We start from the raw sequence: 144,179 nt of genomic DNA, 5'->3' as shown, positions 1-144,179 counted from the left end.
TATACTTCAGCACACACATTTAGTCCAGTTAGTTTTGAAATACTGTAATATATTTTTAATTTCAAAATTACAAATAGAAAAAACACCAATTAACAAGTAAAGAATTTCTGATGTTCATTCGTAATCTACATCTATGTCTCCATCCACATTCCGCAAACCACTGTAAGGTGCACCAAAGGGGTACATCATATTGTGCCAGTTATTAGGGTTTCTTCCTGTTCCATCCACATATGGTGAGCAGGGAGAATAATCCATTCAATGCCTCTGAGCATCCAGTAATTATTCTAATCTTATCTTCACGATTCCTATGTGAGTGATACACAGGGAGTTGCAGTGTAATCCTTGAGTCATCATTTAAAGCCAGTTTTTGAAAGTTTGTTAATAGACTTTCTCAGGACAGTTTATGGCTATCTTCAAGAGCCTCCAAGTTCAGTTCCTACAGTATCTCCGTGATATTCTCCCAAGGATTAAACAAACCTGTGCCCGTCCGTGCTGCCCTTCTCTGTCTACGTTCAGTATCCCCCATTAGTCCCAGCTGGTATGGATCCCACACACTTGAGCAATATTCCAGAACTGGTCACATGAGTGATCTTTTAAGCAATCTCCTTTGGAGACTGATTGTATTTCCCAGTATTCTACCACCTGCTTTACCTACGACTGAGCCTATGCGATCATTCCATTTCATATTCCTACAAAGTGCTGTTTTGTATGAGTTGGCTGATTCAACCGGAGACTCATTGATACTATAGTTCTTTTGTTTTGTGAAGTGCACAATTTTATATTTTTGAACATATAAGAAAGTTGCCAAATCTTTGCACCACTTTGAAATCTTAACAGGATCTGACTGAACATTTATGCAGCTTCTTTCAGACAATACTTCATCATACATAACAGCATCATCTGCAAAACATCTGATGTTACGGTACTAACAATATCACCTGTGTGGTCATTATTATACAATGTGAACAGCAAGTCATCCTAACACACATACCTGGGGCACTCCTGAAGCTACTTCTACATCTGACAAAGACTCTCCATCCAAAATAACATGCTTTTCCCCCCTCCCCGCACCCCCCCCCCCCCCTCCCCGCCAATAGTCCTCAATCCAGTCACAAATGTCACTTGATAGCTCGTATGATTGTACTTTTGACAATAGGCATAGGTTCAGTAACGAGTCAAATGCTTCTCGGAAATCAAAAAATACTGCATGTTACTCGTTGCCTTTCAGTACGTCATGTAAGAACAGTGTGAACTGGGTTTCATGTGATCAACGTCCTCAAAATCCATCTTAGCTGGCATTGAGGAGACCATTCTGTTCAGATGCCTCATTAGGTTTGGGCTCAGAATATGTTTTAAGATTCTACAACAAATCGATGTCAAGGAAATTCGACAGTAGTGTTGTGGATCACTTCTACTCCCCTTTTTGTAGGCAGGTGTGATCTGTGTTTTTTTTTCCAAGAACTGGGCACAGTTTTTTGTTCAAAGGACTGATGATAGATATAGTTAGAAGACAGGCTTACACAGCCACAGATTCAGTATGGAATATGACAGGAATTCCATTGGGCCTGGAGCTTTGTTCAATTTTAACAATTTCAGCTATTTCTCAACACCACTGACACTGACACTTACTTCATTTATCTTTCCAGTGGTATGAGGATTAAACTGGGGCAATTCTCCTGGGTTTCCTTTGTAAATGAAGATTTGAAAATGGAGTTAACCATTTCAGCTTTTGTTTTGCTACCCTCAATTCAGTTTCTGCCCCATTTGCTATGCATGGACACAAACTTTGGTGCCACTAACAGCATTTACTTATGGCCAAAATTTTTTGGGTTCTGTGAAAGATCATTTGACAATATTCTGCTACAGTAATCATCGAAGGCAACATGTAATGTCCATTACTTTATCAAAAGAAGTAAAACACCAGAAAAACCCTTATTGCTATCTCAACTGTGTTACCACATCAATCACCATTTCTTCAATATATCCACAAAGTTTTGTCCCCAAAATAAGAGCTGTTTCCAAAAGAGGAAATTCTGGAGTTGTATTGAAGACAAATGTGCTAAATGACAGTTAAGAACTATTCTCCACATCCAAGGAGGAATGAAAGGAATTTCTCCTTCAGTGCTTCAGAACTTTGTCAAAAGCCACCCCTGAAAATTATACACTGCAGTTTTAAAGATTTCTCACCGATGATCTAATGTGAAAAGTTACTTGTGTAAATACTCATTTCTGAAGTCATCCTTTAAATATGGGCAGCACAGAAGTACATTCCTCAAGTCTTTCAAGCAAAATCTATAATTACTCACCCAAAAGCCCATTCTGTCCAAGGAATTTACACAAGCTGCACAGAGATATTCTCCTACTCAACTTTTGGACACCTTACAGGAATCAAATCAATGTGTGGCAAGTGTGCATTGGATGTCACTGAAATGGTGGAAATCTGTGGCACCTGTTACAGTTCCAATATGCACACAAAAATTTTCAAACAACATACATAAAATTAAAGACAATGTTTAAAACAAACAATGGAAAATCCAGGATGGAATACTGACAATATTTTGATAAGGGCAGATTGCTGCTAACCATACACTGGAAATGATGAGTCACACACAGCCACAACAAAAAGACTGTCAGAAAGTAAGCTTCCAGCCAAAAAGACCTCCATAATGTTTCCGTAATGTGAGATTCAACAGCTGTAAAGCATTTCATACAATGGATTTAACCCATCCTAACTTATGTTTTCTTATATCACTTCACACAAAAGTATTTGTATTTATTTATTGGTTCCATAATGATATGGTACATAGTTTGCACATACAATATAGGATCCATCAGGTTCAAGGCAATAAATACAATTCATACACACAACCACTATGAATTTTAAATAGATCTTACAGGTCAATAAATGTTGCATATTGGTAACATGGTTAGAAAACAAACAAGAGTAGATTAGATTAGATGAGATTAATACTAGTTCCATGGATTATGAATACGATATTTCGTAATGATGTGGAACGAGTCAAATTTTCCAATACATGACATAATTAAGTTAATTTAACAACATAATTAAGTTAATATAACAACGTTTTTATTTTTTTAAATTCTTTTTTATTTTTTTTTGTTTGGTTTTTTTATTTTTTTCTTATTTTATATCTAAAAATTCCTCTATGGAGTAGAAGGAGTTGACATTCAGAAATTCTTTTAATTTCTTCTTAAATACTTGTTGGTTATCTGTCAGACTTTTGATACTCTTTGGTAAGTGACCAAAGACTTTAGTGGCAGTATAATTCACCCCTTTCTGTGCCAAAGTTGGATTTAATCTTGAATAGTGAAGATCATCCTTTCTCCTAGTATTGTAGTTATGCACACTGCTATTACTTTTGAATTGGGTTCGGTTGTTTATAATAAATTTCATAAGAGAGTATATATACTGAGAAGCTACTGTGAATATCCCTAGATCCTTAAATAAATGTCTGCAGGATGATCTTTGGTGGACTCCAGCTATTATTCTGTATTATTCTGATTACACACTTTTGTGCAATAAATACTTTATTCCTCAGTAATGAATTACCCCAAAATATGATGCCATATGCAAGAAATGAGTGAAAATAGGCGTAGTAAGCTAATTTACTAAGATGTTTATCACCAAAATTTGCGTTTCAGCAGATCATCAATGTGTTTCTTTCAATTTAATCTCTCATCAATGGACACACCTAAAAATTTTGAATATTCTACCTTAGCTATATGCTTCTGATTAAGGTCTATATTTATTAATGGTATCATACCATTTACTGTTCGGAACTGTATGTACTGTGTCTTATCAAAATTCAGTGAGAGTCTACATCTACATCTACAACTACATTTATACTCCGCAAGCCACCCAATGGTGTGTGGCGGAGGGCACTTTACGTGCCACTGTCATTACCTCCCTTTCCTGTTCCAGTCGCGTATGGTGCGCGGGAAGAACGACCGTCTGAAAGCCGCTGTGCGCGCTCTAATCTCTCTAATTTTACATTCGTGATCTCCTCAGGAGGTATAAGTAGGGGGAAGCAATATATACCTCATCCAGAAACGCACCCTCTCGAAACCTGGCGAGCAAGCTACATCGCGATGCAGAGCGCCTCTCTTGCAGAGTCTACCACTTGAGTTTGTTAAACTTCTCCATAATGCTATCACGGTTACCAAATAACCCTGTGACGAAATGCGCCGCTCTTCTTTGGATCTTCTCTATCTCCTCCGTCAACCCAATCTGGTACGGATCCCACACCGATGAGTAACACTCAAGTATAGGTCGAACGAGTGTTTTGTAAGCCACCTCCTTTGTTGATGGACTACATTTTCTAAGGACTCTCCCAATGAATCTCAACCTGGTATCTGCCTTACCAACAATTAATTTTATATGATCATTCCACTTGAAATTGTTCCGCACGCGTACTCCCAGTTATTTTACAGAAGTAACTGCTACCAGTGTTTGTTCCGCTATCATATAATCATACAATAAAGGATCCTTCTTTCTATGTATTCGCAATACATTACATTTGTCTATGTTAAGGGTCAGTTGCCACTCCCTGCACCAAGTGCCTATCCGCTGCAGATCTTCCTGCATTTCACTACAATTTTCTAATGCTGCAACTTCTCTGTATACTACAGCATAATCTGCGAAAAGCCGCATGGAACTTCCGACACTATCCATTTACAAGGAACCACCTCGTAATTTTCTGAAAGACATTATTGACAATTTCATCATTTATTTCTTGTTTGTCAAGTGTGATTACTATACTTGTATCATCAGCAAAGAGCTTTGCCTCTTCGTGAATATAAGTATTGATAGCAATAAGTACAGTTAAAATATGTGATTAATTACAGTAATTTTAATGGCGTTGCACAAACTCAGACAGAACAGAATGGTTCAAATGGCTCTGAGCACTATGGGACTCAACATCTTAGGTCATCAGTCCCCTAGAACTTAGAACTACTTAAACCTAACTAACCTAAGGACATCACACACACCCATGCCCGAGGCAGGATTCGAACCTGCGACCGTAGCAGTCCCGCGGTTCCGGACTGCAGCGCCAGAACCGCTAGACCACCGCGGCCGGCAGACAGAACAGAAGGAGTGGCCAAGGGAGAATTGTTCCTGTTTCACTTCAAACGTGTATAAATTTGATATCTGTTTTAAGTGTGATGGTATATTATATGGCATAATGTTCATATCATATACTGTTCCTCTACAAATGTTTGTACTTTTGTGTCAATGTGTTCTACCTAATATTATAAAAGTGCAAAGTAAAGTTATGTTTGAAGATGCTTAACTATTTTAAAGCACTTCCTTTTGTAAATATCTGGCTTCATAGATGTGTAAACGAGGCAGGGGGTATTAAATTGAGATTTTTTAAACATTGGTTTACGGGAATCTCTGTATTTGTTTTCTTTTATTATTCTGACAACTTGTGTATAAGGGTTAAAAGTTATGGAGTTCCCACAATAGAAAATCAGTCATGGTCAGATACTGCAATGGTACACTACATGAGCACATGGGTTGTATTCCATGAGGATTCTTAAAGTGATTGTGAATGTACACTCCTGTCCATTAAAATTGCTACACCAGAAAGATGACGTGCTACAGATGCAAAATTTAACCGACAGGAAGAAGAGGCTGTGATATGCAAATGATTAGCTTTTCAGAGCATTCACACAAGGTTGGCACCAGTGGCGACACCCACAATGTGCTGACATGAGGAAAGTTTCCAACCGATTTCTCATACACAAACAGCAGCTGACCGGCGTTGCCTCATGAAACATTGCTGTGATGCCTCGTGTAAGGAGGAGAAATGCGTACCATCACATTTCCGACTTTGATAAAGGTCGGATTGTAGCCTATCGCGATTGCGGTTTGTCGTATCGCGATATTGCTGCTCGCATTGGTCGAGATCCAATGACTATTAGCAGAATATGGAATCGGTGGGTTCAGGAGGGTAATACGGAACGCCGTGCTGGATCCCAGCAGCCTCACATCACTAGCAGTCGAGATGACAGGCATTTTATCCACATGGTATTCGTTTGAGCAGTTGCCAGAAAGCAGTTTTCCAGCGCGAGAAATAAGGCGTTACTGCGCATGCGCGGCTACGATGACGTAGAACTTCCGCGCTTGCTACTTGCGCTGCTTGTACACTTTCTGGCAAGTGGCGGCCCATTTCTGGTTGGACTCACGTGAGACGTAGCTTGTAGCTGTTTTCAGTTGTTACCGTCGACCATGTGCAGCAACAACAGCAATGTTTTTTCTGGGGACGAGGTGATGGAAAGTAAGATTATTTGTTAATTAGTTGTAAAAAGTGTTCTGTGTATGTTAATTATGGGTGAGAATACAGAAACTCTATTATATATTTGTTATTTTCAGACTACGATGTAATGGACGAGTTCTTGGTTTTTCCTTCATGTCCCACACCGGAACCGTTGTGGGACAGGGAATCTACATTGAAATTAATTGAATACATCGTTTCAAATACGCTATCCAAGCAAATCTGATTTTACTCTGTATTTTTTAGTGTCTTCTTTCTTGTATTAAATTAAATTATTTTCATCGCTGGGTAAGTGCTAACATTACTATGATGGAATACTTCTCTGCCACTACGGTCGCAGGTTCGAATCCTGCCTCGGGCATGGATGTGTGTGATGTCCTTAGGTTAGTTAGGTTTAAGTAGTTCTAAGTTCTAGGGGACTGATGACCTTAGCAGTTAAGTCCCATAGTGCTCAGAGCCAATACTTCTCTATGCCATACTTATGCATGAGCATTTTAGCAAATTTTTGTGCATGAGCATGTAAACAATTTTTGTGCATGTTGATATTTAAGGACTCTGCAAGTACATCCACCCCTCCTCACAAGAAACTTGAAGTGAAGAGTCGCACAGCAAGAGATTTCCAAGAAGAGAGGGGCAATTATTTACAGGAGAGGTTTGAGATGGAGCGGGAAAGACAGAGAGAGAGACCAGAGGGAAAAAGAGAGGCTAGAGTTGAAACGGGAAAGCTTGGAACTGAAACATGAATGGATGGAACTGAATGGTTCTTTTCTGAAGGCAACGTTGGAGCAGAATATGCTCCTTGGGAAGTATTTTGAGGCTCGGATAAGTTATCCTCCAAAATTTCATTTTTAAATCTTTTCTTTATATTGTGCCCTTTCAATTTTTATAATTTATACATCACAAATTTTGCTAATTATATCTTGAACTCTCTGCTAGGTACCTAAACTTTAAATAGGGGTTTGTTAGTGATAAGTGTTGTAATTTGGGAAATACAGAAGGGTCCGATCCCACCCGTCTGCTTTGACCCATGACGTCACAAATATGGCGGAAACAAAAACACACACACTTTCCACAAGAAGCCTAATGACACTAACGGGACAATCGCGGGAAATGGGGTGTTTTGGGTGGGGGCAAACTAAATATAAACAAATTTAGACGCCTTGCATAGCTACAACGTGTAAGTGAAGACAGCCATGCATGAATACCCACCTACCTCCCCAGGGGTCGTAACCCCTGCAACCCATAAAAGATAAAGATGCTTCAGTAGCTGATTAGTGTTTTTTGTCTTTAAAAAAAAAAAACTCACGGGATAGAACGAACAGATCAGAAAAGTAAATAAAATAAGATAAAACAGAACTGGAGACAGCCACACTCAAACCAAACTCCGCGCCGTCATGACGTCACACACGACACCACCATTACATCACGGGTCAAAGCAGACGCGTGGGATCGGACGCTTCTGTCGACCCGTAATTTGATAGGTATTTACCACTTGCTCTATTGCTGATAAAATGCATGGCAGAGGGTGTGTACCATTTATTAGATTTTCCCATTATGTTCATGTAGAAGTGCCTCTGTGTGAGCTGTATTTGGTCTAATCTTGTCCCGATCCCTACAGGAGTTATATGTAGAGGACTAGTACAGTCGTTTAAAGCTGTTTCTTAAATCTTTGTGAGTAGGCTTTCTTGGGACACTTTGTGACTGTTAGTCTACCAGTTCATTTAAAGCATCTGTGACACTTTAATGAATCCACCATGTGACCATTTGTTCAGTCTCTGTATATTCAATATACCTCTTTGTTTGGTTATGAGTCTCACACTTAAGCAATAGTCTAGGGCTGGTGGCAAAAGTGATTTATAAGCAATCTTCTTTGTAGACTGATTGCATTTCGCCTGTATTCTACAAATAAACCAAAATCTGATGTTTTAAATGTCTGTCCCCAAATAGATACTTCGGTCAATTCGGGACTGGGTGGCAAGTCGTTCTTTCATTGCTCTATTTTTCCTCCAGTATTTTCTCATCAACATGTCTTCCCTTCAGAATAGCTCACACTGATCAGTGCTTCTGCCTTTGGAATCCTAAATCTGAAACCTTACTGGGGGTGGGGGAGAGCTATTTTCATTTATAATTAACTGCTAAGATATTGCTTGTTCATTTGTTCCCACATATCTGGAGATAAATTTCTTAGGCTGTTTTGGTTTGTCCTGTTTAACTCCCCCCAAAAATAATTCATTTACTTATTTTTTTTTATTGTCATTTGTTTTACAAAAATGCTTTGCATGTGGAAATTTTAAACTCGCAGTGTCTTCATACTTTTGTTCGATTACAGTTAACTGCTAGGCATTAATTTATAAGTCATTCATAGTGAAGCACAGTTGTTTTAACTCTTGTAAAATTAACTCTGCATTCATTCTGTCCTATTTTGTGTATAAATTTGATATTTTTCTAATTAATTTATTGAAATATCTTCAGAGTTAATTGAGCTTTCACCTATTTGACCATCATTAAATTTTTGGGTGTGTCTTTTCGATGTAAATTAGCTTTTATTTTCAGACGTTTCGAAAACTACCAGCGATTCTGACTAGCGTGAGAGACGTCATGATATGACGTCATGGTTCCTCGGGGCCCGGGAGCCGCTTCTGTTTCGCCAGGCGGTGATTCGTGCTGACATCTGTTGGCGGTGCCAAGCAACACTAGTGCTTCGTGTAACATTTATTTTATTACACAACAAGACGTGTAGAAGCAAAATGGTGTTAACAATGACATTTTCGTAGCTAGTTCAATTACTTATTTCTACTTCGTTAATGAAATAGCTATGAGCGCCTATATTTCTTGATAATTTATGAAGACAATGTTTCATACCCAGCAATTCTTGTGGTATATGTATTGGTTATAAACAGTACCTGCAAAGTATCTGTGTTATCCCTCCAAAACCCAGGCGATCATTGTAGGCAAAACCACCCCTTCCTTCCGCCTCCTTGATTTCTATCTCACCGTCTATGGCCGTCACATCGCCCTCACTCCCACCCTTAAGTACCTTGGCGTCACCCTCGATCGTCGCCTCTCCTGGACTCCCCATCTCCAGACAATCCAAGCCAAGGCACGTTCCCGCATCCGTCTCCTCAAGCTCCTTTCCGGCCGTGCGTGGGGTCTGGACCCCTCCACCATCCTCCACACCTATAAATCCCTCATCCGCCCTATCCTTTGTTATGCCCATCCAGCATGGATCTCCGCTCCCCCTACCTTATATAAATCCCTCCAAATCCTTGAACGCCATGCTCTCCGCCTCGCCTATCGCATCCCTCGCCTATCGCATCCCTCATCCCCTTCCCCCACCTCCTCCTTTTCCTTGAAAGGATACGGACCCTGTACACCTCCCGCAAACTCGATCCTCCTCACCCGCTCGTCTCCCCGATCCTCTCCCACCCCCGCCCGCTGCCGCGCCTGTATTCCCACGTTCCACCCGGTCTCCATCTGTCCACCCTCCTTACCCTCTCCCAAGGTGGCTTCCGCCAGCTCCCTCTCCCTGATGATGTCCTCGTCCCCTCCATCTACCCCTCCTATCAACTTTGACCCTGCCCCGCCCCCCACTTCCCGTGTGCTTTCCTTTTGGCACCCTCCCTCCCTTCTCTTCTCTTCCCTTCTTTTTCCATCTCCCCGTCCCCTCCCTTCCCCCTCTTCCCCCGGGCTTCCTCTCCCCCTTCCTCCCTCCCCCCTATCTCCCCTGCCCGTGGCATCTCTGCTCTTCCCTCTCGCTCTCCCACTCCCCTTCCTCCTCCTCCTCTCTTGGCAGGTCCCCGGACTCGCACACGCATAGTGAACATTTGCGCGCCGGAGATCGTCGCCTTCTGTGTCTCGTGTGTGTGACGTCGTATAGTGTTTTTGGTGTCCGCCGTCCCACTCCTACGTTCACTTGTGCCGTCGAAGTCATCAGTTTTTTGTGCGCCGTGCCAACGTGTTTTCAGTGTTGTTATCGTCACATGTGAACGACTCCGTGTTTTTTGTGTCTCTGTGTCCTCTCTCTTTTGCCCGTCACTTTGTTCATTGTCATTCACCATTTTTTATCCTCTTGTAAAACGCTATGGCTGAAGAGCGGCGTAGTGTGCCGCTGCAAGCCTACCTGAGTTGTACAGGTTTTAAAATAACAATAAAGTAAAAAAAAAAAAAGTATCTGTGTTATCCCTCCAAAACCCAGGCGATCATTGTAGGCAAAACCACCCCTTCCTTCCGCCTCCTTGATTTCTATCTCACCATCTATGGCCGTCCTATCGCCCTCACTCCCACCCTTAAGTACCTTGGCGTCACCCTCGACCGTCGCCTCTCCTGGACTCCCCATCTCCAGACAATCCAAGCCAAGGCACGTTCCCGACTCCATCTCCTCAAGCTCCTTTCCGGCCGCACATGGGGTCTGGACCCCTCCACACCTATAAATCCCTCATCCGCCCTATCCTTTGTTACGCCCATCCAGCCTGGATCTCCGCCCCCCCTACCTTCTATAAATCCCTCCAAATCCTTGAACGCCATGCTCTCCGCCTTGCCTATCGCATCCGTCTCCCCTCCCCCACGCGGATCCTGTATGATCTCATCCCCTTCCCCCACCTCCTCCTTTTCCTTGAAAGGATACGTATCCTGTACACCTCACGTGAACTTGATCCTCCTCACCCGCTCGTTTCCCCGATCCTCTCCCACCCCCGCCCGCTGCCGCGCCTGTATTCCCACGTCCCACCCGGTCTCCATCTCTCCACCCTCCTTACCCTCTCCCAAGGTGGCTTCCGCCAGCTCCCCCTCCCTGATGATGTCCTCGTCCCCTCCATCTACCCCTCTTATCAACTTTGATCCTCCCCCCCTACCTCCTATGTCCTCTCCTTTAGGCACCCTCCCTCCCTCCCTTCCCTTCCCTCCTCTTTCCTATCCCCCCTGCCTCCTCCCCTCTCCACCGGGCTTCCCCTCCCCCTTCCTCCCTCCCCCTCTCTCCTTTGCCCATGGCATCTCTGCTCCCCCCTCTCCCATTCCCCTTCCCATTCCTCCTCCTCCACCTCCTCTCTTGGCAGGTCCCCGGACTCGTACACGCTCAGTGAACATTCGCGCGCCGGAGATCATCGCCGTCAGTGTTTCGTGTGTGTGCCTTCGTTTGTGTGTAGTGTTGTTTGCCGTCACGCCCCCACCGTTCACGTGCCGTCGCCATCATCCATGTTCTGTGCATCGTGTCGCCCAGTGTTAGTGATGTTTCTCGTCCAGCGTGAACGGCTACATGTTTTTTCGATTTTTCGTGTCTACATTTTTTTTTTTTGCCCACCGTTATTACTGTCTACTCTGTGCCACCTTTCTGTACTACTTGTTGTAACACTCAAGGCTGAAGAGCGGCATATTGTGCTGCTGCCAGCCCGCCTTTGTCTAAGGTGTTAAAATCACGATAAAGAAAAAAAAAAAAAAAAAAAAAGTATCTGTGTTATATTTATGTGTCCAAATAGAACATGTCAATTTTTGGTGGGCGAGGATCGTGTGATCTGTGCCATTAATATAACTAATCATGATGTTGGCAAGAGCGTGTTCTGTAAATTACGAATTAACTGTCTCATGTCTTTGAACGTACGAATGAAGTTTCTCTATCATACTATCTGTATCCATTGTCTTACTTATACCGCGCACATCCAATTAATTTCACGCAAAGCCGTAATTACCCCTACCACTCCAGTCTGCTCCCTGACCCATGTCTATTGTCCTGTCTTCTTCAGTAATTCACAACACTCTGTCCACATAGCTCTCAAACCCACCCTCAGACTTTGAATATAGTTCTCACGCATTTGATTTGAAACTCACGGCATTCTCTCATTGCTAATAGTCCAAACTGCTAATTGCTGTACTTCTAAACGTACTGTTCGCAAAGATTTGCAGTTTGGACTTGAAAACATTCATCAGTTTACAGTATAGCAGCCCAGTCATCATCTTCAGTTAGCATAAATAAATAAAAACAGCCTTATCCTCTATGACCTCCATCAATTTGTGCATTGTACATTGCCTTTGGTCTCGGTCAGGTGCGGCTCGTGGTTTCTATACGGGGGAAGGCTGCGGCATTTATCGATCGGAGCCAACATAGACCTCGGGTTACGCTATTGATTAGTCTGACGTAAACAACTAAGAATTCAGGGGGAGGGGGTGGGCAGATAACCCTCTACCCATAATGTTACGTACTGTATCTTCTATAATCAGGTATTAAATATCATTAGAAGCTAACTTCGAGTTATAATCTTTGGTTAGGGTTTTTATACGTCATTATTACATTTTCTGACACTTTCTACATCTACATCTACATCTATACTCCGCGAGCCACCTTACGGTGTGTGGCGGAGGGTACTTATTGTACCACTATCTGATCCCCCCTTCCCTGTTCCATTCACGAATTGTGCGTGGGAAGAACGACTGCTTGTAAGTCTCCGTATTTGCTCTAATTTCTCGGATCTTTTCGTTGTGATCATTACGCGAGATATATGTGGGCGGTAGCAATATGTTGCCCATCTCTTCCCGGAATGTGCTCTCTCGTAATTTCGATAATAAACCTCTCCGTATTGCGTAACGCCTTTCTTGAAGTGTCCGCCACTGGAGCTTGTTCAGCATCTCCGTAACGCTCTCGCGCTGACTAAATGTCCCCATGACGAATCGCGCTGCTTTTCACTGGATCATGTCTATCTCTTCTATTAATCCAACCTGGTAAGGGTCCCATACTGATGAGCAATACTCAAGAATCGGACGAACAAGCGTTTTGTAAGCTACTTCTTTCGTCGATGAGTCACATTTTCTTAGAATTCTTCCTATGAATCTCAACCTGGCGCCTGCTTTTCCCACTATTTGTTTTATGTGATCATTCCACTTCAGATCGCTCCGGATAGTAACTCCTAAGTATTTTACGGTCGTTACCGCTTCCAATGATTTACCACCTATGGCATAATCGTACTGGAATGGATTTCTGCCCCTATGTATGCGCATTATATTACATTTATCTACGTTTAGGGAAAGCTGCCAGCTGTCGCACCATGCATTAATCCTCTGCAGGTCTTCCTGGAGTACGTACGAGTCTTCTGCTGTTGCTACTTTCTTGTAGACAACCGTGTCATCTGCAAATAGCCTCACGGAGCTACCGATGTTGTCAACTAAGTCATTTATGTATATTGTAAACAATAAAGGTCCTATCACGCTTCCTTGCGGTACTCCCGAAATTACCTCTACATCTGCAGATTTTGAACCATTAAGAATGACATGTTGTGTTCTTTCTTCTAGGAAATCCTGAATCCAATCACAAACCTGGTCCGATATTCCGTAAGCTCGTATTTTTTTCACTACACGTAAGTGCGGAACCGTATCAAATGCCTTCCTGAAGTCCAGGAATATGGCATCAATCTGCTCGCCAGTGTCTACGGCACTGTGAATTTCTTGGGCAAATAGGGCGAGCTGAGTTTCACATGATCTCTGTTTGCGGAATCCATGTTGGTTATGATGAAGGAGATTTGTATTATCTAAGAACGTCATAATACGAGAACACAAAACATGTTCCATTATTCTACAACAGATTGACGTAAGCGAAATAGGCCTATAATTATTCGCATCTGATTTATGACCCTTCTTGAAAATGGGAACGACCTGCGCTTTCTTCCAGTTGCTAGGTACTTTACGTTCTTCCAGCGATCTACGATAAATTGCTGATAGAAAGGGGGCAAGTTCTTTAGCATAATCACTGTAGAATCTTAAGGGTATCTCGTCTGGTCCGGATGCTTTTCCGCTACTAAGTGATAGCAGTCGTTTTTCAATTCCGATATCGTTTATTTCAATATTTTCCATTTTGGCGTCCGTGCGACGGCTGAAGTCAGGGACCGTGTTACGATTTTCCGCAGTGAAACAGTTTCGGAACACTGAATTCAGTATTTCTGCCTTTCTTCGGTCGTCCTCTGTTTCGGTGCCATCGTGGTCAACGAGTGACTGAATAGGGGATTTAGATCCGCTTACCGATTTTACATATGACCAAAACTTTTTAGGGTTCTTGTTTAGATTGTTTGCCAATGTTTTATGTTCGAATTCGTTGAATGCTTCTCTCATTGCTCTCTTTACGCTCTTTTTCGCTTCGTTCAGCTTTTCCTTATCAGCTATGATTCGACTACTCTTAAACCTATGATGAAGCTTTCTTTGTTTCCGTAGTACCTTTCGTACATGATTGTTATACCATGGTGGATCTTTCCCCTCGCTTTGGACCTTAGTCGGTACGAACTTATCTAAGGTGTACTGGACGATGTTTCTGAATTTTTTCCATTTTTGTTCCACATCCTCTTCCTCAGAAATGAACGTTTGATGGTGGTCACTCAGATATTCTGCGATTTGTGCCCTATCACTCTTGTTAAGCAAATATATTTTCCTTCCTTTCTTGGCATTTCTTATTACACTTGTAGTCATTGATGCAACCACTGACTTATGATCACTGATACCCTCTTCTACATTCACGGAGTCGAAAAGTTCCGGTCTATTTGTTGCTATGAGGTCTAAAACGTTAGCTTCACGAGTTGGTTCTCTAACTATCTGCTCGAAGTAATTCTTGGACAAGGCAGTCAGGATAATGTCACAAGAGTCTCTGTCCCTGGCTCCAGTTCTGATTGTGTGACTATTCCATTCTATACCTGGTAGATTGAAGTCTCCCCCTATTACAATAGTATGATCACGAAACTTCTTCACGACGTTCTGCAGGTTCTCTCTGAGGCGCTCAACTACTACGGTTGCTGATGCAGGTGGTCTATAGAAGCATCCGACTATCATATCTGACCCACCTTTGATACTTAGCTTAACCCAGATTATTTCACATTCGCATTCGCTAATAACTTCACTGGATATTATTGAATTCTTTACTGCTATAAATACTCCTCCACCATTGGCGTTTATCCTATCCTTGCGGTATATATTCCATTCTGTGTCTAGGATTTCGTTACTGTTCACTTCCGGTTTTAACCAACTTTCCGTTCCTAATACTATATGCGCACTATTTCCTTCAATAAGAGATACTAATTCAGGAACCTTGCCCTGGATACTCCTGCAGTTTACCAATATTACGTTAACTTTTCCTGTTTTTGGTCTCTGAGGACGGACGTTCTTTATCAACGATGATAATGTCCTCTCTGGTAAGCCGTCAGGTATTTTATCGTTTCGCCCAATGGGGGGTCCCTCTAACCTAAAAAACCCCCGTGTGCACGCCACACGTACTCTGCTACCCTAGTAGCTGCTTCCGGTGTGTAGTGCACGCCTGACCTGTCTAGGGGGGCCCTACAGTTCTCCACCCAATAACGGAGGTTGATGAATTTGCAACCATTATAGTCGCAGAGTTGCAGCAAATCATATGAAAAGACGCGTTTCGGAGAGATCTTTAATGCGGGTCTGGAAGCACCAAGTTCTTTCACTTTCATCCTATGGCCGTGTTCCAAGTTTTTACCTATTAATTTGCACACTGAATTCATATTGCACTTGTTTGACACTCGCGGTATGTCGCAGATATTCACCAGCAAGTAAAACTCACTAAAATCTTGCAAAATATATTCCGAAAAAGAAACTTGCTAATTCACACGGTATCAACAAAAGCAGTCAGCATCAGCAAGCAAGGAAAGTAAAGTAACTGGACAAATTTCGCGCGCTTTGTCCTCTAACCACTTATGAAACTCTCGCTAGTTGGCAGTACTGGTATGTTACTGTAGTGTAGTGCACTCTGGCGGGATATTTGCAAACTTATTCCAAATGTGGATAAAATAGCCAATGGCAGAAACAAAACAACTATGTAAAACATTATCAAAACAATAACACTAAATGTCGATTAATGACGCATTGAAGCGTAGTAGAGATGTGCAGAGACAGAGATTGGATAGCGAAGTTTTGGCAACTCTGCATTCCTTTATTACATAGATAGTGGAACGTGAAAAACATGTGTGGTTTATGACACCCTTAGGCTGCAAGCTCTGAGCCTTCGGGTTGCCCATAAAGAGCAGTACTATATAGAAGCCACGCCCCCATACCGCTACTACATGCAGCTTACGGACGTTCCAAGGCGCAGCCTAAACACTACTAACCGTTCGGAAAACATCTATCGATACAAACAGTTCCAAAAACGTTGACCGTCGTTATTTTAATCTGAATGGGAAATATGCGAAATTCGTCCTGATAATTTAAATTATGTAATACGTTCTTGCGAAATTTACTTTAACATATATTTTGGGGTGGCTCCACCTCAGAGCCTTTAATTACAAGCCGCGCCTGGTCTCGGTGAAACTGCATTCCAAGCATACTTTCAAACTACCTACCTTAGGTTCATACCTCGATTCCATGCTATTTTGTCGAAAGTTGACATGTTGAGAAACGTGGCTGTTGTACTAAGGTTTATAATTTATAAAAAAAACAGCTACCAGCCACATGTATGGTTTAAAAAGGTTTATTTATCTTCAGACCATGACCGGTTTCGGATTTTTCTTTACAAATCCATCTTCAGATGGCAGTTACAAGCATTCTAAGTTGGACCTAGTTTTGTTATTGTTATTCGTTTGCTGCACTGGGAAAGAAAAGAAAAATTTTTGGTGTCATATCGGTAATGGTATTTTTACAAAAGATTACTTCTTGATATGACACCAAAAATTTTTCTTTTCTTTCCCAGTGCAGCAAACGAATAACAATAACAAAACTAGGTCCAACTTAGAATGCTTGTAACTGCCATCTGAAGATGGATTTGTAAAGAAAAATCCGAAACCGGTCATGGTCTGAAGATAAATAAACCTTTTTAAACCATACATGTGGCTGGTAGCTGTTTTTTTATAAATTATAAACCTTCGATTTCCATGGTTTTTTTGTGCTCTAGATTGCAAACAACACAATGGAAAGGAAGCTGTTTGGCATAAAATTATTTCACCTGTTTCGTCTCACCGAATGAAACTCGCTGTCAGCTAATGATGTCAAGTGCTGGTTAAATGAAATTAATTTCTATTTTCACTCCAACTGGTTTGGAGTCAGTCTTCCCTCGCTCCAGCTATGGTGACAAGAAGGGAATTATAGTTATTTACTATTCAGTCATAGCAGTGCGTCCGTCCGTCGCGTTTAGCAGTGAAGACCCAGGCGCGAAGAACAGCGCAGGAGGTGTAATGGTGGGGACACTCCACCGTCTCCACGTAGTGACAGAGAATGACGTAAGAGGGCAGCAGCTGCCAAGTCGTGAGCACCATAGCCCCACGTAGTAAGGGCAGCGGCCGACAGAGGGCAAGCGCTTGGTGCAGAGCTGACTCGTCTCAGTCCTGCACTACGAAGTGCAACGTCCTGATGAAACAGGATAGAAAAGCAAGCGTCCGGACAATGAATGGACGGAATGGTTTTTCGTTGTTCCCTTCATGACTGCAAGCACTTCACAGAAATCTGATTGAGATTTTATCCCGTTAATAAATAAAACACATAAAGGTCTGGAAGAATGAGGTATGTACTTGTTAACACCCAGCCACAAACAATTTATTATTTTTCAGTAACTTAGGTAGAGTGGGGAAGGCGAGCGATCTATCAGAGTTTGATCGAGGGTCAGCACGAGCATTTCGGAAACTGCTCGATATGTCGTGTGTTCGAAGAGTGCTCTGGTATGTTTCTGCCTATTACAGATTATGACCCCTGTCAACTGTCGGTGGTCTCTATCAGTCAACAGACGAGGTCAGCCTGTACACTTTTGTGCTTTACGGTCGCTTCACGTTTTCACTTCAACAGCACATCGGAAACAGTGTACCTAGGGATGTTTAGGAGTGCGGAAATATCGTATACAGACGTATGACACTAGTGACACCAAATCACCTGATCACGTTCAAAGTTCGCGAGTTCCGCGGAGCGCCCCATTCTGCTCTCTCACAATGTCTAATGACTACTGAGGTCGCTGATAGGTAGTACCTGGAAGTAGGTTGCAGCACAATGCACCCAATATGGAAAACATAGGTTTTTGGGGCTGTCCGGATATTTTCAATCACATAGTGTGGGACACTAGTATGCCCCATTACTGAGTGTTGTTCGAGTGTTTGGGATCCGCACCGTGTCAGATTTGTTACCGGTAGGTTCAAACAATGTGCAAGCGTTATGGAGATACTTCAAAAACTCAAATAGGTTTCCCTGAAGGAAAGGCTACATTCTTTTCCAGAAATACTACAAGAATATTTAGAGAACCGACATTTTAGGCTGCCTGCAGAACAATTCTATGGCTGCCAAAGTGTATTCAACGTAAGGAACATGAAGATAAGATTAGAGAGAGTAGGGCTCATACAGGGGCATACAGATAGTGGTTTTTCCCTTGCTATATTTGCAAGTGCAACAGAAAAGGAAATTACTAGAAGTGGCACAAAGTATGCTCTGCCACGCACCTTACAGTGGCATGTGGAGGATGTATGCAAATGTAGATGTGGATGCTACCTGTGATTGATAATTTATAGCCTCCCATTTAATTCGGCAGTGATGTTATCTTGTTCCATGGCCCGTTGTTATACCTCTCATTTCACTACATTTCATATAACTAAATCTTACAGATTTCTGTCAGAAGAGATGCCAGACCAGTGGTACATGGCCATTATATACCCAATTCATATGAAGAAGGACAAAGCAAACTGAAAATTATTGCGGTATTGCTTTAGTCAGCGTGCTGTACAAAGTATTAGCCAAAGTCATTGCTATGAGACTTGCACCAATTACAGAAGAAATACTCGGAGGCTAACAGTGCGGTTTTTGACAGGGCAGATCGTCCTATAGTAGAGTTAAAAGGAAAAAGCTATATGACACTTTAATGGAGATGGAACTCCCAAGTAAACTTACCAGATTAGTACAAATGAGCCTCACCAGCACAAAATCTACATCTACATATATACACCACAATCCACCATACGGTGCATGGCGGAGGATATCTTGTACCACAACTACCATCTTATCTCCCTGTTCCACTCCCAAACAGAACGAGGGAAAAATGACTGCCTATATGCCTCTGTACGAGCCCTAATTTCTCTTATCTTTGTGGTCTTTCCGCTAAATGTAAGTTGGTGGCAGTATAATTGTACTGCAATCAGCCTCAAATGCTGGTTCTCTAAATTTCCTCAGTAGCGATTCACGAAAAGAACGCCTCCTTTCCTCCAGAGACTCCCACCCGAGTTCCAGAAGCATTTCTGTAATGCTCGCGTGATGATCAAACCTACCAGTAACAAATCTAGCAGCCCGCCTCTGAATTGCTTCTATGTCCTCCCTCAATCCGACCTGATAGGGATCCCAAACGCTTGAGCAGTACTCGAGAATAGGTTGTATTAGTGTTTTATAAGCAGTCTCCTTTACAGATGAACCACATCTTCCCAAAATTCTACCAATGAACCGAAGACGACTATCCGCCTTCCCTACAACTGCCATTACGTGCTTGTCCCACTTCATATCGCTCTGCAATGTTACACCCAAATATTTAATATACATGACTGTGTCAAGCGTTGAACTACTAATGGGCAGACATTACAGGATTCTTTTTCCTATTCATCTGCATTAATTTACATTTACCTATATTTAGAGTTAGCTGTCATTCTTTACACCAATCACAAATCCTGTCCAAGTCATCTTGTATCCTCCTACAGTCACTCAACAATGACACCTTCCTGTACACCACAGCATCATCAGCAAACGGCCGCCCATTGCTATCCAACTTATCCAAAAGATCATTTATGTAGAAAGAAAAATGCCAGATAAAAGTAGAAGGAAAACTTTCTACATAATTTGAGGTCAACCATGGGTTAAGGCAAGGTGATATATTATCCACGCTACTCTTCAACATAGTGTTGGACAGAGTGATGCGAAGAGTGGAGATTGATAACCGTGCGCATCAAAATCTAGCTTATGCTGATGATGTGTGTATGCTGTTCAGAAGCTTCAAAGAAATGAAAGGGTTTGGCAGACTGGAAAAGGAGGCAGAACAGTTGTTAAAGAGAAATATATTAAGTTGAACAGAGCCAATTATGAGAGATGTGAGAAGTTCCATTACCTGGAATTGCTGGTTATGGAGGATAGCAGAATAAGAGAAGAAATTAAGTCTAGGATTTCTGCAGGAAATAGAGCTTACTCGGCCCTGATCAAGATCCTTCAGTCACACAGCCTGAGCAGAAAATCAAAGGTGACTGTCTTATTGAACAGTCATAAGACCGGTGGAAATGTGTGGCTTAGAAACGTGGACAATGGCTGTAGCAGAAAAAGAACTTTTGAGAAGATGGTAGGGGAAAATATTAAGAAAGATTTTTGGAGCCGTGTATGAGGTGGGGCAATGGAGGATAAGGAGAAACAAGGAATTGGAAGAACTGTATAGAAATCCTGACTTGGTGACTTGAATTAAGTGTAACAGACTGGGACGGCTGGGCCATGTAGAGTGAACGTCAGGAGGACTGGGCTGTCAAAAAGGTTAACACAGGTTATCCAGGTGGCAAAAGGAGCAAAGGGAGACCACAGAAATGATGGCTGGAGGATGTGGAAAATGATTTGAGAAAGACTGGAGTCAGGAGATGGAAAAAGCGAGCAGAAAATCGTCAGGATTGGCTGTGATCATCAGAGAGGCCAAGGCCCTACATGGGCTGTAGCGCCAAGTAATGCAGTTCCTTGTCTTTTTAATTCATTTTTGTTTTAGTAATTTCGAGAAGCTATTGTAGTGTGCAACTGCAGTAAGGTCTTTACTTATTCTTGTCAACAGATACATTTTCATTTTCTTTCACGAAATATACGAATCGGTGTAGTGGTCTTTGGTTTTAAACACGGCCATTTACTGTCCTTTCTGATTACCTTATATATTATTATTATAACAATTGTTCCCATTTAGGAGAGCGATTGAACTTGAATTCACAATTTCATCTCCAGATTTATTATTATTATTATGTTTGTGGCGTCGCAACTAGTGCGCGATCGCCCATTTGTCTACTAAAAGCTTTACTTCAGAATGTATGTGGGCTGCAATGTAAGCCTGGTAGAGTATTATACGGTCAGTAACGGACGAGTTGTGTCCTGCAGACTGACCTCACGACCATCTGTTGCAGCTGCGCGTGTGAAAGCAGTGGAGTACCGCTGGCAGGCCACTTACATTACATGAAACTAAAAATATTAATAACTAATAAAGGAATAACCTGGGGAATGTCATATTTCATGTACATCCTTCTGTTGTGAAAACAAACAATATGTCAAAGTCTGAGATCAAAAATAGTTGTATTTTGGAAGTTAGTAAAATTCCATAACAAAACAGTCAAGAATTTAAATAAGTACAGTGATGTAATAGTTTACCTTCAGTGACTATGTACGATGATGTGATAACACTTTCAGTGTTCATATATAAATTTAGAAAGTTTTTAGTTTCAGAAAACCTCTGTGACTTTTCTATAATAATAATTTCAAGAATTCTAAGCAAATATGTGTATTGTGTGTTAGGGTGCGTGTGAATGAGAATGCATGCATGAGAGTATGTGGGACGTTCGGCATTATTAAAAATCATTCATGTAATTCTCTACAGGAACTGGCAAGTGTTCCAACTCTGTAACGTGGGAACGAATCCACTAGTGCTTCCCCTACTCGTGAATGTCAGATGTCCGAGTATGTATGCTTATGTATAAGACAGCCAGAACATTCACGACTACATAATAAATTTCCAGATATAGAGTAAAGCTTATAGTTCATTTTTTGTTTATTTAATTAGAGAGTTTTGTGTTACTTAATCTGATGATGTCAATGAGCCTAGAGAAGTGGTTGGTGCTTACTAGATTTTGGCGTGAGCCGTGCCCTAGAAGTGAGTTCTCATTGGTCGTAAGTGCTGACGGCCAATGAGAAGCGAGTCGGTTGTCCGCCTAGTGAGGAGATATAGTTTTGAGAGTGGGAGGGGAGTCGCCATCTAGCTGTGATTAGAGGTGGTTATGCTGGATGTGACTTTTTGCATTATGTGTAAGATGAAGTCTTGGGATGACTTCGGCGTTATGGTCCAGTGTTAATGGTATCTGGTAGTGAGCAGAAACTGTTTATGAAAACTTTAGTGTGTTGTGATAATTCGTTCCGACAAAAATCGCGAGTGAACTCTGAATTATATAGCGTGGCAGTACTGAGTATTTTATGGCGAGCATAAACTTTAACTAAAGACAACCACTGAATATCGTGTGCAGAAGTAATTGGCCGATCATTGACTGTGTTACAAGTAATTGGATTCGGAATTTGGGAAGGTAAAAGTTCTGGCTGTTTTAGGTATGGTGATAACTGTGAGCAGAAACTTCAGTAATTTTCGTAAATGTGGACTGATTATCCTGCTTAACGGCAATAAAGATGTATTGAAGGTTTAAATTTGAACTTCATGTTTAAAGTACGAGTGACATCCCCTTTCCGAATCATTTCTTTAAAGTTCATAGAAAATTTTCAGCAAATTTTACTTATAGTGGCCTCCGGTGTGTAGCTATGAGGTTACAGTTTCCTCAACACTGCTTTTCTGTGATCTCGTAAGTAGCTGCAGTCAGAAGTTTACGTGCGAAGATCTACCACTGTAAAGAGGTAGGTGAACAAAAATTATAAAAGAAATTGCATTGCAGCAGCAACGTATAATCCGTCGCAATTGGTGCATCGCATCGCACGCATGTAAAAATCCGTTGCATGTTGTTGTTATTATTTATTATAGATATTTTGAAATAATGATATGTATAGATCAAATTTTATGACAACATTTGGTACATCCCAGCCCTTCTCTCGCAAACTTAAGTGTTCTTAAAAACATTTGTCTTAGAGGCAATGATTATTCTGTGACTCACACTGAGGAGTGTCAGTATTTTGACGGACTATCTTATTTATCCTGTTACGCTCCGGGATAGCATGGAAACGGGAGAGTAGACATTTTTCTAAATCCCCACGGCACGGCATCACTGGAGCACAGGGACGAGTCAACAAAAGCCAGTTGCACGACACAGACATTTCGACACGGCTAATCACCGAGAGTGCAACATCGACACTTCTGCATAAGAGTGTGAGAACGCACACTGAACTGCCTCCGTTCTCCTCATTCTGCTGTTCTTATGGCACAGATATGTTACAGAAACAAATCTGTTAAGCAGAACCAGAGACCGCAGACCACTCATAATTAAGTGGACTGATTTGGTCACTATGAATGACATTGTACAACAAAGCTTGTAAGTTGTGTAAGCTTGTTCCAGTAGTGTCTCACTCTGCCAGCCATACTTCACTGCCTGGTAGAATGACAGCAGTTGTGCAACCACAGTTAGCTGACGCCAAGTCCAGGACGGTAACTACCACTGATGGGTAGTCCGTGGGAACACGACACCGTTCACATTCAGGGCGTGAGCTGCTGCGTTTCTTCAGCTTTGTACAGACCAGATGGCCAACCAAACTGGTGGGCCAGGATCAGTATACATCACTACATCAGACATCACATCACTCTACACTGTGGTCCTTACGATGGATCAGCGAGGGCAGTGACCGGAAGAGACAGGGCAAGCTTGTGAATCGCCAAACATGAGCCATGGTAATGCCTTCTTTTCAGCAGATCTGCCTCACAGGAAGCGTTTACGGATTGACATGTGGGCAGCCCGCCAGGCCGAAAGTCGCACTTCTGTGCTTCGGCTAAAACAGAAACCTCCGGTCGGCCTCCCGTTTCCCACTGATGACAGGAGATTGCACTACAGCCTACGTGGCAACTGACCATTGCTGGGACCCAGCTGCAACATGTAAATTGAACAATAAATTGTGTAAAAATTAATCTTGTTTCATTGGCTGATTCTCGGGCCATAGATCCTGTTGAAACATTATGGGGTTCCAGCCCGTGAGTGGGCAACCTGTACAAACTGGATGTCAGAAGTGTTTGAGTGCAGCAGCAATATAAATTGGATGGCAAGCCTAAGAAGGATGTTAACCCTGGAAATTGTTCTGGGAACGATGCACCAATGGAGGATTGTCAGCATCAGTATCCACAACAGCTTTGTTCACAGATAGTTGTACTTTTGCTATGTCCTGAATAGGACTTGAAGACTGGAAAGTAACATTTAAAAGGTCACATGAACCCATTGAATTGTCTCACTATAAGGGAAATAGCCTTGAAGAGTATCTTGTTCTGATGCATTGTAGAATTTTCAATTTAATGTGTCACAGTGCACCTGCTGATAAATTCATATCTGCAAGATGGACTACATGCCGAGAAGTGGGTGGGGTAGGCCAAGAGGAGTGACTGATGGTGAGAGGGGACCAAGAAGGGGGAGGAGCCTGAGAGGGGGCAGGGGGCCCCAGAGGGGGGAGGGGTCTGAGCGGGACAAGGGGTCTGGAGAGGGTGGGGCGTCCGAGATGAGGGGGCGGGGCGTACGAGATGAGGGGGCGGGGCGTACGAGATGAGGGGGGGCGGGGCGTCCGAGATGAAGGGGCGGGGCATCCAAGATGAGAGGAGGTCTCCGAGAGGTGCTGGAGCGGTCTGAGAGGGGGCAGGGCATGAGAGGGGGAGGGAGCTGAGAGGAGGGAGGGGGCGAGATGTGGATGCAGGGAGGGAGGGAGGCAGTATGAAGTGAAGTGGTGATGGTAAGTAGATATGTGGAGGCAATTCTGTGACCATGTCTCCATAGCAACTGTGTGTTATACCACTGTAATGTCCTTAATAGTATAGCCAACTACTGCATAGTGTACATAAAGCCATTTAAGCAGTCATTTTTCCTGTTCTCCACACCTGAATAGACCTAATAACTGGTACAATAGGACGTACCCTCTGCCATGCACTTCACAGCGGTTTTCAAAGTATACATGTTGATGTAGATACACATATATGAACAACCTGGCATTACCTTGGCTATCAGTTCTCGTTATTGCCACACTGGGCCACTATTTTAATTTTGTCTATGGATCTATATTATGTTTCTTTCTAATAACTCCATTATTAATAAAAGCTTTTTGTGACGCAGAAGCTTAGTTTTGTATGACAACAAAAAGTTAAAAGTGCATAGCAATCGAGAGGTGATATGGAAAGAGCAGGGGTAGGGGTCACCAAATGGTCTCTGGCCTAGGGCACTACCGTTTGTTAATATGGCCCTGATGATAAAGCCACCTGAAGTTGCAGGATTCTGGTCTGCAGTTGTAAGACATTTGTGGTCTTGAAATTTGTGTTCAGTTGTGTGTACCTGTGTTTTATGTTGTTTGCTTTTGACACAATACATGAATCTGACATTACTTAACAGGCTTTCTTGGTATAAGAAATTCTAAAAGTTAAAAATTTCTAGACATGTACCTTTCCTATTACAAAAAAACTAGATTACAGATGTTTTTTATTCCCTTTAGGTACACTCACAAAACACATTTTCAATCATTATCACAAAGTGTAGTGGCACATGAAATCAAATGCTGAGGTATTTACGTGTATAATAGAAAGTGTGCTATCCTTAAATTAACTTTCTTATTTTTACTAAGCCTGTCTAAAAAAACTTTTTTTTACTATGTCTCTCCAATCAATGGCAAGATCTGTGGAATACAGTCAGTAATATGCTTCCGCAGTACGATGACACCAGCCGTACAACAAAGTTGTCAAGTGGAGATCAGTGGGTGACATGGAAATGGCAGATTCAACTTTGTTGAAAGAAACATTGCCTTTATTTGATTGTAGATGGTACACATCAGTGTCCATTACTAGCAGAAGAAGAATAACCATCCGACACATTTTGGTGCTAGAAACAGAACAATGCACAGCAGCTCGTATCGTCCAATGGCAGTTTAAGAGTAACCTACTATTAATGCGCGAAAGAAGACTGACACAAAAGAAATATTTTTCCAAATTATTTGCTGAATATGAATTTCATGACATAACCTGCAGTGGGTATAAATGTATCGCCCAGTTGTGATGTGTGAAAACTTGTACTGGGCTGGAAGCCAGTTCTGGATTTCCCATTTATTGTGAGTAGTCCCCTTAACCATTTTGGTTATCCGCGCACACTCTGTAGCCCGATCCAGACCTCCATACGTCACTGTCCATTTCCTATATCGTCGTCTAATGTACGTCTCCCTTTAAGCTCACAACATTACTCAATTCACTCACAAATTTTCAGTTGTAAAAATTTGGTAATACATCTATACCTGCAGCTGATGTCACAAAATTCACATTCAGCATATAATTTGGAAAAATATTTCATACAGCTGCTGACTGTCAGATTGTACGTAAGCAAAAAGAAATATGGGACACCTTTATATCAATGTTTGAACTATCTTCATTGCGATGATTATGTACGTAGCTCAGTTGTTCCTTTGAAATAACAGGTGATGACATCATGTACGTAACAACCACACCTCGCCACTTGCTGCAAACATTTTCAATGACTTACACAATGAACTGAGAAAAAGTGATCCAAATGCACCCTTGCCTCTGTCGCTCCTTCATATTTGTATTTTCAAAACAACAGGACCAGAATATCAGTTTTTTAGGTCGACCTGGTATCGTTTGACTGCATCTGAGAATAAGACAAAGTTTCTTACTGAGAATTTTCATTTGATTCAGAATTCACCAACTACACACACAAAGACTCGGGCAGCCAGCACTTTCTATGCAAAATCAAAAGAAATTTTAAACAGAATTTAATCAGTCACAGGAGAAACAAATTTGTTCTCATCTATATAGCAGGAAAGTTGAACAAATTGTTGTAAACTGCTGTAAATGCATGTTCACAGGGGGAGGAGATTACTGTTTAACTTCCTGTTGGCAACGAGGTCATTAGAGACGGAACACAAGCTTGGATTAGAGAAGGAAATCACTCGTGCCCTTTCAAAGGAATTATCCCAGCATTTGCCTGGAGCAGTTTAGGGAAATCACCAAAAACCTAAGTCAATATGGCCGTACACGGGTGTGAACCACTGTCTGCCCGAATGCGAGTCCAGTGCGCTAACCACTGTGCCACCTCACTCGGTTCCACAGAAAAACGAAAGATGACAGCTAGTAATACTAGTCGTAGTTCCAGATTAAAAGTGAACAGCAAATCAAATACATTATAATTCTGACAGCATTGATGACTGGACTTCTGACTGGCACAGCACACCACATGCACAGCATTTCACTGTGTTTGGAAAGTTTCCAATTCCACAATATGTACACGCTGCTGGTAAGAAAGTATTTTTTGCACATGGGACTGGCAGTGTTCACACTAAAGTGCATATAAAGAACAGAAAGTTTGGTATGCACCTACGCCAAGGCCTAAGCGTAGGCCTACACCTATATTCAAACCACTGTGAGGTGCATGGCAGAGGGTAGAAATTGTACCAGTTATTAGGCTTTCTTCCCATATGGAGTGTGTGAAGAATGATTGACTGTGTCTCTGTGCATGCAGTAATTATTATAATCTTATACTCACAATCCCTATCAGAGCGATACATAGGGGTTTGTTGTATGTTCCTAGAGTTGTCATTTAAAGCCGGTGATTGAAACTTTACGTCTATCTTCAAGAGTCTTCTAGTTCAGTTCCTTCAGAATATCTGTGACACTCCCACAGATCAAACAAACCTGTGACCATTCATGCTGCCCTTCTCGGTATGCTGTTAGTCCTGTCCTGTCTGGTATGGGTCCCACTCATTTGAGCACTGTTCTAGAATCAGCTGCACAAGCAATTTGTAAGCAATCTCGTTTGTAGACCGATTGGTTTCTTGTTAGAATTCTGGCAAAGCACAAAGTCTACCACCTGCTTTGCCTGCAACTAAGCCTATTTGATCATTCCATTTCATATCCCTACAAAGTGTTACACCCATGTATTCGTATGAGTTCCCCAATTCCAATTGTGACTCATTGATATCATAGTCACACCACACTACGTGTTTTTTGGTTTTGTGAACTGTACAGTTTTAAATTTCTGAAAATTTATAGCAGGTTGCCAGTCTTTGCACCAGTTTGAAATCTTACCGAGATCTGACCTACTATTTATGCAGCTTCTTCAAGCTAGTACTTCAATATAGATAACTGCATAAACTGCAAAAAGCCTGCAGTTACTACTAACATTGTCTGTTAGGTCATTAATATACACGAACAGCAAGGGTCCCAACACACTTCCCTGGCACGCACACAAAAAGTTACTTCATCTGACATTGACACTCTGTCCAAGACAACATGCTGCATCCTTTTTACCACAAAGTCCTTAATTCAGTCACAAATTTCACTTTATGCCCTATATGACTGTATTTTTGACAATAAGTTTAGGTGTGTGATACTGAGTTAAATGCTTTTTGGAAATCAAGAAATACTGCGTCTGCCTGACTGCCTTAATCCAAACCTTTCAGTATATCGTGAGAAAAGTGCAAATTGGGTTTTGGAATACATGCTAGTTGGTACTGAGATCATTCCGTTCAAGATACCTCATTATGTTTGAGCCCAGAATATGTTCTAAGATCCTACAGCAAATTGATGTCAAGGATACTGGACAGTCATTCACTTCTACTACCCTTCTTGTAGATGAGTGTGACCCGTGCTTTTTTCCAAGAAGTGGGCACAGTTTTTTGTTTGAGGTCTCTATGATAGATTATAGTTAGAAGAGGGGCTAACTCAGCCACAAATTCAGTATGGAATCTGACAGGTATTGCATCAGACCATTGAGCTTTATTCAATTTTGACAATTTCGGCTGTTTCTCAACACCGATGACACTACTTATTTTATTCATTTTTTCAGTGGTACAAGGATTAAAATGGGGCATTTCTGTTGGGTTTTCCTTTGTAAAGGAACATTTGACAACAGAGTTATGAATTTAAGCTTTTGCCTTGCTGTACTCAATTTCAGTTCCTGTCTCTTTCTCTAGGGACTGGACAAGACCTTTGGCTTCACTAACAGCCTTTACATATGAACAGAATTTCTTTTGATTTTGTGAAATATCACTTGACAATATTCCGCGACAGTAGTCATTGAAGTCATTACAATTGCTCTCTTGACAGTTAAACATATTTTATTCAGTGTCTCTCTCTCTATAGGCCTACACTTTGTTTTGCACCTATTATGCAGTAATCTCTATTTCATCAGAAGTTCCATTACGGTGACTGTATACCATGGAGAGTCGCTCCCATTATGAAGTGTTCTACTATGTACTTGCAAGGTCAACTCTTCTTTTAAGGTTGAGCCATGGTTCTTCAACAGGCTCCTGCCCTGTGCTGAAAGTTTCAAGCTTCTCACCGAGGTATGGCACTACTGACTTTTTATTTAGTTTACTGAACATATGTATCTTTCTGCTTGTTTCACCTGTCCTTTGTTCTTGCTACTTATCGTAGAGATGACACGTTTACAGTAAGTGGCACAGTCTATCTTTCCCTACATTGTTCAGATTCTTATTTGTATTGAACACAAGAAAATAGGTATTACAAGGTAAATACAAGGTGCTAATTCAGTCAAGACCAATAATACATTTATTATTGTACCAACTACGTGGTAAATCTGAGTGATACTAGCTGAATGATTTATTTGTACATCTGACAGATGCCTGCTTTCTTTTTCACACTGCTGTTCACAAAGGAATGACAATACATATAAGGAAAAAACTGGGCTATTAGGTTCATTCTAACAAATACTAAAACAACAGTTAACACAAATTATCTTTACTGCTCTTATATTTTTAAACTGCAAACAATATTCACCACCAGTGAACAGTATTTCGATAAAAGTCCAGTTAAATTTCAACATTACACAATGCTATACAATTTCACATCAGACATGATTAAATCGTGTAAGCTTTTTAAACTTCTGCCTTACACTTAATTTATCCATTCCAATCTTGTCGTAATCTAGAGCAGGAAACTGGTAGTCTACAAATTTCTTTTCTGCATACGGCAAGATTTTTGTCAGTAAATATTTGTACATAATTTATGGCATCACTTACATTTATTCGGAACATATTCTCTGAATAGTATACAACACAGTTCACGTATCACTTGTTTCCCCCACTGCCTAACAAGTTTTACAAATTCGTTTTATTGCAGCAGTATTATCCCCAATAGATATTTGTTATGCTGATGAAACAATTTTTATCACTGACATAGTGGTGTGAGTGTTGTCAAACAAATGAACAACTCTAGGGTGGAAAAGGCAGCTTAGTGGTTCCAGGAAGATAGGTTTACATTAAATAATTGTAAAACTGAACAAACCTTTCGTTGCTTAGAAATTTTAATGAAGGGAAAACTCACTCAGTAAAGTTGTTAGGCATCTACCTTGATAGTAAATTATGTTAGAACACCCAGACAGAAAACCTTTGCAGTACACTGGCAAGAGTTTTATATGAAGAGCGTTCATAAAGTAAGGTGACTATTTATTCATCAATATTCACGTTGTCCTCTTCAAAGTAATCCCCCTCAATTACAATACACTTGTGCCAACACTTTTCCCAATCCTAGAAGCGCTTCTCATAAGCACTTTTTGGTACAGCCTTGAGTACTTCCAACGAAGCAGTTTTTATTTCCTCAATCGTTGAAAATCTTCATTCTTTGATAGGTCTCTTAAGTTTTGGTAACAGGAAAAAAAGTCAGAGGGGGCCAAATCCGGTGAATATGGTGACCGAGGCATGAATGTCGTATTGTTTTTGGTCTAAAAATCTCTCACAGGCAACGATAAATGAGGAGGTGCATTGTCATGATGTAAAAGCCACGAATTGTTTTTCCACAATTCCAGACTTTTTTGCGTTCTGCTTCTCGGAAATGGCGCATAACGTCAAGCTAATACTCCTTATTGACCGTACGACCTGGTGGCAAAAATTCATGATGCATTACGGCACGGTAATTGAAAACAACAGTGAGCACAACTTTGACATTTGATCGAACTGGGCGTGCTTTTTTCGGTCTCAGCTCTCCAGGATGCTTCCATTGGAACAATTGGGCTTTGATGTCATAACTGTAAGCCCATGTTTCATCACCAGTTAGGATCATCATTGCTGTCATTCAAGAGGAACTGAGCGATGCTCACGCAGTGGTTCTTCTGATCAAATTGAGAAGTTCTGGAACAAATTTCACTGACGCACGTCTCATGCCCAAAAAATCTGAAAAAATTGCACGACATGACCAATATGCCAACACCCTAAGCAACTTCTCTTAAGGTATTCACACGATTTTCCAAAACAATTTTCTTCACAGCTTCGACGTTATCATCTGTTGTAGATTTGCTGGAGCGTCCAGAGCAAAGTTCGTCACTGGCATCTTGTAAGATGTAAACTTTTTTTTTTATTTATTTAGAACAGACTCACCATATGCCACTGTCAACATTCCAAGTGTGTTAAATGACTTGTTTCCATTTTTCACGCAAAATTTGATTCAAAGTCTTTGCTCCATTGTTTATAACAATCGAAAATTGCCGAGCACACTAAAATACGTCTAGCCTTTCTATCTGTCAAAAACAAATGAAGTACGAGGTAGATCTGAAACTGTCAACATATGTTCAGGGCATGTGTACAAAAAAGAAAGATCGATAATCGAATGTACGTTGCCCGCGGGGTCACCTTACTTTTTGAACAGCCCCCTTCTGCATTAAGGAAACTGAAGGATTGTGCGAGTAAAGAGCTCATACTTACTGCACACTACGACTTTTCCCATACACACTTCTTTGCTCAGGGAAGAGGTCTTTATCCGCCAGAAGAAAGCCATTAGACGTAAATTTGGCTTAAGTGGAGTAACTTCTTGTAAACAACACTTCGCCGAACGTAAGATACTCTCCCCCGCCTCTACATACTCCAGGGAATTACGCATGCTAAACAGTACACTCACGAGTATGAAAGAGATCAAATGTGCACTTACATTGTACCCGAACTTACTAGACATTACTTACGTCCAAGGAAAGTAAAAAATAATTTTTTTACATACTGGCTAACCATTTTCCAATAGTATACCTTATAGCACAAGAGAACTATATAAAAATAAATTTAAATGCTGGAGAAGGAAAGCTGCTACTCACCATACAGTGGAGATGCTGAGTCACGATACGCACAACAAAAAGATTCACACAATTATAACTTTCGGCCATTAAGGCCTTCGTCAGCAGTACACACACACACACACACACACACACACACACACACACACACACACACACACACACACACACACACACACACGCTGACAAAGGCCTTAATGGCTGAAAGCTATAATTGTGTGAATCTTTTTGTTGTGCCTATCGCGACTCAGCATCTCCACTATATGTTGAGTAGCAACTTTCCTTCTCTGGTATTATTACATTCCATCCTGGATTTTCCATTGTTTAATTTAAATGGTGGCAAAGACATGGCTGAAAGAAAAAGCATTTTAACACAAAAGAATTTATACGTATTGAAAAAAAGGATGGACTTTTATTAATGTGGCCGTGAATAAAACGTTACACACTGATCAGCCAGAACATTACGACCACTGACCTACTATCGATATAAACCCGTCCGTTGCAACCTGGTGAGGAATGGCTGCTTATTAAGACACATGCAAGGTGCATACAGTACGAGTGAGCATGCGGTACGGGTGCAGAATGGGGAAAGCACACGATCTATCTGAGTGCGAATGAGGGCATATTGGGATGGCCCAGAACAATCATTTCAGACACTGCACGACTCGTTCGGAATTCGAGGAGTGCAGCGGCAAGTGTCTTCGACACGTGGTGAAACCACATTCCAGATGTTGTGGGGTTGGATGGCCACTTCTCATTACGGATGTCTGATGTAGGCTGGGCAGCCTGGTGAAACGGGGCAGGCAGAGAACTGTGGTGGAACTAACTTCAAACTTTAATGCTGGCCAGAGAGCAAGTGCGTCTCAACACACAGTGCACCGAACACTCCTAACGGTGGGCCCCCACAGTAAACAGTCTGTGTACGTGCCAATGTTAACACCACAACATTGGCAACAGTGAATGAAACAGGCATGTAACCGTCGGCACTGGATGTTTTGGCACAGTGGCAGAGCACTACGTGGTCCGACGAATCCCGATACCTTCTTCACTGTGCCGATTCTAGAGGGCAAACAGCTGCTCGACACTCGTACTGCGGGTCGGAGATCAGCTGGTGGCGGCTCCGTTACTGTCTGGGGAACATTCACATTTGCATCTGCAGATCCAGTGGAGCTCGTGCAAAGCACGGTGACGGCCAAGGAGTACTGTACACTGGTTGCAGAGCACGTACACCCATTCGTGGCGAGTTTTTTTCCGGCGACGCTGGCATTTTTCAGTAAGATAACGAACTCTGTCAGAAGGCCAGGAGTGTGACAGTGGTTCTAGGAACACAGCGGCGAGTTCCAGTCAATGTGATGACCTCCCAACTTGCTAGATCTGAACCAGATCCAACACATCTGGGATGTGAATGAATGTGTCATCAGAGGTTGTCCCCTCCCCAGAACTTACAGCAATTGTGCAGTGAAAACACAGCATGTAATGGGGGCGATCGCTCAGTGAAACAGCGGTCGTGTACCGAATAATTTTATCTTGTGGCATTGGTTTTACACATCTCATCGAAAAGAATGACCGGGAGAGCAGTTGTTTCTTAATTTTTGTGACAATGATTTTATATCAGCTGGTCTGCCTCGTGTATCGTTATATCCAAATGGTTTATAAAAGTTAAACTACATTCTGTGTTGAAACCGGTTATCTAGTACACAGTATTTAAGCGATCTTGGCTTTTGAATTATTTCTATTACAGCAAATGGGTGACTCGTGTGTGTACATATGATGCCAATTCCCTATGCGACCTACTGTGGCCTTCCGTGCCATGACGCATTGCCCCTGTTAACGTGCCAGAGGTGAATATACCGGGTAGACGGTCACAATATTCTGGTTCATCAGTGTAGATTCAGATCAGATGAGATCAGATCAAATCCTTTATTCACCATTGACCACCTGAGGTGGAATAGGCAATTTACATGAATATCATATAACATTTTCCTTGAATAGTACCTTAAAGCTAAATGAGCATTGCAAATAGTGCCCATAGATGATAACAATCATCATAACATAAGATAAATACATTCAGTGACATCACATAATGAAATCCTTAAAAATTAATGTCAATTCATTTTATATTAATAAATTCTGTTATATTGTAAAAAGGATTGATTAGTAACCAGTTTAGTAGCTTGCTCCTGAAGCTACTTACGTGAGCCGACCGAGAATAAAATGGAAGTTTATTAAATATTTTTAGACTATTGATTAGATGGGAATTCCCTGTTCTTGACAGCCTGTGCCTAGGTATGTCTAATTTTTGTTTTGCCTCTGGTATTATGGTGGTGTATGTTTTACCTCATTTCAAAATCTGCTGTATTGTTTTTTGCATGCAATGCTGAGGCATGTATATAAAGATTAATAACTGTTAGTATTTTCATGTGAGTGAACAGTCACCGGCAGGGCTCTGATCTACCAGAATTGCTCATTGCTCGTATCACTTTCTTCTGAATTTTTAGAACTTAAGTGATGTGAAGAGAGTGTCCCCATATCAGCAGTCCATACTCTATATGTGACTGAAAGAGTCCAAATTAAATAACTCTTAAATGTTCTTTTGTCACCAGGCTCCTCAGTTTCCACATTAAATACGTAACTCGAGACAATTTTGTGCAGGTATGGTTGATGTGTGTTTCCCACGTTAACTTAGAGTCTACATGAATTCCTAGAATTTTAACTGCTTTCACCTCTACCTCTTTTGACAATTCTAGTATAATCTGTTGGTTTTTATTAGGGTTGCAAAGCAGTGTATTTGATGAGAACCACTTTAGTGCTTCTTCCAGACCATCTTGCATCATATGTTGCAGAACTGACATGTTCTCATGCTGAGCCAGCAAAGTTGTGTCATCAGCATAACAAATTACAATTTGGGGATACAGTGGGGTAAATCATTGACTGCAATTATAAAAAAGAAGGGCCCAAGGACAGAACCTTGTGGGACTCCTGTCTTAACTTCTAGCAATTGTGAGTCTTTGTTTCTGACAGAGGCAAACTGCTTCCTATTGTTTCGGTATGATTCAATTACTGCCAATGCAGAGTCTTGTACAACATAGAATTTGAGTTCAGCAAGAAAGATATCGTGAGAAATGCAGTCAAATGCCTTACTTAAATCACATAAAAGAAGTGGGGCTCTATTTTTATTCTCAAAGACTGTTATTACTTCATTCACAATTGAAAGGACAGCAGTAGTGGTATTTCTTCCCTTGCGGAAGCCAAATCGACTATTAGAGAGTAAGTTATGCGACTCAAAGTAGTAGTTCAGTTGGTTATAAATAAGAGATTCAAACATTTTCGAGAAAATGGGAACTATTGAAACTGGTCAGTAATTTTTGAGATCATGTTTGTCCCCTTTTTTATACACTGGGATAACTTTCGATATTTTTAGAGTTGTAGGATAGACTCCTAACTCTAGACACCTAATAAACAGAAAGGCCAATGGTTCACTAATTATATGCACTGTTTTTTTTAATAATGTAATTGGACAACCAAGAATAGTCCATGCTCTTGGAGTTTGAGAACTTTGCCACTACCTTTATGTGGGTGCGATTGTCTTCCATTTAAAGGTATTGTTTGCAGGTTGTATGTAGACTATATACCCTATGTGACAGAACATGGTATAGTCAAATCATCTGTTAAGTAGCATCTATGTAATATTATTTATACATGTTAAGCTTTGTATAATTATGTATTACTGATGAGCCATATACATCACAGTTGTCCACAGGCAAATAAATTAATTTCAATCTGGAAATACATAGGGGGGTATTGTGTTCTGATACAGATTTAACTACTCGACGGCTTCTGTATGTCGAGACAGATCGGTTTTGAAAATGAGGAGGCACATCCTGCAATATAGTAGAGTATGTTCTGCCTGTAAAAAGAAAACTTAATGATATCATCAAGAAGTGAGCACTACATCTCTACATTTTCTATAGCTGCTTCGACATTTTGCATATGTTTTCTTGAGTGAAAGTTGTAAACAGATAACAGACAACACACATTAAAAGTCAAGCAATTCTCATTCAAAATTTCTGAATGGCATATTTGGACTGATCTGCACTGAGATTGTTATTACAGCCACCTCTGGCCCAAATGCAAGAAAGAGAGAGTTTCAAGTCATCTTAAGTTAATAAATATATCAGAGGTGACTGAACACAAAAGTGTACTTCCCAGTGCTAAATGCCTGCATATTTAAAATTAGACCAAAAGCAGTTAAGTATTTCTTGCACGCAGCAGCTAAGGAACAGTTTTGAATATAATTTTTACCTTCTCTTAAAATACTAAACCAATAAATTTGATTGTTAAGATTTGGGAGGAGGGGCTCTTATGCCCATTAGCAAATAGATTCCTTGAATTAACTGTATCAAAAATCCTATCAATATAATAAAAGTATTCAACAATTGTTTCACTACCATCAAAGTGCGCACATCATCTATTCTCCTCAAAAAATCTGTGCTGTCAGCCACACTAGAACTCAAGTGTTTGGACTGCTGATCTCTGATTCATTTTCCTGTTTACATAATTGATTTCTAGACAATTTATTGGAAAATGTTTTGCATTCTTCAGTATGCAATTTATTTAGTCTCCCAATGAAATGCTACTCTTAATAACACCACTCGGAGGCTCAATAACTGATTCTTCTGCTAGAGTGAATTTCAAGCCAACTTCATCATATGACACATATGCATATCTAACATCCAATAAACATATTTCTCCAGGGGATGAGGAAGATGGCTTTTAAGTGCACCTTTAGAAAAATTTAACAAGCAACATAGTGAATGTAAAGTGCTTTCATTTACCTTACAGCCATCACAAGTAACACACCAAACCTTAACATCACAATGGTAGAGTCTCTCTAGAGCAGATATTATCAGCATTGCCTGGTTCACTTCAATACTATTCATAAAGAAGTATGCAACAGATTTCGACATATCTGAGTATTGTACGGGTAAAGAAAAACTGCTGCGTGTAACCGTTCTCATATAAACAGGATAGGCAAAATAATGCAAACAGTGGTAGTAATGAGATGGTTGTGTTTGACGGTCAACAACACAGGTAAGACATGTGGTACGCTGGACTGTTAACATTCAGTACGGACTAGGTATCACAGCAGGCTGTTTATAGGTGGTGCACGCTTCGTATCTGCATTCAGAGGACAAGGTTGATGAGCAACAAAAGACCTAACAGAGTTACAAGGAGGGCAGATTGTGGGGGCCCGATTAGCTGAAGCATCAGTAACCAAGACAGCCAATTTACTGAATGTTTCAAAAGCAACTGTTTCGACAGCCTACACACGGAAAGATATCGTGTAAACGTAATAGTGGGTGCAAATCAAAACTAAATTACAGATTGTCATACGCTAACTCGAATTATGTCAAAACAACACAAAACTACGGTGGCTAAAATGACTGCAGAGCTCAACAGCCATTTTCGAGGCCCCATATCTATCGACACTGTCTGCTGAGAACTCTGTAAAGCAAATATTCACGGACACGCTCCGTGCCGAAACCATTAGTGACGACAACCAATGCAAAGAAGCGTAAAACAGTGTGAGGAGCATAAATCCTGGATGGCTGATCAGTGGAAACAAGTAATACGGTCAGACGAGTCTACTTTTTCGTTATTTCCAACATCGGGCCGGGTTTACACCTGAAGAGCGCTAAAAGAAACCTACAATCCCGATTGCTCGATTCCGACAGATAAGCACGGAAGCGGAAGTGTGATGGTATGGGCAGCAATATCACGGTATCCTGCTGGTCTCATCATTACTCTCAAAGGCCTTGTTACAGCCAATGATTATGTAAACATTTTAGGTGATCAGGGGCACCACACGATTCAAATGTTGTTCCAACAATGATGCCATATTTCAGGAAAATAACGCACTCATTCACACAGTCGGGACAGTCCAATCGTGGTATGAGGAGCATGCAGTTGAACAGCATCGTCTTTCCTGACCGTCACCATCGCCAAACTTTAACATTATCAAACCGATGTGGGCAGTAGCAGGGCACAGACTCTGGAGCAGATTTCCGCCTCCCTCGTCACGAAAGGAGTTAGGAAGAGGCTCTGATCGAAGAGTGGCATATTGTTCCACTGGAGAGTATACAATGATTATATGCCAGTATTCCGAGAAGAATCGCAGCTGTATTATGGGCAAAGGGGGTCTAACCCCATAATAATAAACCATTCCAAAGTAAGTACAGGTGTTCACATTATTTTGCATATTTTAAAACGAATCCACGATATTTACTGAAGACGTTAGGAATATAGACAATATCCCAGCCGAACTTCTGAAATCTGGAGGAGCAAAACTGAATCAGGAGTTGTATAATCTTGTTTCCAACATGTACGAGCAGGGTAAAATTCCTACAGACTTTGGAAAAAACATTATGATCCCCATTCCAAAGAAGGCAAATGCTACAAGATGTGAAAATTTAACCTCAATTATCCTAAAACGCAAAGAACAAAAAGTCGAAGCTACACCCTCCGAAGACAGTTTGGATTCCGGAAAGATTGAGGAACCAGAGAAGCAATATTTGCTCTAAAACTAATAATAGAGAAACGACTAGATGAGAACCTGACAACATACGTAGCTTTCGTAGATGTAGAGAAAGCCTTTGATAATGTTAAATGGGATAAGATGTTTGAGGTACTCAAAAAAGTAGGAATAGACCATAAAGATAGAAAAATGATATGGAACCTGTACAAAAATAAGACAGCAGTTATCCGTGGACGAACAAAACAAGAAGAGGTGCAGATACGGAAAGGTGTCCGACCAGGTTGCGCACTATCCCCTGTTATCTTTAACGTACACATCGAAGAGGCGCTGGAAAAAGTAAGGGAAAATCCACAGACAGGTGTAGTAATTCATGGCCAACAAATAGATATGACAAGATATGCCAATGATATAGCTGTCCTGGCTGAAAGTGAAGAAGAGAGGCATTCAATGAATTCGAAAGTAAAGTTCTATGTACTGACTTGGTAGAAAATCCTAAGAAATTTTGGTCTTATGTCAAAGCGGTAGGTGGATCAAAACAAAATGCCCAGACACTCTGTGACCAAAATGGTACTGAAACAGAGGATGACAGACTAAAAACAGAAATACTAAATGTCTTTTTCCAAAGCTGTTTCACAGAGGAAGACTGCACTGTAGTTCCTTCTCTAGATTGTCGCACAGATGACAAAATGGTAGATATCGAAATAGACGACAGAGGGATAGAGAAACAATTAAAATCGCTCAAAAGAGGAAAGGCCGTTGGACCTGATGGGATACCAGTTCGATTTTACACAGAGTACATTAAGGAACTTGCCCCCCTTCTTGCAGCGGTGTACCGTAGGTCTCTAGAAGAGCGTAGTGTTCCAAAGGATTGGAAAAGGGCACAGGTCATCCCCGTTTTCAAGAAGGGACGTCGAACAGGTGTGCAGAACTATAGACCTGTATCTCTAATGTCGATCAGTTGTAGAATTTTGGAACACGTATTATGTTAGAGTATAATGACTTTTCTGGAAACTAGAAATCTTCTCTGTAGGAATCAGCACGGATTTCGAAAAAGACGGTCGTGTGAAACCCAGCTCGCGCTATTCGCCCACGAGCCTCAGAGGGCCATAGACACGGGTTCACAGGTAGATGCCGTGTTTCTTGACTTCCGCAAGGCGTTCGATACAGTTCCCCACAGTCGTTTAATGAACGAAGTAAGAGCATATGGACTATCAGACCAATTGTGTGATTGGATTGAGGAGTTGCTAGATAACTGAATGCACCATGTCATTCTCAATGGAGAGAAGTCTTCCGAAGTAAGAGTGATTTCAGTTGTGTCGCAGGGGAGTGTCGTAGGGCCGTTGCTATTCACAATATACATAAATGACCTTGTGGATGACATTAGAAGTTCACCGAGGCTTTTTGCAGAGGATGCTGTGGTGTATCGAGAGGTTGTAACAATGGAAAATTGTACCGAAATGCAGGAGGATCTGCAGCGAATTGACGCATGGTGCAGGGAATGGCAATTGAATCTCAATGTAGATAAGTGTAATGTGGTGCGAATACATAGAAAGATAGATCCCTTATCATTTGGCTACAAAATACCAGGTCAGCAACTGGAAGCAGTTAATTCCATAAATTATCTGGAAGTAGGCATTAGGAATGATTTAAAATGGAATGATCATATAATGTTGATCGTCGGTAAAGCAGATGCCAGACTGAGATTCATTGGAAGAATCCTAAGGAAATGCAATCCGAAAACAAAGGAAGTAGGTTACAGTACACTTGTTCGCCCACTGCTCGAATACTGCTCAGCAGTGTGGGATCCGTACCAGATAGGGTTGATAGAAGAGACAGAGAAGATCCAATGGAGAGCAGCGCACTTCATTACAGGATCATTTAGTAATCGCGAAAGCATTACAGAGATGATAGATAAACTCCAGTGGAAGACTCTGCAGGAGAGTCGCTCAGTAGCTCGGTACGGGCTTTTGTTGAAGTTTCGAGAACATACCTTCACCGAAGAGTCAAGCAGTATATTGCTCCCTCCTACGTATATCTTGCGAAGAGACCGTGAGGATAAAATGAGAGAGATTGCCCACACAGAGGCATACCGACAATCCTTCTTTCCACGAACAATACGAGACTGGAATAGAAGGGAGAACCGGTAGAGGTACTCAGGGTACCCTCCGCCACACACCGTCAGGTGGCTTGCGGAGTATGGATGTAGATGTAGATGTAGAAGATCTTGTAGTCCTACTGAATAGAATGGATAAAGTTATGGGGGAAGAATATAATATGAGAATTAATAAAGCAAAAACAAACGCAAAGGCATGCGACAAAAAAGATCAAGTGAAAGTCCAAGTTCATGTAGGCAATGAACTGCTTGAACAAGTTGATAAATTTACTAATCTGGGCAGTAATATTACCAGGGATGGAAGGAGAAAGGCAGAAGTGAGAAGTAGAATAGCTCAAGCAAAGGCTGCTTTTAACAAGAAGAAAAACATACTAACAGCCGGCCGGAGTGGCCGTGCGATTCTAGGCGCTACAGTCTGGAACCGAGCGACCGCTCCGGTCGCAGGTTAGAATCCTGCCTCGGGCATGGATGTGTGTTATGTCCTTTGGTTAGTTAGGTTTAATTAGTTCTAAGCTCTAGGCGACTGATCACCTCAGAAGTTAAGTCGCATAGTGCTCAGAGCCATTTGAACCATCTAAGAGCATCAGCCTTGAAATCAGGAAAAGATTTCTGAAATCATATGTGTGGAGTGTGGCGTGCTATGGGTGTGAAACATAGACTCTCGGGACAGAGGAAGACGAGAAGCTAAATTCTTTTGAAATGTGGTGCTATAGACGCATGCTCAAAATAAAATGTATCGACAAGGTCACAAACGAAGTGGTTCTGGAAAGAGCAGATGAGAAGAGAAACTTCTGGAGTTTCATTGTTAAAATAAGAGTGCAATTTACAGGCCACCTATTAAGACATAAAGGACTCCTGAACACAATCATAGAGGGATATGTCGAGGGAAAGAGACCGAGAGGCTGACCACGACTGAGGTACATGGATCAAATCGTGAAAGATGTGGGATGTAACACCTATAAAGAAATGAAGAGAAAAGCTGAAAGACGCACAGAATGGAGACAAGCTGCCATTGTAGCTGTTGCAAACCAATCCTTGGATTGACCACTACAGAAGAAGAAAGTTAGGAATAAGACATTGTGGTGGTTTGTTAATGTAGTGGGTATGTTTGATGCTCAAACATGTAAAGAGTTGGAAGACAGCTTTGATTTATTATAAAGAATGATTGTGAAGATGTCCAACTTGCCACAAGATAGCCTTATCATTTAATGTTAAGTTGGGAAGGTGGGCAATGCGAAGAAAAGAGTGATTATATGGATCCTTTCTTGGTAGCTAGCTGGAAGCATGTCAAGTTTTCTGAGAAGTATTTACGATCTTCCAGACTACAGAAAAGAAAGTTGTAGACTCCAGTAGACATAATCTGTTATATAGTGACTGGGCGTGGAAGGCTATCAATTGGTACAATGTGTCCTTTTGATCTGAGAAGGTAAGGAAACAGCATTCAGGTACACTAATAAAGGGAAAAGTACAATGGTTGAAAAATTAGTGTCTAAGCGATAAGACGTGTATGTCCGTCAAAGAAATTTGTGGGAGAGAGTGAGGCATTTGCATTGTGCTCCATCCATGACACATTCTTAGATATTCGACATTCTTCTGTTCGCTTCTTCTGGGTGAACTGCAATATAATATAGCAGATATATGTTAGGTTCAAGTGACTTAGAGTTTAAATGTTTTAAAATGAACACAGAAATGATGGCTTAATTTATTTAGTGTTACAGGAACAACTAATGCCTACGCCAGGAGTCACAAAAAGTATTTTTGGATAAATATTTAAACAGTGCTTGCTAATTGTGTTTGTTGATATTAACGCACTAAATTTCAAAGACTCTAAATGACCTTCCTGTGGACAAACATTGCAAAGTTACTCCTAACAGCTTGTCGACTGGGAATGCCTGTCTCACTGCTGTATTTTGCTTTTCTATTCCTTCTTGTGTTAACATTATTAAGTAATTCTTGTCCATCAAGGATGTCTTAGAACACTGCAACTGATGAAAAATGGCTCTGAGCACTATGGGACTAAACATCTGAGGTCATCAGCCCCTAGAACTTAGAACTACTTAAACCTAACTAAGAACACCACACACATCCACGCCCGAGGCAGGATTCGAACCTGCGACCGTGGTGGTCGCGCGGTTCCAGACTGAAGTATAATGTTACTTAAAATCCGTCTTGATTGCAATTTTTTTTATTCATATGACCGGTTTCGGTTCATTCAGAACCATCTTCAGATCTGATATTTCAGTTACAGGTCATATGAATAATAATAATAATAAAAAAAAGGAAATAAGAAATTTGCAATCAAGACGGATTTTAAGTAACATTATAAAATCACTGATTGCTATTATCCCATAAGATATTATGTCTGTTTTTCCAGACTGAAGTGCCTAGAACTGCTCGGCCACACGGGTGTTGCAGAATTCTGCAATGGAACTTTTTAAGAGAGCTATTGTAAAACATTGTAAGTAAAGAAACAATGTTCACAGCACGTAAATAAATGTAAACACCTGAAGATGTAGTGAACACGAAATGAACGTATTCTCAAAAAACATGGGTTTTGAGTCATAATTTGTTGCCTGGCATATTGGGAAAGATATGACATTCATATTGGTTCATTACCCCGTAAAGATTGACATCATGGGCGCTATATTTTTGAGTTTATGAGCTAAGAGCACAGCTGTTACATCACGTGACAACCTGGCTCATGAGCTTAAGTAAGCATGTGAATCAGACCCATAGGTCACCAAAGATTGCCCTTGCCTACCATACAACTTTCACAATAAACATTTCAAAATGGAATAATAAGACATATTCTGATGCTAGTGTAATATAAATTAGAAGGATTAGGTTTCCAGTCATGGCAAGAGAAGCCCGGTATAGTCTTTGAATGTGATGATAAGAATCAGAGTACTGTAGTTTACAATACAAGACTTGTGCACAGAAATCAAGCTACTGATCAACATTTTTGTCCAAGATGTTTTGTTGCTAGAGGAAAAATAAGAGCTCAAGTATTTCATCCCAGTATTAATACTGATATTTAAGAAATTCATACATATCAAGGTGAAGTGTGGTACTTTACTGTCACACAAACACCAGATCAAATAATGCTCCTCCGCAGCACACAAAGGAGCAATAGACATTTCAATTATGAGAAGATAGCGACAGACTCTAGTGGACACACAACAAATGCAAGCTAAGTAACTGTTTTCAGTATTCACTGAAGAGAGTCTGCCTGCCTATATCTTAAAGTACTAAGTTAGAGAAATTCCAGTGAACACCAGGAATAAGTTACTAATTGGTACTCATCTCTACTATTATATGGCAATTGGCCCTCGGCATAGTGAATTCTTTCAAAGTGTTTACGATTTTAGGCCAAGTGGCCAGTAAGTAGTAGAACGAATGGCAGTGAAAGCATTAGTCTGATGAAGGTTCTTCCTAGTGATTACTGAAAGCATCTCAAAGTTTTGGGCTGACTCCTCCATAAAAAAACTGTGTCGGTTAGACAAAGAAACGAACTGACTAAAAGTAATTACTCGTTACTGCAGCACATCAGTCCTGCCAACTCCACAATATCTAACGAACAGACACCCACCAAAACCTCGGAGACATCCTCCCTCTCATTTCGACTATGAAGGCTAACAGACAAGTTAACCCATACTGTCGTTAATGTCCTGATTGCATCACACAAGTAACATTGGGGGATGGGGAGGGGGGGGGGAAAGCTGTAGGGGAAATGGTATACATATGAAATGTGTTCATGCTCTGAAATGAGAACGCAATAGATACTAAAGTACTGTCTGGTGTAAAATTGGACTTTTTTAATTTAACAAAACTGTGGACATATCACTCTGATCTGAAACAAAAATGGATACATGATACCGTTAACATAAATACCATATCCATTTTCTGGTAATACATTTGAAATTCATGTTTTAGGATACGCTATGTTCTGTAGAACTTCTTGCAATCCTGCTGTTTAATTTCTCTAATTTACGTCTAAAACCAGTTCAAACAATACACCAAAACAGAGCAAAATAATTACTCCACACGAACAACTTGCAATAAAACCATGTTTAAGAATACAAGGGGCAGTCAAATGAAAATGAGAGATGGAAACAAAAAGTAAGTAAATTGTTTATTATTTCAAAAGTAATCACCATAACAATACAATGTCATCAAAATGACCTCGGCAACATGTAGGCGGGTGTTATCCTGCAACAGAACGATGCTCTCTGTCAACATTCGTGTGTGTTTGGACTTATGGTGTGCTTGAGTTTTTGCAACGTGCCCACATAAAGGCTGTGCTTTAGTTGTGGCACTATGTTCCAGACAGTTAATGGGCAACAGGCCCTTGCAGTCCCAGAAATAGATTATCATGACTTTCCTGGAGCTGGCATGCCCATTTTGACTATGCTGCAAAAGTTACACTGGGAAGTCCTCACATACCCTCAGTACAGTGCCGATCTCTTCCCATTTGATGTCACTATTTTTGGAGCCTCGAGGAAAGACATCCCTAGCTGTCGATTTGCTTTGGCGAAGAGATGCACTCTGGGGTACAATCGTCGTTCTGTAGGCAACCACAAACATTTTCACAGTGGGATAAATATATTAATATTTATGGTGACCACCCAGCTAACTCATTTTCATATGACTGCCCCTTACAAAATATTCTAGTGGATATAATGTGTTCAAGTTTTATAACTTTTATTCCTTGCCAAATATATGTAATTTGAATGATGTGTTGATTATGGTTAAGCTTTGCATCAACATTTACTTCGCGTTTTAAGCCATTGTATTTGAGCACAGCAAAAGACCTTGAGTAAGGTAAAGAAAGGTGCACGGCTTACCTGGCAAGAGCATTGCATGCGAAGGGTAAGGTTGCTGGTTTCAACCTCTGGCCAGCACACGGTTTTATTATCTGCACCTATTTACATCATACAATTTCATGTTCATTACTTCTTTGAGCAAATCTTACTATCTTTTGGAAAAAGGAAATTATTACATAATTATGCCATAAACTTTAATAATTTTTTTCCTCGGAGACAAAAATGCATTATTACAATTATTTACATCTTTGATGGCACTTCAACAAACTACATGCAGAATAGTGAAAGACATCTTGCTGAGATACAAAATAAATATCACTAATTATGGCTGAAACTTAACAAGAATTTTAAGAAAGGTTTAATACAAAAATTCTTTTACAACGGTGGATACTTCTTCAATACACTTTTATATATAATAAGTTGAAACACAGACACACGGTAAAGGAAACTTCTTTAAAACGAGCATTCAGATTAATAGTAACCCAAGGCTCCATAAACCTAAAGGCAGTAGACAAATTAAGTGCACGAATATTAGACTCTGAAAAACATTTTTCGCTAGGTTTAAATAGTCATTTTTTCTGGAATACTTGTGGAGATTTGTTTACTCAGTCACAGTAAGTATTCTTTAGTGTAATAATGTTCTATGCTCTTTAAACTGTTTTCAGTTGACATTTTGATTTTTCCTATGGTAACAATGACTATTTTCTATCTGCTGTCAATCCATATAATTATTGATTAAACAGAAAATACACGATTATCCACAAATTTTTGAATTTATATTGTAATATTAGGTCTCTTTTACAGAAAGCTCCCATGCATACCTAGGACTACTGGAAGAAAGAATATTTCTGAGAAAAATTTTAGCCACAGCCTCTGGGTAGTTTCCAGACTTAAACTTTCGCTCTGCAGTCGAGATTCATTTAGAGAATGGCTTCTCCATGACATACTTTTACTCAGGAGTGCCACACCAGCAAGGTATGCAGGAGATCTTGTGTGAAGTTTAGATGACAGGGTGAGGTACTGGTTGAAGTAAAGCTGTGACACAAAGTTGTGGGTCACGACTAGATAACCCAAGTCGCTACAATCACTGTCCAGTAAGACTGGAAATAACACACACACACACACACACACACACACACACACACACACACACTGAAAAATTCATTTCACAAATGAATGTACATTAATCCATACACATATATATGTTAATACGCACACATGTTGGCATCACAGGGCAGGAAAGTTGGTGGAACAGTAGTTTATTTAAACTGTTGTACGCTATAAATTTTTACTTGCGGCATACGCGGTTGGATGAACTCACGGACAAAGTCAACCACGTGTTCACTGACGTGCACAGTCTGCAAGTTAGTCAGATGGGACAATTCACGATAGGCATCCAAGTCCATTCCGAACGTGTAGAACAGTGACAAAGTGCGAAGCTGGGTGCAGTGCCGGAGGAACCACAAGTGGGCGACGTCCTCCGTGTGGGACAGCGACAGCGTCTCCAGTCGCGACAGTGACGGCATCACACCGGAGAGGACGTCCGCGTCGACCCGGCACCTCGTCAGGTCCAGCGCCTCGAGTCTCGTCAGGTGACGTAGATTCGACAGTTCCGACGTGCCGGGCCAGTGCGAGAACTCCAGGCAGAGACGGCGCAGTTGCGGGCAGTGGCGCAGGAAGCCCAGGTGCGGCAGATCGCTACCGACGAGGTCCAGCTCCTCGAGCAGCGGCAGACGCGGCAGAACTACGGCCAGCTCATACGCGTTCGCGGCACTGCCGGCCAGGTAGAGCGAGCGGACTCCGGCAGGCAGGTGCCGCAGGCCCGTCAGCAGCGTGTCCGGCGGCGAGGCCTCGACGCGGAGCTCCCGCAGCCGGCCGCAGTGCCGCAGGAAGGACACGTCCGAGACGAGGTCGCAGCACTCCAGCTGCAACGACACGAGAGACTTCAGACCCGTCGCGGCCACCTCCAGGTCGCCTCCCGCCACGCAACAGTCGCGCAGCCGCAGCCTCTGCAGGTTCCCCAGGTGCCGGAGATTCGCGTACGCGGCCGACGGCAGGTCGGCACAACCTTTCAATTCCAGTTCCTCCAGTGCGTCCGAGCAGTGCCGCAAGAATGCCAGTTCTTCTAGGCCGGGGCACTCTATTTCCAGCGTCCGCAACCGGCCGATCCCCTCCGACGCGTCCAGATAGTCTGCCGACAAGAACTCTGCGTAGACGCACAGGTCTGTGAGATTCGGGCACAGCTCGAGGGCCGTACCGACTGCGTAATCCGCACTAGAGCTGGACGAGGCACAGCAACACACTTCCCGGTCGCGTTTTCGGGCAAAAGCATCTAGTGTCGGTATCGCTTTGAAGATCCGCAATTTCTGGAGAGCCGCAAAATCTATAATCGAACGAGAAGAGAAGATGCTTTCTGCGATGTCGAGTCTAGTCGACAAATACGCGCACCTCAGTCTATGACCGTCCTCTGCAGATGCTATGTCAGAAATGTCCGTCACTAATAGGACCAGGCGGGGGTAGAAAATGTCGATAACAAACTCGGCTGCCGCCTTGATGATGACTTCCTGCAATAGCGGCAGGGCGCGCAAGATGGCGAATGTCTCGAAGGATTCCTTTGGACTTCTGTTGCTGACGTACCTCTTGCCCTTCCACAGGTGAGTGAAGCCCGACACAATTTCGTGCCACTGCTTGCTCACGGCAGCACAGTGTGCTAAGTCGGGAATCGGCAAGTAGCAAAAGATGGAAAACATCACGTCGTACGGCAGATTGTGGATACCGGCAGAAGGAGTTGACGCCATTTCTGTGAACAGACATAAATTTATTAGTTATTCGTCAGAGTAAGCTTCCCTACAGAATATAAGGACGGTTTTTCACTTACGTTACTTGCACGTATAGTATATACGAATACAAATAATGCATTAAGACAATTTTGTGGTCTTCGATCAGACGAATAGTTTGCTGCAGCTCTCTGTGCTAGTCTATTCTGTGCAAGTCCTAGAATTTCTACTGGGTGCCTGAGAAGACCCTGCACCCCACTTTACTTTGTACAACTGAGGAAATAAATAGTTCCTCGATCTGCACCCCAGCTTCGAAGCAGACAAAAAGCACTGTTGCCAGTTTTTTACTGTTTTGTTTCATTATTTTAGTAGTGAAGCCACAGCCGATGTGAGCTGAGAAGCGATCAGTCGTGTGTGCGTGGGTGCTGGTACGTCCACAAGAACGGCAGACAGTGGCCGAGATAAGAAATTCATTTAGAAATTACATCGGCAAGGCCCCACCGAGCAAAACTACCCTGCTTTTGTTTCAGGCAGTGACACACATGTGCTGCATTATGGATGTGAGGAACCACGAGGGAACATACTGCTGCTGCTCAATTGAGTGATACGTCTCCAGTGAAATCCATTTGAAAGAGGGCACATAACAAAACACCACAGTCGACAACGAATAACTCTCTCTCTCTCTCTCTCTCTCTCTCTCTCTCTCTCTCTCTCTCACACACACACACACACACACACACACACACACACACACACACACACACACACACACGAAAATGGACTATTTAATTTAAACCAATGTTGGTGAATGGATCATCTGACATCATCATGCAGCAGTGAATTACAGCCTGTCACGTTTTGTTGACACAATTTCCAAATGCAGTGTCTCTCTCACAAGTATTATTGTATGACAAACTAGTCATATACTGCAGTACACACATTGTTGTTGTTGCTGTGGTCTTCAGTCCTGAGACTGGTTTGATGCAGCTCTCCATGCTACTCTATCCTGTGCAAGCTTCTTTACCTCCCAGTACCTACTGCAACCTACATCCTTCTAAATCTGCTTAGTGTATTCATCTCTTGGTCTCCCCCTACGATTTTTACCCTCCACGCTGCCCTCCAATACTAAATTGGTGATCCCTTGATGCCTCAGAACATGTCCTACCAACCGATCCCTTCTTCTGGTCAAGTTGTGCCATAAACTCCTCTTCTCCCTAATCCTATTCAGTACCTCCTCATTAGTTATGTGATCTACCCATCTAATCTTCAGCATTCTTCTGTAGCACCACATTTCGAAAGCTTCTATTCTCTTCTTGTCCAAACTATTTACCGTCCATGTTTCACTTCCATACATGGCTACACTCCATACAAATACTTTCAGAAACGACTTCCTAACACTTAAATCTATATTCGATATTAACAAATTTCTCTTCTTCAGAAACGCTTTCCTTGCCATTGCCAGTCTACATTTTATATCCTCTCTACTTCGACCATCATCAGTTATTTTGCTCCCCAAATAGCAAAACTCCTTTACTACTTTAAGTGCCTCATTTCCTAATCTAATACCCTCAACATCACCCGACTTAATTCGACTACATTCCATTATCCTCGTTTTGCTTTTGTTGATGTTCATCTTATATCCTCCCTTCAAGACACCATCCATTCCGTTCAACTGCTCTTTCAAGTCCTTTGCTGTCTCTGACAGAATTACAATGTCATCAGCGAACCTAAAAGTTTTTATTTCTTCTCCATGGATTTTAATACCTACTCCAAATTTTTTTTTTGTTTCCTTTACTGCTTGCTCAATATACAGATTGAATAACATCGGGGAGAGGCTACAACCCTATCTTACTCCCTTCCCAACCACTGCTTCCCTTTCATGTCCTTCGGCTCTTATAACTGCCATCTGGTTTCTGTACAAATTGTAAATAGCCTTTCGCTCCCTGTATTTTACCCCTGCCACCTTTAGAATTTGAAAGAGAGTATTCCAGTCAACATTGTCAAAAGCTTTCTCTAAGTCTACAAATGCTAGAAACATAGGTTTGCCTTTGCTTAATCTTTCTTCTAAGATAAGTCGTAGTGTCAGTATTGCCTCACATGTTCCAGTATTTCTACGGAATCCAAACTGATCTTCCCCGATGTCGGCTTCTACTAGTTTTTCCATTCGTCTGTAAAGAATTTGTGTTAGTATTTTGCAGCTGTGGCTTATTAAACTGATTGTTCGGTAATTCTCACATCTGTCAACTCCTGCTTTCTTTGGGATTGGAATTATTATATTCTTCTTGAAGTCTGAGGGTATTTCGCCTGTTTCATACATCTTGCTCACCAGATGGTAGAGTGAATGCCTTTTTATAGAGCACAAAAATCTCTTATGTCCAAAAGTTTGAAAAATTTCTCGTTCTTACCCCATCTCGACGATTTTAAAGTTCAGTTCCAAAATTGCAATGACTGCTGATGACACAATTATACTAATCTATGATTCAAACAAAACCTTACCAGACACAGCTCAGATGAACAAGACTACAACTAATTCAGAGTCCGTAGTGGAACAGACTCATTACATGAGTTAAAACAAGCAAATTTGACCTGATAGTGCCAGAAGTGGAAAGTAACAGTCATACACTGAATGAATAAAACTGTCTAAAATTGTGTCGGATAACAAGTTAAAATGGAGTCAACAGACATATGAACTAAACGAGAGACTCAGTTCTCTTTTTACATGTTATTGTGTTTACATAAAGACATGAGTGTAGGTTTATTTTCATAGTTTTCACTCACTGTTGTTTTTCTGGGACAGTGCACCTAAAGTAAATGAAGTGTCAATTCAGCAGCAGTGAGCATAAACAGTATTGTTAAACATAATTAACTATATATCTTGCAATCACCTTTTTTAGGTTATTAGAATTCTCACACTAACTTCCTAATACATCTTTTGTTTAATGGTTTTTGATGACGACATTAAAATATCACATTCAATTAAACTGTGATGTCCTTAATCAGAACACAAGATGTTCATAAATTTACAAAAGTACACTTTAACTGTGAAAATGTTGAAATGTTTGATATGGCACTGAATACAGTATACCTTCAAGTTTTACTCCCAGCTAACACTGTATAGTTCCCAACGTCCCCCTAAGTGGGATCTGTGAATGAGTTATTCCAACTGGTTTTGTGAATCCAAATCTACTACTATAGTTTAGAGACAATTAAGGATTAAATATCACAAGCTGCCACCTTAAAGACAAACTGTTGTTACTCGGTACCATTCTTTCACCGAAACTGGCTGTGCATCACATAGGATGCCGGGTCAGGGTCGGCTAACAGCCTAACGCAGCAATTTAACAAGTTCGGCACTCTCACTTTCATAGTCTGGGTAAATGAACGAGAAGCGCCAGCATTGGAATTTAAACCCCTACTGTTACAATGTGGAAGCAAGACTCGCCAAACTTGTTCAATTGCTGTATCAGACTGCTGGTTGACTCTGACATGGCATCCAATGTGATAAACAGCCAGTTTTGGTGAAAAGATTGTGACAATCAAAAACAGTTTGTACTTGAGTTCATGGATTGTGATATTTTATTCTGAATTGTCTCACCTGTAGAAGATCTGGATTCGTGAAATCATAAATGCTGCACGCGTGTGCAACGCCCCCCCCCCCCCCCCCACACACACACTCTACACCATTATACGACTCTGTGATGGCTGTCGGAATAACTCACATGCACATGTCACCCAGTGGGACAGTGGGAATGTCGGGCACTAGCAGTATTAGGTGGAAATATGTTGTTGTTGTGGTCTTCAGTCCTGAGACTGGTTTGATGCAGCTCTCCATGCTGCTCGATCCTGTGCAAACTTCTTCATCTCCCAGTACCTACATCCTTCTGAATCTGTTTAGTGTATTCATCTCTGTCTCCCACTACGATTTTTACCCTCCACACTGCCCTCCAATGCTAAATTTGTGATCCCTTGATGCCTCAGAACATGTCCTACCAACCGGTCCCTTCTTCTCGTCAAGTTGTGCCACAAACTCCTCTTCTCCCCAATTCTATTCAATACTTCATCACTAGTTATGTGATCTACCCATCTAAGCTTCAGCATTCTTCTGTAGCACCACATTTCAAAAGCTTCTATTCACTTCTTGTCCAAACTATTTATCATCCATGTTTTACTTCCATACATGGCCACACTCCATACAAATGCTTTCAGAAACGACTTCCTGTCACTTACATATACTCGATGTTAACAAATTTCTCTTCTTCAGAAATGCTTTCCGCTTTTCTTGATGTTCATCTTATATCCCCCTCTCAAGACACTGTCCATTGCATTCAACGGCTCTTCCAAGTCCTTTGTTGTCTCTGACAGAATTACAATGTCATTGGCAAACCTCAAAGTTTTTATTTCTTCTCCATGGATTTTTAATTCCTACTCCGAATTTTTCTTTTGTTTCCTTTACTGCTTGCTCAATATACAGACTGAATAACATCTGGGACAGGCTACAACCCTGTCTCACTCCCTTCCCAACCACTGCTTCCCTTTAATGCCCATCGACTCTTATAACTGCCATCTGGTTTCTGTACAAATTGTAATTAGCCTTTCGCTCCCTACATTTTACCCCTGCCACCCTCAGAATTTGAAAGAGAGTATTCCAGTCAACATTGTCAAAAGCTTTCTCTAAGTCTACAAATGCTAGAAACGTAGGTTTGTCTTTCCTTAATCTATTTTCTAAGATAAGTCGTAGGGTCAGTATTGCCTCACGTGTTCCAACATTTCTACGGAATCCAAACTGATCTTCCCCGAGGTCCGCTTCTACCAGTTTCTCCATTCGTCTGTAAAGAATTCGCGTTAGTATTTTGCAGCTGTGACCTATTAAACTGATAGTTTAGTAATTTTCACATCTGTCAACACCTGCTTTCTTTGGGATTGGAATTATTATATTCTTCTTGAAGTCTGAGGGTATTTCGCCTGTCTCATACATCTTGCTCACCAGATGGTAGAGTTTTGTCAGGACTGGCTCTCCCAAGGCCGTCAGTAGTTCTAATGGAATGTTGTCTACTCCCGGGGCCTTGTTTCGACTCAGGTCTTTCAGTGTTCTGTCAAACTCTTCACGCAGTATCGTATCTCCCATTTCATCTACATTCTCTTCCATTTCTATAATTCTATATTATATAACTTGAAGATATACTGCTTTCAGTGCTGTATCAAACATTTCTGTAAGTTATTCATCCATTCCAGAATTAAAGGTTACTGATATACTACTAATTTATAAATACCCTGTACAAGACACAAAAATTACTCTCTTGTAGATTTTGCCTCCATGTCTAGTGCTTATAAGGGAGGTCCTGCTATCTGGTGCAAAGATTCAGGAATATCTGATCCAACTCAACTTAGCCAGGGTGTTTGTTACACCAACTACGGACAGTAAATACAGCCTTAGTGGTGATCTGGATGTAAGAGGAGCAGCAACTACATACATGAACATGAGTTTCATGGAGGTCCTAAGGTGCCATGACCAGCCCTGGGTTAATACTGCTGTGAGCTGCATGATCACTGGGTTGAGTAGGTATCTACATCTATACTCTGCCAACCACCATGAAATGCATGGTAGAGGGTACATCCCACTGTATCCCTTATTACCCTTCCCATTCCATTCATGTACAGAGTGCGGAAAAACTGATTGTTTGAATGCATTTGTGTGTGCAGTAATTATTCTAATCTTATTCTCACAATCTCCATGTGATCTATACATAGGGGGTCGTGACATATTCCTAGTCATCATTTAAGGTCAGTTCTTGAAACTCTGTTAATACACCTTCTCGGGATAGCTTATGTCTATCTTCAAGAGTCTTCAGTTTCGTTCATTTAACGTGTCAGTGACACTCGCCCACAGGTCTCACAAGTATGTGACAACTCGTGCTACTCTTCTCTGTATATGTTCGATACCCCCGTTATTCCTCTCTGGTACACACTTGAGCAACATTCTACAACCAGTCGTACAAGTAATTTGTAAACATCTCCTGTGTATGCTAATCGCACTTCCCTGGCGCTCTACCGATAAGCCAAAGTCTACGACTTGCTTTACCCACACCAGAGCCTATGTGATCATTACATGTCATATCCTCGTGAAGAGTTACATCCAGGTATTTGTATGCGTTGGTCGATTCCTACAGTGACTCGTTGATTGTAGTCAGAGCATCAATGTTTTCCATTTTGTGAAGTGCACAATTTTACATTTCTGAACATTGAGAGTAAGTTGCCAATCTTTGCACCACTTTGAAATCTTATCAAGATTTGACTGAATATTTCTGCATCTTCTTTTGGACAGTACTTCAGTATAGATAACTGCATCATCTGCAAAAAGCCTGAGGTTACTATTAATAAGGTCTCAAAATTCATTAATATACAACATGAACAGCAAGGGTCCCAACACACTCAAAGTCACTTCCATACGTAACAATGACTCTCCATCCAAGATAACATGTTGCATCCTCCCTATCAAAAAGTCCTCAAGCCAGTCAAATTTTACTTGATGCCCCATACGATCATACTTTTGACAATAAGAGTAGGTGTGGTACTGATTCAAACACTTTTCGGAAATCAAGAAACACTGACTCTACCTCACTGCCTTGATACAAAGGTTTGAGTACGGGGGGAAAAGTGAGGTTGGACTTCACACAATCGATGTTTACGAAATCCGTGCTGGTTAGCATGGAGGAAATCATTCTGTTCGAGATGCCTCACTATGTTTGAGCTCAGAATATGTTTAGAGATTCTACAACAAATCAATTTCAAGGATACTGGATGGTAGTATTGTGCATCACATCTACTACCCTTCTTGTAGACGGGTGTGACATGTGCTTGTTCCAAGAAATGGGCACGTTTTTTCTTCAAAGGATCTATGAAAGATTATAGTTAGAAGAAGTGCTAACTCAGCTGCAAATTCAGTATAGAATCTGGCAGGCATTCCAACAAGCACTGGAGCTTTGTACTATTTTAACAATTTTACGGGTTTCTCAGCATCACTGACACTAATACCGATTTCATTCATCTTTTCAGTGGTACAAGGATTAAATTGGGCAATTCACTTAGTTTTTCTTTTGTGAAAGAACATTTCAAAACAGAATTACACATTTCAGCTTTTACTTTGCCTCTTTCAATTGCAGTTCCTGTCTCATCCACTTTGGTGCCACTAACAGCTTTTACATACAACCAGAATTTCTTTGGGTTTTGTGAAAGATCATTTGATAACATTCTGCAATGTCAGTCACTGATATCAATAGGCATTGCTCTCTTGACAGCCATACGAGTTTCATTTAGCATTTCTCTATTTATAGCTGTTGTGTTCATAGTTGCTCGTAGTCAGCACGTACACAACTTTCCCACTAGAGCGCGCCCCGCTAAGCACAACAGCGCAGGCGCAGCGCTCGTCCGTCTCCGCACTACGAGATGGCGCTGTCTTAGAGACGGACCAAATTCTGCTTCCGCCGATCCGCATATTAATATGTAACGCAGCCAATGAGATTGCTGATAACGTAGAACCTTTTCTCCTCGCGGATCACACTCGCGCAGTGATACCTGAACGCTAAAGGTATTATAACGAGTGTACAGACCTCCGATTAGTCAGTCTGCATTAGTCTGTAGTCAAGTTTCAGTCTGCGCCTAATAAGATTATCATATTCCTGTACATAGCCATGAAGATAAATGAATAGACACTTTGTCGAGTATCAGAGATATGTGAGAATAAGATTAACGTACCAAGACCAAAGGAACTTCAGATTGTCAATTGTAAACAGCATCCAGAACCAAGTTAAGTTATTTTTATGCTTGTTATTATTTTAATAAATGTGTGCGAAAATTAATCAAGTTCTGTTTAAAGTTGGTCACCGTCAATCTGCTACTCTAAGTATGCAAGTGGCATTTCTATCGTCTGACCTAACGGCAGAAGATAAACCCGCCACGATAAGACCACAAGACATATTGGTGACACTCGCCTACTTCGTTAGAGCGACAAGCCAAATAATCTGATAGTGTGTGTGCCGAAGGTCTTACAGTACGCACACCACAATAGCCCTATGCAGTAATCTCCGTTTCTTTAGAAGTTACTTTACAGAAGCTGTACAACTTCAAGGGTCCCTTCCCTTATGAACTTTTCTACTGTGCACATATCTATCCAGTGCATGGTCAACTATTCTTTTAAACTTGAGTCATAGTTCTTCTACATGCTCCTGCCCTCTGCTGAAAGTGTCAAGTTCCTCACTGAGGTACGACGCTACTGATTTTTATCTTGTTTACTGAACAAACATATACTGGGTGATAAAAAAGTCAGTATAAATTTGAAAACTGAATAAATCACAGAATAATGCAGATAGAGAGGTACAAATTGACACACATGCTTGGAATGACATGGGGTTTTATTAGAACCAAAAAAATACAAAAGTTCAAAAAATGTTCGACAGATGGCGCTTCATCTGATCAGAATAGCAATAATTGGCATAACAAAGTAAGACAAAGGAAAGATGATGTTCTTTACAGGAAATGCTCAATATGTCTACCATCATTCCTCAACAATAACTATAGTCGAGGAATAATGTTGGGAACAGCTCTGTAAAGCATGTCCGGAGTTATGGTGAGGCATTGGTGTCAGATGTTGTCTTTCAGCATCCCTAGAAATGTCAGTCGATCACGATACACTTGCAACTTCCGGTAACCCCAAAGCTAATAATCGCACGGACTGAGGTCTGGGGACCTGAGAGGCCAAGCGTGACGAAAGTGGCGGCTGAGCACACGATCACCACCAAATGACACGCGCCAGAGATCTTTCACGCATCTAACAAGATAGGGGTGGAGCGCCATTCTGCATAAACATCGTACGTTCCAGCAGGTGTTTGTCAGCCAGGCTGGCGATGATGCGATTCTGTAACATATCGGCGTATCTCTCACCCGTCATGGTAGCAGATACAAAACCAGAATCGCGCATTTCCTCGAAGAAAAAAGGCTCAATAACGGTAGATGTGGTAAATCCAACCCATACTGTGACTTTCTCGTCGTGCAATGGAGTTTCCACGGCAGTTCTAGGATTTTCGGTAACCCAAATTGTGCAGGTGTGGGCGTTGACAGACCCTTGGTGCGTGAAATGAGCTTTGTTGGTCAACAACACGTTACTCAACCAATTGTCATCTTCCGCCATCTTTTGAAACGCCCACACCGCAAATGCCCTCCGCTTCACTAAATTGCCAGGTAACAGTTCACGATGCCGATGGATTTTGTATGAATAGCATCAGAGGGTACGCCTCTCTGCCAACCAAACAGTAGTGTATGGAATGCCGGTGCGAAGTGCGACTGCACGATCGCTGACTTGCACGTGCACAGACGAACCCGCTACAGTCTCCATTTCTTCCTGAACTGTCTCAGCAGCATTACGTCTTGTGCTCGGTTGGCCACTAGTGGCTTCGAACTTCGAAATCATTCTCGCCACAGCTGCATCTATCAACCTTTTCAGGTAACGTCAACATGCTGCGACTGCTGGCGCATCTGATGCTCTCTCTCATTACAGCTCCTTTTGTACACGATTATCATGCGCAGTCACTGACGTTTTGCTGTCCAGCGCCATCTGTTGGACATTTTGTGAACTTTTTTTTTGTTTCTAATAAAACTCCATGTCATTCCAAGCATGTGTGGCAATTTTTACCTCTCTATCTACATTATTCCGTGGTTTATTAAGTTTTCAAATTTATACTGACTTTTTGATCACCAGGTATATATCTATCTGCTTGTTTTAATTGCCCTTTTTACTTTTGTGACCGTTGTTTCTGCAACCGTGACATGGTCACTGATACTAGTTTCGATGTGGACATCCTCAAAGACATCAGGTCTATTTGTTGCCGCTAGAGACAATTACTTCAATCATGAGTGGATTCCCTATCTACCTGTTCCACATAGTTTTCAGAGAAGGCATTTAGAAATGTTTCACGGGATGTCTTATCACGACCACCATTAACGAAACTAATTTTCCCAATTGATTGTCGGATGATTAAAATCTTCACTCACAATTACATTATAAATGGCGAACTTGTGTTCGAGCAAAGTAAGGTTTTGGTTACATTAGGAGAGGAGTCTAGTGGGCAATAGAAGGATTCATTTATCATTTTATGCCCTCCTCTGATACTGAGACTCGCCCAAACTATTTCACATGCAGCTTCAATTTCTATCTCTCTGGATCCGAGATTCTTGTCTACTGCAACACATACACCATCTTATCCATCTTTTGATTTGCTGCTCCTCGTATTGGCTGTGTTTGCAGTTAACATTTTTTGGGATTAGGGGTCCGCCAGCTATGCAAAACACTGTTTTTCTCAGTACCCAAACATGTTTCGGCACCACTGTGCCATCATCAGTGGGTTTTCATTTTTATTTATTCTGCAATGTGAACATTTTCGTTACATGATTATAAAATTATGTGCATTTTGAGTTCAAACAACAGATTGTTTCTTTTTGTAAATACAATACAAAATGTAAAGGTATTCATGCTCACCAAATGTGAAGGTATTTACAAAAAGAAACGATCTGTTGTTTGAACTAAAAATGCATATAATTTTATTATCATGTAACAAAAATGTTCACACTGCAGAATAAATAAAAACGAAAACCCACTGATGATGGCACAGTGGTGCCGAAACATGTTTGGGTACTCAGAAAAACGGTGTTTTGCGTAACTGACAGACCTCTAATTAAAAAACTACACCACCTTATTTCACCACTGACCTATCCTATCGATTTACACTTAAACTCTCCACAGGTCTCACTGCTATCACATTCAGGTTTCAACCAGCTTCCTGTACCTACTACTATGTGAGCTTCATTGCTTTTCGTGAGCACTCTAAACTCTGCCACTTTGTTGCAAATTCTCTGGCAGTTAATTATTTGGATTTTAAGACTATCACCTGTGGGAGGCATTTCTTTTTATCTTACACCGATACTTCTGGGATTCATACAACTATCATTATCTGGACTGGACGGAGACTCGCTCAATCTGTAAAACTCTTGTGTGCACCCCACACACAGTCAGCTACCCGAGTAGCAGCCTCTGACAAGTAGTGCATCCCTGACCAATTTAGAAGGACCCTACAGTTCTCAAACCTAATACGCACATCCACAATGTCGCAGCCTATAGTGTGATTAAAACTACTTTGTACTTGACAGCTAACCGAGCGCGTGACCGTGAGACAGTGTGGGCCAATAGCAAGCTGACGTTCAGCACCCCTCCCCTGCATAGTTGCCACTGCTTATGCGTCACGGTTCAGTACCTGCTAACCCCTGATCTTGTGCGCATTGTGTTGTGTGAACTGCATTATCTCAGTGTCTGCTTCTCCTTTGATTCTACTACAAGTATGTGATAAATTACTGTAGTGGCTTCTTGTACAAAATTTCCGAAAATAAAAAGCGTGGTCATCCTAGAGTTCGTAGTCCGAAATCATCTTCGAAGAAAGTTGGGCAAGGAACAGCATTGAGAGGACAATTGCGCGAATACGTCTGCAACGTACGACAATATTTTGAGATGGAAAGGGAGAAGGGAGGGCCACTTCTTTCCGTTAATAAGGTAGTCGAGAGGACTGCGGCAGCATTAAGAATAAGCAGAACAACCGTTATAAACATAGGCAAAAAGCAAAATGAAAAACTGAATACACATTTCGGGTCATCAACTCTTAACTCCAAACCGCCAAGTCTGGAAACACCGGGGAAAAAACGAAGCGTCAAGAAATGTGTGACGAATGTTGGTTCTTCTGAACAGGATGCGATTCGCAGACATTTGTATGCATATTATCACTGTAGAGAGCATCCAACGTTACAAAAACTGTATGTAATGCTTAAAGAAGCTGGTCTTTTCGTGGGCAGTAAGTCATCTCCTCGGCTGGTTTTATTAAACCTGGGATTTAATTACGAAAAATTAAGCGAGTGTACAGTTTTCTTGGAACGGCAACATATTGCTCTCTAGGCGATTCCGATTTTTGCGGCAGGTAAAGGACATTGAACTCGATGATTTAGTGTGGCTAGATGAAACATGGGTGAATTCTGGTCATACACTGAAGACACGTTGGTCTGACGGATCACAAGAAGGAATGGCAATACCTGTTAGCAAAGGAAGCAGAATAATTGTTGTTCATGCAGGTACCACACGTGGGTTTGTTCCTGACTGTTTACATGTTTTCAGGTCAAAGAAAACCTCAGATTTTTACGAGGAAATGAACCACACCACCTTTTTACGATGGTTTGAAAATTCACTGTTACCAAATTTGGAGAAACCGTCGTACATCATTATTGACAATGCGCCATACCACACTGTTGTAAAGGACTAAGCCCCAACGCTATGTTCTAGAAAAGACGAAATTATACAGTGGTTATGACCAAATAATACACAATTCGATGACGGAATGAAGAAAGTGGAACTATTGGAACTTGTGTCACAACATAAGCCACGATACCCTACATACGTTGTAGATGAAGTTTCCAACAAACATGGACATTCTGTAATTAGATTACCACCCTATCATTGTCACTTTAATGATATAGAGCTAATATGGGCCCACATCAAGGGGTACATAGCACGTGAAAACAAGACATTCAGGCTTTCAGAAGTGGAAAGATTTTTACATGAAGCTGTTTCTAAAGTAACAGTGGAAAACAGGAGTAATGTTGTAGTACATACAAAAGCTGTCATTCAGGAGGCATGGAAGAACAAATCCTTATGGGAAGATAGTGTTTCTGAATTAATTATTGCTGTCCGGGAGTCACCTGAAAGTTCTAGCAACACAGATATAAACGGCGTTTTCCAGCTGTCGGACACAGAACACGTTGAGTGATGGTAAGTTGCCAAAAAATAAATAAATAAATAAATTTGTACCTTTTGGTGGTGTTGGTCTCGTTGTCTTGGTATTTTGAGTTTTTGTGATTTGTTCTGAAATTCATGGCACAAGACGAAAATGTAACTAACGGCGGTATATGTGCTGCTTCTCGTCTCTGCGAAACTGTAGCACCCACCCACTTCCAACAAGCTCTAAAAATAAATTCAAACCTTTCGGGAACTTTTTCTCGCTTTGACCCCCCACAAAACATGTAAAGGGAAAAAGTTTGTCGCTTACTACATTTCTGGTGTTGATTTGGAAAAAGTTCCGCATCAGACGTGAGATTTTAATTAATTATTTCACTATTACTGGCTGTATTGCTCAGAAAGTTTGCTAACATTATCGAAACATGCCACTGAAGACAACATTAAAATTTTGATGTTGTACGACACACGGTTTAGGAGATGGGGAACGATTAATATTGAGTAGCGTGAAAATTCAACTTTTCGTAAAAAGTTAATTTCTCTATTTCAGTAGCACAAATTTTTCACTGAGTTAAAAAAAGTGTCAGGAGGTAGTCCTCGTATCACTCTACCATGTACAGTTGCCAAATTATAAAAAACATGACTTCCATTCTTTACAGCGGCAGCTGGCAACATTGCACGGCCGCTCAGCGAACTGTCAAGTACAAAGTAGTTTTAATCGCACTATAGCTTGTCACAGAACCTTTGAAGTCTCCGGTTCGTCCTTCCACTCGACTCTAAACCGAAGGGCCACTGACAGTTCTGGGAACAATGCTGCAAATTGTGAGCTTTATTGAAACTCCACGTCCTCTGCCAGTCTCTGGTACGATCTCTGAGCTCAGACGAGAAGCATTAATTTGTTCCAATGTGTGCCACAATCTGCAGCAGGTTGCAGCTCGTTCCCTCAACAGCTGCTGGAATAGCCGCTGCAACGTGTCAAACGAGGCCCCTGCACACGCCAAGTGCACCTGGTGTTTTCTCCTGTCCCTTGCTGCCATTTCCCTAAGGGGTACCATCATTAACTGCGCATTTGAACTGCCAACGATTAACAGGCTCCTACCATCTTACGTTTGCCGCCTCTTGACGCTGGACAGAACAGATTTCTCCAAAACTGGTGAAGTGAGTCATACTGGCAAATTAATGTTGTTTTAAGCAGAAAAATGGGGACACAGTGCTACAGCAAAAATTTTTGATTACTTGGCTAGTGATATAAAATGTATGACAGACAGCAAAGTAAAATTTGAAAACAAACTGAAAAGGTTTCTCCTAGACAACTCCTCCTATTCTGACAATGAATTTTGTACTGTTGTAAGGTGAAAAATGTAGGAATTACAAACTAGCTTATATTCTTATGAATGTTCAGCATGTAGTTATATTAACAAATTAATTTGTGATGTGAATACAAAATGAATTTCCAAATCATTATGATTTGTCATGCAAATGATTCACGAAACACTGATGACGATGACAACGGTTTATGCGATGCTCAACATCGTGGTCATCAGTGTCCATACAAGTTCATAATCTTTCCATTTCCAGTCTCGCCACATCTCAAATTATTATGAGGACAACACAAACACCCAGTCCTAGGGCGGAGAAAATCCTCGTTCCCGGCCGGGAATCGAACCTGGGGGTCCACGAAGAAACGTGGAACTAACAAACTAATTGAGAATCTGAAATAAAGTTAAAAACATACCTCATTAGCTACTCCTTCCATAAATCATCTACTTTAAACGTCTGGAACTACCTCTTAGTGACTCATTTGTTCATTCATACACACATTCTGTGCTGCACATATGATCAGTAAGAAAATCCTTTGGAGATGTGGAATACGTCACGTCATGGGCAGAGGCATTCACTTTATAGTACACTAATAATGCGTGCTAGATCAAGGGGGGGGGGGGGGGGGGGTTTGCAGGCAAAATACTCTCCGATTTCAAGAAGAACGTAATAATTTCAATCGAAAAGAAATCAGGTGCCGACCGGTGTGAATATTACTAATATGTCATGCTTGCAAAAAACTAACACAAATTCTATACAGAAGAAGAATGGAGAAACTGGCGCAGGCTGACCTTGGAGACTATCAGTTTGGGTTCCAGAAAAATGTTGAAACACGGGGAAGAAGCAAAAGGCTATTTACAACTTGTGCAGGAACCAGACAACACTTACTTGTAAGAGTCGAGGGGCACAAAATGGAAGGGGGCGAGGCCAGGTGGTAGCCTACCCCGATGTTACTCAATCTGTACTCTGAGCAAGCAGTGAAGGAAACCAAAGAAAAAATTTGTGAAGGAATTAAAGTTCAGGGAGGAGAAATAAAAGCTTTGAGATTTTCCAATGACATTTTTAACTGTCATAGATAGCAAAAGGCTTGAAAGAGCATCTGAATAGATCAGACAGCATCTTGAAGGGAGGATATAAGATGGACAGCAACTAAAACAAAACAAGGGTAATGAAATGTAGGCTAATTAAATCAGATGATGCTGAAGGAATTAGATTAAGAAACAATATACTAATGGTACCAACTAAGTTTTGTTATTTGATGGCTAGAGTAGAGAGGATGTGAAATGCTGCAATTCGCACAAAAATGCTATGAGGCGAAGCGACCATTTGGATGCACTTTAATGTCTTTCAAATGTCTTGACCACTTTATTCCCAGAATTGCCTTACACATTTCAACATTCCATCACTTTCATAGGCAACACAAAACTGGTATCAAAATGGCTCTGAGCACTATGGGACTAAACATCTGTGGTCATCAGTCCCCTAGAACTCAGAACTACTTAAACCTAACTAACCTAAGGACATCACACACATCCATGCCCGAGGCAGGATTCGAACCTGCGACCGTAGCAGTCGCGCGGTTCCGGACTGAGCGCCTAGAACCGCTAGACCACCGCGGCCGGCACAGAACTGGTATCGGAAGATATGAAAATATGTTACGTTTCACCACTGATTAGAGACATAGTATAATGAGTAGAACATGGCTTTCTAGCCTACCAGTGTTACGTCAGTCGTATAAAATTGTTCATTAAACATTGTATCTCGTTGACATTCCCAATTATGAGACTAGTGCAAACTGCTGCCAAGGAACAAATTGGAAACCAAATGGACTAAACTGCTAGGCGGTGCTGGACACGCAATACATGCTGCATTTGTTTGTTACAACTACAGTTTCATTGTTACATCAACAAACCTATCATGGTAGCACTCACAAATTGCTTGAATTTCCTGTATGGCACTTATGCATTTGCTCCCATTGGCGGAAATGGCAATGTATGGGTGCCTCCTACTCTTCATAAGTAAGCACTATGTGCCTGAACTGGTATTTCTATGCTTTATACAGGGTTATTACAAATGATTGAAGCGATTTCACAGCTCTACAATAACTTTATTATTTGAGATATTTTCACAATGCTTTGCACACACATACAAAAACTCAAAATGTTTTTTTAGGCATTCACAAATGTTCGATATGTGCCCCTTTAGTGATTCGGCAGACATCAAGCTGATAATCAAGTTCCTCCCACACTCAGCGCAGCATGTCCCCATCAATGAGTTTGAAAGCATCGTTGATGCGAGCTCGCAGTTCTGGCACATTGTGTCTGTTCACTTCACCATTAAGAAAAAATGTTGCTTCATCACTGAAAACAAGTTTCGCACTGAACGCATCCTCTTCCATGAGCTGTTGCAACCGCGCCAAAAATTCAAAGCGTTTGTCTTTGTCATCGGGTGTCAGGGCTTGTAGCAATTGTAAACGGTAAGGCTTCTGCTTTAGCCTTTTCCGTAATATTTTCCAAACCATCGGCTGTGGTACGTTTAGCTCCCTGCTGGCTTTATTCGTCGACTTCCGCGGGCTACGTGTGAAACTTGCCCGCACGCGTTCAACCGCTTCTTCGCTCACTGCAGGCCGATCCGTTGATTTCCCCTTACAGAGGCATCCAGAAGCTTTAAACTGAGCATACCATCGCCAAATGGAGTTAGCAGTTGGTGGATCTTTGTTGGACTTCGTCCTGAAGTGTCGTTGCACTGTTATGACTGACTGATGTGAGTGCATTTCAAGCAAGACATACGCTTTCTTGGCTCCTGTCGCTATTTTGTCTCACTGCGCTCTCGAGCGCTCTGGCGGCAGAAACCTGAAGTGCGGCTTCAGCAGAACAAAACTTTATGAGTTTTTCTACGTATCTGTAGTGTGTCGTGACCATATGTCAATGAATGGAGCTACAGTGAATTTATGAAATCGCTTCAATCATTTGTAATAGCCCTGTATATAATTATAGAATGGTATGTATGAACTGTTACTGTTGGTATTAATTGAGATGCTATAAGTTGTCAAAAATTGTTTTTAACAGACAATTTGCCCGGGTAGCCTAGCACCACTCAACGGCCTCGTCCAATATATTATTTTTTGATGATTCAAAAGATCTGTTATGCATTGTTTCGTAACAGAAAAAAACTGATGTGATTTCCACAATTTGTTTGCTGGTGAAACTCTTATATGATTTAATGAAGAAGTTATAGTTGTTAACAGACAAATGCAGCATATACCACGTACCCATCACTGCCTAGTGATTTAGTCCACTTTGTTTACAATTTGTTCCTTCATAGCAGTTTGCACTTGCCTCATGATTCAGAATGTTGACAAGATACACTTTTATATTATTGCAATAACATTGGCAAGCTAGAAAATCATATTCCACTCTTTACACAATGTGTCTAATCAGTGGAGGAAAGAAACACATTCTCATATCTCTGGATATCAGTACTGTATTTTATAGCCTTTGAAAATGAAGCAATGTCAAGACACACAAGGCAATTTTGGAAATAATAAAAAAGTGCAGTCGAGACATTTAAAAGTTATTGAGGGATATGAAATGTAGGCAGACAATGGCAAAAACAAGCATTTCTGTACACGTACAAACTTTAGGGACCGATCAACGAGAGGATACGGAGCAAAAAAGGTCTAACAAACTTGTGTCCGGAAATGCACGGTTTCAATGCTAGACCATTTATTCAATCATACATTTTTTACAGAGACTGCAGTGTAATACGCACTGTACCATGCAGCCACAGTTACAATATGTGCTGAAAATGTTTTCCACACGCCTCAACGCACGTTCTGTCGCACACGTTAGCATCGGCCAGGATGCATCCGAACGGTGTCAAAGGCAGTACGAATACGCTGCTTCAGAGTCTCCAGATCGGGAATGGGTTCTGCATGCACAACACTTTTGAGATGGCCCCATAAGCAGAAATCGCACGGGTCGAGATCCGGTGAACAAGCAGGCCGTGTAACTGGACCCCGTCGTCCGATCAATTCCGCAGGGAAGACACGACTGAGATGCGTTCGGATGTTGACAGCAAAGTGGGCTGGAGCACCACCGTGTAGCTGCCACATAACCCTTTGTATCATCAATGGCACCCTCCCATGTTACCATTCCGGCATTACACAGCCCTCTATTCCACCAAAGCGCTCACAGTCTTTTTACTTATCTCCTTCACCACTAAGCTGCCCCCCCCCCCCCCCCCAATCCCTGTATGCTCTCAGAAGCAGCACGTCACTATCCCACCCCCCACCACGCCTTCCCTCCCCGGCCCTGCCCCAGCCTCTTCCTTACCCCCACCACCTGGCTGCTCACCCTGTCACGTGCCGCTTCTCGCAGTCTGGGCTCAGCTGTCAGAGACTGTGGTCTTGATGTGTGCTTTGCACGTGTGTGTATGTTGCCCATTTCCAATGAAGGCCACGTTTGCTGAAAGCTTCCTTTCCGACAGTCTTTTTGTTGTGCCTATCTGTGACTCAGCATCTCCACTTTGTGGCGAGTAGCGCCTATTCTGTTCGTGATGTTGTCACATTCCGTGCTGGATTTTCCACTGTTTGACATCTGATGACTCTAAATAAATTCTCAATAAATTTCTATATCATTCCAAAGTCCTTTTTGACTCACCCTGTACATATTACCCAACTTCCACAGCTTAATTCTCAATTGTAGCTCTGTTTTAGCAGTTTTGACAGCTGAACAGTACAGAGGCGGAAGCTGTGACATTCCATCCGCTGTCTACTGTGATGACTACTCTCTGAGATGCCACCACCAACAAGGGAACCTCCCCATCGCACCCCCCTCAGATTTAGTTATAAGCCGGCACAGTGGATAGGCCTTGAAAAACTGAACACAGATCAATCGAGAAAACAGGAAGAAGTTGTGTGGAACTATGAAAAAAATGAGCAAAATATACATACCGAGTAGTCCGTGCGCAACATAGGCAACATCAATGACGATAATAGCTCAGGAGCGCCGTGGTCCCGTGGTTAGCGTGAGCAGCTCCGAAACGAGTAGTCCTTGGTTCAAGTCTTCCCTCGAGTGAAAAGTTTAATTTTTTATTTTCAGACAATTATCTAAGATCAGGCACTCACACATAATCAACTTCGCTCTCCAAAATTCCAGGGCATGTTCAGATATGCTTGGACATATGCACGATTTGACGGTCTACACACGGAAAAATTTGAAAACGTTAAAAACATATGTTTTGACAGAGCACAGGGAAAACTGTGCGACTGTGAAACTGTTGCATTCATTTGTTGCAGTTCATGTGACAAACTCTTATGTTTTCATCACTTTTTTGGGAGTGATTATCACATCCACAAGAAAACCTAAATCGGGCAAGGTAGAAGAAACTTTTTACCCATTCGCCAAGTATACAAATTAGGTGGGTTGACAACATTTTCCTGTCATGTGACGCACATGCCGTCACCAGTGTCGTATAGAATATATCAGACTGTTTTCCTGGGGAGAAATCAGTTGACCTATGACATTGCGATCAAATGTTTTTGGTTCCCATTGGAGAGGCACGTCCTTTCGTCTACTAATCGCACGGTTTTGCGGTGCGGTCGCAAAACAGACACTAAACTTATTACAGTGAGCAGAGACGTCAATGAATGAACGGACAGATCATAACTTTGCGAAAATAAAGAAAGTAAATTTTTCACTCGAGGGAAGACTTGAACCAAGGGCCTCTCATTCCGGAGTTCCTCATGCTAACCACATGACCACGGCACTGCTGGGGTCTTAGTATCCTTAATGTTGCCTATCTTCCGCATGGACTACTCAGTTTGTATAATTTGCTTATTTTTTTCATAGTTCCACACAACTTCTTCCTGTTTTCTCGATTGATCTGTGTTCAGTTTTTCAAGGCCTATCCACTGTGCCAACTTATAACTAAATCTGAGGGGGGTGCGATGGGGAGGTTCCCTTGCAAGTATATCTGACAGTCTCTGCTGCCGAGAGCTGCTGCTGTTGCCTCATCCTCGCTTTCACTGATCGGAACACTGCAGTGCCTCACAACACCAGGCCTTTGCAGACTTCATTAATGGCTCACAGTGAGTTGTTCTACCATCATTATTCTGGGACAAAGAACTAACTCAGTAATTGCAGACCCCCCTTCGCCCCCCCCTCCCCCCCAACTCAACTCTTAACTATGAGCAGTCTACAGCAACACAAGCAGATATCTCCCAGAGAGGCTGTCACATAACACTTCACGACTACAGCCCTATCACACAGAGCTGTCGGTTGCTTTTCCGGGCTGCAGTCTACAGCATCAATGAGAGCACCCTCGTAATCCACTAGCTGTTGTTGCAGCACGGGCTACACTACCCATGTAGCTTGCCATAACATCACGAGATGTGCGCCTTCTTTGATGAGACTGAGACGCGTCTGTATTGGTGCACACCGGTGAGGCCAGCATCCTTCTACTAACTGAAACTGCTGGCAGTCACTTACAAGGAAACCTCCCCATCGCACCCCCCTCAGATTTAGTTATAAGTTGGCACAGTGGACAGGCCTTGAAAAACTGAACACAGATCAATCGAGAAAACGGGAAGAAGTTGTGTGGAACTATGGAAAAAATAAGTAAAATATACAAACTGAGCAGTCCATGTGCAAGATAAGCAATATCAAGCAGAGTGTCAGCGCAGGAGCGCGGTGGTCCTGTGGTTAGCGTGAACGACTGCGGAACGAGATGTCCATGGTTCAAGTCTTCCCTCGGTTGAAAATTTTACTTTATTTATTTTCGCAAAGTTATGATCTGTCAGTTCGTTCATTGACATCTCTGTTCACTGTAATAAGTTCAGTGTCTGTGTTTTGCGACCGCACCGCAAAACCGTGCGATTAGTAGACGAAAGTACGTTCCTCTCCAATGGGAACCGAAAACATTTGATCGCAAGGTCAAAGGTCAACCGATTCCTCCACAGGAAAACAAATCTGATATATTCTATACGACACTGGTGACGGCATGTGCGTCACATGACAAAAATATGTTGTCGACCCACCTAACTTGTACACTTGGCGAATGGGTAAAAAGATCTTCTACCTTGCCCAATTTAGGTTTTCTTGTGGATGTGAGAATAACTCCCAAAAAAGTGATGAAAACATAAGAGTTTGTCACATAAACTGCAACAAATGAATGTAACAGTTTCACAGTCACACAGTTTTCCCTGTGCTCTGTCAAAACATATGTTTTTAACGTTTTCCAATTTTTTCCGTGTGTAGACCGTCAAATCTTGCATATGTCCAAGCAAATCTGAACATGTCCTGGAATTTTCGAGAGCGAAGTTGATTGTGTGCGTGCCTGAACTTTGATAATTGACACACGTCAATTGCTAGAAAATAAAAAAGTTAAAATTTTTACTCGAAGGAAGACTTGAAACGAGGTCCTCTTGTACCGCAGTTGTTTACGCTAACCACGAGACCACGGCGCTGCTCAGAACATATTGTCCTTCATGCGTCTCATGTTACACATCGACTACTCAATTTGTATATTTTCCTTATTTTTTTCATAGTTCGACAAAACTTCTTCCTGTTTTATCGATTGATCTGTGTTCAGTTTTTCAAGGCCTATCCACTGTGCCAACTTATAACTAAATCTGAGGGGGGTGCGATGGGGAGGTTCCCTTGTTAGTAAAGGCCCGTCCACACGCAATGCTCTGTCTGCGCAAATGTCTGCGCACATCGCATCTGCGCAGACAGATCGTTGCGTGTGGACAGAAGATTTGCACCGACCTGAGGTGTGTGCAAACCTGGAAGTTGGAGTTGGAGGTTTGAGCGAAACCTCTCAAATCTGTGGGTTCAAACCACATCTGCGCAGACAAGTTGGAGCGTGTGGACAGGAGATCGTCGCAAATCTGGCGCGAAACAGCTGTTTGCTCAGTCGTAGTGTTTGTATTTGTGCGCACAGGGCATTAAAATGGCCGATACTCGTCAGTGTTCTCGAGAGTTTGTAAGTGAATTCATTGAAATATATAGAAACCACCCACGTTTGTGGAAGATTAAAAGTAAAGAATATAGTGACCGAGACAAAAAGACAGCAGCATACAATGCTCTAATTGAAAAATTGCGGGCAGTTGACACCTCGGCAAACAGAGAAACAGTAATAAAAAAATAAATTCGTTGCGAACTGTTTACCGAAAAGAGTTATCCAAAGTTCAGAAATCTAGAAGATCTGGTGTAGGAGTAGATCAAGAATACCAGCCAACGTTATGGTATCTGCTTGGCTATCTTAGTGATTAAGAAACGCCAAGACCAAGCAGGAGCACAATTGAAAATGAAATTGGAGTGTCAATGTGCGAGGAGATGGAACACGAGGTAATGTAAAACAATATATTTCAAATACATTTATCAAAAGTTTATTCAAAAGAATATATTAGTGTGCAAACATAATAGAAAATTAACTGCTGTTATAAAAAGAACTCATCCTTCAGGACATCGTTAATAGCTTCACATGTGTTGGGTACTATTTCACTCAATGCTTGTTTCGATATTGCAGTTGAAAATTCCAAATCCTTGTAGCTCCTTCCTGTTGCTAGGAATCGTAATGTTACCGCCAGCCGTTCATGAGGAGAAATTGCCCTTCTCACACAAGTATTTTTTTCTCACAATATGAGGGGTTACAAGCTTTAAGAGATAATTATAAGTTTCGTCATCCATCCGCAAATAATTTTGCCAGTCGCTAGGTTCGCCCTGCAACTCTCGCAGTAAATTTACGTGAGAAAACTGCTTTCACTTTAGCAGCCACTGTCTACACCATTTTGACTGCTTTCTCTGTTTCTTGTGGTTGGTCTGAATGTTTTTTGCAACACAAGTTGCGAACACAGACCACAACAGAACTTCCTCCATTTCTATATTTCAAAATAACTGAATTAAATTTTTGACGTTTACGGGGAGCGTTGTCACTTGCCACTGATATTTCTTTTCTACACAGACAGATGGCAGGCGAGTAGTAGATTGGGATTTGTGTCGTGTAAACACACCAAATTTGCAGTGATCTTTTGCATGTACAGACATCTGCGCCGATGTCTGCGCAGACAGATCATTGCGTGTGGACCGGGCTTAAGACAACTGTGTACCTCTAATCAGTAAATGTCTATTCTGATAACTGTATCTTACTAGTGTGTTTTAGGGTTCGTCAGACCACACTCCACACATCATCATCATATCATCATCATCATCATCCTGATGACTGTAACGACTGCAGTCCTGGACCTCTGTAATACATTAAAAGTGTCATTCCAGGAAACTTTAACTAGCTACAAATGGCACAAACAGCCTTCACTAAAATTAACAGAATAAAAAAACTCTAAAAACCAAAACTCCGTATGTTGGAATTTCAAACAAAATGTGGGAAAATTACTTACTACATAATGTCTTCAGTTATAGGTGGGGTGATCAGAAACAGTCTGGAAAGCTAGCAAAGGTGTTTCAGAGGAGGCTGTGCTGGAAAGTATCTGTTAAGAAAAAAATTTGTTACACTGCACTGGTTCTGAGTTAATTAGCACTGAAGTTAGCCAAACAGGACATTTCACACGCAAATTAAAGTGGTCCACCATATACAATTAGTGTCAGTTGTTCTTATATTGTAGATAATAGCACATGCTCAGACTTTGGCTCGGGTTCGATGCTAACTACTACAATCCCAGGTCCAATTTTTGTTTATCGCTCTCTTGTTCAGTTTCAGGAAACTGAACGAAGAAGACATTTGGAGACACTGTCTCTGGATAATGTCAGTGCTAAGTAACTCTAAAATGGCACAACTCATCAAATTTTTTCCTTAACGATTATTCTTCAGCACAATGCTTCCATAACAACTTTACAAACTTCTCAGACTGTTTCTGATCACCCTGCATGAAATGCATCAATGCTGAAGGGAATGTTCCCTCAACACATTAAAATATACAATTTTTAAACCTCTTTGTGAGAAAGGTGACAAAAAAAAGACTTAAATAACGATCATTTAGTTTCATTACTGAAGTCTTTTTCCAAAATATTATTGTAAGTAATGCACTCAAGGTTGGTCTCACATTTAAGTGGAAACAATTAATTAACACATCACAGTTTGGGTTCCAGAAGGGTTGCTCGACTAAGAATGCTATTCATACATTCACTTATCAAATATTGCCGTATTAAACAATAAAATATCACGAGTTGGAATTTTTGTGATCTTTCTCAGATGTTCAACTGCATAAATCGTGTCACTCCTTAGAAAAACTTTAGTTTTATATAACTGATGACTTCACACAGCTCGTTTGAATTATACATCACAAACAGAATGTAAAACATTGTTCTTAATAACTGTAGAAAAACAATAACTACAGACACAGTAATACCTTCTTGTTCACAACATCCCGTAGCTCACAAACATGCAGCTTTCCACTCAATGGTACACTGTCTCATATCCATCCCAATGTCCAGAGATGATTTTAAAGCAGAGTTAGATACAATAAAATTTATTGCCACTGCCAGTGGCTACAGTCCAGTTGTTATTGACCACATCTTGAACAGGGAAAAAATGGAAAATTATACCCCTCCTCTATGCCCAACCTGCTTCCCCATCCACTGTCTGCAAGAAATGGTGTACACTACCGTTTCTAGGTGAGGTATCACAGATTTTAGCCAAAGCACTGAAAGCCTGCAAGTATAGGCTTTCGTACTATGTTAAGAATGACACCCTAGTGTGTTTTTAATAGCAAAGATAAGATCCAGTTATTAGCCAACAGTGAGGTATACAAAATCACCTGTTCTGATTGTGACAAATTTTACATCGGTCAGTCAGGCAGACATATGGCAACTAGTCTGGCTGAACATGAACGCAGCTGGAGGTTGCAGAATTCTGACTCCGCATTTGTTGAACTTTTACTGACTGAGGTTCACGACTACCAGCCAGTGCCCCCCGTACTTCACTTAGCAAACAAAGGCTATAAACTTAACCTGCTGGAAGCCCTGGAAATTAACAAACATCTTGCTCACAGTCCAGATCTAATCCTAAATGACCAGACACAGCTCAACAGTTCCCCTCTCCTAAACTTTATATAATCATATCTGTTGTTCATTACTTCCCACACTGTCTGTTCCTACATATTCCCATTTTCCTGTATTCATTAAGCTCTTTTGTTTTATTGAAGTTGTCTATGTATTCCATATAGAATTTAGTTTCAATAGTTAAGGCTTTCTTTTCACTGGTACTTTTATTACTGTCCATGTTTAACACCTCTTGCAGTTGTCTCATCAAATATTGTTCATTTATTTAATGCAAACTGTTACATAGCCACTGTTTTGAATACAATGTTAATATGCAGTACCACCACACTCTCACAGATTGCATTTAGTGTATGTTCCCTCAAACACCTAAATTTTTGTGCATTTATTAATTTCTGTTTATCTAACTGATACTGCTTAAGTTCCTTATGTATTCTGTAGTTACTCTGATAATTGTTTCTTCTTATAATTGGTTTGTGTATCACTCTCCATGTTTTATACCTCCTGATGTAGCCTTGTCAAATACTAATTTTATTAGTTTTGTTTATTAATAGAAACTGTTATGTAGGCATGGTGTTCCTATTTTGTGTTAAAGTTTTCCCTGTCTACTCCATTTTTATTTATTTACTGTTTAATTTTTACAGTTTCATTGCATTACCACCACACTGTCGAAGATGTTACTTACTGTATGTTTTTCCTTCAGTCTACACGTGTTACTTTTCTTCCAATGTTGTTTGCAAACATTGTAACTTCTTGGGTAACAATACTCAGTAAATGTCTGAAGATGGCCTTTTAAGCCGAAAACCGGTTAACACAATAAAAGTAATACTGTAGAACAAAAGCAAACTGGTGCTTTTCATTTGTTAACTAACTCTGTTGGAAGGAGAGAAAATTTCCATAACAGGAGAAACCATAGAGGGAGTCCTACGAGGTTGAATTTTGGGTACACATTTATTCCTTATTATAAAAGAATGACATCCCACTTAACATTCGTGAAGCAGAATTGGTACTTTTTGCAGATATTAGTGTTATAATAAATCGTATTAGCGAGAAAGCAAGAGAGATTGTTAATGTTGTTTGCGAATTACGTGTTTCTCTAAAAATGAACTCTCCCTAAATTTAGAGAAAAGTCAGTTCTGTACAAAATATAGCTTCATACTGACAATTTATGTAGCACATTAACAGCAGGCAGTACACAGGATAGAATGCTCCAGATTTATGGGTGTACATATTGATGAAAACTTGAATTAGCAGAACCATATTACTGAACTGCACAACCTCCTGACATACATACAGAAAGTATGGCAAGATGGCAGTGAAAAAAGGTTCACGAAAATCGAGTTCCGCGAAAAAGGTAAAAAAGAATGAGTCTTTATGTATTCAGTGCAAAAAAAGTATTGTCGTTCAACCTGGAAAATGTTACGCTGCGAAGTTAATGCAAAAACTGCAAACGAAATCATTACAAGATCAAAATCTAGTGAAAAAACGGTGGCAAATGCAAATTCAGTGACATCGATATGTAAACATTGGGATGATTTTCGTCTCATTTTAACTGCAAAAAAAAGTGAAATCAATGAACTTAAAAGGACTGTAGCCTTATTGGAGAAACAGCTGCAACATCTTGGCTGTAAAACTCAACAAACAGAGCATCGTCTGAACCTGGAAGAAATATCGGCTACAAGTGATGTAATCAAAGGAAGAACGACTGTGGAAACCAGCACAAAACTTGGAAATAATAAAGTAAGTGCATCAAATAGTTATAATGACTACTGTGATTCCACAAACAATGTCATTCAGAAACATATGAGTCCAGATAATAATTACAAACAACAACAGCCGTGCACTGTAAATTTTTCGCACGTCTCTCATCCTAAACAAAGAAATGTGATTAAAAAATCGGTTGACTGGCCTCAAGTGAGCAAACAAGAACAAAAAGTGTTGATTTTTGCCGATAATCATGGACGTCAGATAGCAGAAAAGGTAGCAGATACACAAACTAACGCAAGTGTCCAAGTCTTTGTCAAACCAGGAGCAGGCATTGCAGAAGTGACAAAAACAGTGGTGAAAACCTTAACCCAAAAGAATGTGTCATAATTTGTGCAGGTGCGAATGATGTTGCCAGAGATAAAGGTAGTGAACTCATCACTGTTCTTGAAAGTGTGCTACCCAAATTAGGCAACACAAATGTAGCTGTTGTAAATCAACCACACAGATACGACCTACCTCCTTGGTCATGTGTAAATAAATTAATAGAAAGAGTGAACAAAGAGATAGATGCTGTATGCAAAAAGTTTCTGTATGTGAACTTAATAAATGTAAGCATGTTAGACAGGTCCATGCACACCAGCCATGACCTTCATTTAAATCACGGTGGGGAAACAATTTTTGGTTGAAGAAATCTGTTGTCTAGCAAATTTTAGTCACAACAGGCATAATATAGAAGCAGTCCAAAGTACTTTGGACAAATGGGTCATAAAGAAGGATGTGATGTGTTATAAAAAGGGCGAAAGACATTTTTTTAGGGAAGTAGACTGTATCACAAAAAATGTGATGCAGACTTAAATTGCAAATATAGACTGAAGATTGTACACCAGAATGTACAGTCATTAACAAAGAAAGTTGATGAAATAAATATACTCCTCAATAGTGAATGGAAAGCTGTTTCAGTGTTATGTTTTTGTGAGCATTGGTTACAAAATAGGTATTTCCAGTACTTAAAAATATTGCATTTTAACCTTGCAAACTGCTTTTGTAGAGTGTAATCAAAACATGGGGGAACTTGTATATATGTAAAAGAAAATGTAGATTATAAGACTATAGCATCTGTTTGTAAACTTGGTTGAGAAAGAGACTTTGAAATCTCAGCTGTTGAGTTAATGTCTGAAAAAACTTATTTTATGTGTGTATAGATCTCCCGTTAGCAATATAAGGGTTTTTTTTTTTTTTTTTTTTTTTTCCCAAAAAAATTGGACCTTACTTTAGGCAAATTCAAGACAACTGGGAAAAACAGTGGTACTATGTGGTGATTTTAATATTGACTTTTTTAAATATTATAAAAGCCTACAATCTTTGTCTGACTCTTAGCTCCGCAACACATGTAACAAAAGCTAGTGTCGCTCTCCTTGATCAGGTATGTGTAAACATGGACAAGTATACATCAGAAAACTTTGATACCGGCTATAGTGCCCACCTTTCCCAATTACTGACCATACCTGTAAATAACATTTCGAGCAGTATAGAAAATGTTATCCATAAAAGGATTTATAGTCGGAAAAATGTTGAATACTTCGAGTACCTAATCAGCGAACAATCTTGGAGAGAAGTATATGATACCACTAATACCAACAAAAAGATTAACATTTTTTGAACATTTTCAAGCATAATTTTGACATAGCTTTTCCACGAAGGAAAGTAATTTCCAAAAGCACAGATTGATTCAAAAACTGGATTACACCAGGCATCAGAGTATCTTGTAAAAGGAAGTGGGAACTTTTTCTGCAGTCAAAAATTCACAGCAGTCCAGAATTTATTAATTATTTCAAAAAATACAAGCTAGTCTTGAACATGTCATAAAAGAGGCAAAAATTAAGGAAAATGACAAATATATTATGAAGTCATCCAATAAAACTAAGTCCATGTGGAAAGCTGTGCAGGATCTTACGGGGAAGAAGACAGCTCACAAAAATATTGTGATATCATATGATGGGAAGAATGTCACTAACTCTAGGGCAGTTGCAAACAGTTTCAATTCTTACTATGCAACTGTTGCTGGAAAATTAGTGAAGGAAAAATTTGGAAATCCACCTAATACAACATGGAAAGAACTTTCAGCTATTGAAATAAATAATATATCCATGTTTCTCAGTCCAGTAAGCCCAACAGAGCTCCTAAATACCATTCATTCACTGAAGAGTAAGTATTCAACTGGTACTGATGATATTCCAGGTTATATTATAAAAATAACAGCAAGACAAATATTTTCACCTTTATTGGACATATGCAATTCATCCTTATCATGTGGTGTCTTTCTTCAGCAACTGAATATGGCAAAAGTAATACCCCTAGATAAAAAAGGAGATCATCAATGTATGGGTAACTATATGCCTGTGTCTCTATTGTCAGGGTTTTTGAAAATTACTGAAAAAGTGTTCCTTTCAAAACTAATTACATTCTTCGACAAGAATAATATTATTATTTCTGGATGTCAACATGGCTTCAGACCACAGAGATCAATTGAAACTGCCACTTTCTATCTGATAAACCATGTCTTAAATGCAGTGAACAACCACAGAAATATCTCAGGTTTATTCTTGGACCTAACAAAAGCTTTTGATGTGATTGATCATTCTATACTCCTGAGGAAACTTGAATGATATGGTGTAAGAGGTGTGCCAAATCATATTTGGAATATCACTCTCAGGTAACTGAAATTAAGTACATGGAAGGAAATGAACTCCAGGTACACCTTTCAGAACCATGTGGACTAAGTCATGGTGTTCCACAGGGCTCCATTTTAGGTCCCTTTCTTTTTTTTGGTCTACATTAATGATTTGCCATCACACGTTAGGGATTCTGAACCTGTACTGTTTGCAGATGACACCAGTCTATTGATTGAAGGGAATAAAGAAGAAAATTTTACTGCATCTGCAAAAGATATTACAAAAGCAGTGTCTGAATGGTTTACCAGAAACAGGCTAATAGTTAATCCCCACCACACTGATCAAAATAAAAATCCGGCACAACCAGTAATATGTATAGATAACTGAAACATTAGTTCTGGCAATGAAACTAAATTTCTTGGGATTCATATCCAGGAAAATCTTAAATGGAGCACTCACATCACAGCCCTAAATTCGAAACTAGCAAAAATGAGCTATGCAGTAAGAATTCTCTGCAACATTACTAGCGCAGAAACAGTTAGGGCTGTATACTTTGCTCGTGTACATTCAATACTGAAGTACGGTATCATTTTCTGGGGAAATGTACATCAGGCCATAACAGTTTTCAAGAAACAAAAGGCAATTATAAGAATAATGAAACAAGTGAGCAGCAGAAAATCATGCAAACCTTTCTTTAAAGATCTAATGATCCTACCCCTTCGCTGCATTTATATACTAGTAGTAGTCACGTATGTCAAAAAAAGCATTAAGAAAAGAAAACGTTTTTCCTCAAAACAAAAGTGTCCATGATCACAGTACCAGGTCAGTGACATACATGTTAATCATTGTAACACCACATTATGCCAAAAAGGGTATATCATGCGGGAACAAAACTTTACAACACATTACCAAGACATATAAAATCTGTTCCTGAACTAAAATTTTTTAAAAAGGTTGTGACATCCTACCTTCTGAAAAACTGCTACTATTCAATCTCACAGTATCTTACGCAAGAAAAAAAATGTAATTTGTATCTTTAATTGTAGAAATAAGTTATAAATATACAGTATTTCAAAAATTTGTAATTATTAACTGTATAGATTCAATTTGTCATAAAAAGTTATAAAATGTATGTCTGAATTTGAAAAACCAATACCTAAAAAGGTTTTCTGTCCAATATCCTGTGTACAATATATGTACTGAAAAAGAGATTTATATGGACAAATAAATAAATAAATAAATAAATAAATGCATATATCTAAAAACAAAGATGATGTGACTTACCAAACGAAAGAGACACACAAATAAACACAAACACACACACAAAATTCAAGCTTTCACAACCAACGTTGCTTCATCAGGAAAGAGGGAAAGAGAGGGAAAGATGAAAGGATGTGGGTTTTAAGGGAGACGGTAAGGAGTCATTCCAATCCTGGGAACGGAAAGACTTACCTTAGGGGGAGAAAAGGACAGGTATACACTCGTGCACACACACACACACACACACACACACATATCCAGCCGCACATATACAGACACAAGCAGACATTCGTAAAGGCAAAGAGTTTGGGCAGAGATGTCAGTCGAGGCGGAAGTACAGAGGCAAAGATGTTGTTGAATGACAGGTGAGGTATGAGCAGCGGCAACTTGAAATTAACGGAGGTTGATGCCTGGTGGGTAACGGGAAGAGAGTATATACTGCAGGGCAAGTTCCCATCTCCGGAGTTCTGACAGGTTGGTGTTAGTGGGAAGTACCGTATTTACTCGAATCTAAGCCACAGTTTTTTCCAGTTTTTGTAATCCAAAAAACTGCCTGCAGCTTAGAATCAAGTGCAGAGTAAGCAGAAGTTCTGAAAATTGTTGGTAGGTGCCGCCACAACTAACTTCTTGCATCCTACACAGGCATGCTTTGCAGGCACAAAGATAAATACTGGCACCAAAATCACTGCTTCAGTAAATAAATTTAAAAAAAGTTGGAAGACGAGCTTTTTTTCTCCGCCTCAAGTTTCGACCACTGCATTTTCATAAATTATCCAACGACGTAAATACAAATTCTGTATTGTTCATCTTCGAATGTAGCAGCATTTCAATGTATTGCGAAAATCCGACTGGCAAGACTGTTTGGAATGTTTGTCAATATGGCCAACTCTACGTTCTGATTTTTTTCCTACCTGTGAGAAGAGATGCTTGCTAATAGGAACTTTCATGAATTGTGAATCACATGCAGTATTCCCTTCACCATAAAAATAATACGAATATAAACATTTTGCCATGTATTCTTTCATGTTTGCTGCTGTCTCATTTAAATCCTGTCTGCGTAATAAACTACAACACTAGAGTGAGACAACAGCAAACAAGAATATACATATCATGTCACGTTTATATTCATATTATTCTTATGCCTAATAGTGATAGTCAGAAATGAAGCACGGCAACTGACTAGATTTTTAACTCTAAGATGACTAATTTCTGTGCAAACTGTAATATACTAAAGAGGCGTCTGCAAAGATTTTCAAACGGAGAAAAATTTTCGCTAAACTCTCGTTCAGAACATCCTCTATGATAAGCAGTCTATTATTTGGTTCTTGTTGATCATTATCAAAGAAAGCAGCAGTGTAAGTAACAACAAATAGCAGTCTCTTGCCATTGTTTCACTTATGAGACAATTCCACTCTCTCCTTCTTTTTTTTTTTTTTTTTTAATTGTAAGCGGCGGTAGCGTGCTCAAAAGCAAGCCATGCCGCGAGCGGCGACAGGCCGTAAACACTCATTATCAGAATGCGACAAACAATGCACGACACAGTACAATAACGCATTATCAGCTTAGTGACGTAAACACTTACAACAATGGCACCTATCAGATCAAAGAAAAATAAGCAATCAATTCAAACCAGACGAAGCACGTGAAAAAACCGCCTGCGGCTTAGAATCGAGTGCAAAGTAAGCAGAAGTTCTGAAAATTGTTGGTAGGTGCCGCCACTACTAACTTCTTTCGTCGAATATATGTAGCACTACACAGGCATGCCTGACGCGTAGCAATGGCTACCTGGTAAAGCTTAACTGCTAAGCTTAAGACTCGAACTAAACTACCGTACCTGTATCGTCATTCATTCGACCTAAATTGTGTCTCATATTACAATGGACCAACTTTGTTTTGCTTTGGAGGTGCGGCCAAAAACTTCTCTCTCCCCTTGAATTTCAAGTCTCAAGTTTCAGGTGCGGCTTAGATTCGGGAAAATTTGTTTTCCTTGATTTGGAGTCTCATTTTTCGAGTGCGGCTGAGATTCGAGTGCGGCTGAGATTCGAGTGCGGCTGAGATTCGAGTGCGGCTGAGATTCGAGTGCGGCTGAGATTCGAGTGCGGCTGAGATTCGAGTGCGGCTGAGATTCGAGTGCGGCTGAGATTCGAGTGCGGCTGAGATTCGAGTGCGGCTGAGATTCGAGTGCGGCTGAGATTCGAGTGCGGCTGAGATTCGAGTGCGGCTGAGATTCGAGTGCGGCTGAGATTCGAGTGCGGCTGAGATTCGAGTAAATACGGTATCCAGATAACCTGGATGGTGTAACACTGCGCTAAGATGTGGTGGCCATGCACCAAGGCATTTTTAGCCACAGGGTTTAGCCTTGGTGGACGGCCAGCACATCTTGGCACAGTGTTACACCGTCCGGGTTATCTGGATACTTCCCACTAACACCAACCTGTCAGAACTCCGGAGATGGAAACTTGCCCTTCAGTATATCCTCTCTTCCCATTATCCACCAGGCCACAACCTCCGCTAATTTCAAGTTGCCGCCACTCATACCTCACCTGTCATTCAACAACATCTTTGCCTCTGTACTTCTGCCTCGACTGACATCTCTGCCCAAACTCTTTGCCTTTGCAAATGTCTGCTTGTGTCTGTATATGTGCGGATGGATATGTGTGTGTGTGTGTGTGTGTGTGTGTGTGTGTGTGTGTGTGTGTGTGTGGGCGCGCGCGCGCTAGTGTATACCTGTCCTTTTCTCCCCCTAAGGTAAGTCTTTCCGCTCCCGGGATTGGAATGACTCCTTACCCTCTCCCTTAAAACCCACATCCTTTCGTCTTTCCCTATCCTTCCCTCTTTCCTGATGAAGCAACCGTTGGATGTGAAAGCTTGAATTTATGTGTGTGTGTGTGTGTGTGTGTGTGTGTGTGTGTGTGTGTGTCTATCAACATGCCAACACTTTCGTTTAGTAGGTTACATCATTTTTGTTTTTAGATATATTTTTCCCACGTGGAATGTTTCCCTCTATTAAATGTATGCATATTCGTATATGTAAACATTCCGCACTGGTATGATTTACCTCCCTGGTCATGTGTGAACCCAGACATCAGAGCTGCAAAATGAACAGCTCTCGAACATATGCAATCAGTTTACAAATGGGAATGTTCTGGGAATCCATAGTATTGGCCAATGATTCCATGCTACACATGGTCTTCATTTGAATGGCTTTGGGAAAGTTCAAAACTCAAAAAATAGTCTAAACCATCACATTTAATTCTCTCGTGCCAGATACAAGAAAAGTTATAAAACATGTTATATCTCCCACGGCAAAAAAAAAGGATATAGTGATTATTTGCTGCTGCAGCATATTCCTGTAGTATTATTTTGTTTTATTTTAGGGTGCAAAAGCAACTAGGATCATACATGCCCACATCAGAACCTTGGAATACTAATATGAGAAAGCAGTTAAAAACGACTACACGTTCAGCCCAATCGATGGGGTAAAACAAGAACAAGGACTTCCTCTTGGAAAAAGAGGTCCACAAAATACGCCATAGAGAAATGGGGGTTGCGAACTACGGATTAAATGTCCTTCACCATACTGCTACGACAGATTCCTGTGGTAGTTAACACCCTCCAAGAAAGTCTTTTTTTTTTAGACCAGAGGATGAAAGTTACAGAGTAAATGTTGCACCCTTTAATAACAATTTAGCTCAGGTGAAATCTAAAGTTACGAAACCTGTCACATGGACAACAGATTACCTGCATAGCTTAAAAATATTTAACCAAAATATAAGAAGCATTTTAAATAAAGAACTACTGCTTTCTGTTCAAGGAACTGCTGACGCAGATTAAACTTTTGCTGATGTGTTCTCTCTAACTGAATATTACCTGTTGTTGTTGTTGTTGTTGTTGTTGTTGTTGTCTTCAGTCCTGAGACTTGGTTTGATGCTACTCCATTCTGTGCAAGCTTCTTCATCTCGCAGTACGTACTGCTGCCTACATCCTTCTGAATTTGCTTAGTGTATTCATCTCTTGGTCTCCCTCTACGATTTTTACCCTCCACGCTGCCCTCCAATACTAAATTGGTGATCCCTCGATGCCTCAGAACGTGTCCTACCAATCGATCCCTTCTTCTAGTTATGTTGTGCCACAAACTCCTCTTGTTCCCAATTCTATTCAATACCTCCTCATTAGCTTTGTGATGTACCCATCTAATCTTCAGCATTCTTCTGTAGCACAACATTTCGAAAGCTTCTATTCTCTTCTTGTCCAAACTATTTATTGTCCATGTTTCACTTCCATACATGGCTACTGTCAGAAACGACTTCCTGACACTTAAATCTATACTCAATGTTAACAAATTTCTCTTCTTCAGAAACGCTTTCCTTGCCATTGCCAGTCTACATTTTATATCCTCTCTACTTCGACCATCATCAGTTATTTTGCTCCCCAAATAGCAAAACTCCTTTACTACTTTAAGTGTCTCATTTTCTAATCTAATTCCCTCAGCATCACCCGACTTAATTCGACTACATTCCATTATCCTCGTTTTGCTTTTGTTGATGTTCATCTTATATCCTCCTTTCAAGACACCATCCATTCCGTTCAACTGCTCTTGCAAGTCCTTTGCTGTCTCTGACAGAATTACAATGTCATCGGCGAACCTCAAAGTTTTTACTTCTTGTCCAGGAATTTTAATACCTACTCCGAATTTTTCTTTTGTTTCCTTTACTGCTTGCTCAATATACAGATTGAATAACATCGGGGAGAGGCTACAACCCTGTCTCACTCCCTTCCCAACCACTGCTTCCCTTTCATGCCCCTCGACTCTTATAACTGCCATCTGGTTTCTGTACAAATTGTAAATAGCCTTTCGCTCCCTGTATTTTACCCCTGCCAACTTCAGAATTTGAAAGAGTATTCCAGTCAACATTGTCAAAAGCTTTCTCTAAGTCTACAAATGCTAGAAACGTAGGTCTGCCTTTTCTTAATCTAGCTTCTAAGATTAGTGTCGAGGCCCGGTGCGGCAGCCAGCCTGTTGATGGTTTTTAAGGTGGTTTTCCATCTGCCTTGGTGATTGCGGGCTGGTTCCCCTTATTCCACTTCAGTTACAATGTGTCGGCGATTGCTGCGCAAACACTAGCTCCACGCACGCGTACACCATAGTTACTCTACCACACAAACATTTGGGGCTACACTCGTCTGGTATGAGACGTTCCAGGGGGTGGGGGTGTCCACTAGGGGCCGAACCGCACACAATAACCCTGGGTTTGATGTGAGGCGGTGGTGGGGTGCGTGGACTGCTGTGGCCTGTTGTGGGGTTGTGAACCACTGAGGGCTACGGCAGGACAAAGCCTGTCCGTCATGTCTAGGTCCCCAGTCTAATACACACAATACACTATAGGATCAACTTAAGCCAAGGTGGGGTGGCAATTTTTATACACAATACTCGCATATCACAAACCATACACGTAGCTCAGTACTTTACTGAACAACATTTTGAATACTGTGGCTTCAAATTAGGACTGGAAACTCAGTTTCTCAAAATAATTGCAGTTTTGAGGGCACCTAGGGGAAATATTAGAAAGTTTCTCTCGCAGCTAGAGTTCGTTCTTAAAAATTTAATAGGAATAACAGTCACATTACACTATGTAGTATGTAGTGATCACTATGTTAATTTTCTTTCAAATAGTAAAACTAATGAACAACTTGATTCATTGTTGTCAACTTTCAACCTACTCCTGATGGTCTCATTGGTATCAAGAGTATATGGGTACTGCAAGACCTTGCTTGGTAATGTGTTCCTGGATGCCACAAATTACAATTACATAAAAACACAAAAAATAATAAATGGTCTGACTGATCACAATGGTCAACTGACAACCTTCAAACTCTCCAGTAGGAAAACAGTAAAAGATCACAACCTGGTAACCATGTTAGAATAATGAACCTGGAATCCGCTAGCTTGTACAGGAACAGTTTACACCATGGACAATGGGAGGAAGTTTACCAGGCAGTTACAATGAATGACAAATTCAATTCATCTCTCACCTTATTTCTCAAACATTTTGAAACCTGCTTCCCCCAAAGACAGATTAAAATGAAATCAACCTGCTGTGGAAGGAAGAGTGGATAACAGCAGGCATCAAAATATCATGTGCTTAAAAAAAAAAAAGACAGAGAGAGAGACTTTTATATAGAACAAAGGGCTAGTACAAACCTAGCAGTGAAATTACATAAGAAAGAATACTATAAAATTCTAACATGTGTAACTGGGAAGACCAAACAAATATATTATACAGAAGAAATTAACAAGTAAACAATGAAGTAAAAACTATATGGAACATTGTACAAAGTGAGACAAATAGGAACATAAAATGCGAACAAGTAGGGGCTCCACACTACTCTGGTAGTGGTTCAGCCAAGTATAACCAGAAAGTTGCTGCCTCTGACTTTAATAACTTTTTTCCTCACTGTAGCTGAAAGAACAGGGAACCATAATAAATAGTTTCTCACAGAAGCCATAGAACTACTATCACATGCAAAACACAACAAATATAGCACTTCACTTCAAAAGCACTATATCATCCAATGCAACCATTCTGCCTAAAGGAGCCACTGGCCCCATAAGATTGTCAATTACAACAATCTTATGTGTGTGTTCTGCACCCACTTTTGATCTATCCAGATAATAAATTTGTCTATAACTGATTGTTGCTTAAAAGCTCTGTGTCTTCTGGATACGATAGAATATCAACTAGGATTTTAAAGTCACATGCAGACTTAATCAGTCAAATATCATGCATGTATGAAACCAATCAATGAAAATTGGGACATTTGCAGATAGGCTGAAGCATGCCCATCCAGAAAAGTGGAACACAGTTTGTCTTTTGTAAGGGATGCTCCACAGAGAGCTATATTTAGAAAATGTGTGTGAATTCCTAAGGGACCAAACTGCTGAGGTCATTCGTCCCTAGACTTCCGCCTACTTAAACTAACTTATGCCAAGAACAACACACGCACCCATGCTCGAGGGAGGACTCGAACCTCCAGCGGGAGGGGCCTCGCAATACGTGACATGGCGCCTCAGACTGTACGGCCACTCTGCACGGCCCATATTTTGTCTAACAGGTGAAACTCTAGATGAATTAAATCTCAGGAGGAGATCTTTTGTGGCTTTGCCAAAGCTTTCAACTGTGTTGATCGTAACATATTACTAAAAATGCTTCCAGACTATGGTATCAAGGGTAAATCGTTGACATGGCAGAATTTTATTTACTCAACAGGAAGCAAAGAGTCATCTTAATGGAAGCAGACTTGGAATCCCCCAGGGCTCGACCTTGGCCCACTGATTTTCCTAATCTACATTTATGATCTGTCAGTTACAGTTCATGACAGACTAAAAATAGTCATGTTTGCGGATGATACGACTATTCTGATCAAGGGCCAGTTCCACACTGCAGGATACAGCCCTGAGAGTCTCTAACCAAGTACGCAAACGATACACAGCAAATCGCCTAATTCTAAATTTTTCAAAAATCAACGTTATACAGTTTCGGAGAGGGGGAGGGGGGGGGGGGGGGGGGGGGGGAACACAAACCTCCAAGTTCCTGAAATGGAGATCAACAACCAAAAAATTTATGAAACCACACATACAATCAACTAAGCTGGAAAGAGCAAATTGGTCAGCTGTTCAAAAACTTTGCACAGAGTGTTTTGCCCTGAGTTCTCACCTTGTTGACAGAAATATTGCTTTTGTCCTATTTTGCAGATTTCCATTCTGTATTCTCTTATGGTATCTTCTGGGGAAATGCTATAGGGGTTGAAAAAGTCTTTCAAACTACAAAAACAAGCAGTGAGATTAATGTGTGGGGTTGTAACAGAACATCCTGCAGAGATATTTAAGATTCTCAGGATACTTCCCATTACCAATCAATATACATACACGCAATGACGATGTTTGTACCCAGCACCAAGGAATTATTATTATAAAACAAAAAAACTAACATTCACAAGCGTAACAAAAGACGGGGGAAAATTTCCACCAAGACCTGCAACTCTCACAAAAGTCCATGGTGGAGTAACTGAGAAATAAAAGTATGTAACAAGCTTCCCATCAATTTAAAAAAGGAAATTAGTAACATAAAGGTTTTCAGAAGGAAACTAAAATCACTCTTCAGAGAAACTTATTATAAAATGAATGAATTTCTAGAGTAATAAAGCATCCTTTTGAGTAAAAATAGATGAAACTACTTACATTAAAAAAGAAAAAACTTCGTACAAGAATTTTTTTTATTATGTCATGAAGACAAATGTGTATTCCTAACATAAATTATAACAATAAAATGTGCACCACCACTTATTCTACACTATTAAGTATTCACTCTACCTTACTTATGTAATAAAGATAAAAATTATGTATTTTAATTTAAATCATAATGACAAAATGTAAACTTAATTTATTTGTAGCACTGGAATAAAAATGGGTACTTCATTTGTTTTACTATTTAAGCATCCACTTGAACAGATACCATTAAAAATGCAGGTTGTAACATTGTCCACAACCAATCATTAATAGAAAAGTATTTGTATGGTATATAAAATGTTCACATAATTTTGTATTAGTTCACTTGGCTTGCCCTATGCTACTAGTACACCCTTTGTACAATATGTAATCAACAGGACCAAATTTAAAAATATCAAATCAAACCCACTCTTGTGGAATAATTTTCTGCAGTAACTCATGAATTAGAAAGAATGTACTAACCACAAAAAAGTGAACCATAAGAACAATATGTAGTCTTCACCCACAATCATCACATAGGCACCTCTTCAAAGAGTTGTGCATTTTAACTGCACCATCACAATACATACAGTCACTAATGATACTACTAATAAATAAGCCATCACCATCTGATAAGATTTACAGCGTGCACACACACACACACACACACACACACACACACAACATTAGAGAAGAAAAAGACTTTATTGCCCGTTCTTGAAGCTGGTAGTAGCTCAGAAAGGAGTTCAATACGCAGAAATAAAAAAAATTCAGCACTTACCCAACAGCCTAACTTAACTCACAGGTAGCAAAGCAAGTTGTAAATCTAATCTAAAATCATCTCTCCTGGACAACTCCTATTCCAGGGAATAATTTATATTTAAAAGCTGGTATCCTCTAAAAAATGTCCCAGATTTCAATGCAGCTATAGAAGTAGGACTAAAAAAATAAAATGTTCATTAATGTTAACATTAACCATGTATACATATCCTGTAAACCATATTATTCCATATCATTTTGATAAAACAACTGTTCAAACGATCTATCGAATATGCAACTAACTTAGCAGCATACAAATCCTTCAGACAAAGCATTTACGTAACTCCACAGAGACTACTATCAGCTTTCAACATACTGGCAAAGTAAGGCTCTATCTAATACAGATATTAGACTTGAGTAGAATTTACCTTTTGGCTTCCTGTTATTCCGATAAACTGTAGGAGTGGCTACTGAAGTATTCTTTGGCTTTGTTTTCAAACGTTTGGAGGTTTTCCTTTTCATGTCTTATGTTCACTGGCAGCCTAAACACCTTTGCACATAAGAAGCTCCATTCACAACCCGAGACAGGAATGCATTGTCCATACAGAAATTATCTGCAGGGTTGAGGCACCACTTATGGCCTTTTTATCGAAATTCGAGATAGGCTATCTGTTTACTATGGGAAAAAAGTTTACAAACTAATTCAGAATATCATAAACACTTTTTCCAACATCTATACATTACAGCTATATAGGAACAAGGGTTCTAAGTTTTATAGCAACAGAAATAAGGAAATACTGAATACAAGATAGCATATTTCCTCAGTTTTGGCCACACTAACTCTAGCTATTGTCATTTATTTCCCAAGTTTAGGCTATTGAGTATTATAACAAAACTGGTGTTCTAAATAATTGTAGAATCAATTTGCCAGTAAGTTATTTTGTTCTTTATACAAGCACATAAGAGAAACATGCATAAATGAGATAAAAAGTTGCAGCAACTAGTGGAACAATTGTTGTTGTTATTGTTGTATCTTCAGTCCAAGGTCTAGTTTGATGCAGCTCTTCATACTACTCCATCATGTGCAAGCCTCTCCACCTCTGGGTAACTACTACAACCAACACCCTTCTGAATCTGCTTAATGTATTCATCTCTTGGTCCCCTCTATGATTTTTACCCCCCCCCCCCCCCCCCCATGCTTCCCTCCGGAATTAAACTGGTGATCCCTTGATGCCTCAGAATGTGTTCTGCTAACCAATCCCTTATTACAGTCACATTGTACCACAAATTTCTCTTCTCCCCAATTCTATTCAGTACCTCCTTGTTAGTTACGCAATGTACCCATGGGTAGAAAGACAATTAACACAATATATTGTGATAATTTGCCTAAAAACGATCCAATTCTCCTTTTGGAGCCAGAAAAAAGAGGTTTCATCCATATTAAAAACTCTGTTAGGGTCATTTAATATATCCTTATCTTTCAGAGTTTTAGATACTTCCTGGAACCAATTTCTTATTTCTCTTCAGCAATACAAGCTGTAGCCCCATTAATACTTGTTGGAATTGTGTGAACAATATATTTTATGTGAGACAGCAGCAAAGTGCATCATGTGGAATATAATAAACTTCTCTGGTGCTACTGTATGCTCCGAGTTTTATGTATATAATGTAATGTTCCTCGGTTGTAGTGTTCGATGTATTTTACCTGGAAGTGCAAATATCGTTACTGGCACTAAATGTATTTTACTCACTATTACTTATTCAGCTGTGTTGACTCTAATAGGTTATGGACCCAGGGATGCATTTAGAATAAGTATATACATAATATAATAGTGAGAAAGTATTGGAAAAGTTCCAAGTAGTGCACTTGCGTGAAGTATGAGTTATGAACGCAACTCTTTTGTACTGTTCTTCGGTCTTATTCTTTACGTCAAGGAAGATCAAAGTTACCGTTAAAATGAGCACGGCACAAATTCCACAGATTGAAAGACTTATGGGTCACGAAAACTATGCAACACAGAAATTTGCAGTAGAAGTGTATTTACATTTGGACAACCTATGGGATGTGGTGGATGAGACAATGAAATCCACAGATCAGAATTATTCAAGTAAGGATAGGAAAGCAAAATCAAAGTTGATATTACTAGCTGACCCAGCGAATTATGTTCACGTTGAAAAATCCGCGACAGCGAAAGAAGTCTGGGACAAATTACAAAGTGCATTTGAGGATAGAGGTCTTACAAGGAAAGTAGGATTATTACGTGAGTTAATTACCACTCAGCTGGACAAATGCAAGAGTGTAGACGAATACGTCAACAAAACAATAGCCACATCGAACCGACTGAGAAACATTGAGTTTGAGACTGCTGACGAATGGATAGGGTCACTACTGTGGATAGGGTCACTACTGTTGGCAGGTGCATATGATTATGGGAGTGGAAAGCTCAGGTATAACGATCACGGGCGACAGTGTCAAAGTGAAAATCCTACAGGATGTAAAGAGTACTTCAAGCTGTCATGCATTTGAGTAGTATCTGCTCTTTATTCAAGAAACAAAGAGAAGAACTCAGTGAGGTGCTATAGATGTCAGAAAAAGGGGCATATTGCATCTCAGTGCAGAGGAAAAAAAAGAGAGAAAAAAAAACCAAGGTCAGACACGCAGAAAAAGAGGTATATTGCTGATAGCCCTGAGAGGGGGGGGACCAATAATAAAGGTAAGGCAATCTCATGTTTTCATTCTCTTGGAGATGTGGGTAATAGTCAACTGGAATGGATTTTAGACTCAGGTGCATCTGTGCATACTGTTAAAGACAAATCTCTTCTTTATGATGTTAAAGATAAGACTCGTATGGGAATATCTACTGTTGATGGCAGCAAGCTCCAGAGTCAATGGTGAACCCCATATGGTTACAGCACATGATGTTCATTATGTAAAAAATGTTGCGATTAACCTACTGCCATAACGGGAAATTGTCAAGAAGGGAAATAAGTCATTTTTGACATGCAAGGAGCAAGAGTAACCAACGAAAATGGTGAAGGAACACTACAGCAAGTAATGAAAGGGGTATTTTTAAGTTGGATACCATTGACAGTAAACATAAACATGTTAGTCCTTCAGTATACTCAGCAGAAGGTTTTTTATAGCACTGCAGACTTCAACGCCTAAATAGAAAGAGTGTCTTTAATAAGAGATATGGTAAAGGGAAAACAGAATTGTAGTGTATCCAAGGACCCTTGTGAGATATGCATAAAAGGAAAACAAGTGAAGCTACCTTTTACAACTAGCAAATCTACAGAGGTATTACAGTTAATCCGTACAGATATATGTGGCCTGACGGAGTGCGAATGCACAGGTGGGAGTTGTTATTTTCTTACATTTATTGATGATTATTCACGATATACTCATGTTTATTTTCTTAGTTCCAAAGACCAAGTGAGTGACATTTTTGAGGAATATCTTAACATGGTCGAAAGGTTGACGGGAAAGAAGATTAAGATCATCAGGTCTGATAATGGGAGAGAATATATTGACCAGAAATTGAAGACACTTCTGGCAAAAATGGGAATTGGGTATCAAACTACCATAAGATACAGCCAATCTCAAAATGGGGTTGCTGAGAAGGGTAATAGGACCACTGTCGATGATAACTGATGCTGGATTATAAAAAGATTATTGGGCAGAGGCAGTATCAACAGCTGTATATTTCGTCAATAGAGCAACTACAAAAGCATGAAGGAATAAAAACCCCTATGAGATATGGGTAGGAAGGAAACCTGATCCTAGCAATCTAAGGGTTTTTGGATGTGATGCAATGGCACACATTCCAAAACAGCGAAAATGGGACCCAAAGGCTAAAAAGCATATTTTTGTAGGCTATTGTGAGAATTCAAGGGGCTACCAATTAATGGATCCATTGAATGAAAGGATAGTTACTAGGAGAGATGTAGTATTCTTTGAAAATAGAAAGGACTCTGAAGAGGACAACTACTACTAAGTTAACTGCACCTAGTTCCAAGAGTGAAACCTTATGTGAAGAAAGAGAAAGTGAAGAACAGGAAGAGGATAGTCAAAGGCAAGTGGGGACTATTTATTACGACAATGACTCAGAGGACAAACAAAAGGAAGATAACAATGTAAGGCGTTCTTCTCACATACCAAAACTGAAAGAATATCTGTATTTTGAGATGTATGCAGGTCGGTCTTTTAATGATGAGCCAGCAACAGCAGAAGCAGCAATGAGTGGCCCGAACTCTCAAGAATGAAAAGAAGCGATGGAGAGGGAATTGGAATCTTTATCTCACAACGAAACCTTTGAATTGAAGAGCCCTGAAAATTCATCACCAACATATAAAGCACAACTTGTAATAAAAGGATATTTGCAAAAACAAGGGGTAGATTCCAAAGAAATAGTCAAGTATGCCTCATTTGAGAATTTTTTAGCCTTGGCCGCAAAACGAAATTTAACAATTCATCATATGGATGTAAAAACAGCATATTTAAATAGGAAATTGGAGGAGGAGGCATATGTCATTCCATCAAGAGAAGCCATGAAACCAGATCTGAAATGGAAAATATTTGGTGTTTGCAAAAAAGTATTTATGGACCAAACAGAGTGCACATTGTTGGAATCTATGTCTACATAAAACTCAAATATGAGTATGAAGCAATCTCAGGCAGATCCCAGTATACACTATAAAAGGGGAAGAGAAGGGATGATAATAATTATAATGACAATATGGGTGGATGATTGCTTTATCCTGACTGAAAACTAAAGGCAAATCAGAATTTTTAAGAAATAGCTGCAAACCAAGTTTAAGGTGCATGATTTGAGAGAATTTAAACATTATTGAGATATGCAGATCACTAAGGATGAAGAGAGACAAGAATTGAGCCTAAATCAATCATCATACATATAAAAAATTTTAAAAGAAATTTGGCATGAGTGACTGTAAACACATAAATACTCCAATGGAAGTAGGAGTGAAGTTAAATGTAAATGAGACAGCTGTGGAATGTGATAAGAATGTTCCATATTTAGAAGCAGTAGGGAGCCTGTTATATTTGTCTCAAACGTAACGACTTGACATTGCTTTTGCCACAAACTCAGCGAGCAGATATTGCCAAGACCCAAAGGAAAAGCACTGGAAAGCTGTGAAAAGGATACTCCAATATCTAAGATATAAGTAAACCGCGAATTAAGATACCACAGAGAAAGTAATGCAAAACTAGAAGGTTACAGCAATGCGGACTGGGGGAGTGAATTGGGAGATACGCACTCCACTACTGGCTGCTGCTTTAATGATCTTCTGTGACAATAAAGGAGCCATTAACCTAGCTAAAATTGATGTCACTAGTGCTACAACGAAACATATTGACATAAGCGCCAATTTTATTCGGGACGACACAGAGCGACAGAACATCGCTGTGGGCTACCTCCGCACAAAAGACATGTTGGCTGACCTTCTGATAAAACCCTTACACAAAGAGAAGTTTGAAAAGATTGTGAGGCTACTTGGTTTTATCCTGTGACGGCACGCCCACAAAATATATGTTGGGGAGGGGGGGGAGGGAGGTGTTGGAAATGTGTAAACAATATATTTCGTGTGAGACATCAGCAAAGTGCATCACGTGGAATACAATAAACCTCTCTGGTACTATTGGACACTCTGAGTTAGAGTTTTATGTGTATAATGTAATGTTCCTTGGTTGCTGTGTTTGATGTATTTTACCTTTTTACCTACAAGTGCAAATACAGTTATCGGCACTCAATGTATTTTACTCACTATTACTTATTCAACTGTGCTGACTCTAACAATACTTGGCATCTTGACAAAACTTTGTGCATCTTAAAAAAGACAAATATCTCTTTTTTCCAGGTTAGTTACTTTCATGTTCCATGGATCATTTTGCATGATAAATCATCAAGATGTGTAACTAGTCATTTTACATTCATATTGCAAATTAATTTGTACATCTATTTGTACTCTAAACACCACCACCACCACCACCACCACCACCACCACCACCACCACCACCACCCCCCCCCCCCCCCCCCCCTCCTGAAATGAAAACAAGATATACAGATTGAGTTAGCAACTCCTACCCACCACCTTTTACAGGTTAGTTATTAGCGATGCAGCCTTAGAACTCCACTTATCTGCCTTTTCAATACATTACTGCATGGATACATAGAGGTTTTCCTTAGTAACTGGAAACCCTATGTTGGACCAGCCCAGATTTCAGACCATTTTTTTCCACTAAGATTGAATGTGGGTCACAGTGGAGATGGGCCAGAAATTTTATTTCCTTAATATTATTCCCATCACTGTAAAAACTTACTTGCAGTAGCAACCTTCATTCTCTCACAATAGAGTCTAGTGCATTTTTAGCTTTGTTCGGAGAGTACTGAACTACTATATTTCATGGTTGATTCAAACCACGAGTTAAAAAAATGTTCTATTTTCATGATACATACTGCATATTTTAGAATGTTACAAGGAGACAGAAAATAATGAGATCAAGCAAGACTTAATTAGGTCCATCTTGATATAAAAAATAAAACCAGAAATCTTTAAATAACCTACATAAATAAAATTAGCCTAGTTAGAACTTAGACCCACATTGGTATTATATAATTTTTTTAAAAGTGGCCAAAACAGTACACACATGTCTCTACTAATGAACATAACAGGGAACCACGACTACATATGTACCTGTTAATGGCCACAGAAGTTGAACGGCGTGTTTTTGGACTAGATCATATTTAAAATGTAAAAATGAAACCATAATATATAATCTTAACTCTAATACATTAAGTTTCTTCTGATGTTTTATTTATACATGTTGAATATGAAACACCTATTGTACATTGCTTAAAGAAAACTCTAGGAAACGCAACAACACACATCTTTTCACAAAAATGATTCAGAACAAAAACAAAAAATGCTTCTGTATCAAATTGAATAGCACATTTCTTGTTTATACTAAGCTATTGTAAGACTGGCTGATATTCAAAAGAAGTTTAAAAATTCGCTAATTACACCAAAGTGGCCATAAGTGAGGCAGTGGCCAAAACTTGGGCCTTGGCCCTACTTCTGATATAGTGTTTGTGAACTGCTGAGTCCATGCTGACATCAGTTTTTTATTTAAACAGCAAATATCATTAGCGAGTAAATATACTGGTGTGTGTGTGTGTGTGTGTACATAACTAGATTATTTACATACAAAATCTTTTGAAATATTCCGTGGATGAAAATTTCCAGTTTCATCTAACCGCACGAAGTCTACAGATCTAAATTTCATTTATATACACAAATCCAACTTACCAGGTAATTTATGTATGCTCTGGGTTTGTTATTTTGCACACAACTCTTGGCGTAAGAAAAAATTCGCTCAACAGCCGACTTTCTTCGCGATTCTGAATATAACAGTTACATACACTAACGAATCAATATCTTTGATTGCGCACATGCGTACAAGTGTTTCGCAACAGTTTCCAGGTTTAATGCTGTACAACAATATATTAAAAACAAATTAGTAATGCCCTAGTTCTACGAATCATTCTTTTCCCTTTTCTAGTAACAGTCAACTTAACTACTCCACACTCCACAGAGACAGAACCTGCAATGGCGATCATCTTGTATTAAGGACTTTATTGATCAAAATAGCGGCAATTTTAAACTTTCACTCTGGTGGTGTCAACTACATAAAGTAATCTCAGTGTCATAGAATGATAATTTCTCAAGTCAGACAATTATTGTTTAATATTTGCTCTGATGAAATGTTCGTCTACCACACAGTTATAATACGTGTGTCTCAAACCATTGCCTGCCGTTTAAAGATGAAAAAATTATTACGCAGTTTTGATGTCAGTGTGCTGTATTTGACAAAAGATGCGGCAAGTTTCGTGCATACGATTATTTAAGCAAAAAGCAATATCATTTTGAAGCTTTCTGAACGATTCCATGCTTCCGCAAATCTCAAAACGACCAAGAATTACCGCTTATTGATTAAACGAATGACAGCTGCTGTGATTGTTCGCTATTGGCCAAGAGGTTTGTCGCCATTTTCTTACAGTCAGCCAACATTACTGCTCAAATTTGTAGTATGGTGCTTAACAGCAATCAAACTGTCAAAAGCTGGAACGTATTGTAGATAAACTAAAGGTAATAATATAATGTGTAAAAAGTAAAGCATTGTAGATGGATGTGTAATGTCATCATCGTGTGGTTATATAGTAAAGGTAAAGTAATCAACGTATACTTCAAACATATCCTGTTAAATAATCTATGTCGTTTCATTTGTAAGACCAGTGTGATACAATCGCGTTGCGATGGTTCGGCTATTACTTGCTATTTACTTGTTGATTTTGCGTATTTCCTTTGAACTTACGGCAGACGATCTGACTCGTTGTGGTGTAGTTTTTGAGAGTTCACTCTATACACGGGAGAGCATGAAGTCATAACTCTCTACACTCTAGTAGCAATCCGTAATTTCTACAGTCTTTTACGAATAATTCGCACAGAAATTACACATACGAATGCCATACGATGTGGAGGTTGTTCTTTGGTTCTTTCCTGGGAAACATTTGTTGCCTTTTCTGAGATGATAGTTTATTACCCCTAACGAGATTCCGTGGTCTAGCTGTGGAGAATATACCTTCCAATCCCCACCCAGATGCAACTATTCTGTAATTTCCGAAATTCCTTTCTATTGTCTGTAAATTATTGTTTGACGTACCCTATGCTAGATTGTTCAGGCTGAAATTTGCAACCTGTTTATCTGTCTGTATATAATGACTAAAGAAAAGATGGAAAGAAATCATTTGACAGGCACAACTATAAAGGGCTGATACAAAAGCAATAGTGGCATGATGGTGCCTCTTGCCAAGCAGAGATTTCTTTCAGTATCAATAATTTATTTGCCCAATGATGGTTTCAGTTTGCTATAGGATACATCAGCTTAATACAAGAAGATAAACATACGAATATATGGACATTTTAGTGAAATTATCAATCCAATGGATTCTATTTGATGTTGCCATTGATTCCACACATTTTTAACAAGCAAAGGACAGCAAAGATGGTGGGCTGTGGCCTTGTTGGGGGAATGATCCCAGCTGAACTAGACAGTGTGATAATGAAAACCAACAGGAAACAAAAGGAGCTATAATACACAATAATTTTTTTTAAAAAAGTAATGGTCAATTTTCACGTTGTGTAGAAACTCCCCCCTCCTATACTGATTTTTATAGCATTGACAAAAAAAAAAACTCTCTCATCAGTAGGATAGAATTTTTAGGTGTATGTATTCGTGACAATGTGAAATGGTACAAAATGGTCACAATGTACTACTCATTATCTTCTGAGGAAACTCCATAATTACCAGAAAACATTTAGACTCTGTACAGACATTCAGAATAATGAAACAAGCTAAATACAGACTCCTGTAGAGCAGTATTTAAAATTCTCCTTGTACTACCCTTATCTCATTTATATATGCACGAAGCTCAAATATTAACAAATGAAGCATGTTAAAAAAAGGAAAATATCAAAGTATAAATGAGTGTTACTGTAATTTTCACTATTATGATTGTAGGCTGAAGCATGACGTGCATGTCAGTACTGTAAGTGTGAAATTCTGTAAAGGAGGAGTACATCTGACTGGCATTATGCCATCTACCTCTACTCTGCAAACCACTGTGCTGTGCGTGACAGAGCTTTGAGTAAAACAGCACAGTTTGCAAATTTTTTTTCGAGGTGGCAGGGTAAGAGGAGCAACATGTGTACGGAAATACGGAAGCGTCCAATCCCACCCGTCTGCTTTGACCCATGACGTCACAAATATGGCGGAAACATAAAAAAAACACACACACTTTCCACAAGAAGCCTAATGACAGTAACGGGACAAGCGCAGGAAATGGGGTGTTTTGGGTGGGGGGCAAACTAAATATAAACAAATTAGACGCCTTGCGTAGCTACAACGTGTAAGTGAAGACAGCCATGCATGAATACCCACCCCACCTCCCCAGGGGTTGTAACCCCTGCAACCCATAGAAGATAAAGATGCTTCAGTAGCTGATTAGTGTTTTTTGTCTTTAAAAAAAAAAAAAAAAAAAAAAAAAAAATCTCACGGGATAGAACGAACAGATCAGAAAGATAAATATAATAAACTAAAACAGAAATTCGAGGAAACAGATAATTAAAATAAGTAATAAGTGTTTTTTAAATAAAAAAAAAAAAATCTCTCGAGATAGAACGAAACAGATCAGAAAAAGTAAATAAAATAAGATAAAAGCAGAACTGGAGACAGCCACACTCAAACCAAACTCCGCGCCGTCATGACGTCACACACGACAACACCCTTACGTCACGGGTCAAAAGCCGACGCGTGGGATCGGACGCTTCTGTCGACCCCATGTGTACATTAATTTTGTGAGAGACTCAAGAAAACCTTTACAGACACACACCAAATTATGCTTAAGCCGTACTCGGTGTTACAAATGGTTCACACAGTTTGAAAATGGCTGGACGGAAGTTAAAGATGTCCCTCATTCAGGACAGCCTTAGGTGTCTTTTGATGACGCTCGTGTCAGGAATGTCAACGAAATTGTGTGTGCCAATCGAAAACTGACTGTCTTAAACACTGCAGAAGAAAGTAACATTTCAGTTGGATCATGTTGTGAAATCCTGACGAAGCATTTGGAATGCACGATGTTGCCGCCAAGTTTATCCCACGATTTGTGAGTCGAAACCAGAAAGATCTTCACCACGCAATCTGTGTGAAGAGTTTTTAGATTGTGCAAATGGGAAAAAGATGTTCCTAAAGAGAATCATAACTAGTGATGAGATGTGGGTCTTTAGTTATGATGTTGAGACCAAGGTTCAATCTTTGCAGTGTATCGGAAAATTTTTTTCAAGACCAAAAATAGCTAGTAATGTCAGGTCAAATGTCAGAGCCGTGCTTTGACTTTGAAGGATTAGTTCATCATGAATTCATGCCACAGGAACAAACCGTTAATCGGTGGTACTATTGGGACGTGTTGCGACACCTGCGAGAAAATGTAAGAAGGAAATGGCGTGAAATGTAGTGAGACAATTCCTGGCTCTTGCATCACGTTAATGCAGCTGCACATTCATCCGTGTTGGTGTGCAACTATTGCGCCCAAATGAAATCGCTGATGCTGCCTCATCCTCCGTACTTACATCTTTTCTTTGACATCATTGTGACTTCACACCAGTTTTAGTGCGTTTTCACCTCACACCATCGTCAACTTCCTCAGATTTCATCTTGTTTCTCCCTGTTTCATCCATTTCTCCCTTCTCATGATTATTCCCTTGTATTTGGGCGTATTTTTTCGGATGTAATCCTGCATTATTTACGTAATTTTTTGCATTTTTTCCACCACCGTGGATCCTTGCCCCCCTTCCATCTGTGTCAGTACAGAAAAGTTTCTTATCCCTAGCCAGAACCCAGTCCCACATGCTGTTCCTGCATTGTTGCTTGGCTCATGGAATCCCTCCAAATGGTGTAACCATCAAATTACCCAACCGGCTGCCACCCCATCCTTCCACAATGACCTCCAGCTTCTGCCAGTCCTAGCCCTCACCAACATAGACCTGCAAAATCCTATTAACCAAGCCCAAACCTCCTTGCAGTACCTTCTCTTCATCCGCAAAATTATCCTGCTGTGCAAACCCAAATTCCTGGAACCCGTAACACACACTGAAACCCTTGCCCTCCAGGAACTAAAGCAACATTCACAACACAACCTCAAAAAACTCTCCACCCTTCTCACTTCCTACTCCCACGTTGGAGTATTACTATCTACCACCTCTACAACCACCTCCTAACCTCCCCCACGTCCCCTCATAGCTGACAAGCCCTGTCTCGCAGATCTGCTAGATTTACCCCACCCTCCAAATCTCCCTCCCACCACCACACAGAATCCAGAACCTAAACACAGTCATGAACCTTTCCACCAGAAGCCTTAGCCCCACAGAAGTACATGGTGTCCACAATGAGACTCCAACATTTGAACTCGTAAAATCTGAGAGGTAACACAATTTATTGACGAACAAATATAGGGAAATCATACAGCAGCTCATCAAGGATTCATACACAGGTGGACGGTTCAGTACACTTGAACATGGGTGCCATGGGTAGCGCGAAAGTTTTCAAGTCTATAATCGATTTCGTGCCACGTGTTGCGGAGCATTTGTTCTGTGACAGAGTTGATGACAATTCTTATGCGCTGTTTCAAGTCTTTCAGGTCCTTTACCGGTGTAGCATATACCCGGTCTTTCACATAACCCCAGAAGAAAAAATCGAGGGGGTTATGTCGGATGAACATGGCGGCCAAGGAGTTGGACCTCCACGGCCGATCCATGTCATTTAAAAATTTTCTGACATCAAGGCTCCAATGGGGTGGTGCACCGTCCTGTTGAAACATCACATTTGGCTGCAGGTCTGTCTGTTATATGTGGCATGGCAAATTGTCCCAACATGTCCAGGTAGATGGCTCCATCCACAGTCGGCTCCTGAAAGAAAAATGGCCCAACAATGCGATTTATCATCAAACCACACCACACATTAACTTTCGGACTGTCGCACATGTGTTCCCTAGGTGCATGTGGATTTTCAGACCCCCAGATGCGCACATTGTGACCATTGACAGCCCGTGACACGTGAAAGGTTGCCTCGTCAGTAAACATCACGCGCGATAAAAATGACTCGTCCGCGGCAATGCGACCTAACGTGACACATGCAAATTCTTCTCGCTTTGGTCGATCATCGGGCTCGATTTCTTGCACAACCTGCACTTTATATGCGTGCAAACGTAACCGCTGATGAAACACTCTGTGCATTGTCGAACGTTTCGTAAGAAGTTCTCGTGCTGCCTGTCGCACTGACTTCTGTGGACTCTGTTTGAATGACCGCTGCATTTGTTCCACACCATGTTTGCTGATCCCAGACTTACCACCACCGTGCCCTTTCGCAACACTCCCAATAGCCATAAACTGATCACACCACTTCTTTATAGTCTCGAACGACGGGGGGGCGCTTTGTTGTAAACTTGACGAAAGTTTCTTTGCACTTGGGTTGCCGATTTTGTCTCTGCATACCGCCAGACCACTTGTGCAAGCTTATTCATATCCTCCATTTTGATAAAACAATTGATTGCAGCTCCACTACGGCCACTTGGCGTATCAAATTTTCACACCACAAACTTGTTGAATTGCTCTGTCTGCCCCTTCAGGATTCACAGGTCCACCATCTGAAATGAGAAAGATATAGGATATTAAAATGTTGGAGTCTCATTGTGGACACCCTGTCGTCTCCGAAGGCCTCACCTTTTGCCCCACTCCCAAGTTCAATTATGAAGGACTTGTTAAAGACCTCCTCTGCTTCTCCTGATCCCTACAGTGGAAACACTATTTTGGCACCAACCCTTCCAGTCAGACTACCCCCCTCCCCCCCCCCCCACTCACCCCTGACCTCCGTCTAACCTTCTGACTCCACATAGCTACCCTACCCTCTCTCCACCTCGTCTCTGTGTGTTCCCCAGCAGCACTTCACTGCCACCGCCCCTACCCTGCTATCCCTCCCCCTCCCCGCCCCAAACTCCTCCTTACCCCCACCAAGTTGCCACTCATATCATGTGCCGGTGCTCCTCCTCCTCCTCCTCCTCCTCCTCCTCCCCCCTCCCCCCCCCCCCCCCCAAGTGTGACTTCAGCTGCCATAGGCTGCAGTCGTATACACGCACATGTATGTGTATGTGTGTGTGTGGGGGGGGGTGTCTATTTTCATCAAAGGTTTTATTGGTCGAAAGCTTATACTGTGACAGTCTTTTTTTTTTTTATTGTGCCTATCTGCGACTTACCATCTCCACTATATGGTGAGTAGCAACTTCCTTTTCATAATATTGCTTTATAATTAAATCGCCAATGTGATCATTTGTTGAATTATCATTTAAAATTGATAATTTGCATAAACTGCAATTACTTTCTTAAACCTGATTTGTTCTATATTGTTGTTGTTGTTGTTGTCTTCAGTCCTGAGACTGGTTTGATGCAGCTCTCCATGCTACTCTATCCTGTGCAAGCTTCTTCATCTGCCAGTACTTACTGCAGCCCACATCCTTCTGAATCTGCTTATTGTATTCATCTCTTGGTCTCCCTCTTCGATTTTTACCCTCCACTCTGCCATCCAGTACTAAATTGGTGGTCCCTTGATGCCTCAGAATATGCCCTACTAACCGATCCCTTATTCTAGTCAAGTTGTGCCACAAATTTCTCTTCTCTCCAATTCTATTCAATACCTCCTCATTACTTATGTGATCTACCCATCTAATCTTCAGGATTCTTCTGTAGCACCACATTTCAAAAGCTTCTATTCTCTTCTTGTCTAAAGTATTTATCGTCCACGTTTCACTTCCATACAGTGCTACACTCCATATAAATACTTTGAGAAACGACTTCCTGATGCTTGAATCTGTACTCGATGTTAACAGATTTCTCTTCTTCAGAAACACTTTCCTTGCCATTGCCGGTCTACATTTTATATTCTCTCTACTTCGACCAAAATCAGTTATTTTGTTCCCCAAATAGCAAAACTCCTTTACTACTTTAAGTGCCTCATTTTCTAATCTAATTCCCTCAGCATCACCCAACTTAATTCGACTACATTACATTATCCTCGTTATGCTTTTTTTTATGTTCATCTTATATCCTCCTTTCAAAACACTATCCATTCCGTTCAACTGCTCTTCCAAGTCCATTGCTGTCTCTGACAGAATTACAATGTCATCGGCGAACCTCAAAAGTTTTTATTTCTTCTCCACAGATTTTAATACCTACTCCGAATTTTTCTTTTGTTTCCTTTACTGCTTGCTCAATATACAGATTGAATAACATCGGGGAGAGGCTACAACCCTGTCTCACTCCCTCCCCAAGCACTGCTTCCCTTTCATGCCCCTCAACTCTTATCTGCCATTTGGTTTCTGTACAAATTGTAAATAGCCTTTTGCTCCCTGTATTTTACCCCTGCCACCTTCATAATTTGAAAGAGAGTATTCCAGTCAAGATTGTCAAAAACTCTCTCTAAGTCTACAAATGCTAGAAACGTAGGTTTGCCTTTCCTTAATCTATTTTCTAAGATAAATCGTAGGGTCAGTATTGCCTCACGTGTTCCAATAGATTAGATTAGATTAATACTTGTTCCATAGATCATGAATACGACACTTCGTAAACATTGTGGAACCTGTCAGGTTGATAAAAGATGTCTGTACAAGATATTGCAATACACAAAATATTGCATGACACTAATGTTTAAGTTGTTGTTGTTGTTCCCACCCCCCCACCCCCCCCCCCTTTAATTTATATATAAAAATTCAGCCAATGAGTAGAAGGAGTTGTCATCTAGAAATTCTTTTAATTTATTTTTAAATATTAGTTGGCTATCTGTCAGGCTTTTGATGCTGTTTGGTAGGTGACCAAAGACTTTTGTGGCAGCATAATTTGCTCCTTTCTGTGCCAAAGTCAGCTTTAACCCCGCATAGTGAAGATCATCCTTTCTGCTGGTATTATAGCTATGCACACTGCTATTACTTTTGAACTGGGTTGGATTATTAACAACAAATTTCATAAGTGAATATATATACTGTGATGTTACCGTGAGGATCCCTAGATCCTTAAATAGATGTCTGCAGGATGACCGTGTGTGGGCTCCAGCAATTATTCTGATTACACGTTTTTGAGCAATGAATACTTTTCTACTCAACGATGAATTACCCCAGAATATGATGCCATACGAAAGCAGTGAATCAAAGTAGGCATAGTAAGCTAATTTACTGAGATTCTTATTGTAGTGTTGGCAGAAGAGCCAACACTGTTTTTCTAGAGGAGGCCGAAATGCACGCGTTTAATTACACGCTGACTGGCGTTAGGTCTGGAACAGGTCAGAGAAATAAGACTATCAAAACAGGAGGTATCTGGTAGAATACTTGACTTTAATCCTCAATTGTAGAACATCTCTCGTTACGGTACATGCTTCATAATATTAATTATCAATTGAATACGGCGCCTTGCTAGGTCATAGCAAATGTAGCTGAAGGCTATGCTAACTATCGTCTCGGCAAATGAGAGCGTGTTTGTCAGTGAACCATTGCTATGAACGTCGGCTGTACAACTGGGGCGAGTGCCAGGACGTCTCTCTAGACCTGCCGTGTGGTGGCGCTCGGTCTGTTATCACTGACAGTGGCGACACGCGGGTCCGACGTATACTACCGGACCGCGGCCGATTTAAAGGCTACCACCTAGCAAGTGTGGTGTCTGGCGGTGACACCACATTTATCACCAAAATTTGCAATAACCCTAATAGCATACATAGCTGAACTCAGACGTTTCAGCAGACCATCAACTTGTTGCTTCCAGTTTAACCTCTCATCAGTGGACACACCTAAAAATTTTGAAAATTCTACCTTAGCTACAGACTTCTGTTCAAAGTCTATATTTATTACTGGAGTTGTGCCATTTACTGTACGGAACTGTATATACTGTGTTTTATCAAAATTTAAAGAGAGTCCGTTTGCTGAGAACCACTTAATAATTTTTGTGAAAACCTCAGTATTTGCATTATTAATGTTCTGGTCGTCGGTATTCGATGACATTACAGTTCATCCAGAAGATCCTTTGCCACCTCCGATTACTTTGCACATCACGACGCCAATCGCTGCTTTAACGTTTGTGGGACAGCACGAAGCTCGTGCGGAATACCTCGGACAAAAATAACAAAACGAACAGGACCCGCTTCTTACCAAATCTTCCCACAAAGTAAATTTTTAACATTTGTACAATTTTTCCAGATAAACAAATGAACAGCTCTTCTGTTCATTTATATTCAAAATTGGCATGAGATTTCACCCCCAAAATGAATCATTTTGGAAAACCCTGGCGACAAAAATCTAGGAAATCTCATTCTCTCAAACCAAGACTAGATTGTCAGGTTTAGCATCAGGACGTGGGACGTTGGGGGAGGGGGGCGGGGTGAAGAGAGTGGAAAAGGAGAGGAACAGGGAAGGGGAAAGGACAGGTTGGAACATTGGTGGAGGACAGCACATAAATGGGGTGAGGGAATTTAGAAAAGCAAGTGGTGGTGACAGGTCAAGGTGCTAGAAACTGCTCCTGCCCCCCCCCCCCCCCCCCCTCTCTCTCCTGACAATGTGCATATCAGTCCCTAGTACCTGCCAGGTAATGCTCTTCTGCTGCATCCTCCCTACCAAAAAGTCCTCAATCCAGTCACAAATTACACTTGATGCCCCATATGAACGTACTTTTGATGACAAGTTTAGGTATGTTACCGAGTTAAATGCTTTTCAGAAACCAAGAAATACTGCATCTATCTGACTGCCTGTATCCAAAGCTTTCAGTATGTCATTAGTAAAGTGCAAATTTGGTTTCAGAATCTGTGCTGGTTGGCACTGAGGATATCATTCTGTTCAAGATGCCTCATTATGTTTGAGCCCAGAATATGTTGCAAGATATTACAGCAAATTGATATCAGGATATTAGACAGTAGTTTCATGGATCATTTATACTATCCTCCTTGTAGACGGATGTGACCTGTGCTTTTCTTCTAAGTAGTGGGCACGGTTTTTTGTTTGAAGGATCTGTAAGGATTATAGTCAGAAGAGGGACAAACTTGGCTGCAAATTCAGTATAAATCTAACAGGGATGGAGCTTTGTTCTATTTTAACAATTTCAGCAGTTTCTCAACATCACTGACACTAATACTGATTTCATTCTTCTTTCTAGTGGTACAAGATTTAATTTGGGAAATTCTTCAAGGTTTTCCTCTGTAAAGGAACAACGGAGCTTTTGCTTTGGTGCCACTAACAGCCTCTACAAACAACCAGAATTTCTTTTGATTTTGTGAAAGATTATTTGAGAATATTCAACTACGGTAGTCACTTGAGACTTCATGCATTGCACTATTAACAGCCACACGTTTCATTCAGCATCTCTCTATCTGTATTATTATGTTTTGTTTTAAACATATTATGCAGTAAGCTCTGGTTCTTCAGGAGTTTCTGCACAGTGACCTAATATCATGTAGGGTCTTTCCTGTGTGTTGAAAACTCTCTGCCGGCCGGGGTGGCCGAGCAGTTCTAGGCGCTACAGTCTGGAACCGCACGACCGCTACAGTCGCAGGTTCGAATCCTGCCTCGGGCATGGATGTGTGTGGTGTCCTTAGGTTAGTTAGGTTTAAGTAGTTCTAAGTTCTAGGGGACTGAAGACCTTAGAAGTTAAGTCCCATAGTGCTCAGAGCCATTTGAACCATTTTTGAAAAACTCTTTCTCAGTAACAGCTAATGTATGAAGTTAAAATTTGTCACATTGAGGCCCACGGTACCTAGGTGGTGTAAAAAATTGAGGCCTCTAAGCAAATGCAGTCAAAAGATATTGCCATTTATGTCACATGTTTTGATACTTGCACACTCACTTATCAAAACCCATACTGTACTTCCCATTGGCGTAGAAACACGAGATTTGGCAAGAAGCAGTATTTCACAGCACAACAAAAGGAAAAAGCTGAAAATTTGTAATTATATCACATGAAAAAATATTTATTTTGTCATTTTTTATGCCTCAGGAGTGATTGTTGCATATAGATATGACGTTTCACATTGTATGTGAAACGCCATATCTGCTTGCAGCAATCACTCCTAGATATTGATGATGGCGGAGTTCTGAGATGAGTTCTGGAACAATTTCGTATGTAATTGGCTTTTCTATGGAAAAGTCTAAGTGCTTAATGGAACATTTATTCAGCCAGGCAACCTACAAAATAATCAGTTCACAGCAGTGAAATTTTCAATCTTGCTTGTCACAGACATTTAGCTGCTTCAATTTAAGCTGTACTCTTAGGATCCTACCTGACCCTACCCTCAGAAAAAAACAACAAATTTTTGGCAACCAGTATTATATGTAAAAGTTTAGCTTTTCTTGTAACTGTATTGTACATATATTAATTTGCACCATTAACTTTTCTTGTTTGTGTGTTCATGCTACTTAACAGTGATGTTGCTTGGCTGACTGCATAACTCTGAATATCTATTGTCATTGGCTGTCAAGCTATGATTGACCAACTAAAGCTCCTTGCAGTCTTCATTTTATTGTTTTAGAAGCTACCGTGCTGTATTTGGTGGAATTCACATTTATTCTTTAACGTATAAGTCACTGTGCATTAAGTATATCTTCGAAACTTGTTGGTTTGTTGTATATTTTCATTTGCCAGATTGTTGGAAAGTTCTGCGCCTGTGTTTAAAACCTTTACCATTCAAAGGTTTGATGAGTTTTACAGCTGTGAGGGAAAGTACGAGGTGCATTCAAGTTCTAAGGCCTCCGATTTTTTTTCTAATTAACTACTCGCCCGAAATCGATGAAACTGGCGTTACTTCTCGACGTAATCGCCCTGCAGACGTACACATTTTTCATAATGCTGACGCCATGATTCTATGGCAGCGGCAAAGGCTTCTTTAGGAGTCTGTTTTGACCACTGGAAAATCGCTGAGGCAATAGCAGCACGGCTGGTGGATGTGCGGCCACGGAGAGTGTCTTTCATTGTTGGAAAAAGCCAAAAGTCACTAGGAGCCAGGTCAGGTGAGTAGGGAGCATGAGGAATAACTTCAAAGTTGTTATCACGAAGAAACTGTTGCGTAACGTTAGCTCGATGTGCGGGTGCGTTGTCTTGGTGAAACAACACACAGGCAGCCCTTCCCAGACATTTTTGTTGCTGTGCAGGAAGGAATTTGTTCTTCAAAACATTTTCGTAGGATGCACCTGCTACCGTAGTGCTCTTTGGAACGCAGTGGGTAAGGATTACGCCCTCACTGTCCCAGAACATGGACACCATCATTTTTTCAGCACTGGCGGTTACCCGAAATTTTTTTGGTGGCGGTGAGTCTGTGTGTTTCCATTGAGCTGACTGGCGCTTTGTTTCTGGATTGAAAAATGGGATCCACGTCTCATCCATTGTCACAACTGATGAAAAGAAAGTCCCATTCATGCTGTCGTTGCACATCAACATTGATTGGCAACATGCCACACGGGCAGCCGTGTGGTCGTCCGTAAGCATTCGTGGCATCCACCTGGATGACACTTTTCGCGTTTTCAGGTCATCATGCAGGATTGTGTGCACAGAACCCACAGAAATGCCAACTCTGGAGGCGATCTGTTCAAACAGTCATTCGGTGATCCCCCAAAACAATTCTCTCCACTTTCTTTATCATGTCGTCAGACTGGCTTGTGCGAGCCCGAGGTTGTTTCGGTTTGTTGTCACACAATGTTCTGCCTTCATTAAACTGTCACACCCACGAACGCACTTTCGACACATCCCTAACTCCATCACCACATGTCTCCTTCAACTGTCGATGAATTTATGTTGGTTTCACACCACGCAAATTCAGAAAAGGAATGATTGCACGCTGTTCAAGTAAGGAAAACGTCGCCATTTTAAGTATTTAAAACAGTTCTCATTCTCGCCACTGGCGGTAAAATTCCATCTGCCGTACGGTGCTGCCATCTCTGGGACGTATTGACAATGAACGCGGCCTCATTTTAAAACAATGCGCATGTCTCTATCTCTTTCCAGTCCGGAGAAAAAAAATCGGAGGCCTTAGAACTTGAATGCACCTCGTATATTGTCATGGAAAAAATGTTCTTTCTCTCAGGTGTAGTGTATTTTCATGTAGGGAAAAGTGTATTTTTAACCAGGAAATCTGCAAATTTTTTTCCTTGTCCACATATAAACCCTGTTATCCAAACTACCCATCTAATCTGCAGAATTCTTGTGTTTCAGTATTCTTGCTTTGCCAATAAATTTCTGAAAACCTCATCTGGCCAAATGGTCGGAAATTCTGGAAGCTGAAGGTTGTTCACATGAGATATTGAGGTCTGCGGATTCCCGAGAGCCACTTCGTTTGCTCTTACATAGGTGAGTAACGGTGTCTGGTTTCCATATGAGCATGATAGTCCATTATCCCTCAATAATGCACAAATTTTGCACCAAAGTTCAGTTGAACATTAATTTGAAAACATAAATGTTTCCAGGGACAGAGCTAGCAGAATCAACATGTTGGCACATAAAACACTGGTGGTTTAGAATAAGAAGTCGATAGGAAGATGTGAAATGTGATGACGTAAAGTCAGAATTTTTGCTGAAGGTAGCATTGCCGCTTAATACGCTGTGGGACCATGTCACCAGGTAAGTTTAGCAGTAGATTTGAATCCTGTGTAATTTGTTTTTGGATGGTCAGTAGTAGTTGACTCCCTCGTTCATTCATTCACCTCCATACATACTTACAAGCTACCATATGGAGCATGCCAAAAGGACACTCTGTACCACTGGTAATCATTTTCTCTCCTGTTCCACTTGCAAATTGTGCGATTCTCTATGCCTCTGTACGAGCTTTAATTTCCCGTGCCTTCTCTTCGTGGTCTTTATGCGTGATGTACTTCAGTGCCAGTAGGATCATTATGTGGTCAACTTAAAGTAGTAATTTTCTCAGAAGAGTTTCATAAAACATCTTCCCTCTAGGGATTCCCATTTCAGTCACAAAGCATCTCTAATGCTCACAGGTTAATTGACTTGAAATCTAGTAGCATGCATCTGTGTTGCCACCTTCAATCTGATATGGTGGGAAATCCCAAACAGGCAAGCAGTACTCGAGAGTGTTCTGTACCCAGTATCATTTATAAGTGTGCTACACTTTTGTAGAAACTGAAGTCGAGCATTGTCATTCCGTTAGATACTCGACTGACACGATTGTTGAGCGAGAAAAGGATGAGTTGAGTTTTGCACAGGTGATCCTGTCTAAATTTGTGCTGATTTGTGGGTAGAAGCTTTTCTCTCTCGAGTAAATTAATTAATTTGAGCTTAGGATAGGCTCAAAAATTCTGCAACAAACAAACATTAAGGGTATTGGTCTATAATTTTGCAGGACTTCTGTTTTAACTTTCTTATGTACAGGAGTCACCTGCACTTACTTTCAGTTGGTTGGGACTTCACCGTTTGTGAAAGACTCACGGTGAATGCCAAGGATCCAGTGCCGAAATGTTCTCTCTGAAGTGGGGTTCGATCCGTACCTGGTGATCTGTGTGTTCTCTACTTTTTGTTGCTTTCCAGAGCTAGGAATGCCTACGTCTGTGCTCTTCATATGGGAGTTTGTGTGGCAGTGAAATGATGGTTTGTCTTTACACTCATTCTGTGCAAATGATTTTTTTAAATGCAAAATTCAAAGCTTTAGCTTTCCTTTTGCTCTCTTCTGCAGGAACACTGACTGACTGGTGGGTGACTGAATAGAGACATTCAGCCTGATTAGTGATTTTATGCAGGATCCGAATTTTCTAAGATTCCCTGCAAGACCTGTAACTAACATATGACGGTGCAAATAGTGATACGCATTGCGGACCGATCTTTCGGTAGTCGCAACTGCATTGCATAAATGTCGTTATGAAAGAGAGATTTCAGGGATGAGGAAAGAGTCAAATCGTACTTTGACGGAAGCAACCACTGCAGGCTTGTAAAAATAAATTGTGACTAGTGCTGATCTACCCCCACTGATAATGGGTGGAATACTTGATATACAGGGTGAGCACAAAGTCTTGCCCTGAGTATAATAATTTCTTACAGAATAACTGTTTGACATAATAATTTACATTTGATGCCATTACATAGGTTAGTGTTACTAGTTTTTTTTAAGACCACTTACGTTAGTAAACCTCGACATGTGCTCCCTTGGTAGCTCGGCGAATGTCGAGGCGGTATTCCAGTTCCCACCAGGTGTTTCGCACATTGGACAGCTTCTTGTTGTGTGCCTTAATTTGATTTTAGCAGGGTCATTTGTCAGCGTATTTTATCGCTGTGGCATGCCGATTGGTCTACACTTACTGAAAACGAGCTTCGGGCCTCGAAACCTCTCCCGACAGCTCGGACGACCTCTTCACGCCCTTCGTGGCCTGCTGTGTACTCTGGATGCCATTTTAGCGGATGACCCAAGAGCAGCTGCTCGCGTTCATTTTCTCCACTTGATAAACCTGTCTAAGGGCATTTGATTATGCTGTTTTCTTTTGATCCCTTGCCTGTTAATGTGCCTTTCACACTGTTGTACTTTTTAGTTGCTGTTTTAACGTCGTGCCTTGCAGTGCATTCATAATTTTGTTTGGGCACTAATGACAACTGTAGTTGTGGGCCCTAAAAAAAAAGAAGGCGTTTTATAACATGTGTTCTATCACAGTACCCACAGCAGCTTGTATCCTAGCCTTCAGTTCGTTGACGTCAGCAACTGGTGCGACGAAGACTCTGTCCTTGATATACCCCCAGACAAAAAAGTCAAGGGGCGTAACGTCTAGAGAGCGGGGTGGCCAGGGTGTTGGACCGTTCCTTCCAATCCACCGATACAGAAATGTTTCATCCAGGAAATCGTGCACTGTCAAAGCTCCGCAGTTGGTAGGTTATCAACAATGGATAATTTTCCAGCAAGGTGCAGCACCCCCCCCCCTCCTCCTCCCCCCCCCCCCCCCCCACACACACACACACGCACACACACACACACACACACACACACACACACAGGGCTTTGTTGAAGATTTGCAGAATGACCTGCAGAGAAATGATGAATGGCAGTTGACACTAAACTTAAATGAATGTAACATATTGTGCATACATAGGAGAAATGCACTACTGCACAACTGTATTATTGATGACAAATTGCTGGAAACAAAAACTATTGTAAAATATCTAGCAGTATCTGCCTGGAGCATCCTTAAGTGAAATGACCACATAAAATAAATAGCAGGAAAAGCAGATACCAGAGTGAGAGGCCAGCCGCTGCGGCTGAGCAGTTCTAGGCGCTTCAGTCCAGAACCACGCAGGTGCTACGGTCGCAGATTCGAATCCTGCCTCGGGCGTGGATGTGTGTGATGTCCTTAGGTTAGTTAGGTTTAAGTAGTTCTAAGTCTAGGGGACTGATGACCTCAGATGGTAAGTCCGAGAGTGCTTAGAGCCATTTGAATTAGAGTGAGATTCATAGACAGAATCTAAAGGAAGTGTGACTCATCCACTAAGTAGAACAGAGCGGTGCCAGAGCAGAATGACATGTACACAACCGGGTTAACACACTAGGCATTATCACAGTCTTACCATATTGGTCTCAGTAAATCAGTTAATTACAAATGATCAACTTGAGACTCCAGAAATACACACTGTAAGGAAGACGTCTGCCTGAGAGGGCACACAATAGTCTGAGTCCTCGGTTTCACAAGCACCTGGAAACATCCACGAAATTATTTAACACTTACGATTTTTAGCCAATGATAATCGGAGTAGAAAGGAAACTGTTCCATTATCCATTTGCCACTAGCAATCTGTTGACCTGGAGCCGGCCTCGTATCCTTCAACAATTACCCATTTACAGAGAGACTGACCCCTTATCTTCAGAGTGGAGAAAACTTCTTTCCTTGGCATACACAAGAGCCCTCCCCCCCCCCACCCCCCGCCCCCAGTGCCTCCACCCCCCCCCCCCCCAAGAAACAAAGTAAACATATGCTGACCAGACATGAATTGTTACGTATTACAGCAAGAATGGCCTGGAATGTATTGAGTATTTTAGGTACGATGATGTGCACGACATGGACAGTCTGTCACATTCCAGACTAATCAACTTCACCTTTCAGATTTTCAGTCGTCATAAATTTCATGGTTCCACTATGCAGTGCCATGGAGCCATACTGTTCCACTTCACCTTGTTGCGATTTGCGGATGCTAGAAGAGAGCTTTAATCTATGCAAGCAACTGAATGACATAACACAATTCTGTGTGGACTGTCCTGTATTTACAACAGCAACATAACACTTAACCACCACAATTACGATTTGCGGTACACCTATCTTTTGCAATGTGTAGTTTTCAATAGGTCACAACACAAATGTTTAATGCATGGATATTGATCACTAATAGCAGGTCTCTTGCATATATTCAGCTGTTTGGGTATTTTCATTGTCTGTTGCCCCCTTCACTCCCCGATTTCCGAGGAAGCTCCGAGCTGTGACACCCAAAGTACAAATGCTGTGTCCCGGCAGGTGGAGTAGTTTATCGGCTGTAGATGTCCGCAGCTGTCGTCGTCTAAATTTCATCTGTACATGTAACTGAACAACTTCTGCGCAGTGGCATGTTCCACACTTATCAAACTACATTGAACAAAGTTTTCAGTTTCCACGAACGTCTTTGGTCGGCGTAAGAGGATAAAAGTGGAACATCTTATTCTAAAGTATCCACTATCACATGACAGGCCACAGTATCAGTTTACCGTAATTGTAAAATGTTCAACAAGGAAATATTTCCAGTGAGAGCAGGTTTAATAACTTTGATCGTACAGAGAAAAATTTAGCATAAAACGAAGTGCTGCACCTGTCCTTGAGTGAGACTGTCAAGGGAGAGATCAGTTTCAGTGTGATGTACCACATTATACATGTTACTCATTCGGTTATTTTAATTAACACAGTTAAGTTGGAGGTCTGCAACACTGAAGTATCTCGAGATAGCTGCCTGTCGTGTAATGTAGCGCGATGTATACAGCTGTCGTGGCAGAGGTGTCTCCCTTTAGAATGCTGTGTCACTGGTGCACTTGACATGAAACGGAAATAAAAACCCATTATTAAATATACACTGCTAGGAAAAAGGTAACGCATCGTTTTAGAGGTTTCCAGTTCTGACAAGATTTATTGTTGCGACAGTGCGTATGGAGTACATGAAATGATTACATTTACAGATCAGTAGCACAAGTGTTTCTGAGGTACCGAGTATCGATCCACGCTGAAATACCCATATTGATACGTGATGTAGCCTCCGTGCTCCCCCCTCCTCCCTTCCTTCTCCCATCCCCCTCCAGCAGACTCGAGGCTCTTTTGTGATTTTGTGCATGGCACACATGGGGCCCCAAGCTATTACTGCCCATTCTTCCTTCACGGGCTGCACTTCCTTCCCCTGCCTCTCTCTTTCCCCCCTCGCTGCTCCTCCTCTGCCCCCTCCTCCCCCTCTCTCGATGTTCTTATTTATGAGAACCTGGCTACCCGCCTGGTATCTTGTACTCGTTTCGGGTTTGTTTCCCTTGCCTTTTCTTTTTCATCTTTCCTTTTTGGTCCCCCTTTGGGATTTGACTTCCACTTCTAAATTTTCACTGCGTAGTGTGAGGCATTTGGGGAAGAGCTCCCTCCCTGGCATCTACAGTGTGGATACCATTCCGCACCATAACCCACGTCCGTTCTGCTAGGTCACCGGCACATGTAGTCAGTCTGTGTGGTGGGTTTACGTACCCATCTGGGTGAGCCCCCTGATAACACAGGGATCACATGTTGCCTCTCTATGCGTGTCTAGGAGTGGTTGCCCGTCATTCCAGAGCATCAGAGCTCCTGGAAATGGCACTGCACCTGACAGTCCTCGTCGTGGCTGGACAGTGTCCGCAGGAAGAGCCCCCGATAGGAGTGGGTGCTATTGGGAGGGTGCTTTGGATATGAAAAGCATTAAAATCCAAAAATCTGCCTGTCGTCTCTTAGATTGGCAGTGGATCATTTATTGCTGCTTCTTACGACCCAGCAGTGTTCCCCTCCCTGGCTACATCGTGGGAAGTGGGCCGGGCTCACTGCCTCAGGGTGAAACACTTTCCCCTCTACCGGGTCTGTATCAGGACAGGTGGGAACCCATTCACTATCACAAAGCTATTATTTTTAATGAAAACTATTGAAAACGAGGTTGTCGATACAGAGTCTCTCGGCAGAATGCCGGTCGGATTTGCTGTCGATCAAAACGTCTACTGCTGCCCGATCTGCAGCCCTTTGTGCTCGTGACCGTCTGGGCGACACCCTGGTGTCAGTTATTCCTAACCAGCCCTTTTATGTGATTAAGGGGTTCATTTTTCGTCCTTCAAACTGACGAGGAGCTCCGGTCCACTCTGGACCGACGGGATGTTAAGTTTGTTCGGTGCGTTCAGAAAGATCGTAAGGACACTCTCGTCAATACCGACACCTTTATTCTGGCATTTGAGGGAGGTGTCCTCCCTAAGAAGGTTGAGGCTACGTGTTATTGGTGTGGCGTGAAGCCGTATATCGCGTCATCTGTGAGGTGTTTCTGGTGCTCGGGTTTCGAGCACACGTCGCTCAAAAGAGGAAAGGCCGCTGGACCTGATGGGATACCTGTTCGATTTTACACAGAGTACGCGAAGGAACTTGCTCCCCTTCTTGCAGCGGTGTACTGTAGGTCTCTAAAAGAGCGTAGCTTTCCAAAGGATTGGAAAAGGGCACAGTCATCTCTGTTTTCAAGAAGGGACGTTGAACAGACGTGCAGAACTATATACCTATATCTCTAACGTCAATCAGTTGAGTCATTCCATGTCAAATCAACACACCTATTTTACCTCACCTTGTTAGATTTTGCTGAAAGTTGGTATACTTATAGTGGGCACTGAGACTAAGGAAAATACCAAATTTCAATTTTTTATCTCAAACCATTCCTGAAATATGGCTATGTAAACTTTTCAAAAACCAGTCAAAAATGTGTGAACGGACTTTTTTTAAATTGTTCTAGGAGCTGCCCTAATTGAGCTATAGAACTGGGAAAGGTGTCATTTTACAGCATTTTGCATGCTCTTTCCAGGGATATACAACAAAACATAGCTTCTAATTAATAACCATTTTCAAAATACTAATTAATATTTTGATTTAATTTTAATTTTTTACAAAAAGTACATATTTGAAAATTTTCAAAATATTTCCATAACTACTTCATACTATTGTAAATCACATGGCAAAATATAAATCTGGGATGATGATGGGTTCATTGTTAAAAAAAAATTATACCCGGCTCTTGTTTTTCACTAACGGCCCTAGTGTGACCAAATTGATCTTTAACAAACAGGAATTTCTTTAAAATATGCTGAAAGGTAAGTAAAAAAAGTATTAGAAATATCAAAACATCACCTTATTAAACCAAAATTAATCAGCATATTTTATAATTAAATTGATTGCTTATTTTAATTTCATACAACTTCACTAACAGTATATTAACCAATATAACAAAAACAAGAAATTGAGCATTTAACTACAAACTGAAATAAAGTATGAATAAGTACAAGTATTTACATAATAGTTCTGGTCCATGATGTTTGAAATGGAACTGTTATTGTTCTGGTCTTCAGTCCTGAGACTGGTTTGATGCAGCTCTCCATGCTACTATATCCTGTGCAAGCTTCTTCATCTCCCAGTACTTACTGCAACCTACATCCTTCTGAATCTATTCTATTAAACAAATTAAATACATAATGCTTGTTTTTGAGTAACAGGTATCTGTGCATAGCTAAATTTAACACAATAGGTACTAACCATAATTTTGAAACAACTTTCTATAAAATATACATTAACACTAACCTGAGACAAAAATTAAGTTTTGAGTCGAAAGCAGTTTCCCATCAAATTGTCTTGGAACTTCACATATTACATTTTAATAAAGCTGACTGGGTTTGGTTTACATCACTTTCATTAAGAATGTATGTTCTCCCTGTCGGAGTAAATGGATTCACTTTTGTGAGAACATCCACAACTGACACCCACAGGACATCTGCATGTGCAGGATAAGAGAATGACTTGGCTGGTCCACATGGATGAAGAAAAGTAATTTTCACTTCATCAAGTTCTTCGTTTTTTTCTAAAATGTACCCAAGCCAACAGTTTCTGCCATATACAGTGGTGACATAGCCTGATACATCTTGTAACTTCAGTTTGTCTGGTGATGTAGTTACTTCCCTCTCCCAACTCTGTGCATCACCTGAAAAGTATTTGACTATTAATTTTGATGTATTGTTGGGAATGAAAGCGTGAAATTGCTGTGTTCCTTTGATTGTCGATGTCTCTTCAAGTCGGCTTTTTAAGAATATTTCTGGAGCAGCGTAGTCTTCTTGAGTGGAATATGCAAAATCAACATTTGTGATATTATCTAATCCCCACTCAAATAGATCTCGTGCGGTTTGGATCTGATTTTGGTATGGCCTTTACAAACTTGCACGAACTGCCAGTCTCTTAACTGAACCCCCTACTCCATCACAAGGCCCTTTCCCATGTGCTGTGGCTGAAAAGTGCCACTCAGCTTTTATGTTGAAGTCTTCCTCATGAATGCAAAGGTTCAGGAAGTTTTTCTTATTTTTATACCGAGCGGCAGAACCGTCAGAATAATAGTATATCTGTTTTTGAATCTTTTGAAATTTATTCGTTAGATATGAAATTAGCTTCTTTTGAAAGGTGTAAACCGCAGTTGTGTTGTGCTCCAGGCAATCAGAAACAATGACAAAGCTCATACGCTCAATTTTGTCTTCCTGTTTGTAATATATAACAAAAGGATGAATGGTAATCTGTTGTCTTGTCCAGTAGAAACTCTGAGCTTCATCCTGTAGAACTATACTATAATTTTCTGAAAAATCACATATGACAACAAATTCAGATTCCATAAGGTTTTCTCTTGTGGAGTTAAGGAACGTTCGTTGTTGCTTGGCAATGAAGTCATGCCGAATAAAGGTCGACATCTTACTACAAAATAAATCTATGAATTCTTCAGAAGTTTCCTGAACAATTTTCAGATTACATTGGTCAACTGACATCCACTGTCGGAACTGAACTTGTTCAATTAAGTTTTCACGAAAAGAGTCTTTTAAAATTTTACGTATGACAGTTTCTCCTGGGCGGTATTCACAGTTTCCCATGTTGCAATCAACTGATGATGGGTTGCAAAGCATTTTTGCAATCCACTGCTTATAATTGTTGAAGCTGCTATTTGTTACTGTATTTAGTTTGGCATTTTCTATCATTAATTTTATGTTTTGGTAAGTTGTGCACTCGCAGACAGTGTGTGTGCCACTCTGGCCGGCTAATACACAATGTTTTGGTCTCGACTCAGCAAATTTAGAGAAACCTATTTCTATGTTAGGAAACTTGTCTTTAAAATGTTTGTAAGCTTCTTTAAGGTTACACAAAATAAGTCTTTTTGATATTTTTGTTTTATTTCCACTTGTTTCTGTAATTGTCACACAATCTTTAATACCTGGCATTGCCTTGCAAACTTCATCATTTTCATAAAATGAATGTACAGTTTCGACAGTTTCTGTTGGTGAAGACTTCCCTGGTTTTGGGTTTGGACCTTCCATGAATCTTCTCTCTTTCAAAACTTTTTGGACTGCCGAACAATGTAATTAGGAGCGTTAAATTCCCTCATTATTTTCCTGACACTCCACTTTTCAGGTAAACTTGTAAGAATCATTAGTTTTTTTGCTCTACTTATAGAATTTTTAAAGTTTGTTTTAAGATTTTCAAGAATGAATTCATCGGTATCAGTATCTGATGAAGTAATTTCAGGAGCAACAAAAAGTTTACGTATCGTTGATTAGATTTTCTTCACTTTTGATTTGGCGTAATGCCTAGATGTTAGTTTTCTCTTATCAATTGGGGACTCACCTAGTTCTTGAAGTGTTGTGTTAAATGTTTTCACAGCTACTGAAGTTGAAGTTGGAGTGAAGTCAGGGTCTTGGTCTCGGATGATTATCTCTGAGCCAGAAGGTTCTTCTTCAACACTTTCGTCACTGATGGGCTCTGGTGTATTTTTCAATTTGGTTACATCTTTCCTACATTTATCACAAAACTTGGCACCACATGGTATCTGAGGAAATAATTTGGGCATCCATGTTGTGACATTTCTCAGTTTTTTTCTGTCTCTAATAAAATGATTTGACTTCTTAAATGGATTACAACACTGCACTCTTACAGCACTGCACTTTTTGCTTGGTTACATATTTATACAAAAACCACTTATAAACTGTCCTTCAATGTATAGATTTACTTGAAAATGAACTATTAAATATAATAGATACAGACTGGCCAACACAGAGGTAACAATTGATTTGCACTAAAACCACAGTGCACAATAATGCTGTAGGCACATAAAGCCTTAGAAGGTAACAATGCAGACTACATCATCTCAACAATGGCTCCAGTCTCTGAATTATTGTACAGACATCAAGCCCTATGTATATGGTCCTCTACTGACGTACTACCTTAAGGGTCAGTTTGGTCAAACTAGGGTCGTCAGTGAAAAACAAGAGTCTGGAATAATTTTTTTTTAACAATGAACCCATCATCATCCCGGATTTATATTTTGCCATGTGATTTACAACAGTATGAAGTAGTTATAGAAATATTTTGAAAATTTTCAATTATGTACTTTTTGTAAAAAAAATTAAATTAAAATATTAATTACCATTTTGAAAAAGGTTATTAATTAGAAGCTATGTTTTTTTGTCTATCACTGGAAAAAGCATGAGATGCGCTACAACATGACACCTTTCCCAGTTCTGTAGCTCAATTAGGGCAGCTCATAGGGCAATTTAAAAAAAGTCCGTTCACACATTTTTGGTCAGTTTTTGAAAAGCTTACATGACCATATTTCAGGAATGGTTTGAAGTAAAAAATTGAAATTTGGTATTTTTCTTTGTTTCAGCACCCACTATAAGTATACCAACTTTCAGCAAAATCTAAGAGGGTGAGGTAAAATTTTTATTTAAAGTGTGTTGATTTGACATGGAATGACTCAGTTGTAGAATTTTGGAACACATATTATGTTTGAGTATAATGACTTTTCTGGAGACTAGAAATCTACTCTGTAGGAATCAACATGGGTTTTGAAAAAGACAATCGTGTGAAACCCAGCTCACGCTATTCGTCCACGAGACTCAGAGGGCCATAGACATGGGTTCCCAGGTAGATGCCATGTTTCTTGACTTCCGCAAGGCATTTAATACAGTTCCCTACAGTTGTTTAATGGGCAAAGTAAGAGCATATGGACTATCAGACCAATTGTGTGATTGGATTGAAGAGTTCCTAGACAACAAAACGCAGCATGTCATTCTCAACAATGGAGAGAAGTCTTCCGAAGTAAGATTGATTTCAGGTGTGCCGCAGGGGAGGGTCGTAGGACCATTGCTATTCACAATACATATAAATGACCTTCTGGATAACATCGGAAGTTCACTGAGGCTATTTGCAGATGATGCTGTGGTATATCGAGATGTTGTAACAATGGAAAATTGTACTGAAATGCAGGAGAATCTGCAACGAATTGACGCGTTGTGCTGGGAATGGCAATTGAATCTCAATGTAGACAAGTGTAATGTGCTGTGAATACATAAAAACAGATCCTTTATCATTTAGCTACAAAATAGCAGGTCAGCAACTCGAAGCAGTTAATTCCATAAATTATCTGGGAGTAGGCATTAGGAGTGATTTAAAATGGAATGATCATATAAAGTTGATCGTCGGTAAAGCAGATGCCAGACTGAGATTAATTGGAAGAATCCTAAGGAAGTGCAATCCAAAAACAAAGGAAGTAGTTTACAGTACGCTTGTTCGCCCACTGCTCGATTATTGCTCACTGGTGTGGGATCCGTACCAGACAGGGTTGATAGAAGAGATAGAGAAGATCCAACGGAGAGCAGCGCGTTTCGTTACAGGATCATTTTGCAGTGTATCGTATCGTGACATTGCGGCTCGCGTTGGTAGAGCTCCAAAGGCTGTTAGCATAATATGGAATCGGTGGGTTCAGGAGGGTAATATGGAATGCCGTGCTGGATCCCAATGGCCTCGTATCACTAGCAGTTGAGATGACAGGCATCTTATCCACACGGCTGTAATGGATTGTGCAGCCACGTCCCGATCCCTGAGTCAACATATGGGGACGTTTGCAAGACAACAACCATCTGCATGAACAGTTCAGTGATGTTTGCAGCAGCACGGACTATCAGCTCGGAGGCCACGTCTGCGGTTACCCTTGATGCTGCATCACAGACAGGAGCACCTGCGATGGTGTACTCGACGACAAACCTGGGTGCACGAATGGCAAAACGTCATTTTTTCAGATGAATGCAGGTTCTGTTTACAGCATCACGATGGTCGCATCCGCGTTTGGAGACATCGCGGTGAACGCACATTGGAAGCGTGTATTCGTCATCGCCATACTGGCGTATCACCCGGCGTGATGGTATGGGGTGCCATGGGTTACACATCTCGGTCACCTCTTGTTCGGATTCACGGCACTTTCAGCACTGGACGTTACATTTCAGATGTGTTACGACCCGTGGCTCTACCCTTCAATCGATCCCTGCAAAACCCTATATTTCGGTGGTTGTTCTGGGTACCGATTTCTCAGGATCTATGCACCCAAATTGTGTGAAAATGTAATCACATGTCAGTTCTGGTATAATATATTTGTCCAATGAATACCCGTTTATCATTATCATCTGCATTTCTTCTTGGTGTAGCGATTTTAATGGCCAGTAGTGTAACTGCCCCATCTTTTATAGTTTTCTGGACTGGCCCCGGCTTTTCTCTCTTCACATTTAATACACCCTCCCACATTGTTCCAGGTGTTAGCAGATGACCCTCGAATGGTTACATGCGTACTCAGCTTTCTTTGTGAAAGTAGTTTTTCCTCCCAGGTTTAAGTAATAGAATTTTGCTCTGAAATTGGAGTCCCTCAGTTAGCTCTCATGTCGGTTGTGGAGGCCTCTGTGGATGGCTACACACTGGCCTTGTTCCCCCCTTTTCCCTATGTTCTGTCTGGTCGTTTTTGCCATTTTATTTTTTCCTTTTGTCGTATCTTCTTCCCCCAGTGCTGCCTCCCGTCACGATCGTGGTGTTGTGCGGGGGTCGGGAAGGGTCATCTGCAGTGGCGGTGCCCCAGAGCATTTAGCATCTGGGGCCGTGTCCGCCCGACGCTATCTCGTTTTTTGTTCTTCCTTCTGATCCGACATTCCTTTTACCTCTCCATTTGCCTGTTTCCCCTTCCCCCTCGACTGGACTGTGATGCTCGCATAATTCCTCCCTCGGTTTCTGCCACCTTACACCGTGGCATCGATGACCTCGCCGTTCGGTCCCCTCCCCCTACCGGCCGATCGACCCGATTAGCCAACCGACCGTACACGAGTGGCGATGGCGTGCACCGACTCTGGCATCCGGCCGATCGTGAAGGTGGCGAATGCTGTCCTGCAATATGTTACGTTGTGTTTGCCTTTCTGTTCATGTAGTTCTGTACGAATTTTGGTTGATAGCTCACACGAGGCACTTCCAGTCCCACCGTATCCCACGTGCGGGGTGTCTACGATCCGGGACAACTGGGAACTTTGAGGTTCGCCGATGACATTTAATTCTGTCAGAGACAGCAAAGGACTTGGAAGAGCAGTTCAGAGACAGCAAAGGACTTGGAAGAGCAGTTGAACGGAATGGACAGTGTCTTGAAGGGAGGGTATAAGATGAACATCAACAAAATCAAAAGAAGGATAATGGAATGTAGTCGAATTAAGTCGGGTGATGCCGAGGGAATTAGATTAGGAAATGAGACGCTTAAAGTAGTAAAGGAGTTTTGCTATTTGGGGAGCAAAATAACTGATGATGGTCAAAGTAGAGAGGATATAAAATGTAGACTGGCAATGGCAGGGAAAGCGTTTCTGAAGAAGAGAAATTTGTCAACATCGAGTATAGATTTAAGTGTCAGGAAGTCGTTTCTGAAAGTATTTGTATGGAATGTAGCCATGTATGGAAGTGAAATATGGACGATAAATAGTTTAGACAAGAAGAGAATAGAAGCTTTCGAAATGTGGTGCTACAGAAGAATGCTGAAGATTAGATGGGTAGATCACACAACTAATGAGGAGGCATTGAATAGAATTGGGGAGAAGATGAGTTTGTGGCACAACTTGACTAGAAGAAGGGATCGGTTGGTAGGACATGTTCTGAGACATCGAGGGATCACAAATTTAGTATTGGAGGGCAGCGTGGAGGGTAAAAATGATAGAGGGAGACCAAGAGATGAACACACTAAGCAGATTCAGAAGGATGTAGGTTGCAGTAGGTACTGGGAGCTGAAGAAGCTTGCACAGGATAGAGTAGCATGGAGAGCTGCATCAAACCAGTCTCAGGACTGAAGACCACAACAACCACATTAGGTTTCAGTTAAATTTTTGTAATTTTGTCTTGTAAGAACTGATACTCTAACAAAGGGTATTACTGTATCCCACTGCTGCAAAATAACACTGCAGCAATAAAACAGAAAAAAAGAAAATAAAACTTAAATTGCAAAAGAAATGAGCCATATAAAAAAAACACAGTGCTCGTACAAGTGTCAGCCAACAGCAAAATGTCAAAGGCTTTAGGAAGACTGCGCAATGCTTTGTAGCGACAAATTGCCTCCGATGAACGTGACATTAGATTCATTTAAGCAGTGAAATGAAATGTCATGTGACAAGGGCCTCCCGTTGGGTAGACCGCTCGCCTGGTGCAAGTCTTTCGATTTGACGCCACTTTGGCGACTTGCGCGTCGATGGGGATGAAATGATGATGATGATTAGGACAACACAACACCCAGTCCCTGAGCAGAGAAAATCTCCGACCCAGCCGGGAATCGAACCCGGGCCTTTAGGATTGACAGTCTGTGCGCTGACCGCTCAGCTACCGGCGGTGGACATTTAAGCAGTTAATAGCAGACTCGTGCACACTCACAGTTGAGTAGTACCTTCTCCCGCTTCTGGCTGCAGAAGTGTGGCTGTTGGCTGTGTAAGCAGCAGTAGCAGCAACCAGCCACATGGTACCCAAAAATTTTACTGGCGCGCCCAAGCGAGCAGATTCACGTATGCGCACATATGGGGGTGGGGGGTTAAGTCTCTGAGTGACCTGTGTTTACATTTAGGGATTTCTCTGTTTCCTATGTGTTTAGTGCTCTCACGTCAAATGAAAACAAGACGGATTTCTGTGCCTAGGAGCTATCAAGTGAAATAAAATAGATTCACATAATTACAGAAGGCTAAAATATGTTGTTACTTTCAGATTTTATTTTTATTTTCTCCTTTATTGCAGAACAATTAAGTTATTTTTGTCAGTTTGCTAGGGAAATTTGGCTTTTATTAATCGTTTCTGCTGAGGCAGTAAATTTATTTGAACCAAAGTGTTTAATTCCACACTACTGGCTAGTTTCAACTGTTTGCGCTACTTCGAGTGCACGTTTTTGTCTTCCCGCACGTATGGCATTATACCGTAATAAAGAACCAAACGTGAGATAATACAGTACTGGTACTTCGAGAAAATTGACATCCTGAAAGCCACACAGAAAAGCTTAATATCAGGTTGAGGCCTACTTCATTGGAAATCTGGACATATGAATGTGCACTTTAAGGTGACTTATGCATTTTAGTATGGTTTGTGAAATTCCGATGCTCTTGTTTCTTATATGACATAGTAAGATCTTTTAATGTTCCACACGTACAGACATACAGGCTTCCTATGTCACTGTAGCTGCGCAAGTGCAGTGATGCCTCTTATCTGGTGCTCTCTGGCAACTGCTGAAACGAATCTGTTTCTAACGGATCGTGGGGAAAGTATAGCGCATTGTGGTTTGAAAAGCATTATTTTCAAAGTAAATTTCCTTTTACACGAGATGAACTATGTGCAAGAACGTGCAATGAATTTCTTAAATCACAGAGCATTTGTTCTATTTAAAAATCAATTCTTTGATGATGAGCCATTTAGAAGAATTTTGAGCTCAGAAGACCATAGATTTATGTCAGTATTAAAACTTTTCTGGCATATTTGTGTGATTTATCTTAGTGTCACTCGCGCAAAACAGATCAACATTATATGTGAAAGCTTAGCATCTCTTGTAGCTTAGTAATATTTGAGACAAATATTATATGTGGAAGCTCTACTTTTCTTGTAGCAAGACTATGTACATTAATTTAAACCATTAACTTTTCCTGTTTGTGTGTTCACGCTACTTAACAGTGATGTTGTTATTGGGTGACTACATCACGTGTCCTTTGCTCAGAATATCAGCTGTCATCAGCTGGCGAGATCACGTGACGTGAGCTATGACTGGCTTTTACAAAAGTGCATCGCAATCTCGATTTCAGAGCTCTGGAAAGTAACGTGCGATGTTTTGTGGAATTCGAATTTATACTTGCATAATATGCAGTTCAGAACCTGTAAGAGATTTCTTTTCAGCAAGTGTATAACATATGAAGACATGCAGATCGAAGAGGTTGACAGTGTTAAGTTTCTGGGATTACAACTTGATAATAAATTCAGTTGGGAAGGGTGTACCGCAGAATTGCTTAAGCACCTAAACAAGTCTGTATTTGCAGTGAGAATGATGTAAGATATAGGAGAAATAAATATAAAAAAACTTGCATACATTCTGTAATGTCGTATGGGATCATATTCTGGGGCAACTCATCAAACCGAGCAAAAGTTTTTATGGTGATGTAATAAGAATCATTTGTGGTGTAAATTCAAGATCATCATGTAGGAACGTGTTCAAGTAACTTTGTATTGTAACCACTGCTTCTCAGTATATTTACTCCTTAATGAAATTTGTTGCAAGTAATCCATCTCTATTTCCAGCCAATAGCTCAATACATAGTATCAATGCTAGGAATAAGAACAATCTACATAAAGACCTAAAATCAATTACCTTTATTCAAAAAGGGTTCCAGTATTCAGGAACACACATTTTCAATAAATTGCCAGCAACCATTAAAAACTCTGTTTCAGATAAAGCACGGTTTAAACAGAGTTTGAAAGACTTTTTGATAGGCAACTCCTTCTACTCTATAGATGAATATCTTAACAGATTGTTAAGCCAGCTTAAGTAAAAATGTCTGTTATTTCAGTTTTGACAGCACTTGGTCACAGTAGTCAAGATTAAGTATTTTGTGTATGAGAAATTTATTAATAGTGCACAACAATGTTTCATTCTGACAGCGTGTTAATTCTGTAAATATTAGGTGTTCCAGTTTACCACATTGTATTCGCTTATTTTGACAGTCACCTAACAAATGATCGGGTAGTAAGTATTATATGCAAATGTTTTATGTTATACTTTCTGACATGTTCTGCACTCAAAAGAATCATCTCATTTTTTGGGTTGTTGTTGTTGTTGTTGTTGTTGTTGTTGTTGTCTTCAGTCCAGAGACTGGTTTGATGTAGCTCTCCATGCTACCCTATCCTGTGCAAGCTTCTTCATCTCCCAGTACCTACTGCATCCTTCTGAATCTGTTTAGTGTATTCATCTCTTGGTATCCCTCTACAATTTTTACCCTCCACGCTGCCCTCCAATACTAAATTGGTGATCCCTTGATGCCTCAGAATATGCCCTACCAACCGATCCCTTCTTCTAGTCAAGTTGTGCCACAAATTTCTCTTCTCTCCAATTCTATTCAATACCTCCTCATTAGTTATGTGATCTACCCATCTAATATTCAGCATTCTTCTTTAGCACCACATTTCAAAAGCTTCTATTCTCTTCTTGTCCAAACTATTTATTGTCCACGTTTCACTTCCACACATGACTACACTCCATGCAAATACTTTCAGAAATGACTTCCTGACACTTAAATCAATACTCGATGTTGACAAATTTCTCTTCTTCAGAAACACTTTCCTTGCCAGTCTACATTTTATATCCTCTTTACTTCGACCATCATCAGTTATTTTGCTCCCCAAATAGCAAAACTCATTTACTACTTTAAGCGTCTCATTTCCTAATCTTATTTGGGTCTATGGAATGAAAACTGAATCTAATCTAATTTGAAAATATGCAGCATATGTGTGGCAGCAAATCAAAGATCTTTCCAAAACATTTTTTCCCCCCTGAGTTTCCTTTTCTAAAGTGCCGGGAAATTCTACGTTGCTGTGTAAAACCATATCCATTCAAAGGATTGATAAGTTTCACAGTTCCGAGGGAAAGAATACCGATCCCGAGAAAAAGTGTATTTTTAACCGGGAGATCTGGGAAAAATTCTGGAATTTTTTTTCCTTGTCCGTATATACATCCTGCACCTGAGATTGGAGACAATTCCAGGGATCGTGCTGGCCAGGCAAGTTGCTCCACATCTTGCAGAGCTCACAGTGTTTCATGGACAGTGTTTGGGTGAGCATTATCCTGTTGGAACAACACATCTCCTTCCTGGCAAGAATGGCAAAAGAACAGGTCTGTCATCATCTTGCACATACCGAGTGCCGGTTAGCGTCCCCTCCAGAAACGCAAAAGGTCAACAATAGTTGCAGCTTATCACACTGCAGACAATAAAGCCTGGGGTGGGACCAGTTTGTCTTGGACAAGTGCATTTGAGACAGTGCCCACGAGGTCTACATCGTACGAGCAAAGGACCGTCACTCGGGTCCAGGCAGAATCTGCTGTCATCACTGAACACCATGGTACGCCCTTCCGTCGTCCGAGTGATCCTCTGCCGGCAACAGATGCTGTGACACGAGTGGAAGACAGGTTAGAGATGTGCATTTTCGCAGTCCCATTGCAAATAAATGGCTCGCAGCAGTTCACGTTGACGCATCTGAACTCACGAGCCCTCTTATCGCTGCTGTGGTAGCTGTACAATCTGCCACTGTTGCTCTTACAGTACGACGATCCTGGCAGGCATTTTGCTGCACGGATGTCGAGAACCTCGTCTGTGGGTGTGAGAATGTTCACGTGACCACTGTACCGACATTGTTGTGCAACTGATGCAGCGTATCCAGCTTGTGTGGCAATTCTCTGAAAGAATCGACCCGCCACACGGAAGGCCGCAGTTCGATCCCTTTCGAACTCAATCGGTCGGTTCTAGGAAGCGTGTGTGGGTCTCCGTGGCATGATTGCCTGCTTCCTTCCAACATTTGCATCACACTGACAAGGGAACCTCCCCATTGCACCCCCCTCAGATTTATTTATAAGTTGGCACAGTGGATAGGCCTTGAAAAACTGAACACAGATCAATCGAGAAACCAGGAAGAAGTCGTGTGGAACTATGAAAAAAATAAGCAAAATATACAAACTGAGTAGTCCATGCGTAATGTAGGCAACATCAAGGATAGTGTGAGCTCAGGAGCGCTGTTGTCCCATGGTTAGCGTGAGCAGCTGCGGAACGAGAGGTCCTTGGTTCAAGTCTTCCCTCGAGTGAAATTTTTAATTTTTTATTTTCAGACAATTATTTTGTGAAGCTGCACAGGTACACAGAGCAGTATTGTTTACGTGATCTTTTGTCAATTATCAAAGTTCAGGCACTCGCACATAATCGACTTCATTCTCCAAAATTCCAGGACATGTTTAGATTTGCTTGGACATATGCAGCATTTGACGGTCTACACCAGGAAAAATTTGAAAACGTTAAAAACATATGTTTTGACTGAGCACGGGGAAAACTGTGCGACTGTGAAACTGTTGCATTCATTTGTTGCAGTTTATGTGACGAACTCTTATGTTTTCATCACTTTTTTGGGAGTGATTATCACATCCACAAGAAAACCTAAATCGGGCAAGGTAGAAGAATCTTTTTACCCATTCGCCAAGTTGTACAAGTTAGGTGGGTTGGCAACATGTTCCTGTCATGTGCTGCACATACCACCACCAGTGTCATATAGAATATATAAGGCGTGTTTTCCTGTGGAGGAATCGGTTGACCTTTGACCTAGCGATCAAATGTTTTCGGTTCCCATTGGAGAGGCACGTCCTTTCGTCTACTAATCATACGGTTTTGCGGTGTGGTCACAAAACACAGACACTAAACTTATTACAGTGAACAGAGATGTCACTGAACGAACGGACAGATCATAACTTTGCGAAAATAAAGAAAGTAAACTTTTCACTCGAGGGAAGACTTGAACCGAGGACCTCTCGTTCCGCAGCTGCTCACGCTAACCACGGGACCACGGCGCTCCTGAGCTCACACTATCCTTGATGTTGCCTATCTTGCGCATGGACTACTCAGTTTGTATATTTTGCTTATTTTTTTCATAGTTCCACACAACTTCTTCCTGTTTTCTCGATTGATCTGTGTTCAGTTTTGCAAGGCCTATCCAGTGTGCCAACTTATAACTAAATCTGAGGAGGGTGCGATGGGGAGGTTCCCTTGTTAGCTTTCTGACTGTGAGCTTCTTCTATTGTAAAGGGTAGATACAGATGGCACTCTGGTAGCTATGCCACTATGCAGGCTATTGTTAGATGACGAAACTACACTCCTGGAAATTGAAATAAGAACACCGTGAATTCATTGTCCCAGGAAGGGGAAACTTTATTGACACATTCCTGGGGTCAGATACATCACATGATCACACTGACAGAACCACAGGCACATAGACACAGGCAACAGAGCATGCACAATGTCGGCGCTAGTACAGTGTATATCCACCTTTCGCAGCAATGCAGGCTGCTATTCTCCCATGGAGACGATCGTAGAGATGCTTGATGTAGTCCTGTGGAACGGCTTGCCATGCCATTTCCACCTGGCGCCTCAGTTGGACCAGCGTTCGTGCTGGACGTGCAGACCGCGTGAGACGACGCTTCATCCAGTCCCAAACATGCTCAATGGGGGACAGATGCGGAGATCTTGCTGGCCAGGGTAGTTGACTTACACCTTCTAGAGCACGTTGGGTGGCACGGGATACATGCGGACGTGCATTGTCCTGTTGGAACAGCAAGTTCCCTTGCCGGTCTAGGAATGGTAGAACGATGGGTTCGATGACGGTTTGGATGTACCGTGCACTATTCAGTGTCCCCTCGACGATCACCAGTGGTGTACGGCCAGTGTAGGAGATCGCTCCCCATACCATGATGCCGGGTGTTAGGCCTGTGTGCCTCGGTCGTATGCAGTCCTGATTGTAGCGCTCACCTGCACGGTGCCAAACATGCATATGACCATCATTGGCACCAAGGCAGAAGCGACTCTCATCGCTGAAGACGACACGTCTCCATTCGTCCCTTCATTCACGCCTGTCGCGACACCACTGGAGGCGGGCTGCACGATGTTGGGGCGTGAGCGGAAGACGGCCTAACGGTGTGCGGGACCGTAGCCCAGCTTCATGGAGACGGTTGCGAATGGTCCTCGCCGATACCCCAGGAGCAACAGTGTCCCTAATTTGCTGGGAAGTGGCGGTGCGGTCCCCTACGGCACTGCGTAGGATCCTACGGTCTTGGCGTGCATCCGTGCGTCGCTGCGGTCCGGTCCCAGGTCGACGGGCACGTGCACCTTCCGCCGACCACTGGCGACAACATCGATGTACTGTGGAGACCTCATGCCCCACGTGTTGAGCAATTCGGCGGTACGTCCACCCGGCCTCCCGCATGCCCACTATACGCCCTCGCTCAAAGTCCGTCAACTGCACATACGGTTCACGTCCACGCTGTCGCGGCATGCTACCAGTGTTAAAGACTGCGATGGAGCTCCGTATGCCACGGCAAACTGGCTGACACTGACGGTGGCGGGAGCACAAATGCTGCGCAGCTAGCGCCATTCGACGGCCAACACCGCGGTTCCTGGTGTGTCCGCTGTGCCGTGCATGTGATCATTGCTTGTACAGCCCTCTCGCAGTGTCCGGAGCAAGTATGGTGGGTCTGACACACCGGTGTCAATGTGTTCTTTTTTCCATTTCCAGGAGTGTATTAGCATTGCACCTACTATTCTCCAGTTGCCATATGCTGTCATCGAATAAAAATCAGTGTCATCTTTCCAGGCATACCAATTTCCTTTTTTGGCAGTGTATGTTACACATAATACAGTAACACATAAATAAAAGTATTTTAATACACATTAAATCACTTTACTGTGCATTATATTATACTTGCTTTTTTATATATATATATATATATATATATATATATATATATATATATATATATATATATATATATATATATATATATATATATATATATAAAAAATAGAGGGAAACATTCCATGTAGGAAAAATATATCTAAAAACAAAGATGATGTGACTTACCTAATGAAAGTGCTGGCAGGTCGACACACACACAAACATACACACAAAATTCAAGCTTTCGCAACAAACTGTTGCCTCATCAGGAAAGAGGGAAGGAGAGGGAAAGACGAAAGGATGTGGGTTTTAAGGGGGAGGGTAAGGAGTCATTCCAATCCCGGGAGCGGAAAGACTTACCTTAGGGGGAAAAAAGGACGGGTATACACTCGCGCACACACACACACACACACATATCCATCCACTTATATACAGACACAAGCAGACATATTTAAAGACAAAGAGTTTGGGCAGAGATGTCAGTCGAGGCGGAAGTGCAGAGGCATGTTGTTGAATGCCTCTGCACTTCCGCCTCGACTGACATCTCTGCCCAAACTCTTTGTCTTTAAATATGTCTGCTTGTGTCTGTATATGTGTGGATGGATATGTGTGTGTGTGCGAGTGTATACCCGTCCTTTTTTCCCCCTAAGGTAAGTCTTTCCGCTCTCGGGATTGGAATGACTCCTTACCCTCTCCCTTAAAACCCACATCCTTTCGTCTTTCCCTCTCCTTCCCTCTTTCCTGACGAAGCAACCGGGGGTTGCGAAAGCTCGAAATTTTGTGTGTGTGTTTGTGTGGTTTTTTTTTATTGTGCCTATCTACCAGCGCTTTCCCGTTTGGTATTGTATTGACTACCTAGGAGCACGTTAACAACTTCAGTTCCTCTTCTTCCTTTGTTGTTGTTTCCTCTTTTTCTAGTATTCCCTCATTTTCTCCCCATGAAGTCTCTTCCTTTCTTCTGTCCATGTTGTTCCCGATTTTTTTATTTCTTTTGGTTTGAAAGCCTTCCAAATTTAGTATTTTATTTTTAAAACTGGTTCTTTCTGCTATTTCTGATTCTTTGATGCTGTTTCTTTCTGGATCTTTCCTTAGTTCTGTAATCCGTGGTATTGTTGATTTCTTCTTCCAGAAATATAGGAGTACTTGTTTTGTTAGTCTATTTCCATCCATTCGGTAGAGGTGTTCGGAAAGGTTAATCTTCGTTTGGCCATTACGTCAGATATTTTCTCTCTATTTTTGTAGATCTCCTCATTGCTTCTTATTTTCCAACCATCTGCAGTTTTTATTGCACCCATTATTTTTATGATAATCCTTCTTTCAAGTACCTGTAGTCTGTCCATCTTATAGTTCACCGTTAGGCATTCAGATCCGTATAAACATTCTGGTCGTACCACTGTGGTGTAGTGTTTTAGTTTTGTTTTTCTAGATATGCATTTGTTGTTGTAAATATTTTTGGTCAAACTGTATGCTCTTTCTATTTTGTTAATTCTTACATCCATTGCAGATTTTTCTGGTCCATTCTGTTGTGTAGTCTCTCCAAGATATTTAAATTTATTTACTCACTCTATTTTACCTATTTGTGTTTCTATGAATTTTGGTGCATTTTTTATATTTGTCATTAATTTTGTTTTTTTCAGCTGAAATTTTGAGACCAGTTCTGTTTGCTATTTTTTCCAGAAAGTTTATCTGAAGAACTGTTTGTCAAGTTTTCTGAAATTATTGAAAAATCATCCGCAAAAGCCAAGCATTTTACCTTGATTTCATTTGTTTTTCTTCCCAGAGTTATTGGTTCAATTTTGTGATTTTTTTAGCTCCGAATTCCAAATCCTTACAATTTTTTTCTAGAACACAATTAAACAATATAGGTGATAAACCATCACCTTGTCTAACATCCATTCTTATTTCAAATGGCTGAGATACTTCTCCTATAAATTTGACTTTAGATATTGTATCTGTTAGTGCTTCACGAATTATATTTGCTAATTTTGATTTAACACCAAATTCTCTAATGACCTTATCTATTGTTTCTCTGTTGGTACAATCAAATGCTTTCTTGAAATCAATAAATGACACTATTTATTGGTTTGCTGGTTAACATTTTATGGCAAATATTGACTTTAAGTTAAAAATGTATTCTGCACAGGATCTTCCCTTTCAAAAACCACCCTGATATTCTCCCAGTTGTTTGTCTAAAGTATCTACCACTCTGTCCAGGAGAATTTTTGGTAATATTTTGTTTGCCATTGGCAGAAGTGACTCTCCTCTGTAATTATTGGCATTTTGTTTGTCTCCCTTTTTATATAGCGGGTGGATTAATGCTGTTTTCCATTCAACAGGAAACTTTTCAGTTTTCCAAGTGTTCTCAAGAAGCAGTTTTAGGTCCTTTATGATTTTTGGTTCTGACCACTTCAGTAGTTCTGCTGTAATGCACTCTTCACCGTTTGCTTTATTGTTTCTGAGTGTTTTGATGACTTCCTGAATTTCTAACTCTTCCTCTAGATTTTTAGGTGTCACTGGAAACTCTTAATTTATCTGTTGGAACTGGTCAGTTTAACAGCTTTTCAAAAAATTTTGCTAAATTTCACAATTTTCTTTGTTATTTAATCCCATTTTGCCATTTTCATCTTTGAAAGAAATACTTGGGGGCCTGATACCCTTTAATTATGTGTTAAGTTCGGTAAAAATTTCTAGTATTATTTTTGGTGAAATTTTCTTCTATTTCAATAAGCTGAGAATTTTCAAAGTTTCTTTCGATTTTCCGGATTATTTTTGATGTTTCTTTTCTTTGTTGTCTGAATCGTTCAAGGTCTTCCTCTTTTTTTCAAACATCTCCTTTTTTGAGCGCTTTGTATTAGTGCTGCTTCACACTCCTCATTCCACCATGTCTTTTTATTCTTAGCCAATCCTAAAGTTTTCTCTGCTGCTTGAGTTATTTGCACCTGGAGTTCACGCCAATTGTCTCAGTTTCTTCTCTAAATGTTTCTATATTTTCTTTTGTAATATTAGCTGTAGTGGTGTTGTATCTGATCACTTTCTTGGTCACCTTTTTTGTTTTAGATGGGAGAAATTTTACTTTAATCTTAGAGAGATAGTGATCTGAGTCGAATTCCCCATTTCTGACTATTTTAACATTCATAATTTCCTTGATATCCCTTTTAGATATGGCTACGTGATCCAGTTGAAATTCTCCTAGGTTTGGGTTATTATTATTATATACTGGAATGACAGTGCGCATCGCCCATGGAGCATCTCAAACAAATATTGCAACCATGTATAGGAGGTGCTACCCAAAATATCAAAGAATTTCATTGTAAAAATCAGAAAACTATAATTACATCGTAAGGTCCTCCATCACCTCCCGAGTATTCACTTTGGGCATGTATGCAACAATCCCAGCATTGTTCCCGTTTTTGGAAGCACTCCTTGAAGTCTGTACAGTGAAGGATGTTCAGGACCTGTTGCAATTCCACTTGGATGTCTTCGGTCAAGTTGAAACACAATTTTCATCTTTGGAAATTGATAGAAGTTGCATAGGGCTACGTCTTTTTTTTCTCTCACTATTCCCCCCACCCCTGCTGCTTTGTTTCAGGGTCATAGCTGTAGACCCTAGATTTGTCGCATGTTATGACTCCTGATAATAACTTCGGACACTCTCGAACTCTTTGTTGCAGCTCGCTGCATTTCTGAATCCCGAGGTTTCGTCTGTCGATGCTGAGAAGGCGAGGGACAGATTTCACTTGAGATTCATCTCGTGTTCAGTTCATCGCTAGAATTCATTGACATGTACTTGTATGACAGTCCGAGTCTGTTACAAAACATCCTGAATTGTCTGCCTTCAATCTTCATGAATTGCATCTCACACACTTTCACTATCATTTCCGGTGTTTGACGTGTCGACGGTTGACCGGAATGTTTGTCCTCTTCCACAGATTCTCGGCCTTGCTCGGATATTCTTGCTCGACTCGGTGCACTCTCACCAAATGCCTGTCAGCACGTGGTGGTTTCAGACGTGGAAGCACTGAAATACATCCTCAAACACAGCACTACAACTCACAACTGCACGCATCAAAGATCGTGCAACTTCATGCCCCAGTAATTGATGTGTGTACTTTGAGACACACAACTGTGGAATCTTGTACTGGTTCGACCAGTATAATAAAATTCTCTGATATTTTGGGTAGTACTTCATGCTAATACATAACGTATGAAAAAATGTGGACCCGTGCTTTCGTACATTTATCAATAAACTGCATTATCACTTGTTTATGTAAGATGATGAAGGTACAGAAAACTTCGCACCTCTGATTTATAGGGGAAAATTACTGAATTTAGTTTGTACCCTCACACCCTGAAACATAAGTTCTCCCTGCATGTACAGTGTGAAACCAATAAGGCAAATTGTGCAGTCACAATCATCACGTTGGCACTGCCGGTTTATGTTTACAAAAGAACAATAAATGAGTAAGGAAGCCAGGTTTGTTCTGCTACTGTTAAGTCAGACCTGTCAGCGACTACTCAGATTATATGAGTGACAGCTATGTTGCTGCAAAAATATGTTGTTGTTGTTGTTGTTGTAGTCTTCAGTCCTGAGACTGGTTTGATGCAGCTCGCCATGCTACTCTATCCTGTGCAAGCTTCTTCATCTCCCAGTACCTACTGCAACCTACATCCTTCTGAATCTGCTCACTGTATTCATTTCTTGGTCTCCCTCTACGATTTTTACCCTCCACGCTGCCCTCCAATATTAAATTGGTGATCCCTTGATGCCTCAGAACATATCCTACCAACCGATCCCTTCTTCTAGTCAAGTTGTGCCACAAACTCCTCTTCTCCCCAATTCTATTCAATACCTCCTCATTAGTTATGTGATCTACCCATCTAATCTTCAGCATTCTTCTGTAGCACCACATTTTGAAAGCTTCTATTCTCTTCTTGTCCAAACTATTTATTGTCCCTGTTTCACTTCCGTACATGGCTACACTCCATACAAATACTTTCAGAAACAACTTCCTGACACTTGATTCTATACTCTTTTTTTTTTCCTTTATTGCTTGCTCAATATACAGATTGAATAACATCGGGGAGAGGCTACAACCCTGTCTCACTCCCTTCCCAACCACTGCTTCCCTTTCGTGCCCCTTGACTCTTATCTGCCATCTTGTTTCTGTACAAATTGTAAATAGGTTTCCGCTCCCTATATTTTACCCCTGCCACCTTCAGAATTTGAAAGAGATTATTACAGTCAACATTGTCAAAAGCTTTCTCTAAGTCTACAAATGCTAGAAACATAGGTCTGCCTTTCCTTAATGTATTTTCTAAGATATGTTGTAGGATCAGTATTGCCTCATCTGCTCCAGTATTTCTACGGAATCCAAACTGACCTTTTCTGAGGTCAGCTTCTATCAGGTTTACCATTCGTCTGTAAAGAATTCGCATTAGTATTTTGCAGCTGTAACTTATTAAACTGATAGTTCGGTAATTTTCACATCTGTCAAAAAAAATGAGAGGACAATAAATTTCCTCCTGTTAACTCCTGATGTTACGTGAACAACTGTTTTCAGTGGCAGTTGTGAAGTCTTTGATCTCTGTAATTGTAGAGATTCAGCAGGAAATATTTTTGCCAGTAATGATTGTGACATCCTCAGTCAAAATTTTATATTTCTCTGTGTAAGTAGTAAACATTTTGGAGGAACAGATAAGTTTTCGAGGATGTCATCGACGTTTTTAGGGTTCTGTACCTCAATCGGTAAAAACAGAATCCTCAAAGAATCACTCTGTCATCTCACTCGTCGCTTCTCGTTTTTGCAGAGTGGGCAGCATCGAGACCGGCACCGGTCGTGAGAATTAACGACCTGCCAGACGAGGTCCTACTGGAAATCTTCTCCTACCTGCCACTGGACGACATGGCGCGGAGTGCGCACGTGTGCACAAAGTGGCACATCCTGTTGAAGCGGGAAGAGCAGCTGTGGAGGCGTAAGGAGTGGAGCAGTAGCAGCGTGGGTGCGACGCGGAGGCTCCTCGCGTTCAGCGGCGGCTTCCCCCGGCTCCGTTGCCTGCGACTGCTCTACGACAGCGAGTACGGTATCCGCATTGCCTGGCCCGAAGTGACGGTCCACCTGTACGTCGGCACTCCCTACCGGTGGGAGCCGTACTTCCGGTCCTTCGATACCGAAAGTCTGGTGGTGAGCGAGCTCGTGGCGGAGAATATTTCCAGTTACATAGAGTGCGTAGACACACGAACCCTGAGGAGGATCTGTGTAGCGGAGCAGCACCTGGAGTACCGCCAGCCTCGCAGGGGGTCGTATTTCACCTTCGTTCCTACCAGCCCGCACTACAGCTCCCCGTTGCGGAGCTACGGTCACGCCGAGATGGTGCACTCCTCGGAGCGGTGCTACCGACACGACGAATTCGGCCCCGACGGAGAGTCGGTCTCTGGGAGGTCGAGCGTGTCGGACGCGTCGGAGACAGAGGGCGAGGCGGACTCTGAGGTGTGCGCAGACGGCTGTGTGGCGTGCCCGGCCCTGGAGGTGTTGAACGTGCACTGCAAGAGGCTGTCGCAGCAGCGGCTGAGCGAGCTCTGTGCCCTGGGCCCGCTGCGCGTGCTGCGCATCGAGAGCCGCGGGCTGCGCGACCTGTGGCTGCTGCGCGGGCTCGGCCCCCGCCTCGAAGAGCTGGTCGTCGCCGACTGTGCCGCGTTGGACGTGGAGGACTTCTCGGAGCTGCACGGGCTCGTGCGGCTGCGGACGCTCCGGCTGGGGAAGTGCCGGCTGGGGGAGTCGGTGCTGAAGGACCTCACCGCAGACCTGCCCCACCTCAGCACACTTTCGCTCAACGGGCGAGAACTACTTGCGTGCAGTCAGTGATTTCCCGTAGTGCTGTAGTTCCTTTCCCACGAGTTCTGTTTCTCGAATGTAATTAGTAATAAATCATAAATAAATGAATATATTTTTACTATCCCACTGTTCTAAATTTTTTGAGGCCCCGTTGTTATACGAAATTATAACGTCGGAATGGTATCTTTACATTCTAGCAGACTGCAGTGTTTTTCTTGAACTTAATGTTGGTGCTTTTTGCGGTATTGATAATATCCTATTTACACTGCTTACTCTTTCTCGTGGGATTTTTCCGTATCTTAAAACTGTTTCAAAAGTAGTTCTAGTAAACATTTTTTCAGATGAAATTACAATGAAATGAACACCCTTAGCTGCTTACAGGCGTTGACATACATCAACGGGGACAGATTAAAATGTGTGCGCCGACCGGGACTCGAACCCGGGATCTCCTGCTTACACGGCAGACGCTCTATCCATCCGAGCCATCGAGGACACAGAGGATAGCGCGACTGCATCTCTGGCACGCCTCCCGCGAAACCCACATTCTCAACGTATTGTCCCGCTCTACATTCGTAGTGTCCCCGCTCATACTCATTACTCGCGGCGCGTTGCCGATTCCCGTAAGAGTTCGAGCACTGTTTGTGCATTCGCACAGAAGAAGGAGATGGTCAAGTGGCCGGTGAGCCTTAACTATGTATATACTAAGATGGTATTTGCTCTTTCGGACATGTCTGAAAGAACAGATACCATTGGTAACCATGCAGCTCATTAGAATTAAATTACAATGAAATGAACACCATTAGCTGCTTACAGGCGTTGACATACACATTTTCATCTGTCCCCGTTGACGTATGTCAATGCCTGTAAGCAGCTAAGGGTGTTCATTTCATTTTAATTTCATTCTAACAAGCTGCATGGTCACCGATGGTATCTGCTCTTTAGGACATGTCCAAAAGAGCAGATATCATCTTAGTATATATATAGTTAAGGCTCACCGGCCACTTGACCATCTTCTTCTTCTGTGCGAATGCACAAACAGTGCTCGAACTCTTACGGGAATCGGCAACTCGCCGCGAGTTATGAGTATAATAGGCGGGGCCACTATGAATGTAGTGCGGGACGATACGTTGAGAATGTGGGTTTCGCGGGAGGCGTGCCAGATATAAAGCCCTGCAGTCGCGCTATCATCTGTGTCCTCGGTGGCTCAGATGGGTAGAGCGTCTGCCGTGTAAGCAGGAAATCCCGGGTTCGAGTCCCGGTCGGGGCACACATTTTCACCTGTCTCCGTTGACGTATGTCAATGCTTGTAAGCAGCTAAGGGTGTTCATTTCATTGTAATTTCATTCTAACGAGCTGCATGGTCACCGATGGTATCTGTTCTTTCGGACATGTCCGAAAGAGCAGATACCATCTTAGTATATATTTTTTCAGATGTCAGTCTCAAAGGAACATAGTGTTGTTATATGTCCCATATTGTACAGACATATCCTGTGTTCAGGTGAAAATTTTGTGTCCCGTATTGTGAAGTGGCGCTCGGTAAAAATGAGCATTTCTTTTTGTTTCGTCTACAAATATTTTAAAATCCTTACGTGGTATTAGCAGTGTTGGTATACGAAGCAGCTCAGTGTACTTACGTAGTTCTTCTATCCAGTTTCCAATGTGATTGTTTGTGCTGTTTGAGACTAAATGTTTGTAAATGCAGGGCAGTTTCTACCATTAGGCAAGACTAGGTGGCTGCCTAGAGCTGCAAAATTCTAGTGGTGCCAAAGGATGGGAAAAAATTAATTTCCAATCAAACTATGAAAAAATTGAGCAAATGAGGAGGGAAAAAAATAAATAAATAAAAAACAGGAAAAATTAACACACTGGATTGTTTTCAAAAGTCTTTACTTTGATAAAAGTAAACACATTGCCACTACCTTCACCAAGAGTAAAGCAGCCACTAGTGCAGTGGTTCCCAACCACAGGAGTAATTACCCCTGAGAGGTAAAGTGAAATTTTCTGAGATGTAAAAAGTAAACCATTTGATTCTCTTTCAGTCACAAAACTAAATTAATTTCAAAAGATTATTACTATTATCACTATTTTATAAGACTCTAATACTGATTATATAAGTGACAAGTAATTACTTTTCTCAATTAGTAGAATTAATGCAGTGGAGGTTGCAGGTTCCTCACATAGTCCACCCACTACACACCTATGTTGTACTTTGTCCTCTACATTGCTGACAATAAAAGTGAGGCATATATGTAACAAATGCTAAATATCTCAAGAAAAATCTTGTCAAAGTTGTAGATACTACCTGCAGTACTCCAGAAATTGCTTCATTACTCACTTTGAAACAGATAAATAGACAGCACGACACAGTAGCATGTGCATAAGGGCTATTATTATTATTATTATTATTATTATCATTATTATTATTATTATTGCAGTTAGAGTGGTTAGACAAAAGGCCTTAACAGCTTGAAGTTGTCCAGTTTCTGCCAGTTCAGAAGTAAGGAGTTCAGCAATCAAGTGATTTATGAACAGTAAGAGTAGTGCACACATCTGAACTCATTTGATTTTTAAATGGGGTTGCAGTGTGCAGGTCAAGCAACTGCCACAATGGAGGAGTAATGAGTTATGTGGGGGGAGTAGGTTTTGTAACAAATGTGTGCCCTCACTGTGGGTAGTTAGCTTTCTTTTCTGAGAAGTTTTGGGTATCACTTGCAATGCACCACAAATTCCTTCAGCATTCATTCACACACAGTAGGGGGTAATGTGGGGGAGGGGAGGCACAACAGAAGGCAGGATGGGGGGGAGGGGGGGGGGGGGTTCTAGCCAATGTCTGATTGCACTCAGAGGTAATGGTCTAAGAAAGGTTGGGAAGCACTAAGCTAGTGAGTACAAAATAGAAACAAACATCTCTCTTAATTCCAATTTAATGATGACTGTGAGTAACGCAATGGGCTATAAGAAATCGCCCATCCATAACTTAGGGCCACTGACTCCACAGAAGGGAAAGAGAAAGTGCCTTTGCACAAACACATCCATGCCTCACCGAAATTGAAACCCGCACCCGTATCAGACGAATGATCAGAAGCCAATCGCTTAGACCAGTGTGCCGTAAGGGTGGCCAATAATCATTGTAGAGCTCTTAACAGAAAATGTTAAAAGGTGTCATTTATACAGGGTGTTACAAAAAGGTACGGCCAAACTTTCAGGAAACATTCCTCACACACAAATAAAGAAAAGATGTTATGCGGACATGTGTCCGGAAACGCTTAATTTCCATGTTAGAGCTCATTTTAGTTTTGTCAGTATGTACTGTACTTCCTCGATTCAACGCCAGTTGGCCCAATTGAAGGAAGGTAATGTTGACTTCGGTGCTTGTGTTGACATGCGACTCATTGCTCTACAGTTACACCAGCACGAGTTGTTCAAATGATTAACTTATATTTTTGGGGATGCCAGTGTTGCTAATAGTGTTTCATTTGGAAGAACAGAGGGAGAAAGTTTGGTTTAAGGTATATTGGCTACAAAATCTGTAAAAGATGATGTGATTTAACTTTTCTAAAACCTTTCTCTTCAGTTGCAAGCAATAAAGGTTATCGTAAAATGTTTCCTCACGGTGCAAGGTACTTCACAGTTACAAGTGGTGCACAAAACAAGTTGCTGGACTTTTATGAAATTGCCAATGAAACCACGAGTTTAATTAATGTGTATGTCATTAAGGTAGTTAATGAAAATGGCCTGCCTTTAGACAAGATTACTGCAAATATTATAGGCAACAGTACAGTTAATTACAGTAAGTGAAATTGTTTTTAAGCTTGTTTGTGATGCGCACTGCAGAATTTTGAAGTCAAACTGCTCAGCTCGTATTGTTCATAATGCAGTTAGGCATGCAACTGATTGCCTTGATATAGACATAGAAAATGTTATTCTGAAAATACATAGTTATTTTTCCTGTCCACAAAGTGCTGCAAAGATGTGATGAAATATATTGAGTTTGTAGATGTTGAATGGCTGGAGATATTGAGATGTGTTAAAACTCTGTGGCTGTCTTTAGACCATGTAGTAGAAAGATAAAGCCATAACTGGTCTGTCATCAAAAGCTACTTCAAATTGCTGGGAGAGAACTGTTCCAAAGTTCAGATGAAGTATTTTGGTCCCAAGGATGAACTTAAGGCTATATTGCTAGAAATCAGTTTACTATTTTTCAGCAGTATAGCTAAAATGTCTGTTCCATGGCATTGAGATTTTATAAAGAGACACTATTTTTGTGGTTGAACCTTTGGAAAAACTGTGCTTACTGAAAAGGAAACAGAAACGAAGGAAAGATCAGAATAGCTGTTAAGAATGTCCTCAAAGCTCTGTCTTCTTCAGAAAGAACCAAACTCGAGAGAAGTTTTATTCAGTTCTACCACGAGCCGGGGAATGATGACCTCCAATGTTAAGTCCCATCAGAGCCATCCATCACGAGCCCCTAAACTACCCTCAAAAATTGTACGATTTCATGGAGAATGTTGCAGCGAAGCTGCAATTATTTGGTTCAGTCAGAAGCATACATTTTTATTCCCTGGAACCTGCAGTGAAATCCCTTCAATTAACTGAAATAACTAATATGGATAAACTGTACAAGGATTATTGTCTTGTTGGGAACATTCCTGCCAATATTTTGGAGAGTACAGAAGATGCATCAAACAAGTGTTTGTCATCAGTATTTGCTAGTCATCAAGGACAACAGAAATTATTAGAATTAGAAAAACTTGTCTTTTGTAATGAATGTTCGTGGCTCAAATGAATTAGTTGAACACATTTTCTCCTTAGTGTCTAACAAGTGGTCAGGCATTAGAAACTGTTCAGTAGATGTGACTAAAAGTGAACTACTAATTACTATAAACATGAACATGTCTTGGAGAGAATTCCATTGAACGATAAAGTTAGTCATGTAGTTTTACAGTCAGCTAGATCAAATGTGAAGTATAGATGGAGAAAATAAGGTAGTTCCATTAATGTTTTTTTTCTTCCTTCTTCTGCACATTTTGTCTTACCTAATGCGTTGTACTGCATGTACTGTTAAGAGGGTGCGAGTTTCTTTTACGAAATTCAGTAATTATCTTATTCTATTAATGAAACTAATTACAATGTAACTGAAATTGGTACATAATGTTTGATTTCCAAGTATTTATTAACTGCCTCTTATTTTTGTGAAAAATGTTATAATTTTGGGTGAATGTCCCTTATTTCTCACATCAAAAAGTGGCAATCCTAGTTATACATCAGTTTTCACCACAATAAGTTCTGAGCTCTTAGGCACTGAGAGTGTTGTTGTATCTGTAAAGCACACATTGTGGGGAATTTTTCTCTGCACATAGAATGATTGTATTTTATTAAGAACAACTGAATTTAGCATTTACAATTAATCTGAGAATGCCAGAAGGAGTGAAAATTGTGTAATTATTGTATTGGCTGGGTAACTACTATCCGATGGCACAAGCAGCATCTACTTGGAGGGGAGCAGGTGTATGCTGCTTGTAGTCAGTGGCGGAGCATGCAAAATTTCACCAATTTGCTACAATATTAAAAAAATAAACAGATTGTGTTTCCTGTTTGTTGTCACGATAGGCATGACAGTGTTGTTGTAATACTAGCTGTACCTAATGCACTCGTATCAAGCATGTTGTTTACACGTTCACGATATCCTCTGTTCTTTCATCAATGCATTATGTCCTGGATCTTTCACTCTCCCCCTGAACGCCACACACAACTTTTCCTGACTAACAAACATGTAAAGCAAAAAAATGCATTGCAAACAGCACACCCACTAATTACTCTTTTCTCATACTTTTATACTATGTTTTCTCCTACAATCACTTTTTCTGTCACAACCTATGGGCTTTTAACTAACGAGGGTAGTAATTGTAGCTGAACTGAATATATTAGTACTGCTTATATATATATATACGTACATATATCTAAAAACAAAGATGATGTGACTTACCAAATGAAAGTGCTGGCAGGTCGACAGACACACAAACAAACACAAACATACACACAAAATTCAAGCTTTCGCAACAAACTGTTGCCTCATCAGGAAAGAGGGAAGGAGAGGGAAAGACGAAAGGATGTGGGTTTTAAGGGAGAGGGTAAGGAGTCATTCCAATCCCGGGAGCGGAAAGAGTTACCTTAGGGGGAAAAAAGGACGGGTATACACTCGCGCACACACACACACATATCCATCCACACACATACAGACACAATCAGACATATTTAAAGACAAAGAGTTTGGGCACAGATGTCAGTCGAGGCAGAAGTGCAGAGGCAAAGATGTTGTTGAATGACAGGTGAGGTATGAGT

General features: G+C 40.9%; 2 protein-coding genes and 1 non-coding gene across 5 annotated transcripts; 2 read left to right on the top strand and 1 right to left on the bottom strand.

Annotated features, from left to right (window-relative positions):
- Positions 1–44,720: 44,720 nt before the first annotated feature.
- Positions 44,721–96,292, bottom strand: LOC124720070. 2 transcript variants are annotated; one of them, XM_047245337.1, is made up of 3 exons: positions 95,615–96,291; positions 88,717–88,964; positions 44,722–48,489 (listed from the first exon to the last, which is right to left on the bottom strand). In XM_047245337.1, exons 2-3 carry the CDS (start codon positions 88,808–88,810, stop codon positions 46,949–46,951), a joined length of 1,635 nt encoding a protein of 544 aa, XP_047101293.1. In that variant the 5' UTR covers positions 88,811–88,964; positions 95,615–96,291; the 3' UTR covers positions 44,722–46,948. The 2 variants fall into 2 exon arrangements, with proteins under 2 accessions (XP_047101294.1, XP_047101293.1); XM_047245338.1 differs by lacking the exon at positions 88,717–88,964 and having other exon boundaries at positions 44,721–48,489; positions 95,615–96,292.
- A 26-nt stretch (positions 96,293–96,318) lies between these two features.
- Positions 96,319–137,958, top strand: LOC124720072. 2 transcript variants are annotated; one of them, XM_047245339.1, is made up of 4 exons: positions 96,319–96,454; positions 109,148–109,282; positions 109,399–109,552; positions 136,813–137,958. In XM_047245339.1, the coding sequence occupies exons 3-4, from the start codon at positions 109,543–109,545 to the stop codon at positions 137,865–137,867; spliced, it is 1,065 nt and encodes a 354-aa protein (XP_047101295.1). In that variant the 5' UTR covers positions 96,319–96,454; positions 109,148–109,282; positions 109,399–109,542; the 3' UTR covers positions 137,868–137,958. The 2 variants fall into 2 exon arrangements, with proteins under 2 accessions (XP_047101295.1, XP_047101296.1); XM_047245340.1 differs by having other exon boundaries at positions 96,393–96,531.
- Positions 137,959–139,030: 1,072 nt separating this feature from the next.
- On the top strand, positions 139,031–139,104 carry Trnat-ugu. The gene has a single exon. It is a non-coding gene; the product is annotated as a tRNA-Thr (tRNA).
- The last annotated feature ends 5,075 nt before the right edge of the window (positions 139,105–144,179 follow it).

Source organism: Schistocerca piceifrons, chromosome 11 (genome assembly GCF_021461385.2).
Source record: "Schistocerca piceifrons isolate TAMUIC-IGC-003096 chromosome 11, iqSchPice1.1, whole genome shotgun sequence".
NCBI classification, from domain to species: domain Eukaryota; kingdom Metazoa; phylum Arthropoda; class Insecta; order Orthoptera; family Acrididae; genus Schistocerca; species Schistocerca piceifrons.
The sequence above is the reverse complement of the archived record's forward strand: the minus strand, read 5'-3'. Positions and strand labels throughout refer to the sequence as shown.

Excerpts from the sequence above, each read along its gene's own strand:
- LOC124720070 (XM_047245337.1), bottom strand. The coding sequence starts at position 88,810 with ATGAAAAGGAAAACCTCCAAACGTTTGAAAACAAAGCCAAAGAATACT. Across the intron at positions 48,490-88,716 it reads GAATAACAGGAAGCCAAAAG|AAATGGCGTCAACTCCTTCT; the intron begins GTAAATTCTACT and ends GTCTGTTCACAG.